Raw genomic sequence first — 144,179 nt, 5'->3', positions numbered from 1 at the left:
CAGACTATAGTACCTAGCTCAATTCGTATCATTTGTTATTTTATGTCTTTCCAATGTAATAAACATATGACTAACCAAATATCACCTGGAATTTTCAAAGCATTTAAATATGGTTTAAATTCGTTAGTTTATTTCCACAGATATTGATAATATGCAATAGCTGAAAATAATCAAAGCCTCTGAATCATAGATCCTGGTTTGCTATTGCCTGCCACTGTGTAGTGACCCCCATATTCTTTGGTGGTGTCCCATCTAAATATTGACCAAGGCCAACCTGCTTGTTTGTTTGTTTGTTTGTTTATTGCCTGCCACTCCCGGTATAACAGTGGTCCCCAACCTGTGGTCCGCGGCCCGCTGCCGGGCTGCGAAGGCTATGGCCTCTTTGGGGCCTCTTTGAGGCAGCGAGCGGCAGCTGGGTGCAACGGCGGCAACGGCGGGAGCCTTTGTCTGGGGCCTGGGCTCTGCCGTGAGGCTCTGGAGCGGTGCGCAGGCCCTGCGGTCAAAGATCCTGCGGCTGGGGATCCATCGACCGGCGGAGGATGGCTTCTGGAGGGCTCCTGCTGCCAACGGCGCTTGGGATCTGCCCCCCCCCCCACCTTTCCATCTTCATCGGTGGGGCTGCTGCCTCGAGGAGAGTGCGGAGAGCGGAGATATCGGTGCTCTCCCTTTAAGATCAAGATTTGGAATGAAGATCGGCCTTGGATACCATCTAGCGGCGACTGGAGGAACTACAAGGATTTACTTGTTTTACTGAAAATCACCCTCAGCTCCACCTGGTGGCCAAGCGGAGAATATCAACTAATTTTTTTTGTTCTTTTTGTTCTTTCCCTTACCTGTGGCTGTCTGGGGTAGCCCCCCCTCCTTGGTAATTTTTTTTGTTCTTTTTGTTCTTTCCCTTACCTGTGGCTGTCTGGGGTAGCCCCCCCTCCTTGGTAATAGGGTGGGTTAGTGGGGTAAGGATAGGGTTTTTACCCAGAGAGGTTAGATGCTAGGGTAACCTTAGCGGTGTTGGGGAAGTGAACTGAGGGGTTGGGAGAACCCCTTGCAGGCGGGATCCCACCCGTGCAGTGTAGCTTGGATCCACCAGGTGCTAGGTAGAGTAGGGTGGAGGAGGGAGGGTTGGGTGGTTAGTTAAATAGGGTAGCGCGGGTTAGGGTGGGATTAGTGCAGCTAGGTGGGAGTGTTGATAGGAGATTAACTGGTTATCTCTCTGGGAGCAAGGGGTATGGAGAGGGAGGCCCAAACAGAGGGGGGGTTATGCTGGGGCCGGGATCTCAACGATCATGGGCCAGGGGCGTTATAGCGAGGGGAGGAGGTTGGACAAGAGAAGGGGTGGGAGCACTGGTGTCCTGTATAGGGCCCGGTCATGGAGACATGGTCGGCGTCCTGGGTGTGCTCGATCCCCTTCTAACCTCCGGCCCATCCCCAGGAATGTGAGGGTGGAGGCTAGGGTACAGGATCCACCATTGGTCTTGTGCAATGCAAGCTCGATTAAGAACAAAGCCTCGACTCTGCAACATTTTATCGCAGAGTCGAAGGCGGACCTTGCTTGCGTGACTGAGACCTGGGTGAGGGAAGGCAAGACAGTGGCCCTGAGAGAACTATAAAAGGGGAGGGGGGTGGCTATTGTGGTCCGGGAGGTTCTCACCCACAGGGCTCTCCTAGTGCCGGAAATCGAGGGGGTGGAGTGTGTCGGTATTGGATGGGATTCGGTCGAGAGTCTGGCTATCTGGTTGGTTTACCGCCCGCCCAACGCGCCACCAGATGTCCTGCCCCGCCTGCTGGAGGCGGCGGCCGCCTGGGCGTTGCAGTACCCCAGGCTTCTGAAGCTGGGTGACTTCAATGTCCACACGGACGCGCCCTCTCCATTCCATGGCGGAGACCTGGTGTCATCCATGGCGACACTAGGACTTTCGCAATTTGTTGCTGGGCCCACCCATCACGCCGGACACATACTCGACTTGATTTTCGGCGCTGGGATAGAAGTGGATCTGGATACAGCTTTGGCTGTGCCGTGGTCAGACCACTATGCCCTGCGGGCCCGGCTCAGGATGCCACCCCCCCCAGTTGGGCGGCGGTTGTATTTTAGCCTGCCCGCGGAGACTCATGGATCCAATTGGATTCCGGAATGCTCTGCGGGACCCGATGCCTCCTGGCGACTCACTGGTGGCCCTGGTGGCAGACTGGCAGTCCCGCCTATCGGCTGCTATAGATGAGATCGCCCCTAAACGTCTTCTCTGCCCTCGACTCAAATGGACACCCTGGTATACCAGGGAGCTTCGGGAGAGAAAAAGGGAAGTGAGACGACTGGAGCGAGTGTGGTGGAGGACTCGCGACGAAGCTATGAGAACATCTCATCACACGCTTATGAGGGTGAAAGTGGCAAAACGGGAATTTTTTGCCGCGGAAATCGCGTCCGCAAGCTCTCGCCCGGCCCAACTATTTAGGACAGTTAGATCCCTTACCGCCCTTGAGGGGCGCCAAAATAGTAGGAAATTAGAACTAGGCTGTGAGGCTTTAATGAGCCATTTTGCGGACAAAGTCTCGTCGCTCCGCCGCGCTCTTCCTGCCACAGTTAATACAGTAAACGAACTGGAGACTCGTTGGCCGCCTTTGGAGGTGATGTTCGATGGCTTCAGACGGCTCTCCTTACCCGAAGTGGACAAGCTGCTAGGTTCGGTCAGGGCGACCACGTGCCCCCTCGACCCCTGTCCGTCATGGCTCCTCAAGGGAGGTGGCCAGAAGATAGGAGGCCAGCTCAGGGATATTGTCAATCTCTCCCTGGATTCCGGGGAATTCCCTGAGCAGCTGAAGGAGGCAGTGGTTTGCCCTCTCCTGAAAAGATCTATGCTGGATCCGCGGGACCCAGACAGCTACCGCCCAGTATCGCTCTTGGTTTTCCTGGGCAAGGTGGTTGAAAGGGCTGTGGCAGACCAGCTCCTGGCATTCTTGGAAGAAACTTCGGCACTCGATCCATATCAGTCTGGCTTCCGACCTGGCCACGGGGTGGAGACGGTGCTGGTCGCCCTGTTGGATGATCTCCGCCGCCAGCTGGATAGGGGCGGGTCGGCAGTGCTGGTTCTTCTGGACCTGTTGGCCGCTTTTGACACCATGGACCACGAATTGCTGGTCCACCACCTCGACGAAACGGGGATACGGGGCACAGCTTTACTCTGGATACGCTCCTTTCTCCAGGACCGAACCCAGAGGGTAGCAGTGGGGGATGAGCTCGCGCGCTCCTACAGACTTCTATCTGGAGTCCCACAGGGCGTGGTCCTCTCCCCCACATTATTTAACGTTTTTATGCGCTCTCTGGCCCAGCTGGTGTGGAGTTTTGGACTGGGTTGCCACCAGTATGCTGATGACACTCAGCTCTATCTCCTCATGGACTCGCCCGGACTCTCCCCCGGAACCATTTGCCAGATGTTTGGAAGCGGTGACAGAATGGTTCGAGCAGAGTCACCTGAAACTCAACCCCTCCAAGACGGAGGTCCTGTGGCTGGGACGTAGGGGGCGGGAACAGGAAGTGCGCTTGCCCACCCTGGGAGGGGTGCATCTTACCATCGCGTCCCAGGCCAGGAACTTGGGTGTGATCATCGATGCCTCCCTGACTTTGGAGGCACAGATCAAAAGAGTAGCGGGCCAGGCATTTTTCCAACTTCGCCAAGCCCGACTACTAGTGCCCTACCTGTCCCCCGAACACCTGGCCACGGTGATCCATGCAACGGTCACCTCCAGAATAGATTTCTGTAACTCGCTCTACGTCGGCGTTCCCTTGTCCTTGATCCGGAAACTTCAGCTAGTGAAGAATGCAGCTGCTAGGGTCCTAACTGGTACACCTTGGAGGGCCCATTTCCAGCCAGTGCTGAGGCAGCTGCACTGGTTGCCGATTGCTGCCCGGATCCGGTTCAAGGTTTTGGTTTTAACCTTCAAGGCTTTACGCGAGTTGGGACCCACATACCTGAGGGACCGCTTATGGCCCTATGCTCCCCGTAGAGCTTTACGTTCTGCGGGAGAAAATCTGTTGGTCGTTCCCGGCCCTAGGGAAGCACGCCTGGCCTCGACCAGGGCCAGGGCCTTTTCGGTCCTGGCCCCTGTCTGGTGGAATGAGCTCCCGGGAGAGCTGCGGGCCCTGCGGGACCTTCCATCGTTCCACAGCGCTTGCAAGACGGAGCTCTTCCGCCAGGTTTACGGTTGAGACCAGGCTTAACATCTATGCCCCCCCGGGACCTGAGGATTGGGATTAAAGAGACGGGTACCATCAGTATCCCCTCTCCACCCGCTAGTGGGGGAATGGGTAGTCAATTAGCTGCTCCTGCCAGGTAGCTTATTAATTGCAGATGTGTCAATGGAATTTTAATGTATTTTATGGGGTTTTATACTGTTGTAACCCGCCACGAGCCGCAAGGGAGTGGCGGGTAATAAATCCAATAATAAAAATATAAAATTAAAATGGCGCTGGGCCGTGGTTTCCTCTCCCCGCCCCCCCCCCCGCAGTAAAAAACTTTCCAGGCTGCAAGCTTGCGGCCCGGGAAGCTTCTTACTGCGGGAGGGGGGGGAGAGGGAATTGGGGTGTCCGGGAGGGGTCGCCGGAGGGACGGGGCCTTTGCCGGGAGCCCAGCCTGAGGGGGCCGCTGCCTTGCCTGCCTCCGGGCTCCTTCGTCCTCCGCCTCTCGCCTCGACCCCGCCGCCGCTGCTCCGCGCTCGGCTCCCGGTGCGGCCCGGCCATGTCGGGGCTACTTGGCAAGCTGTTCGCGACGGGCCCAGGCAGGAAGGGTCCCAGGAAGTGGCCTTCTCCACAGGAGGCCAGCCAGCGGCTCCAGGCGTGCATGCGCGAAAGTGCCGCGTATGGCGCATGTGCGCATGCGCGGCCTGGCCGCGCATGCGCAATGTGCGGGCGGGGCAGTTGCCCTGCCAGTCCCCAGCCAAATACAGGTTGGGGACCACTGCGGTATAAGGCAGCTTGTGCTGGGTAACAGTCATAAAACCCCACAATAAAATCCCCTTAAACAAAAAACAATAAAACCATTTATTTCAGCATATCCCAGTGGTAAAAACCCTTCCCCCTTCTCACTCAGTAGGCTGCATTTTGCCTTGGGGGTTAATAGGGAGCAACCTGATGTACTGATTGACTCAGGGAGGAGCCCTAGATCTTACTTGCCCTGGCCACAATTGAAGACCTGGCAGAAGAGCTCCATTTTGCAGGCCCTGCAGAACTGTGATGGAACTCCTTCTGAGATTGGGTTAGCTTGAGCAATCCAGGTCTGGGCAAAGTTACATTGCATTACATAAAAGACCTAGAATCCAGCAATATCTTTTCCTTCTATGAGCTTTAAAAAAAAGCACATACTGATAATGTCATGGATCTTCGTTGACTTGAACTTTCATTGATTGCAGGTTCTAATTTGAATCTGACAGCACAGACCTATGTAGACCTACTAAGTATATTACTGAAGTCACCTTAATGGTGCTTACTCCCGGAATCCTAGTGTTTTTAGGATTGCACTGTGATCCAATAATATTTAGTCACCCGTCAATTTGGATTGTTGTTGTGTCCCCAAACTATTTTTGTTTTTGTTTTGACAACAGCTTGAAAAAGCTCTGTAAATATGTATTCTTATACTGCTTTATTCACCCCCATTTCTCTCACCTTTCTTTTTTTTTTAGAAAATCAATAAAATTAAATTAGAAGGAGGAGTATAAATCTAGCTGGGGGTCAGGGAGCTTATCTGGCTTGCTTCTCTATCTGAGTCCTAGCCATTATACCTGACAATCTTAATAGTCATTGTGTCTGGATTATAATCCTTGGTTACCCTACTGGGTTCCATTTGATAGTAAAAGTATATAGAAGTGCTTTCCTCTGTAGCCTTGACCTGCCAGGCTGGAAAACAGGTGAAACCACATGGCTTGTCTCTTTGTTACAGCTAAGTGCGTTCATTTGTGTTAAAGTGTGGCCGCAACTTACTGCAGCTGCCATTAACGAGGCAGCTGGGCAGGGCAGGGCATAAGGGATGGCACGCTGTGAGGAGTGTACTCCCTGGAGGGCCGGGGCATGTGCAGCACAGATATTCTGTGCTAGGGTCAGGGGAGGAGAGAGTATGTGGTGCTTATAAGGCACCACATGCTTGCGAGCAGCTTGGGAGCAGTCCCCAAAAATCTACTTTTGCCCTTTGGAAACCATTAGGAAGATAAACCACAAAGCCAGTTTGGTGTAGTGGTTAGGAGTGCAGACTTCTAATCTGGTGACTCAGGTTTGATTCTGCACTCCCTCACATGCAACCAGCTGGGTGACCTTGGGCTTGCCACAGCACAGATAAGGCTGTTCTGACCGAGCAGTAATATCAGGGCTCTCTCATCCTCACCTACCTCACAGGGTGTCTGTTATGGGGAGAGGAAAGGAAAGGTAGCTGTAAGCCACTCTGAGACTCCTTCAGGTAGAGAAAAGTGGCATATAAGAACCAACTCTTCTTTAATTTAAACTCTGATACCTGGGAATCCCATACCACTGAGGGAATGCCATAGCACCATTTTCCTAGATATAAAACTTTCTTTCCTTACAACTTAAATTTGTGGTAGTATTGCTAAAACAAAAGCACAGGATCTGATCATGAAAATTACATGCAGCAGAGTACTATTCTAAGAAAACTGTTATCACACATAAGTTGAATTCTGGCCCTTTTAGAAAGATCTTTGAGGTTCTGAAGTAGAATTTTTAAATTCCTATCCCAGGGTTAGTCCAAATAGGACCACTGAACTGTTAAATGAAATAGTAGCAAACTCAGCCCTCTTTTGTGGTGGCTTCACCTCACAACAAACTGCACAGCAAGTGGCTTAGAAAGTTGAAGAGGGACCATACTTTTTTGTTCCTAGGCCATAATGGAAATAACTTTTCTTAGTAATATCTTCTCTTCATTATTCCCCTTTCACATTATACTCAACAAGACAGGGTCTTGGTAATGACTCACCAGGAATCAGTAGCTGAAAAACACAGTTCGCACATCTGGTTTTCTAGATTTCCAATGGCCTACCATGATGAGCAGTTCAGTTCTCTGTATACTTCTTTCCAATCATCATTAGCTTTGCTCAAAAACAAAGATCTCCTGGAGAACCAACATGTTTCATAAGTAATGACATGTACCAGCTCATGAAAAAGTTAGGTTGAAAATAAAAAGAGTAGGAAGCTTATATGCTCAGCACTTGCAAGTAATACCCAGCTGGCAGAGCATTGACTACACCCAGGAATGGTTGTTAAGCCTCCCTCAGTTATCTTGTGGAAGAGGTAGAATTTTAATTCCCTTTCCCCTTTTAATTAAGTGCTACACAAACAAAATTTTAGATTGAAAGAGACACAATGCAATGAAAAGCATAATATGAGGAAGGGACAACTATGCAGAACAAACTTGGAATCAATTTACACCCATTTAAATTTAGTCTAATCAAAGATATACAAATGTTTCTCCATGCAATTTATATTTCTTTTAAGCTGCATCATTTAGAAGAGGAACAGGTCAAATACTGATTTTGGTTTCGGTTTCTTAATGTTTAATGTCAACTTTCACAATGTAAGCCAGTTTATTTCCTTTACAAAGGGTTTACTCATTTAGCCAGAAATCTAATATTCTTTTCATTCACTGGAAGTATTTATATATGACAGACATAATTATACTTTAAGAAAAATTCTTTAAATTCTTCCTTACAAAAGGAAGAAAGATTTTCTTTGGTTTAATTTATTGAAAGACCTACTTGAAAAGTTGAAAAGAAAGTTCTCTGAAATGATACAGTCCTTTTTCCCCCCTTCATGGAAAATATTTTATCAGTGAATAGCTTCTAAAAGGTTTTTTATAACTCTTTTGTAAGTGTGGCCAGTTTAAAATTTCCAAGCTTTATGTGAACAGAATATCTAAAATGACAGTCTCCATTTCACTGGGGGAAACTGATAGTAATAGGATTAAGATTTTGATTGAAATTTATTCATTCACAGGAAATGTTTGCGTTTTATTAATTTTGCTTGCTTCTCCTTGCATCCAAAAGAAAATATTCACTATAACTTCCCTGAATTGTGTATGACAGAACTCTGAATTCAGTCTCACAAGCTTAAAATCTAGAACAGGGATTTTCAGACTTTCAGGAACTGGTTCATTAATTGCACAACTTCAAGGCTCAGCAATAATGCAAAGAACAGAAAGCTGCTTTGGGCATTTTTTTAAAAAAAACTAAAGCTGACTTTCTTTCTACAGATTTGGATTCAATTTCATTTTTTTCAAAAGTGTCATCATTTTGTTTTCTTTTAGCTGTTAGACACAAAGCTGTATGTGCTTAACCCATTCTGGAATGCAAAGTGACCTTTACTAATCCAGTGTGAGGTTGAAGAAAACACAAAGTAAGCAATGGAAGTTTTTTTTTTTTTTAATTTGTATACCGACACTCTCAGCAATGCTGGTTTGTGGTGGTTCACAGCACATCTTAACACCACTCCACGGGAGCAGTATAAATAAAGCGCTAAGGGCTGTGGGGAGGGCTCGGTCTGGGATGGGGGGGTAATGATTGGCCCCTTGCCCCTGGACTGACAAGTGCCAGCCGATTGGGCCCTCCGCTTGTCAGCCTGCCTCCCGACCCGTCAACCCCTTCAGCTGCCAGCCACCATTTTACAGCTGGCCGCCAGCAAGGCAGGTAGGCGGACCCCCGACCTACCCTGCCATGCAGTCCACGGAGGACGGGGGTGAAGGAACATGCTGCGCCCACTGGAGCCTTCGCCTTCGCATCCGTCCCCCAACCTCCTTCCACCCCTAGCCCGCACCTCCCAAGACCCCTCTCCCCAAACACCACCGCTGCAACTTTCCCATTCCCCAGCACGATCTCCCAAGCCCCCCATCCTCAAACACCACCGCTGCCGCTTTCCCGTACCCCGCGCGATTGCCCAAGCCCCCCATCCCCAAATGCTACCATCACCACTTTCCCACCCACCCACCCTTCTCAACCCCTCACTCTTACCCACACATAGCTACTTGCCCCTTCATCAGCGGGCCCTTCCACCCCTGCCCTGTCCCCTTACGTGGTACCTACCTGCCTGCCTTCCTGCCTGCTTTAGTCCCAGCATTCACTTCCTTCCTTCAATTTCTCTCTCTCTCTTATCTGCCTCTCTCGCTCTGCCTCTTTCTCTCCCTCTTCCATGCTCTATTTCTTTCTTTCTTTCTTTCTTTCTTTCTTTCTTTCTTTCTTTCTTTCTTTCTTTCTTTCTTTCTTTCTTTTGCCCATCCATCTACCCACCCCACTAGCACCCACTGTATTTTGCCTACAGCGGGCTTAATATCTAGTGTAGTATATAATAAAACAACTATCTATAAAGACATCAATACAACAATAAAACATCCTAAAATTACAAGTCCCAAATAACAACATCAAGATAGAGGTTACAAAAATCATAATGATCACACTAAACAAGCTAACAGCTGTCAAGAAAAAAAAATCAGGCCTTTATTATTTCTCATTGGCAGTAAAATAATGGAACAGTAGTAACAGCACTGCAGAGAGGTTAACATTTCAGGAGGCCCTCCATATTAACACCAGCTAATACCTTAATGGATATGGCAGGCACATTTCCCTTGAGCCACTGGCAGGGGGGGGGCTGGATACGTGTGTAGGACATTGGGTTTGGGGTTTTTTTTGCTGCCGTATCAGTTATAGTTTTAATATTTCTCTTTTATGTGAGGTTTTTAAGTTTTATCTTTGTAATCTGCCATGAGACGGTTTCACAAAAGTGGTGAGAAATAAATCTAAATTTCACTCTGTATGTTAATCTCAGTTTCAAAGCATTTGGGCTAACAAGGATCCCAATGCCACCAGTGTGCATAAAACACTATAGGGCAATTAAAGTGGTATTCTGATGACACCTCCTGTCAGGAACTAAGAAAGGCCTACAACAGCTGATTACAAAGGTCAATGAAGTAAGTAAGAAATCTGGCCTTATCATAAACACTAAAATGACAACAAAAAATGACCACTGGAGAAAACAGACATGTCACAATAACAATTGATAGTGAGAAGATCAAATGCATTAAATAATTCATTTTTCTTGGATCATAAATTGATGTGAACGGCTATTGCATTATGGAAATAAAACGTCAAATTGCTCTGGGTCATTCAGCAATGATGAGATTGAACCAAACATGGAAAAACAAGGATATAAGCCTGTCTACCAAATGTAGATTTGTTAGATCTATCATATTTCCAATAGCCACTTATGGCTGTGAAAGTTGGATGATACAAAAAAATCAGTCAAGAGAACTCTGGTGTTGGAGAAGGCTTCTGTGGGTTCCATGGACAGCAAAAGTCATAAACAAGCACATAAACTCTGATATATCATTGGTAGGCAAAATCACAAGATTCTGGCTCACTTACTTTGGCCATATCATGTGATTCAACTCATTGGAGAAAGCAATAATGCTAGGATTGGTCAGTGGAAAAAGGAAACGCAGGCTGACAACACAGTGGTTGGACAAGATCAAAATAGACACAGGCCAGAATAGGTGTAGTTGTTAGGAGTGCCAGAATTGGTGTAGTGGTTAGGAGTGCAGGGCTCTCTCAGTCTTATCTACCTCACAGGGTGTCAGTTGTAGAGAGAGGAAAGGGAAGGGGATTGTAAGCCACTTTAAGACTCCTTCGGCTAAAGAAAAGTGGCATATTAAAAACCACTCTCTTCTTCAATTGCACAGCTGAGGAAGGTGGTACAGGATTGGGGATCGTGGTGACAGCTGTGTCATGAGATCACCACATGACTGAATGGCTGACAACAACAACAACCATGCAAAGTATAGAGCTGTAGAAGACTAAAAACAAAGTTTTATTTTAAAAAGTATATATATATTCCTTTTTTTAGTTAATGTGGCAATATCAGCATCTTTTCTACTTCTTAATCTAATAAAGATAAGTGTAAAGTTCTGCATCTGGGTCAGAAAAATGAAAAGCATGCCTACTGGATGGGGGATACGCTTCTAGGTAACACTGTGTGTGAACGAGACCTTGGGGTACCTGTGGATTGTAAGCTAAACATGAGCAGGCAGTGCGATGCAGTGGTAAAAAAGGCAAATGCCATTTTGGGCTGTATCAACAGGGGCATCACATCAAAATCACAAGATGTCATAGTCCCATTGTATACGGCACTGGTCAGACCACACCTGGAGTACTGTGTGCAATTCTGGAGGCCTCACTTCAAGAAGGACATAGCTAAAATTGAAAGGGTACAGAGTAGAGTGACGAGGATGATCTGGGGCCAAGGGACCAAGCCCTATGAAGATAGGTTGAGGGACTTGGGAATGTTCAGCCTGGGGAAAAGGAGGTTGAGAGGGGACATGATAGCCCTCTTTAAGTATTTGAAAGGTTGTCACTTGGAGGAGGGCAGGATGCTGTTCCCATTGGCTATAGAGGAAAGGACACGCAGTAATGGGTTTAAATTACAAGTACAACGATATAGGCTAGATATCAGGAAACAAAATGTCAAAGTCAGAGTAGTTCAGCAGTGGAATAGTCTGCCTAAGGAGGTGGTGAGCTCCCCCTCACTGGCAGTCTTCCAGCAAAGGTTGGATACACATTTTAGGATGTTTTGGGTTGATCCTGCATTGAGCAGGAGTTTGGACTAGATGGCCTGTATGGTCCCTTCCAACTCTATGATTCTATTCTTCCTCTTAGTCCCTTTTTTTCAACATATAGAAACTGCAGTTTCATAGTTGCTAATGCTACTTATAATGCCAAATAGGAATGGCTGTGAACAGCTCATTCATCAGTATGTGATGGACAGATTCGTGGTTGGTGAGCCCATATTTGTGAACACTGGAATGGCCATGAACTTTGAGGCATTCATAATGGTTTGTGAAGAACAGAAACTTCTGTTTTCTGCTCTTCATAAATGACAGGTGAGCCAGGGAAGCTCCCCACCTTGCAGCTGTTAGGTTTAAATGGCTGTTTCAATGGCTTACTTCTGTTGCCCACTGCTTTGAAGTGGCAAGGAGCAGATCCAGAGGGGGTAAGAGGGAACAGACTGGGAGGATTTAAATGGCTCTGAGTGGAAAGCCACAGCCAGCAGACAGGAGGGGGTGGTGTGCCCCCTGGGAAGTTTTCTCTGAATAGCAGAAAGGGGAGGAGAAGTGCCTTCCAGAGAGTTACAGCTTAGTTTTGAACTGGCAGAAAGTGATACTAGCTGCCAGCTCAGTTATGGCTTCCCACCACTTAATCCCTCCTAATATGTTCCCTGCTGCTTTGGGGGGGGGGGAGCAGATCTGAATGTTCAGTGGAGCATTTAACCCTCTGGTTTCGCTCCCCAGTGCTTCAAAGCAGCAAAGAGCATAATCAGAAGATTTCAATGGTTTGTAGTCATTCAAATCCACTGCTCTGTGCTGTTTTTAGAGGAAACAGAATGCAAGAGTTTTAACTTTAAATTGCTCATGAACCAGCATATCAGTTAGTGTAGGTTCAGTCCTAGTACCAGATGTACAGGAATTATTCAGGAGTAAATCAGATGCTGAAGTAAGGCAGGAAGTTATTATTACCCCACCTTTCTCCCAAATGTAAATACCATTCTCCCCTCAATTTTATCTTTCATTTATCTTTTGACATACATTATGCTTTGAGTGCCACACACTTCCTCATTAGGTTTCCTTTTTAAAAAAGAAAAAGAAAATAGAATTGCTATTATATTAAGCCAAACTAAAGGGGGGGGGGGAATTGACATCTTGCAGCTGTTGAAAATCTCCTGCAGTTGCAACAAATTCAAATGCAAAGCTTCCTTCTCCGGCTCCTAATCCAGAGAATCAACCTAGGGTTCCCACCAGGAATTGTTAGCAAAATGACAAGAAAGAATTCATGGTTATTAAAATACAGTAGAAAAACCTTGTTAATCCGTACACCTTATGATTCACCAGACAAAAGCTCTCTCTAATTCTCTGCAAATACTGTTTACTGCTATGAATCCACTATGGTATTCTGGTGTAATTTCTTCATTGTGGCATTTTTTAAAACTGAAGTTCTACAACTTTTAAAAGTGGGATGATTCTGTCCATATTGTCAATAGGACACAAGGCTGAAAGCTGGGAATTTACTCATACTGACATAGGACATTGGGGTGGGGTGGTTTTAGTGATTCTGGAGTTTGGGGGGAAAGTCCAGGATGGCAGCCCAGAATCACTGCCCTCCCCACCACTGGAATGAAGCAAGGGATGGCTTTCACTCCATGTGATATGGGCAAGAGCCACCACTACAGCCAGAAGCCAGCTACTTGGTCCCAGACAGAGCAGGGCTGAATCTGCACAGAACTTTTAATCCAATCCCAGGTCAAATCAATCTATGCTGTCTACATTGAATGTGATTTCCATTTTGATTTTGGGTGATTTCAGTTTTTCGTCTTCAACAAGCATGATTGATCTGGAATGACCCTACCTTTCCCTCACATTATCCTGGAGTGGATATAACTCTTGATATTTTAAAAATTGACATCAGTAAAGGTGCAGCTCTTTGCTTTTCCCTGAACTAACTTGTTGCCTATAGCCTCCAATGCTGTGAAAGGCCCTGATTGGCCATGGGGGCAGTTCAAAGGCTTCCTTGTTCCCAGGTTGCAAGGCATCCCTTAAAGGAGAAGCCATAACTTCTCTCAGCAGAAGCCCCAAAAGCCCTAAGTTCTCTTGACAGAGATTTTCCTCTTGGATTTATTCCTCCTCCTCTGATGTCTTCAATCCTCTCCATCACCAGTCCTTCAAGAAAAGAAAAAGGCTCCTGCTGCACTTGGCTCCCCCCACCTTCTGAGCTACCCTAATCACATGCAGAACACTTTTTTTTTCAAGGGGGTGGGGGATAGAGGAAGACCCAAATTCAGCAGGATCCACAATGGAATAAACAAAGTAAGTGCAGATTCAGCCCAGATCTAAGCTTCAGTAGGAGCTTGCCATTGTTCTTCTCTCTCCCTCCCTTTTCGGGAGGCAGCACCATGGGTGGTTTGGGCTCTTCCAAGCTGCTCCTGTTACCTATTGGCTTAACATGTCCCATCAGACAGATGATTTGCATGTGTGGCCTGCTTTGTGGCTGGTCATTGGGGACATGGCTGCCTCAAGTTCCACATGGTAAGTTCTCTCCATGTGTTTGTGCCTGACGAGCTAAGTCACACTATTCCATTTACTACCATCAGTGGCCTTCAAACATCTACCTAGAAAACATCCTGTATGTATGAATTAGGTCAGAGATGTATTTTTAACATAAAGACATTCTATCTTAAAAGTTCAGAACCGTGTGAGTATGCCCACTTTAGCATGCTGAAATTCTGTCATATATAATTGTGGGCAATACTTTGTGTGCCTAAGTAGCTGAGAATATGATGTATGAAACATCCTTGTCCCCCAATTTTTACTCTTTTTGCATAAAGTAGCAATTTCATGGACCAGTGATGTGGCTTTACCAGGGAAAAAAATAAATTATTTACATTTAAATAATGCTAGCAAATTTAACCAAAAAAAAGTTAGCTAAAGGAAGGCAAAGACACCTGCATCATTCACAAACATTGGGGTCTGTCCATGTTGCATATCCCACACTGAGCCCATCTAACATGGTCAGCTTGACAACTACAGAAGGACTATACTTGCATACATGAAGTGGAAAACACAGCCCTAGAGAATGTTCTGCTCTGCATTGCTACAGGGGGCCCTGATTTTTATCAGCTAAATACTTCATCTTGAGAACCCTGGTGGTAGTTCTTACTGCTTCCATTCTCCAGTCAAGGGTTTGGGCCACGAGGGATACAATGGGATAGTTTGACATTCATGCTATTATATGTTTAGAGTACTATTAATTATTGAGAAAAGATATATGCCATTTCTCCAAATATCTGCTTGAGGTGGATCACAAGTAAAAACGATTCCATAAAATCATGATACCATCAAACAAGCCAGAGCATAAAACTAGCCATAAAATTAGCCTGAAAATATCCATGGTATTAAAATGGTCTGAAGATGGTCTAAAGGTATGTGGTGCAGCAGACTTGCTGTGCTAAGGAGTTCTGGGTTTGGAGGCCTGGTGGAAACACAAAGTAGAAAAGTGAGATGAAAATGAGGCATGACAACAACAACCATACAAAAAAAATAGGGAGTTTGACAAGCCCAAATGAAAGTGTTTTTCTTTTCATATCTGTCTTGTGGTAGCACTAAAATTACCCCGTTTAATTGACTCCATATAGTTTCACCCCTGCAGTCATTTTCAGCTTTCTGTAGTATTTTCCAAGGGATAGCATGACTCAGGAAAGGGACTCGTTGCCTGCAGACGGCCCTATTCATTATCAGTCTTTCACAGATATTCGTGTTCTGCAAACTTCTCAGAAGACGGTAACACAAGAGTTAAGGCTTCAGCATAATTAAGCAAGTTCACCACATAGATTATACTTCCCCTAAAATGCACACTGTACGAGCTAATTAGCACACTGTAATTTGAACAGCTTAAATCCATGATTATTTCTATTATTCACTTTTTTTTTCTTCTAGGACCACTTTGTGAAGCAAACTGTGTCATCTCTAATGGCCATGAAGCCAAATTTCTCTCAGCTGGTGTCTTCACTCCCATAATTGATCTATTTAACATTCATTTTCAGAAATAATTCATTTGGTAGAAACCACATTATTTACATTTCAATATTTGGTTTTACTAGCAAATAAATAGTGTGGTTTAGAGTTAGGTGTTTTACTTGCGGGTTGATTCTGTACAGCTCTGCCCTTGGAACATTAAACAAATCTGTGGCAACCTGTAGTAGCTAGGGATGGCTGTGAATCAGCTCTCACACTGAATATCATCATGAATTTTGGCTCGTAAAGCAACGTTCGAGAACTGAAGAGCTGCCACAAACTTCCATGAATTTTAAGGGGGTTCATGGGGGTTTGTAAAGAGTGGAAAGCATTTAAAACCCCTGTTATCTGTTACCCATGGAAAGTGGTGAGGAGCAGAAAATGGGTTTAAATGCAGTTTGTAATCCATTGGAATTCCCAGTTTATAAGCAAGAGACCCCATTGGCAGCTCTTGTAATATCCTAATATGCCATGGGTGAGAGATGCTTAGGCAGTGTCCAGTTTATTTCTGGAAGAGACATTTTGTGTGGCATTAAGCTTTTTAATTACAAAGGTTTGGGGTGTTGAAGACAAAATGTAGGAGGAGAAATGCCAAGTGAGTTCAAGGGTCACTCTTGAGCAAATATCTGCGTTTCATTCATTCATTCATTCATTCATTCATTCATTCATTCATTCATTCATTCATTCCCTGTATTGGCATTCCAAGTTCCAGTCTTTCTTACTATTTTGTCTTGAAACAGAAACTTGAGTTAGATAAACAGTAAGGTGTTAAGGCCACGTGAATCAAAGGCATAGAATACTAGGAAGAGTTCAGATTGTTAAACATTGTAATAATCCTTAGGTGCATCTATTCAAATTGAATCCATGTTTCCCCCCCCCCCCAAAAAAAAAGTGAATCCTGTTGTGATAAATGGGGTTTACTCAGAAAAAAGGTCCATGGAAGACAAAAGGAGAAAAAAAGGTCATAGGTAAATACGTTTCCATAGAATCATAGAGTTGGAAGGGACCTCCAGGGTCATTGAGTCCAACCCCCCTGCAGAATGCAGGACATTCACAACTGTCTGCCACCACAGTGACCCCAATTTCATGCCCAGATGATGTCCTTCATCTGGTTTTTGAAGTATGTACTATTACAACCATATTCAGATTCCCTTCCTCTCTCCCCCATCACTTATTCCCAGACATAGAAGTGGACTAGACAGTTTCGTTGCCGTAAGTCCATGCTGGTTAGGAATCCCAAACCCTTTTTGGAAACCCCATTAGTCTCCAAATTGCCTTCTTTGTTTTGGGGTACTTGGGTAGAATCTGCCACAACTCAAATTATCCCTAAGTCTCTGAACCTCAAATCCTTAAAGAGCTCTGAATCAAGAGAAAAGTAGGATGTGTATGTAGAAACACATCCAAACAGTCAGGCAGGTAGACAAGGTGTCAGTGCAGTCATCTGTGAATAAAAAGGCTTTCATTAACTAGCATACATCCTGCAGAAAAGACCAACACAGATGAAATGGGAATTCATCAGCTCCCAAGGAGAGACCTTACAGAATATGAAAAATAAATCCAAAAGAGAACAGCTAACTAGTGAAGTCTTTCTCACTGAAGACTGTATATAAAGAGGCAAGAACTTAAGAAAGGATGTTTTCTCTTGCCCATTCTTTGTGCACTTTCTCCAAACGTACACGACTGTTTTAACTGTTTGCATCCCAGCTAGGAGGACCCCAGTAGAATTAATCCTTACTTTGGGTTGACCCTTCAACTCTTGCCAAACCTGTGTTAATCCCACAAAGGTTTGCACCACTGATCTTTAGGGCTCCAGGCTGCAGATACTGAAACCTATCTATCCTGGTTCTCCCAATAACAAGCTAGTCACACAGTGCAAACTATCATAGGGACAGCTGTAGTGATACATGACAATTCCCTTGCACTGCTAAATTTACAGCATGCACCACCACTCATGCCACCCCCAACCTGTGCCACTTTCTTCCTTATTTTCCTGTTGGGAGCAGTGCCAGCTCCATGGATCAGATAGAGATCAACAGATTTCTCGATGTGTACTGAAACCAAGGAGCAAGTGCCATGCTAGCATTTTTACCTCAATGAGTTTCCACATAGTCATTTCAACCCAAACCCCATCACTTCTCAGCCTTTTGGCTTAGATCAAGTGCAGTGAAAATGTAGGAAGGGAGAAGGATGTTGGAAGCCATTCTAGACATGGAGAGTGGCAACTCCTCACAGAGAATTAAGAAGTATGTATGTGCACATGCTACACAAGATGCAGCAAAAAAATCTGGTGTATTATGGACTTGGTTGTTTCAGTACAAATTAAGGATATTCAAGGCACACAGCATGACTGATAATTTACACATCTGTATTTTCTTTCATCTGCTGATCTGATCTGTTGCTTACTTCTGTTTCAGTACCAATTTAAAGTCAGGCTGACCTAAGGAGGTTTTTTTCTTTAATGAAAAGCTCAGGATAACAGCGAGTATTGCTACAGATAAGCACAAGTGACACACTATAAGTTTATAGTGACACAGTCATAAGTCTTAAAGGTTAAGAAATGCATTGTGGCTTGAGTTTTCGTGTCAGAGTCCAAACAAAAACATATTCTCCATTAATATTGTTAGTCTCTAGTTTAAAGGATGTCATTTACACATGTCAGAAAGGACTGGCGAACGACTGTTTTCTCCATTCCCCAGTTCCCCTCACCTATGTGTACTCTAGTCTAGAAGGAGCCTCATATGAAGGGCGAGATGGGGTTGGTCTATAAAATACCATCAACTATCTGATAAGGTGACCGTTTATTATTTGATTCGGGCAAATGCTCCTTAAAAAAAATTAAATGTCAAGTATTTCATGCTGCAAAAGATACCATGGAATAGATGGTAACTCACTTTTATTTCATTATGCTGACCTTTGTTAAACACTGCTTTTCACCCTTTCAGCCTGAAGGGTCAGGGACAGAGTTAGCAGCATAACAAAGCTTATTCTACTGGTTGTCTGCTGTTAGCTGGAATCCGTAGTTTCTTTGGTGCAATTTCCTTGTAAAACAGACTTTTAAAAGTAATGGCTATTACTTTGGCTTGGTTTAATTTCTCTGCATCTTAAAACTTTCTTGGGCAACAGCCATAGAAAACGACTGCACAGAAACCATTCACCTTTACAGAACAGCTACTTACCTAGCATGGACAGCAGCTGTAATTATGTAACACAAATGTTTAAAGTTAATTTCATTTTTGACAAGTTAACTAATTGGTTGCTGTCAATTAGCCCATCAAACACGGTGAAACATCAAATTTGCTGATTATTAAAATGCATCTGTTGAAGCTGGAAAAATTATTTAGTGATTTGATAGACAGTATTTAGAAGGGTCCAATAGCCAATCTTTGTGAACAGCTACTCTTAAAAAGCAATAACAAAACTAGATTGCAAACTAGATTTTGTCTAGGCAAAATCTTCTCAGTTAGCCACTTAGAACAACTGTTCTTTCAGTAGAGGGAAAGCAGAAGGTAGGTACTTCATCTGTATCCTATGTTCAACACAAACATTTTCCAATGAATCCCAGAAGGGCTGCCTTCTCTAGGAGGATGGATTGTCTGCTGACACAGGACATACACGCCACTGGGCACATGTATATGCCGCTGAACACATAAAGCCCTCTTATACCAACAGCTGGCGAGATGAAAAAGTGTGTTGTTCCAAATGGTCTGATCTTGAACCTACTTGGCTACCTTTTGCAGCACAAGATTGCAGATTTTTAGAGGCTTAAACAAACTAACTTTGGGGACAGTGTCCCCATAAAAGAATGCATAACCTCATCGTTGCTGTTCTGGTCATTTATTTCAAGTAGCCTAGCACTGGGTGTGTGAGAGAGGGAATATATACACTTAGTTTCCGCATGGCACCAACAAGACTGGATTTCTGTGCTCATGCACTCAGGTGTCATATCACCCGATAAATGTTTAACAAATTTCAAAAATATATTAAAATGTAATTAATCCCCGCCCATTTGGGAAACACTTCCAAGGACATCAAGAAACCCCAGGGTTTCACAAAACCATGGTTCAGAAAACCTGGTTTAAGCAGTACCTTGAAGAGGCAACAACTTGCAGCTGTGCTCTGTGTTGGGAGGTCTTCGGTTCTTCATAGAAGTTCTTGGTATCCTTGAACATTCAGGACGAAATCATCAGGATGTAGATAACACCTCAACACTTCATTTTAGGTGAAAAATGTATAGTTTTTATACAAATAAGTACTTCTGAAGTGAGAGTACTTCTCTCTGAAGCTTCAGGCCCTCTGATCTCGTAGGAGAAATTGTTAAGTCTGTGGGGTCAGTGACTACATACACAACAGAAATTGGGCTTTTTTTTCGTTACAATGAATACCCCAAATCTTTGACTCTATCTAGTAGGTTCAGAGTTACACTTGCACTCCCTTATTGTTTGAATGATCACCCCACCCTACCATCTATCACTTGGTAAGCCATTGCATTCGGTTCATTCATTCCTCCCCCCCACCCCTACCCTAAGGTTGATGGGTTACACAGGAAGTTGTTACCCTTTCCTTGGCTGTCTTACTGTGGAAGCTGCTGGAGGTGGGCAGTATAGCCAGAAGCCTGGTACAGCAAAGGAAGGATTGCAGGGAAGAAATTAAAAGTCAGATTTACATGTATCCTCACGGATCTTCCACTTAAAAATACCTGACCTGCATCAAATCACATGTGGAAGACAGGACTATAGACTAGATCATTAAAAATGGATCCAACATTTTGTGGCACTGCAGCAGAACAAAAACATGGATTTGAGGCACAGATCCTCATGAATTCATATGATTTTTACACTGAAATCAAATTAAACCACCATTATACTGTAGACCATGTCTTAGACAATAGGCAGCATCACAAAAATCACAGAACCACTGCATCGTGGGGCCACAAGGACACAAAATCATAGTTAAAATACATGGATCATCATTTTCTCATTAGATCATCAAAAACTCATCACATGATTACCTATTATATTGATAGCCACAGCATACACACACACACAAATCACATCGCAACATCACAGAGGAAAAACATGATTCCAAAGCATCGATCCTGATGCTGTATTGTGGTTATTGGTTATTGTTTATTATTGGGTCACCCCAGAATCACCATCAAGAAGAAGAGTTGGTTCTTATATGCCGCTATTCCCTACCCGACGGAGGCTCAAAGCGGCTTACAGTCGCCTACCCATTCCTCTCCCCACAACAGACACCCTGTGGGGTGGGTGAGGCTGAGAGAGCGCTGATATTGCTGCCCGGTCAGAACAATTTTATCAGTGCTGTGGCGAGCCCAAGGTCACCCAGCTGGCTGCATATGGGGGAGTGCAGAATCGAACCTGGCATGCCAGATTAGAAGTCCGCACTCCTAACCACTACACCAAACACATATCATGGCAATAGCCACTGAACAAGTAAACCACACACACACACACACACACACATCTGATGGTTTATGCTGTCACCCAACACCAAAATGTGGTTCCAAAGCACAGATCCCCATGGATCCTTTGGAGTTTTACTTTTAGTCACCCGCAAATAATTTTTGTGGTGTGAACTGTGGCCATGGGCATGATATGTAATTTGATGGTGATGTTGGAGGTAATCTGATTTGTACTTCAGTATATTTTTGCTCTGTGGTGTTGCCATGAAGGTATAGTTCTATGATTTTTATGGTGCAAGCTGGGTAGAATCTGACATGATAGGGAATCATTGACATGATAGGGAATTTGATGGTTAATGTGGGGTTAGCCAGTGCAAAAACTCTGAAAATCCATCAGGATCTATGGTTTGAACCAAGTTTTTGTTTAGTGGTGTTGCCATGAAGGCATGAATCCATGATTTTTATGGTGCAAGCTCTGGCCATGGAGATAACATGCAATTTGATGGTGATGTTGGGGTGACCCGATGCAAAACAAGTGAGGATCCATTCTTTGGAACCATGTATTGCCAGGAAGGCGTGGATCTGTGATTTCTGTGGTGATAGCTGAGGCTATGGACATGATATGTGATTTGATGGTGAGTTTGGGGTGTCCGAGTCAAAAAACCCTGAGGTCTGAGGATCCATACATGTTTTTTGCTCTCTAGTGTTGCCACAAAGATATGGAGCCATGGTTTTTGTTGTGTACGCTATGGCTATCAATATAATAGGTAATCTTATGATAAATTTGGAAAATCCCAACGAAAAAAACCCTGAGGATCTATGCTTCAGAACCATGTTTTTGCTCCCTGATATTGCCATGAAGTTGTGGATTCATGATTGTTGTGGTGGGAGTTGTAGTCATGAACACAATATGTGATTTGATTGTGAATGGGTGGTAGTGGTGATGTCTCAATGCAAAAACCATGAGGGTCCATGAGAAGACATGCTTTGAAACCATGCTTTTGCTCCATAGTGTTGCCACAAAGGAATGGCTTTGTGATTTTTTTAAAATTATATATAAAGCGTTTACAGAAAGATGAAAAAAGAAAAAAAATTATTTGATGGGAGCTGTGGCCATGGACACGATATATGATTTGATCATGAGTCTGGCGTTAGGTAAAGGTATCCCTGTGCAAGCACCAGGTCATGTCTGACTCTTGGGGTGATGCCCTCCAGCGTTTTGATTTGATCTTTGCTTTGATTTTATTTAATTTCTATACCACCCTTCCATATGGTTCAGGGCGGTTTTCATGGCAGACTCAATACAGGGTGGCTGTGGCAGTGCCTTCCCCAGTCATTACTGTTTTCTGGCACTACCTGATGCAAAATAAGGATCCACATGGACCCGTGCTTCAGAACTGTTTTTGTTTCCTGGTGTCACTGTGAAGGTGTGGATCTGTGATGTTTGTGGTGAATGCTGTGGCTATTGACATAATAGGTGATTTTATGGTGAGTTTGGAATGATCTAGTGCCAAAATCGTGAGGAGCCATGTATATCAACATTGTTTTTGCATCAGTGGTCCCCCGCTATGCGTTGATATGTGATTTTTGTGATGCTGTCTATAGACTAAGACATGATCTACAGTTTAATGCTGGTTTTATTCACTGTAAAAAAAAACACGTGAGTTCATGAGGATCTGCTGAAAAGCATCTAAATCCAACTTTTCCCCACACCCAGCTTCCAGCATGGAGAGCTGGGTAGGCAGTCCCCAGGACAGGCTGGTCTTGAGGCGCAAGAAGGCCTGGAACAGGGCACCCGAGAGGCAGGCTGTGTTTCATTGGCTTGTTCTGCAGCCAACACGTGCCTGTTGTTTTGCTGCCTTCCGGGGCAATGCCGGGACTGCCTTCCCAGCTGCCCCTGAGGCAGAAAGCGCCCTTGGTGCACTTGACTAGGGGCCTCTTTCACAGCTGTTTGGGGAAGCATTACACATTGGGGAGGGGAGTGGGCTGGGCCCTTCTCAACCCACCCCCCCTTTCTGGCTCGGGCTGCGGCCTCTTCACCGGCACCGCTCCCCAACCTCTGCAGCGCCACACCGCTCTCAGGAAAGGTTTGTAAAGTTCGAGCCGCGGCGGTCCCCGCCTCCTCCGGCCGCCGATTGGCCGGGCGTTGCTCATCATTTCCCCGCCAGGGAGAGGGCGGGGCTCAGTGACGCCCCGGAGACTGGCGGCGGCTGCCTCTGCTGTTACCTAAACTGGCAGGCAGCGTGAAAGGAGCACGCAGAGCGGCGGGAGCGGAGATCTGCGGAGCGCGTGGACTTCGGGCCAATGCCCGGGAAGAGGAGCCCGCCCCGGACCCACAGCAGCCACCGCCGCCGCCTCTGATTCTTGCGCACCAAGCCAGCGGTGCCTTTTCTCTCCCCCCCCCCCCCCTAATCGCGGGGCTTTTCTTTTCTTCGTGTTCTTCTTTCAAAGCCACCCACCGTGCCAAACAAAGGGAGCGGGCGGCATCTGTCTTCGCGGGAGACATGCGTGCCATCAGGAAGCGGTGGACTATCTGCACGATAAGTCTCCTCCTGATATTTTACAAGACAAAAGAGATCGCCAGGACCGAGGAGCGCCAGGAGACGCAGCCCAGCGGGTAAATGCAAGGCGTCGCTCCCACGGCGCTGGACAAAGGGGAGGCGAGCGGGCTTTGCGCGCGAGCCAGAGGCGGGAGGCGACGAGCCCGGCCGCCCTTCCTCCGTGGCCGCCCACCTCGCCGGCTGGCAGGGAACACAGGCGGCCCCCGCCCCCCTCGGCGGTGCGCCTGGGCTCTCGGCGGCCACAGCATCCTCCCGGCAAGGAGCGCCGGCGGGGAGGGGGGGGGTGCCTGGCGCCGGCAGAACTAGCCGCGGTGGCTCTGGCGAGCAGCAGGTCCCTTCCGACCCCCGGTCCTTAGCCTGGCGTTGGGAGAGCCTGGTGGCCGGGGAGGGGGGCGGGCGTGCCTGGGCGCCCCGGGAGGTGGCCCTAGATGAGGCGCGGGCAGCCGGGCCGGGCGTCTCAAAGGCGCGATTGGTTCGAAGTAGCAGTGCAGACGGCGCTGTCACGTCGGCTCCCCTGTTTGGGTGCTCACGGGGGAGTGGCGCCGCTTCCGAAGTTTCGGTGGCACCGCGCGCTCGGCAGGGGCGGACGGCTCCGGCTGGGCTTACTTGCATGCAGGAGGCCGTTTTGACACGCGCCCCGCCCCCTGCGCCCCCCCCCTCCGGTCCGGGGGAAACGGCTCCATCCCAGCGCCGCCGAGGCGGAATATGTCTCTCCTCCTTCGGATCACAGCCTTGAAGTTTCTTCGTGGGGTTCCTCTAACTTTGCCAGGCGGTTGGGTGGTGGGCGGGCAGGCGGAGGTCCGAGGGGGTCTCCGGGGCTGTGTTGAAGTCCGCTCTCTCCCGGCCGGCCACGCAGTCGCGTTGTGCTTGGGGGCGTGGGTGTCCTTGTGTCTGCCGAGCGAGAGCGATGCGCGAGCCTGGTGGAAAGTTGTGACTTCCCGAAAGGGCTCCCCTTACGGGGGTGGGATTTGTTGTTCTCATTCATTGCAATGGATGTGGGGGTTTTTAGTCCGGCGCCCGAGTCTCGCAGACTTGCCAACTAGAGAAAGTCGTAGTGTCGTGGGGGGAGTTTTCTCTTGTGGGGGCGGGCTACTGGATCCAGTTACTGTAGAAGGCACGGACATCGGGCTGGTCCTGTGGCAACGTTGTCGGGGGTGGGGGGTGCGTGCATGGGTGTGTGTGTGTGTGCATGGGAGGGGGCACGATGTAGCTGATAAACTCCGAGTGATTGACGTACCGGTAGAGAAAGAGCATCCATCTCTCCTGGCTGCCGGGCGTGTGGAAGCGTGGCCGCCGGATCCATGGGCAGAGGTGGCTCGCCTCGTGCGTGCGTGTGCGGTCGGCAGGCAGAGACTTATGGCCGCGGCTTTCGGGCAGCCGGCCGCTTAGCCTGCACCTGACCACACACTCCGCGCTCGGGGCCGTGGGCAAGCGATGGCAGTTCCCTGGAAGGGGGGGGGGGGAGAGAAGGCGTGGCGCCCCGGAGGCGCACTGATGGCATCCCGAGCGGAGAGGGAAGACGCATCGCCTTGCGTGGCTGCTGACGGCGCAGATCCTCGGGAGTGAGTCTCCCTGAGCGCAACCTTCCGAGTCCGTTTGCAGACGACTGCAGCCTCCTGGACTGCACCCAGGCTGCCAGAGCTGCAGCGTCCAAGGCAATGGCCTTCCTCGGCGGGAAGCAGGGCCCCGCTGCGCCTTCTCTCATTTTGCCGGCAGCCGCGCAGCAGGAGGCGCAGGAGCTGAAGCGGCCGCACTGTCGCGGCTTCCTCCGGCGCCTCTTTCCGGTCCGCTACACGGAGATGCGCCGCGCCTAGAAGGGAGGCGCGTTGGAAGCCGTCCTTGCGGCAGTGCGCAACCTGCGGGGCGGTTTGGGGAGCCCTGCAGGAGGGGGGAAACGCTTTGCGGAGCGGGGCTCAGCAGCGCGGAGGCGACCAGAGTGCCAGAGACAAAAGGCACGCGGCTTTGTTCCTGCAGGCAGGTCTCAGGTCTCCCCCCCCCCCCACACACACACACACACAGTGGGGAAAACTGGCTTGGGCTCATCCTCCACTAACTCCAGTGGCTACAACTCTGGAGGCTGAAACATTGTTATGGGCTGGGGAAAGCCAAATCTCTCTTTCATGCCCTGCCCATCTCCCTCCTCATTAACATTCAAAGACCCCTTCCCTGGGTGCTCTTTGCTCTCTTTCTTGTCTTTCCTACATCCTAGCAAAGCCTTAGGTTCGGTGCATAAACCAATTAACAATATTCAGATATATGTTCTCCCCGAAGTATTTGAAATACAGTCACTTCCCCGATCATCCGGAGCCATGCAAGGTGGTACTTTTTGTCGCCTTGTGAGAAAGACAAAGGGAAAGTGAAGTCAAGCCAGTGAGTGCAGAAGTGAAGATTGCTGACAATTCTATTTGTTGAGCCGAAGACCACGTGATGCTAGTTAACAAAAGGCAAGGCCTTCCGAAACATAGGTGCTCACGGAGTTGGGAGCACTCCACAGATCCAGAAAGCAATGGCTCGGTTTCTTGCTTCCAGCAGTTTTAAAAGACTTGCCAAATACACATGCTCTCAGTCTCCTCTCTTTCCATGTGCTGCTTTAGCAGCAGGGCACAGTGCAGTCCTAAACACAGTTACTGAAACCCATTGACCCTGTTTAGGATTGCCCTTTCAAACCTGGATAAGCCCTTTGCCCCTGTTTGCTTGTCTCTTAGTGATGCAGTCTCTTGCAGGCATTTATTACTTCTTGCTGTTCTTGTAGATATCCACAGTTTCAGGGGGGGAAAGGCATTTTTGTTAGGCTTAAAGCTTTGTAGACCAGCCCTGTGACTTTCAATATTTGACTGGGAAGTTCTGTTCACTGCAGTGGAACTTTATTCCAAGTCACTGCTTCAGGGATAATTGATGACACTCACTGTAGCAGTGCTTGAAAGCACAGGAAAAGGTCCATATGCTTCCATAATGTATCCTTCTCTGACTCCATAAAACATTTTTATCCGTATTTGCACATATACGTCTGGCATATGCTACTTAATGTTATAATTGCCTATTTAGCATCTGCGTGAAAGTTGTTGCATTTTGGGGGGAAATTGATGGCAAAGATATTTTTGTAAGATGAAATACATTTAAAAGTGTTAAAATAAAAACAAGACAAGACATCTCCTCCAAAGGTATAATCTGCCTCCTCTGAAGGCAAATCATTAAAAGGAGGAAAGGTTTTATCATTTTCTTCCAAACTTGCCAACTTTTGGTATACTGTTCAGAGGCAGTGCTAGTTGTTGCATGACACCCTTCAAAGACCATGGACTTCAGTTAAAAGGGTGCAATCCTGTTTAGGATTACATTGTGATTATTGGACGATAACATTTCATTTTTAACCAAATATTTATCCTCAGTAAAAGCTCAGGGTCTGTGAGATATAGTTTACCTGTGGCACACAAAAAAGGTCATCCTGCTATAAAGTAATTATAAAGGTGTAAAGTATACCTTTAAAATGTGACTTATACAGTGGTCAGAGGTTAAGTACTGCACCAGAAAAGTTCAGTTTGAGCTTTCTGAAAAATCTTTATTGAACATTATTATAGCAATTAGCTTTAACAAGCCAGTAACAGTGGGTGCTCATTTACCCATTGAAGGCACACTTCTGTTCAGAGTTTCTGTCTAAGCACTTCTATTAGCCACAGTCTTGTACAGCTGATCACCAATCTCTGTTATTTTCCACATACTTAACTGGAAGTCAGCTTAGCTCAGTGGCACGATCTTAGTGTCGAACTCAGAAATATTGGGCAGCGATAGGCAAAGATTTTAGGGATGAATGAGCTTCTGAAGTTCACTGTTTGGCTACATTCTGCACAGCCTGGAAAATATGCTTTTATTTCATATGCAAGGTATTGCTGTGTGCTGCATATTTTTCAAGGAGAATGTATTGGTGGCTAATGACCTTATTGAATTTGACTCAGGGTATCAAGGCTAATCTTTTGCCTTGCTTTTTTATGGCACATCACTTCTCAGTTTCCATAGAAAGAAAACTGTTATAAACTTGGGATCTGAGAATGCTTGTGATCCCCAGATCAGCAATACAGAAAAGTAATGGGAGTTTCTGCATGAAAGCATTCAGAAGAGTCAAGAAAAAGAATGCTTATGAATTATGAATGGACCAGAGTAAAGGCCAGGGAAAGTTAAGCAATTTGAAGTCCCATTTATTTCACTGCCATTTAAATACCTAGGTTAGGGGAAGGGTGTTGCGGAAATTCTTTGTTTTGCAGCTATCCTAGTTGAAAAGTCTTCTAGATGGTAAAGAGAAGCTGGCAGAAAACACCAAAGAGGCCAATAACGTGTTCTGAGACGTGGAGAAATACTGTAATGTGGAACATCTGCAACCTGCAGTGTCCCAAAATGATTTAAGCTTGCTTTAATGCACAGTGACAGATGTCTACTACACTATAGATGTTCAGTAAATTGTGTACTCTCTGGTCTGCTATATTTCAAGCATTATCACTTTTAGGGAGAAAAGCATTGGGAAAAGTTCACTTTTGTCTCCTGTGTGCCTTCATGGAAGTTCCTAATGAACTATTCTTAGTTCAACATAAGCAAGAATCCTCTCCTGTATAATTTTGTGTCTGTCTCTTGATGCATTTCGTTAATTTTTTGGAAGTATACTAAGTAGTGCAGCAAGGGGAGATAGAAGAAAGAAAATTATAGTAACTCCACCCCCCTCCAGGAAGCTTTATTATATGTGGAATTAGAAATCAGAAGATCAGAATGGACTATATTTTGAACTTCCTTGCTGAATGTATATTAATATTTTACAATTAACAGCATTATTTATAGCGTGAAAGTTTAAAGAATGTGAACCCTAACATGAAAAGTGAACCCAGCACTACAAAAATAATAATAGGGTATAAAATGCGATGTAATAATTGCTTGGTTTTTCAGCAGATGACATTCTCTGTAAATCACAACTCTCTATTGGATAATGTCTACATTCTCTGTATAGCCATTGATCCAATCATTATTTGAAAAATCCTTTAGAGATCCTGAGATTTGTTTAGGTTATTGGGTTCCTGCATAGTGAAAATACATCCAAGCCAACTAGAGACCCACTGTTTTTTCAATTATCTCCTTAAGGCTAGGTTTGATTGGCCATGTTTTATCTGGAATCCAGACATGCTGGTATCCACCTGGCCCATTTGTTGCCTCAAGTTCCCAGCTTCCAGTTTTCTGAAAGCAAATTTCTCGGTTTTCTAGACATGGAAAGAGACAGCAAAATGCAAAGACAATTTTCAACTTATTTCATGTAGCGGGAATTCTGTGTCCTCTTTATTCCAGCCACTGAGGGAAAGTCATGACTGTTGTTGACAGGTATAGGAAGTCAAAGGGAATACTTTGCTTCCCTATTGCTAGGAGGGCCTACAGAGCAATTGATAGCTATGTGTCTGTGTTTCTTATTTTTTTTAAATAAATCTATTATTGAATTTCTATCCCACTACTCTCCAGAGACTTGTTGCGGATTACAGTACATAAAATCCCATAAAAACCTCATAAAATCCCCCATAACACCCAGACTCCATAAAACCCTCAACTATGTCAGATTGGCGACATAGCCGCCGCCCCCCCCCCCCCACCCGGAGCAGAGCACCCTGTGGTGGGCTACACAAAATACTAGTGCGTAGCCTGAGGAGGAACCCTGTTGTTCTTAGCCCTGGCCTCAATCAAAGACCTGGTAGAAGAGTTCTGTCTGGCAGGCCCTGTGATAGTCCTGTCAGGGCTCCCTGGTTTCCTGGGAGCTCATTCCACCTGGTTGAGGCTGTACTTTGACATCTTAAAGTATATCATTTTTAAGGAAAAATACCTAATTCTGCTTTGGTGATTCCCAAATTAATTCCAGAATCATGCCAGCATGTCTTGAGTGAAACAAAAGTTGCAAGAATCGGATTGTCATGGAAGCGGAATGTGAAAAACATCAAACATCACAAAAGTGGAGTCCTATTTGAAAAGTTAGATGCAGACTCCTATGCTGGCAGGCAAAACTTCAATTAATAAGGACTAATATGTAGCCTTATTGCATAAATTTTAACATTTAATTTTTTTCAGAAAGCTTTTAATTAAATGCAAAATGAAATTTAAAAAAAGAACAGCACACATAATACAGGGCTTTGCTTTTCTTCATCAAGTGTAGGAGTAAGAACATACAGCTGAAAAGTTCAAGAAGTGTGTGGGTTATAGTTAACTTGCAGAAAAAGGTCTTACATTGACTGAATAAGGTAAAACTACTATTCTTCCTGCCACTTCATAAGGTAGAAGAGATGTAACTGTTTTACTGTAGATAAGTAACAGCTACCCTCTGAAACAATCCTTATGAGCATTGCTAATTATAGGGTTCTACCTTATTCACATAAAAAGCTAAACATCACTCTCCCAGTTTTGCCAGCTAAAGCACAGACCGAATTTAAACAATCCCTGAACAATTCTTACTTTTCTAGTGGATGTCCAGAGGACTGCAATGTCATTATCAAAGCACACTGTCAGAACTACGCTTAACCTCCATGCAACTGCAGCAGTCAGGCTGATAATGGTGCAGAGATGGAAATTACAAGACTTGATCCCCCCTATAGCCAATCCACAGATTGTCTGGCCCAATGTAAACAAACTTCTTCAGCTTCTGATTCGGTGCTGGATGGGGAAGACAGAAAGACAAGCTACCCCACGCCGGACTAGAACAGTCCAGGCACTGGTCACCTGCATACTCAACTCCGGCTGAATATAGATATATAATAAAAAAGGAGGCCAAAGATATTTAAAAAAACCCACAGTACTGAAATAGGTAGTATAAGGAGAAATAATATTGCAAAACAGTGGTGGGGAGGGGAGCTAACCAGGTGGGGGAGTGAACCAGGCAGGGGAGCAAACTAGGCAGTGAATTACCGCCACCTGGGACCCAAACCAGGCTGTTTGTCTCCTGCAAAAATAAGACCCCCAATGAAAGAAAGACAAATTACACCAGCACCTCAGCACCCTCTCCAGAGGTTTACATCACCACACACACAGTGCCACACTGCCCCCACTTTGGGTGTCTGCGGGTGCCCAAGAAGCAGTTCTCAGTCCCATCCTCCTAGCCATGGAGAGAGGCAGCAGCCCAGCTTCCCCAGGCAAGTGGGCAAGGCTCAGCACCAAGCCAGGGCTCAGCACCCAGCCCTCTCTGTCTCCCAATCAGGCAGCCAGGCTGCAGTCATGAAGCCCTCTCAGGAGCCTGGACATGACCCTGGATGCCTCCTTATCTATGGAAAACAGATCATGAACATTGATCACCTGGCATTTTACCATCTTCACCAGGCTCAACAGTTTGCACCTAACCTAGCAATGCCTATGATCCATGCAACTGTCATCTCTAGATTAGAATTCTGTAACTCACTCTATGCAGGGCTGCCCTTGAAGCTGTGCTGGAATCTCTTCGTCGTTTTTACTAGCAAATCCAGGGTTGCTCCAGAGCCCTGAGGGGTTACTCTAATTGGAGGGGGGTGGAATTTAATTTTTAAAATATATTTTTAATTTTTTTTTACTAATTTGGGGAGGAGTCAGGAGGGTAGATTGTCTTTCTGCTCATCTGTCTGGTCCATGGTGCCCTTGTTAAATTCACACACAATGGAAAAGGAATGGGCTCCTCCAATATTTCCCCTCTCAGAATTTCTTCTCAGAGCCCCATTGGCAGAGAATGGCTGGAGGAAGGCTGTTGTAAGCAAAGGGATTCATATATTCAAGCAGGAGAGGACAGTGTCCAATGCCACATAGTCTACCCTCCAAAGCAGCCACTCTCCCTAGGGAAACTTATCTCTGGAGTCTGGCAACGAGCTGTAATTCCAAGGGATTTTATTTTATTAATGATGCCATGCACACTGTAAGCATGTGATTTTTGAGGGTGTGGCAGGGAGGCGTGGCCAGCTGGCATCACTTCCGAGGTTACTTGAAGCTTGAAGAATATTTCAGGGGTTAGTCCACAGTCAAAAGGTTGAAAAAGGCTGCTCTAACTGGTCTGGAATGCAGCAGCTCCAGTCCTTACAAGGATCCAATGGAGAGCACATATGACTCCTGTACTCTCCCAGCCACACAGGCTCCAGATTGGAGACTAGATCAGGTTCAAGTTTTGATTCTTAATTTCAGCACCCTAAATGTCCTGGGTCTATAGAACTGCCTCTTCCGCTGTACTCCCCAGAGAGTATTAAGATTGAGGAGTCAAAACATGCTCAGGGTCCCCAGCTCTAAAGAGATAAAAGTGGGCTTGACCATGGACAGGGCTTTTTTTGGCTGTTGCCTGCTCTGTTGCCTGCTCTGTCAGCTGTTGCCTGCTCTGAGTGGACCAGGGAAGGGCAGGATTATAAGATTGTATTATTATAAGACTAGATATTAAGACCGCTGTGGCCAAAATACAGTGGGCCCTAGCATGGTGGGTGGGTGGAGGGATGGGGCGAGGGAAGGAGGAAAAGGAGAAAGAGAGACAGAAAGAAAGGGAGGAAGAGACAGAAGAAGAGGGAGAGAAACAGTTAGCCAGAAAGAGGCAGATGGAAGAGAGGGAGGAAGGGAGAAAGGGAAAAACAAAGGGAATGCTGGGAGGAAGGGAAGGATAAAGGGAATGTGGGAGGAAGGGAAGGATAAAGGGAATGCTGGGAGGAACAGAGTAAGGTAGGTGGCCTTGGGACCTTCTGCCAGGCCCAGGGGCAGGCTCAGCTGCCCCAGGGCCCGGCAAAAGGCTCTGGACGGGGGCGGTGGGCTCTGTGGCCTACTGCCGGGCCCAGGGGCAGGCTCGGCTGCCCCAGGGCCCGGCAGAAGGCTCCGGACGGGGGCGGTGGGCTCTGCAGCGTACTGCCGGGCCCAGGGGCAGGCTCGGCTGCCCCAGGGCCCAGCAGAAGGCTCGGGACAGTGGGAGTGGGCTTTGTGGCCTTCTGCTGGGGCAAGGGGGAATCCGGCTGGAGGACTTACCACTGGGGAAGGCTTCTTCCTCTGAGCGGTGACTCCCCGGCTGGCCCAGGCGAGGCTGGGCCAACCAGCCAATGGGGAGCCGCACTTTGAGGCTCCCCATTGGCTGCTTGGCCCTCGAGTGACGCTCGGAGGGCCCGCCCTAACTCCTCCCCACTTGCCCTTACTCTTTATTCCTCCCGCTCCTCCGGAGCGGGGGGGACGGGGTTTAAAGATTGAGAGTAGTTGAAAAACAATATCACCTCTGTATTTCCAAAATTAGAAAATAATTTTAAACTGTGCTGTAGAAAGTCTGAAGGAACCATGTTGGATGGCATTAACTAGAAAGTAGAGGGTATGTAACATTAGTCCAGTCTTTCAAGTGCTTTGGTTTGATGTAGAGTGATTTTGTTTTATCTAAAGAAAAATAACTTTTTTGTATGTATCTTCTTTTCTCACAGTTCAGTTGAGTGGGGGAGGTAAGAGCAGGACCAGGCTAACTTTTTGTAGTCTCTGCCTTCTAATTGTATAATTAATGTTTTAAAGAAAGTGTATAATTTATGTTTCTTGATGATCTTCTGTATACTGTTGTGTATGCTGATGACTAGATAATCAGGTTCTGCAGACGTTAGTGTATATACATGCGTGGAGCAACAAAATGCTGTTGGCTTGGCATCTGTTATGGGATTATGGGCTGATAAATACTGATCTTGAGTACAATAGTCAGTTTCTTGGTGCGCGTATGGAGAAACTCAATACTACTGCATGTTTTGGGGAGCTCATCAGTAAGTTTAAACCTGTATCATTTTAATACCAATGTTATTCTATTTTAATTCTGAGTAAATTGGGAGTCTTTTAATTAGCATGGCCCAGGTTAGCCTGATCTCATGAGATCTTATAAACTAAGCTGCGTTGGCCCTGGTTACTTCTGGATGGAAGACCATCAAGGAAGTCCATGTTTGCTACACATTTGCTACAAGGTCAGCTACAGGTTGATGACACTTACCACCATCAAGTTAGGAACAGAATTAAGGCTGTGACTATATTAATGCTTCACCGACAGTCACATACAAACTGGTGCAGCCCTGCTGAAATCAGTAGGAGATAAGGACCTGGAAAGGCTACAGACTGGAGGCTCCTTGGAAGGGAACTCACTGGCAGGGGCAGCTCTCACGCAGCAGGGATCTGCAGCCTCTGAGCCATGGAGGGAAGTGGAAGGAGGAGGTGGTCACAGGTGGGGGATGGAAGGCGATTGGCTGGCTGTTGGACAGACAGGCAAGCCGTTTGGAGGAGGAGGCCCTCAGGGGCAGTACAGCTGCCCTGAGTGGTTGTTAAGTGCTGAGCGGCACTTAAGCCATGAGACACACTCCTCCTCCAAGGTCTTACCAGAAATTTTATGTGGAACAGATAAATGTCAGGATTTTTCATTTCTATGATGGTTAAATGCTTCAAGCTGAAGTGTGTATGTTTGTTTGGTATTTGACCATCAAAGGTTCAAGACTTGGAAAACAGGAACTTTCTGGATGAGAATTATTTGTTTGCATATTAATTGAACAGATGCAGAGCCCTGTGCTGCTCAGAGCAACTAAATTAGAGGGTTTAGAGCAGTGGTCCCCAACCTTTTTATCACCGGGGACTGGTCAACGCTTGACAATTTTACTGAGGCCCAGGAGGGATGCCACCGCCACCTGAGCCCCTGCTCTGCTTGCTTTCCCATTAGTGCCCCTGACTTCCTGCCACCCGCTGCGGGCCGCTGCCAGCAGCAGCTGTGCAGTGTCGTGCTGAGGGGGAGCCCCAGCCATGGTGGCCGCTGGAGAGCACCAAAGGTGAGCTGGCGGCAGAGTGGCAGGGCAGCCCCCAAGGCAGCAGCTGGGGAGAAGGGCGAGGAGGAGCCGTGGCCCGGTACCAACTGATCCACGGACTGGTACCGGTCCCTGGACCGGGAGTTGGGGACCACTGGTTTAGAGCACAGGGCCTTGCTCCATCTTTCTCTCAAGTTTCTAGGTAAGTCTTGCTATTGATTCAGAGGAGAACCTAAACAAATCATGGCTTGAGCAAAGGCTCAGGTAAAGATATTTACCTGTCCTTTTTTTGTGTTAGTTGATAGGCAGAGATGAAAAACAGCTGGCAGGCAAAAACTGTTAAATGTGTTTGATTTGCATAATTAGCAAACAGTTTGCATAGTATTTTTTGTCTATTTTGAAAACATTTATGCCACATTTCCAAGCAGTTTAAAAAACAATCATAATAAAAAAACATAAGAAAATAATAATTTGTCATCAGACATGAGATTTTAACCAGGAACCACTTGAATAAGAAATCATTTATTTATTTACATCATTATACCCTGACTTTCTCCTTGGTGCAGACCCAAAGCAGCTTCTTCTCCATTTTATCTTCACAACAGCTCTGTGAAGTTGGTTAATCTAAGAGTGTGTGACTGACCCACGGTCACCAAGCAAGCTTCCATGGCATAAATGGGATTTAAATTTTGGCATTCAGATCCTAGTCTGACTCTAATCCAAGGATTTCCAACCAGGGGTTCACAGACCCCTGGGTATCTGCAGGAGCTCCAGGGGGGCAGTCCATGGCCTTTCCCTCCTGCCTCAATGGACTTGGCTCAACCTAGGGAACTGGCGAAGGGTGCAGGTGGTTATCTGACTTCTGGGGGTGTGGCAGGGAGGTATTATCAGCTAATATAACTTCCAGGGGTCCTTGAAGCCTGAAAAATAATTTTAGGGGCTCTTCCATGGTCAAAAGGTTGGAAAGGGCTGCTCTAACCACTACACCGCACTGACACTTTTATATTCTATTGGTATTACACAGAGTCAGTTCCATGTTAGTCTACTGCAGCAAAAAGTCTGGAGGTCCTTCCATCCATACCAGGCATAATTACTTGGGATTTAGTTCAATGTAGTTCAGTAGGGCTGAATAAGTATCTGAACCACAAGCTTTTCTCAGCGAAGAAACCCCTGGGCTTCCAAAGCTTGCAGTGAAGGAGGTGAGACTGTGTTTCAGAAACACAAGTTCAAGGATCTTTTGGACATATAAATATAACGCTGGTCTTTGGTTTTTCCCCCCCCCCTTGATTTAGAAATTATGTGGATCAGAAAATTTCTCCCTGATCCAATTTCAAAAGTACAAAGAGCCATTTGTCAGTGGCAGCTTAAACTATGTTTTAAATATTGAATGTAACATCTTAAAGTTTTTATGTTGTCAGATATTTTAAAAATTTTATAGTACTGTTACTGTTTTTTTCTCTTTTTAAATTGTCTTAGTTTTTAATTGCTTGTATTTTAATTTTGATCTGAATGACCATAAATAAATATTGATTGATTGATTTAGAAATGTACAGATTATTACAACTGTGAGTAGTTGAAGTGGCCACAGAAGGATAGCTTGCAGAGGGCAACCCAAAACAGGCGCATTGATATGGAATTTTTGGCAGAAATCCCATCAGCACTTCTTGTTGAATTTATGTCATACTAGCAGAAAAGTCCATTGTACAAAAAATACAACAGGCACTAGCCTTTCCTCCCTGACCCGGGCAGCCCCGCTGAAGCCTGGCAAGGCTGCAATGGGGGTAACAGTGGTGGGGGTTCCCTCCTTTCCATCCAACTCCGGCCTCCAGCCCAGGCCCTCCCCTTCTCCCTTCCAGCTCTTACTCACTGGCTGCCTTACCCCTCATAGTCAGTCCAGTAGAGCGGGCTGGCACTTCTTCCACCTGGAAGAAGTGGGAGGGGGATGCAGCCAGGGATGGGATAGCCAATCAGGTAGGCAATGACTCCCAACTTCTCCCACCACCCTCATCAGGCTTTGCTTATGTTACAGATGAAACTGTGGATACACCTTAAGTTGATAGGGAGCAGTTTCACATCAGTGGACATAATCTGGAGCTTTTGGACATATAAACCTAGCATTGGTCTTTGGGTTTGAGCTCTCCCTTGATTTAGAAAAGTTGTACAGATTATCACAACTGTGAGCCATTGAAGTGGCTGCAGTAGTTGTAATATCAAATAAATTGTAACTTTTTGTTTCCTTTTCATTGTGTTTCAGAGATGGCGACTTAAGTTTAAGTAGATCACTGGTCAATAGCTCTGACAAAATAAGTCAAAAGAGTGGGTCTTCAATATTCCAGCATTCTGTAGAAAGATGGAAAATCAATTCTTCCTTGGTCCTGGAAATCAGGTGAGCATCTCAAACAATATTTAACTCATTTATATGTTACAGGAACGTTCAGGGTTTTTGTGTGTGTGTGTGTTTGGGAGGAGAATCTAGCAAATTTCTCTTGATTTGAAACTATTAATCTACAGCATCTCAGGTAGAGACAGAAAGTTGGATAGATAAGCTTGGGCCTGATATTGTCTTTTGGCAAAGCTCACCTCTCACAGTTGTTAGGATACCAAGGAGGATTGGGGGAGTTCTGTGTAGACTGCCTTAAGCTCCTTGGAGGAGGGGCAGGAAACAAAAGTCATAGATAAATAGGTACCCTGTAAAGGTGGATATTCTAATTAAAGGAAATGTGTGTATCTAATACATTAACTGACTCTTCACCAGATAACAATAAAGATTTATTTTTAGCTGTGTCTCAATCATACTAAATCGGTCTGTTGATACATCAAAGTCCATATTGTCTACTCAGACTGACGGGCTCTCCAGGGTCTCAGACAGAGGTGTCTTCATGGCAGTAGTGAAACCTGATTCACCAGATTTTGAAGCCAAAGAGGAAGTAATTATTCCTAATGAACCTCCCAGTAACATCTTGTGGCCATGGTTGAAGGTGGACTGGATGAAGTTTTGCACAGAAGTTTTAAGTTCATATAAACTTGATAAAGTATTTGGCTTTTTGTTAGGATGTTGGCATTTTGACTTGCCATGCAAAGTGCTTATGCTTGCCGTCTTGACTCTGCTGAAAATCTAGGGGCATGTGCACTGCACATAATGTATTCCCTTCAGAATCACTGTAAAGATACATCTTTAGCACATGGAGTTTTCATTCTAAAAGGAAGTAATATGTGTGGGACAATTGCTGCAGTTCTTTTTTAATTGTTTTAATTTTAAGCTTGATTAAATATGCATAACATATAACATAACATAACATCACACTATGATGATCATAAACTGTTACCATTAGTGTGAGCCCTACTTTAATAATAAACAAGTGGGAACCCGCATTTCATTTCCCCCTTACCCCATTATTTCCTCTTTCCCTTTTCTTTTCTTATATCTTCCTATAGACTCTTTCCTGATTCTGCCTCCTCTTCCCATCAAAAAAACAGCCTACGTTTATCTGCCCCTTTGCCTTCAGGTTTCCCTCCCCCCCCCAGCAGTCTCTACTTAGGAATACTATGGACCAGTTGTGTCATGATGCTGGCCAGGACCATGTGCATGGTAGGGAACCTTCGAGGGCTTGTGCGGGGTCACCTTACTAATCCATGTATCCTTCTCCCCGCATGATTTCCTCTTTCTGTCCTTCTATCAACCTCCATATGTTCTCCCCTTTTCCTGCTTCATGCTCCTTTTCATATCCATTCATGAACCTACCTTTTAACTGCTTCCCATCTTCAGCTATATTTAGTATCTATTTCCCTCATTTATATGCCACCTTTCTCTGCAGTAGAGACCAAAGTAGCTTATATCATTCTCCTCTCTTTTTTCCCCTCACAACAACCCTGTGAAGTAGGTCTGAAGCTCTGCCACACCACACCGGCTTTCATATGGTTTTCTGTTGAAGAGTAGCAAGCAGCATGACCTAGGTGAGTCTGTCTTCCAAAACAGCCATTTTCTCCAGGAAAACTGATCTCTGTCATTTGGAGAGTGGGTGTAATACTGGGTGGTCTCCAGCCTCCTGCTTGCGGGGTTGACAACCCTAGTTTCTTGGAGGACATGACTGCTTTGGAGGGTGGAGTCTAGGACATTGTACCTCTCTGATATCTCTCCATTCCTCAAACAACGCCATCCCCAGCCTCTACCTCTGGCTGGGAACCCTATCCTCTACCCATCCCACAGCCAACCTATATGTATCTACCCCTCTGTCTTAAGCTCCCCCCCCCTCCACATCCAGCAGCCAGTTCCTTGGACAACTGTGACCCAATTGCGTGATTCTGGCCACGGGGCCAGGCCCATTTGCATGGTAGGGAATTCTCAAGAAATTGTGGGGTAGTACCTTATAATTTACATTTTCTTCTCTTCTTTTTATCAACACTATAACCCTGTGAAGAAGGGTAAGCTGAAAGTATGTGTTTTAAAATCACCTATTCAGCTTCCACAGCAAGATGGGGAGTCATACCTGGGTCTCCCAGACCCTACTCTGAAACTCTTTCTAGTCCATCACACAGGCTTTCATAGGATGATTGCTGTTGCCAGCCTGGTGTAGTGGTTAAGAGTGGCAGCTTTTAAACTGGTGAGCTGGGTTTGATTCCCAGCTACCGCACATGCAGCCAGCTGGCTGGCCTTAGCTTGTGACAGTTCTGATAATGTTGTTTTCACACAGCAGTCCTGTCAGGTCTCTGTCAGCCTCAGGGTGTCTGTTGTGGGGAGAGGAAGGGAAGGCAATTGTAAGCCACTTTGAGACTCCTTTGAGTAATGAAAGCAGGGTATAAAAACCAACTCCTTCTTGAACAGTAGCAAGCAGCCAGGCATCATTGAGTCATGCAAATCAGGGGGTACAAAGTTACCCAGAGGTGGCTTCCAGATGTAGAGTTGCTAATCTCAAGGTGGGACTTGGAAATCTTCCAGAACTTCATAGTAGGTCAATTGGCACCAACCTTCCATGAATTTTCAAGCTGTTTATGGAGGTTCATGAATGGATACATTTCTATACAGACTGTCTCCACTCAAACAAAATGTTTACCAAACTTAAAAGCAACAAGGGGGGTGGAATTCTCTGACCTTGGAAACACTGTTGTCAGTTTCAAAGTAGTCTTGACATTTTCAAGAGTGTTCCCTATCCATTTATTTGTAAAGAGCCTGCCCATCGCTTGGCTTTGTTGTGACTCTGAGCTTTGAGAGCAATTTTTTAAAGCCTGTAATTCTTCATATCAGTTCTGTTGAGCTGGCATTGATACAGTGCCACTGAGATCTGCTGGGCACTATTACATTACACTAGTTCTGCTGGATTTGTGTGCCACTTCTTGGAATTTTATTATGTGCTAGAATCAGTCTTGTTGAGCTGCCATTGCTATGATGGCACTGAAGTCTGCTGGCACTCTTTGACTGCACTGGTATTGTTGGATGCTCTGTACATTGCTGGCAAAAATACCTGCCTTCAGTTTGTACTACAGAGATTATCTGACTTGGGTTTGCACTGCCACAGTGGCACTGGTTCTGCTGGGCTCACAAAAATGCCCCCCCCTTTCAGTTTCTACTGCAGAGATTGTATTCTGCTGGGCTTCTGTTGCCTGTGCTTTTTTGCTGTTTTTCTCCATTAAAAACAATGAAGGATGGGGGCACCTTTTTGGGGGAAGGGGTCATAACTCCTTAAATCCAATCTGTACCTGGTGGGCAGGTAAAGGAGAGTTAGCCAGAGTTCCCCTGTGAGTTTGGTATTTCTAGCACTCTGTGGGGATGTTCTGCTGTATCACAAACCTTACAAACTGAACCAGTTCATTTGGCAGCTAAAAGTTCATGATGGTTCATGATTTGTGAACACGGCATTTCTTGAACTGAACTGCATTTTCCTGTTTCATGACCATTACTAGTCTTAATGCCTTCTAATGACTTGATGAACAATTGTACTTTGTATAGTAATTGGGATATGGCTTGACTACATGCAAGTTAGGCTTGATGTTGATTATATACTTTCCATGTTTTAGGATTATTAAAAAGAGTATGCTACACTTTGGGAAGAGGCACAACAATAGTTTGCAGGGATACAAAGTCCCAGGAGAGATCTAAGTCCCAAAACTGCATCAGCCTTGTATGGAGGATTTTATTTCTACAATTTTCGGGCGATGCCATTATAAAAAATGCCTCATTTGTTTACGTGTGAAGTCTCATTGCAGTATGCAGTCAGTCTGTATTATGGCATTCAGCTGGATTGGTCTCAACATTTTCATATCTTGTAGAATAAACCACTGCCCCACGAGATATTAACAGCATAGGGCTAATTAAGATGTGCAAAGCTGCATTAAAAGGAAACCCGCAGGAGATCTGTAGCCTGAGAACTCTTGAAAGGTTTAGCATCTGAACAGTCCTGTGCTTTATCACCAGAAGAGCAAATAGCCAACTGTGATTCAGAGGACTTGCATTTCAGTACACTTGATTGATTTTTTGAAGGAAATAACATTGTTTTGCATATGCAGTTAAGAAAATGGCCATGAAATTGCTTTTGTTGAGAATTGTTATAATTCATGGTTGGCTTCCTGAGTCATATTTTACTTTCTGTTACATTGCCAGTAGAAAACCACAAAGGCAATGGTATCTAGCTCTGTTGCACAGGGGATTTCCATTTTCTTCTTTGGGAAGCCATCAGGGCTTGACTTCAAAGATGAGTTGCTTTTCAGTTTATATTTGGCTCAGAGTTTTACTTTCTGCCCTGAACACTCTTACAATTTGCTCCAAATGCTTGCAATACAAAACATGCATAAAAGTGGTAATGACTGCCGTGGAAGTAAGCCACTGACTCCTTATTGTCACTAGTTAGTGGCAGTGGCCTATGCAGTAGGACACTGTTCTTCTTAGACATTACTGCAAAGAGGCAGCCAGCAAAGGAACAAAGCAGATTCCAGAAAGAGCCTCAAAGCGCTTGATACTGTCCTCTTATCCTGTTTTTATAGAATCCTAGAGGATTATAGAATCCTAGGGGCCATACAGGCCATCTAGTCCAACCCCCTGCTCAGTGCAGGAACAGCCTAAAGCAACCCTGGTAAGTATCTGTCCAACCACTACCTGAAAACTGTCAGTAAGGGGGAGCTCACCATTTCCTTAGGCAGACAATTACTACTCTGTGAATTCCCCCCCCTCCGATATCTAGCCAGTCCCATTCTACACATAGTTTAAAGCCATTACTGTGGATCCTATCCTCTGCTGCCAACAGGAAATGCTCCCTGTCCTCCTTCAAGAGACAGATCATGTCCCCTCTCACATGATCCTCTTCTCCAAGTTTGATTTGGGTGAGGTGAGCTTCCTTCAAACAGGTGCCAGCTGTTTCTCTGGAAAAAGTGATTTCCTCTCTGACACTTTCCATTGTGTGCTTTATTTAAGCTACAAAGCCGCAAAGCGCCATGGCAATCTTCTGCCTCTCAATCTGTACAGTACAGGAGACCACATACAAACTTCATTCATGGGTTTGTGTTGATGAGTGCTGAGGTCAATACAGTAACCATTTTTTTACCAGATCTTTATCATCTCTTTTTAAATATCCTCTTTCCCAGGGACATTGGACCATACTGTGAGTCCATCATTCCAAGAAGGCTGCTTAGATGTATTGGGCTGTTTCTTTTCATCTCCCTGGTTGATTTTGCACAGTGGCGGCAATGCCAGGCCGCTGGTAGTGTAGTGCTGCAGAGTTGTATACTCCCCAGCTTTCCATGTCCCCATAGGGGATACATTTCAGCACCGGATCTGCTTCCCCTGGGAAACACAGCAGCGGTAGACAGGTTGAACATCCCCAAGTCTCTCAGTCTTTCCTCATAGTGATTGGTCTTAAATAATGTCAGGCTTTCCACATTGCTGCCCCTTGGTGAGGAGCTGTGGCTTAGTAGAAGAGGCTCTGCTTTACATGCAGAAGATCTGAAATTTAGTCCCCAGCATCTCCAGGCATTAGGTGATATAAAAGATGGCTACATGAGACCCTGGGGAGCTGCCTCCAGTTTGAGTACTGACCTTCATGAATGAATGGTTTGCTTCAGTGTGTGTTGCCTGCACATGTCTGACCCAAAGTTCTCTTGGTGGCCACAAAGACTTCACATTCTGTGAATTGTTCCTTAGATTGCAAGTTTCTCTGTCCACCAACTGCCTTTCCTCCCTCCCTAGGTGAATACAATGTAGAATAGCAGAATATCAATAATATAATAATAATAATAATAATAATAATAATAATAATAATAATAATAATAAATAATCCTAGCTGCTGTGTCATCATGAATTATTTCATCAACCTCTCTCTCCTTTCATTATTCTCAGAAATGCATCCTTATAATGTTTCCATTACTTATCTTTCTTTATACTTGGTGTGTCATGAGACTGATTTCTACTCTGTTTTTGTGACTGTCACAATAAGAGGAGTATAGTACAAGATTCCCTGTTGCAAACAAAGCACAGAAGAGGCCTGAAGAGCTGTGCACAATAAAAGCAATAATAATAGCAGAGAACCCTGTTATACAATCAACATAACAATGGCTAGCCTTTTGTGAAATGATTTCTGTGGGCATTAATACACACTCCAGGGGCATCTTTCATGGTCACCTGTACGTACTAGCCAGTGTTAGAAGAAATAGGGATTTATTTTTTAAAAATTTACTCTGTTGTTGAGCTTTGGTTTCTGAAATGCAGCATGAGTTTCACTGGGGACCATGTCACCTGACAATTTAAGTCTTATTTACTGACATTTTCTTTTAGTGTATTGGTAGTTGGTTATGACTAGTTTTTCCATATACTTGAAGTCTCCTTTCATTACTTTTCTGGAACTTTCTTCCAGCTATTTTGCTTTTTAAAATTCTGATTTAACAAGGAGAATTTCTGCAATTAATTCTGGAATTGGGGCAGGAACACACAAATAACAAGAGGGAGACACACATCTAAAAGCTGTGGCAACTCGCAAATGCATAGTGCTCTGAATAACACTCAGGTGTTTTTTTTTTGTTTTTTTTTAAAGAAACAATGGAGAACTGCTAGTCAGTGTAGCTCTGGAAGTTCCACAGCAAGAGAACAGAGACCAAAACTTCCCTACTTCTGCTTTCTCCAGCACCTGGCATTCAGAGATATATTGCCTCTGAACATGGAGTGTCTGCTCACGAATGAGTAGCCTGCTGAATGACTGGCTCCCCCTTTGTGACTGCTGAGCAGGATATGAGCTGAACTGGGAAATGTTTGAACATCTCTTAGTGCCAATTCAGTTTCTCATGTCTGGTGGGTTTCCAGGGTTAACATTCTTGTGCCGGTTCTGTGAACTGTGTAGACAGAGTATGGATATAAGATCAGGCCCCATTAAGAACTTCGATGTTGCATGGTTTTCACCAAAGAAGGACATGTACCTAATGGAAAGCCCAAGATTCAAGTTGTTTATGTGTTTATTGTTTGTGATTTATTCTGTTCTGAGGAAGTGATGTGACTTGTTAGAAAAATGATCAATGCAGTATTTTAAAAAGGGAAAGCTTTGTTTACCAAGATGCCTCACAGGATAAATAAAATAGCATGGAGTTAGTTATAATAGTGGTCATTTGTCTTTTGGTAATCAATAACACCTAGGAGAATCTAAACATAAATCTTCCATTTTCATTCCTCACAATAAATTAACTGCAGCTACAGAATATGGGAGTTTACCTAAAAGCATGTAGATTGCCAAGTGGTTGTTGGGGCCATTTGTCTTCCTGACAGTGTTCGAGATCTGCACTTAATTACTGATCTACATAGCAAGCACCTTTGAAACAGCAAATAATAAAAGTGTTCCATCAGATTCCACTGTGCATCATTAATTTAATCAGAAGCACTACTAAAAGTGATGTCCAGTATGGACACAGATAACAAGAAACTGGAATGTATCTTTTCCAGGGTTAGTTGTAACATAGTTGGTTCACATATACAATCAAAGGACACAACATGTTCTTTCCCATTACAGTTAGTGTGTGTGTGTGTTTTGGAGCCCAATGGCTGTGTAGAAAATGAAAGAGTTTAAAAACCTGCCCAGTTTTAGAAAACTAACATTTATGGCACAACTCTCACGAGAGTTACAGTCAACCTCATCAAAGTCCATCTGTATCATGATTAGGTTGATTGAAGCAGAGAATGGAAGTCCTATACATACCTTAGTTCTGTGTTCAGAGGTTGCAGGTGCTCATTCCCTCTTGCTGAAATACAGAAGATTCCCAGGCTGGAATCTTCCTGTCTTGCAGAAGGTGTGGTGAATGATTTGGAGCTTCCCAGACATTCAGGCATTTTTTAACCAGTTGACTCAATCAGCGTTCAAGTGCCCTTTCTACTGGTAGAAACCTGTAAAGCTTCTTTCTACTGGTAGAAACCTGTAAAGCTACCTTTGATTTCTAGGTGCAGTGGGATAAATACAATCCTGTCAGAACCTTTGTCAACCCTGTTGAATGTTAGCGTCTCTCATGCCATCATTTTAGCACAGTGGCTAGGTAAGTGTAGCCCGCTGGTTACACGATACATTTCATTTGATTTGGGTGAGGTGAGCTTCCTTCAAACAGGTGCCAGCTGTTTCTCTGGAAAAAGTGATTTCCTCTCTGACACTTTTCATTGTGTGTTTTATTTAAGCTACAAAGCCACAAAGCACAATGGCAATCTTCTGCCTCTCAATCTGTACAGTACAGGAGACCACATACAAACTTCATTCATGGGTTTGTGTTGATGAGTGCTGAGGTCAATACAGTAACCATTTTTTTACCAGATCTTTATCATCTCTTTTTAAATATCCTCTTTCCCAGGGACATTGGACCATACTGTGAGTCCATCATTCCAAGAAGGCTGCTTAGATGTATTGGGCTGTTTCTTTTCATCTCCCTGGTTGATTTTGCACAGTGGCGGCAATGCCAGGCCACTGGTAGTGTAGTGCTGCAGAGTTGTATACACCGCAGCTTTCCATGTCCCCATAGGGGATACATTTCAGCACCGGATCTGCTTCCCCTGGGAAACACAGCAGCGGTAGACAGGTCCCACTGTGCGGGGGGGGGGGGGGGTAATATTTTGCAGGAAGGTGGGATTCCATGGAACACAATCCCAGCTTCCTGTAAATTTTATTTAAAAATGCCTCAGATGCAGCACAGCAAAGAGTCTCAAAGCCGACCGGGGCATTTTTTGTCCCCTCTAATCACCATAGGAGGGGCCAGGCCTAGAAGGGGCACTCTGGGGCACCCCCTGAAGCAAGTACTGTGGTGGGACGCCAACGTGTTTTGGGTGTTCTTTGTATGGGTCTGTCCTTTCTAAGGGCTCCAGGTCAGAGGAATCCAGTCAGCAGGCAGAGAGGGTCTTTCCTTATCCCAGCTTCACTCACTCTTCTCTAACTCCTTCCACTCTCTCACTTTGTCTACTTTCTCTCTATGTCTTCGGCTCCTCCTCCCAGTGTCCAACCCCCTCTTCCCTGCTCACCTCCCTTTTATCCTCCTCACTCCCTGATTTGTCCCACCCTGTTCCCACCTCCTGAGGTCTCAAAGACCCCACCCCATTGGGTGGAGTCTATTGTGCCACATCCCACCATGCCCCTTGCAGTGCGGGGCTGTGGTGCTGCAGATGGGTTTGGCCCATCCTTTTAGGCTGGAGCCTTGGAGCAGCTGGCTGTGGCTTTCCCTCGCTGCGGCCCTGCAGCTGGGGTTGATGTCCCTATCCTGAGGGAGTGGCTGTTCTGCTGCCCAGTGTGAGACCGTGGCCCCCCTGGTGAGTCCGTAACCGGCATGGAATGCATCATTGGTAGTAGTCAGGTTGGTTGGGGAATGGGGGGGGGTCTTCAGAGTCCAGCCTCACATCTGGGAGGCAGAGCAGGCCTAGACACAGCTCTTCCCTGTCCACATAGGACTGCCATGGGACAGGCCCCATTGGCCCCCTAAGGTGGGCTGAGGGAACACAGAAGTCTCTGACAATTTCATATCCCAGAAAATGGAAGGGGCAATCAGGGGGTCTGCTGTTTTAGACTTGAGTCTTACCAATAGGGAAGAACTGGTTGATTCGGTAAAAATTGTAGGTGTGCTTGGTAGTAGTGACCATGTCATTTTGGACTTTATGAACTTCAAAAGAGAAAAGCTGTATGTAGTCACACATACAGGCTGGACTTCAGGAGAGCAAATTTTTAACAAGCTTAATTATGTTGGGTAGATCCCATGGTCAGAAAACTTAAGGAGATGGAAGTCCAAGAGGGTTGGGAATATCTCAAAAGTGAAATATTGAAGGCACAATCGCAGACAATTCCCTTGGGAAGGAAAACTGGGAGGATGTTAAAGAAACCAGGATGGCTCCATAAACAGTTTTCATAAGAATTAAATAATTAAAAATAATTTAGGAAATGGAATGAGGACCTTATAACAAAGGAGGAATATAAACAAATAACCAATGCTTGTAGGGAGAGTGTTAGAAAAGCTAAAGCTCAGTATGAGCTTAGGCTAGCAAGAAATACTAAAAACAACAAGAAAGTGTTCTTTAGTTATATTTAAAGTAAGGAAAAGAATAGGGACATGGTAGGACCATTGCAGGGACCAGAAAATTGAATTGTAACAGGTGATGAAGAGAGGGGTGAATCGTACTCAGCGTGGTAAAATAATGTTTTTGGCACCGACCAGGTAGAATCAGCTCCTAGGCAAGCTGCGAGCCCTGCGGTTGCTTTCAGTGATGAAGATCATGCCTCTCTTCCCCAGTGCTAGTGCTAGTACCTGGGTGGTTGCCAGCTAGGTCCTCCCTCTCCCTCCCCTATAGTGGGTTATTAGATTGCTGGGTGGGAGGATTGAGTTGTTTCATCGGTTTGTTTGCTATGTTTTTTATCGTGTTTATTGTATTTGAAATGTCCTTTTAATGGATCCTATTACTGTTAGGTGGATTGAGAACTGGTTGACAGATCACACCCAAAGGTTGCTTGTAAATGGTTCCTCATTTGAGCCAGTTTGATGTAGTGGTTAGGAGTGTGGACTTCTAATCTGGTATGCCAGGTTCGATTCTGTGCTCCCCCACATGCAACCAGCTGGGTGACCTTGGGCTCCCCACGGCACTGATAAAACTGTTCTGACCGGGCAGTAATATCAGGGCTCTCTCCACCTCACCCACCCCACAGGGTGTCTATTGTGGGGAGAGGAAAGGGAAGGCGACTGTAAGCCACTTTGAGACTCCTTCGGGTAGGGAATAGCGGCATATAAGAACCAACTCTTCTTCTTCTTCTTCTTCTTCTTCTTCTTCTTCTTCTTCTTCTTCTTCTTCTTCTTCTTCTTCTTCTTCTTCTTCTTCTTCTTCTTCTTCTTCTTCTTCTTCTTCTTCTTCTTCTTCTTCTTCTTCTTCTTCTTCTTCTAGATGAGTGATGGGTGGAGTGCCTCAGGGATCTGTCCTGTACCCTGTCTTGTTCAACATACTTATAAATGATTTGGATGAAGTAGTAGAGGGGGTGCTTATTAAATTTGCAGATTATACTAATCTGGGAGTGGTAGCAAACACAGCAAAAGACAGAATCAGGATACAGGATGATCTTGACAGGCTGGAAAGCTAAAATGAATTTTAATAGTGAAAAATGTAAAGTTTTGCATTTAGGTAGGAAAAATCAAATGCATCACTATAGGATGAATGAGACTTGTCTTGGCAGTAGTATGTACGAAAAGGATCTGGGGGTCTTAGTTGACCATTCACTGAACATGAGTCAGCAGTGTTACTTTGTAGCTAAAAAGGATAATGGGATTTTGGGCTGTAATAAAAGAAGTGTAGTTTCCAGATAACACAAGGTGATGTTACCACTTTACTCTGCTCTGGTTAGACCTCACTTGGAATATTGTAGAGATGTAGAGAAACTAGAACATGTCCAAAGAAGGGCTACAAAGATGGTGACGGGTTTGGAGACCAAGTCGTATGAGGAAATGTTGATGGAGCTTGGTCTGTTTAGCCTGGAGAAAAGGTGACTAAGAGGTGATATGATAACTATCTTCAAATACTTGAAGGGCTGTCATATAGAAGATGGAGAAGAGTTGTTTTCTGTTGTCCCAGAGAGTCAGGGCAGAACCAATGGGTTTAAACTAATTCAAAAGAAATTTCTGCTAAACATCTGGAAGAGGATCCTGACGGTTAGAGTGGTTCCTCAGTGGAACAGGCTTCTCAGGAGGGGTGAGTTCTCCTTCTTTTGAAGCTTTTAAGCAGAGGCTAGACAGTCATCTTACAGAAATGCTGATTTTATGAACTTAGGCAGATTGTGAGTGGGTGGGCAGGAAGGGATGTTCCAGTGTTTGTCATTTGTAGCCCTTCCTTGCATACCCAGGAAATTGCTAATTCCTGCTGTGGGTTGGTAAATGAATTTCCTCCAGGCCAGGCTGTATTCTGGCAATTTTTGGTGGAGAGATCACCTGGGCAAGAAATTGGGGTCACCATGGGTGGGCCAGTAGATGTGAGTTCCTGCATTATGCATGGAGTTGGATTAGATAACCCTGGAGGTCCCTTCCAACTCTATGATTTTATGATGCTCCCACGTTCCCTTGGCCCAGTGAAATGAGAGTCCACAGCAGGTCCAGGAGGAGGCCTGCCCGATGGCTGTATCATGTGAGAACAGGAATTAACCCTGCTTCCATATAAGCTCCCTCTCCGCCTTTTCTGCCTGTGCGGAGTTGGCCCCGTTACTCCCTTCCTATAATGATGTGGTCATACTGGTGATGATATGCTTAATAAGCGCGTAGAAAATTGATTTCGTATCCAGCTGGTTTGACCAAGACTATATTCTCTGCTTATCTCTCATCACTTGGAAGTCATCACAATGAAAGTCAATGGTCCCCCTTTCAGCAAAGTGTTTGGTGTGTATCAGTGGTGCAGATATTTAAATTGCTGGCCTGTGAGCATAAACCGCAACCCACTTGTGATTGAAAACGCAGTGTGGGATAGTGATTCAAGCTCTTGCCTGTTTGTGGCAGATGTCTGCCAGCTGCAGTGCCTTTGCTTTCACTTAGCCTGTGCATTTAAATCCAATCAAATAATGATAGCATTAATAATCAGGGCTACACTGAGAACCAGTGTGTATAGCAGTTCCAATCCCCATTCTACCACAGAAAGCTTGCCTGACTGACTTTAGAGCTGGCACTCACTCTAAGCCTCACTAGCATCCTTGGGTTTTCATGAGGATGAAATGGGGAAAAGAAAGTCACATACGACTCATCAAGTTCCTTGGAGGAAAAAACTTGCACTTATCTAGATGGACAGATAGAGGAAAAAGGGAGAGACTCAAAATGTACCGGCAACTGAATCTACTGTGCTAAGGGCTGAGGGTTGACCTGATCCTTTCTTGCTCAGCAGGGAGCTGGGCTGGAAGCCAGTTAGCATGTAAGGCAGGCTCTAATGGAGCACAGGATTGGACTGGATTCATTATAGCTACTGATGAGTAGAATTTGTATGGTCCATTTTCAAGTATTTGGAGTCTTTCATATGCAAAGCACTTCCAAAGGGAGCATTTTCAGTCATCCTTAAAACAGCTCTTTACAATTAGTTGGAATCTTTTCCATATTTATGCATGTTGAATTTAGTGATCACTTTCCAACTTTAAAAGTTTTCATAGTCACTTACAAAATTAAGGCATGTATTATTCCTAACAACGATACTCAGCAGTCTTTCAAAGATTGGCTGGGCCATCCTAGAAAGGCTTTGCCCTCTTGGCTTTTCTGGAAGATGACTGACTCACAAAGGGTGATTTTTGATCATCTGTGCTTTCTTCAGCTGCCTCAGAAGGTGTGGCTGAGGGGGGCCCTGCCCTCCCGCCCTCTCAGCATGTCACAGAAATGCATTGCTTAATATTAGCTAGGTAAGTTCCTTTCCTATTTAGAACATTCTGTGGGTTTCTTGGGTAGTTCCTTTCCTGTTTACAACTCTCTGTGAGTTTCTTGGGTAGTGACACTGTGTTTATCTCTGCTTGTAGATCAAACTAGTATTGCAGGTGTTAGATATTGGGTTTCCGTTAAAACCCATCTTTGATTCGGTGAAATGTCACAATATGTAGCATTTCCTTTACCAGAAAGCTGCAAACCCTGAACTCAAAAATACTTCTATACCTTAAATACCAGTGAATGACCATTTATGCACTGGAGGTTTCATGCCAGGCTGCAAGCTAGAGTATTAGCCGTGGCAGGTTGCCCCACCTCTTCCTGCACCAAAACGGGGGAGCATTTGGCCTGGCGCACCTCATCCGCCCCCCATTTGTGATCCTGCATGGAAGCTGGGGCAGTGAAGTTCCCAGTGCATAAACGGTCAATAAAGGATCTTGGTTAATAAGGCTGCAAAGACTAGAGAAGCATCAGGGCCCCCTTAGTAGTGGGAGATTGTAGTGTACACAAAACCACCATCCAGTAAGATCAGGGGTTGGGATTGTTTGTTTCAGCTCATGAGTGTATTTTCCCCAAATATTCATACAATTTGCTTATCTAAGCATATTGAAAGGCTTTTAAAGATTACAATAAGGGTAAAATTGTTTTTGTCAGAGAAGAAACCTTGTTCTTGACTTGCATCATTTGCTGGGAGCCTTAGGCACTTCAGGTTTTCATATTTTCCCTTTTGCTTCAATTCTCAGTCTCTCGTGCATGATGAATCAGCAGATGTTCTTCCCTTTGTTTCACATCCCCATAAAAGTCCTAAAACCCAATCTCCTTCCTTCCTATCTGAATCTGGAACAAGAAACAGGGCTTTCAAAATGTTTCCGGAAACAACTTGACCACATTTCATTTGCCTTATGACTTTAAAAACAACTTCCATTTTAAGATTGGTTACAAGTGCTTTTTGTGACCTGATGGTGTTGTAAGCTGCTCTGATCTCTCTTGATGTCTTTAATAATAGCTGATCCATCATCTGATTCAGCGGCATTATCTAATTCTTGGTTCTGTGGCCTGAAGTTGAATTTTTGGTCCATATATAATGACCCCTATATATAATTAGGTGATACCCTGAAACTCAGTGCATATAGAGAAAAATGGAGAGGGGGTGTCATCCATGTAGTTACACTGAGCATTGAAAACCCCCTCTGCAGATAAGATCTCCCCCATAAAACAGTTCCACACAACCTGTAAGATAGAGCAGTTGTGGTTGATGCCCACACACCACCAACGGGACTGGCCTTCCTGTGCAGAAATGCTTACAGAACAAATGCAAATAGATCCAGCAACTAAGACCAAGCCAACTTGAGATACTTGCCTGGGCATTTTATTCCCCCTCCCCACCCTGTGATGGAACAGAATGGTCCATTCTGCATAACAATGTTTTATCAATTTTAGCTAATTTTAATGAATTTGTGTTATTTGAAATGATTGGAATGTTTTATGTATTTTCTTGATGTAAACCACCCTGAACCCTTGGGAAGGGCAGAATATAAACTTAATAAATAAATAATAAAATCATAGAATCATAGAATCATAGAGTTGGAAGGGGCCATACAGGCCATCTAGTCCAACCCCCTGCTCAACGCAGGATCAGCCCTAAGCATCCTAAAGCATCCAAGAGAAGTGTGTATCCAACCTTTGCTTGAAGACTGCCAGTGAGGGGGAGCTCACCACCTCCTTAGGCAGCCTATTCCACTGCTGAACTACTCTGACTGTGAAATTTTTTTCCTGATATCTAGCCTATATCGTTGTAAAAAGGTAAAGGTATCCCCTGTGCAAGCACCTAGTCATGTCTGACCCTTGGGGTGACGCCCTCTAGCGTTTTCATGGCAGACTCAATACGGGGTGATTTGCCAGTGCCTTCCCCAGTCATTACCGTTTACCCCCCAGCAAGCTGGGTACTCATTTTACCGACCTCGGAAGGATGGAAGGCTGAGTCAACCTTGAGCCGACTGCTGGGATTGAACTCCCAGCCTCATGGGCAAAGCTTTCAGACGGCTGCCTTACCACTCTGCGCCACAAGAGGCTCTTATCGTTGTACTTGTAGTTTAAACCCATTATTGCATGTCCTTTCCTCTGCAGCCAATGGGAACAGCATCCTGCCCTCCTCCAAATGACAACCTTTCAAATACTTAAAGAGGGCTATCACTTGTTTAAGGGAGATTTACTGGTGCTTTCAGAGTTTTCTTTCTTTGGGTTTTACTTATCATTATTGTACTATTTAGACTATATAGATAAAAGGAGATGGATAAGAAAGTGTACTCTTAAGGGCCGATCTGTGATGTCCACTCTCCGGAATAGTTATTCGAACCTCCTCTGTCTCTGCTATTAGATGAGCCATCTAGGAATGGAACCAGTGGGATGAAATTAATTCAAAAGCATTTTCGGCTCAACATCCGGAAGAAGTTCTTGACAGAGCGGTTCCTCAGTGGAACAGGCTTCCTTGGGAGGTGGTGGGTTCTTCTTTGGAAGTTTAAAAACAGAAGCTAGATAGCCATCTGACAGAAATGCTTATTCTGTGAATTTAGGCAGATTTTAAGTGGTGGGCAGATTGTGTCTGAGCTTGGCTCTTGTGGCCCTTTCTTGCATCCCTAGGGAAAAGCTGATTGCCGGTTTGAGGTCAGAAGGTGAATTTTCCCCAGACCTGACTGACCAGGAATTCTGTTTTTGTGTGTTGGGTGGGGGGCATCATCTAGACATGGAATTGGGGTCACTGTGGGTGGACAGGTAGTTGTGAATTTTCTGCATTCTTTAGGGAGTTGAACTAGAGGAGGTACCTTCCAACTCTATGGAATACAGTATTGAGCTGGCAGTATTATTCCAGTTTAGAGGAGCTAACTCCCCTTCAATGTGTATGTTTTGGTGAAGGACATTACAAAAGCAGGATGAGAAAAGCAAAGGAAAAATTAATCTAATCACTAATGTTAATTTACATTCATGGAAAATTTGCAAAGCAGGTCCTAAAAAATAATTACCAGGGTGCTGACATGTTACTCATAACTGATTGTACTATTGACTTTTCACAGGAAATACCTCCTTTAAGACACTTTTGTGGGTAGAAGTCTCCTCTGGGTCTCTTGGCCAATTAGGGACTTGGAAATAAAGTTTACAGTCATTTCAATCACCTTGAATCTGCCCTTCCAAGTGGGTTAATTCGCAAGTCTCTGCTTGCACATCACAGACAGCCAGAACTAATTTTATATTACAAACATTTTTAATTTATAGACAGAAGTTGTTTTTAACGGAGATAGCTTCATTGTGCTCTGGATTAAAGAATGTATCTATGCAGCTGGGAACTGGCTGGATTTAGGCACATTTAAACTTAACTGTAGTTACATTAGTCTTTTGCAATCACCTAGGTCTATACAACCTTGAAATTTAGTATATGCTGCAATAAATGACTGTTAAAATCGACAAGAATTTTATCAGTTACTTTAATGGGGGTCTTTATTCTTCAACCTGATGAGAAATAAATTTAATTCAGTTTTGTTTCTGTGTTCCACAACTACTCCAGAACATACATCTCAAAGCAAGTGGTAAGCCTGCACATTGTCTCACGGAATGTTCATGCAAAAGAATCAGAACCTGAAAAGGGTGCATAATTGTTTTGATTGTTCCTGTTCTAGTTCTCTTTGTGTGGGTCTTGAAGCAAGTAAAACAGTCTTAAAGTTTCAAGCAATTAGATTATGGATACATGACTGTTCATCCAAGCCTTTTCTAAAATAAATATATTCGTCCTCAACATGTCACAAGGCTCTGTTTTGTCTACAGAATTCTCCTCTGTAAATAGAGTCATGCAACGTGTTGATTGAATCATATTGAATGATAAAAATCCCTAAAAATGTATCAGTGGAAAATGATCTTTTGAATTTTAAAATCAAGTTATGTCCTGTGAGCCTTAGATTTGCAAATATAATTTCATCATAGGTTTATGGAAGCCATAAATGAATAGCTTTGACAATTCATGTTTTATTTTACTGTGTTGTATCTTAAAGGAAAAGGGAAGAACTTTGGTGTATATTGAAAACCAAGCTATACAATAAGCAGTGTTATGCCTTTCTTGGGGGAGGTACCATGGTTCAGTGGTAGAACATCTGATTGGCACAACAGAGAGTCCCAGGTTCAATCCCTGGCATCCTCAGTTAAAAGGATTACGTAGTTGGTGATATGAAAGACCTCCACCTGAGACTTCAGAGAGCTGTTGTCAGTCTGATTAAACCATGTAGACTTATAAGGCAGCTTTGTGTGTTATCTAGTTATTTATTATTTATTTTATTTATTATTTGGATTTCTGTCCTGCCACTTTCTGTAGACTCATGTAGACTCATAAAAAACTGATAAAACCCCCAATAAAACCAATCAACACTCCCCTTAAAAACAGAACTAAATAGATGATATAATCCCTCAACTAACCGCCCCCATCCTCTGTGGACTTAGAAGAGTGTGACTCACCTTAGGATAGCATTGTCATGGGGTCATTACGGCTTGAGCTGTGCATATCTTGCTTTATAAGATGCATGAAGTGTCCTCCTAAACTGTCAGTAAAGTTTAATGCCATAGTTCAGGCTCTACAGGCTACTTTTCTGGAATATATCTTGCAGAGGTACCATAAATTGTCTCTGTTGTTTTAAATATAGGAAGAACATCCTTCGGTTCTTAGATGCAGAAAGAGATGTCTCAGTGGTCAAAAGCAGCTTCAAGCCAGGAGATGTAATTCACTATGTGCTAGACAGACGTCGCACACTGAATATTTCTCAGGATCTTCACAGCCTTCTTCCGGAAGTTTCACCAATGAAGAACCGTCGCTTTAAAACATGTGCTGTTGTAGGAAATTCTGGTATCCTTCTGGACAGTGGGTGTGGAAAAGAGATTGACAACCATGACTTCGTCATAAGGTGAGCATTCATCTTTTCCTTGTCAGACTGTATTACTTCCACAATAATGCTTTAGATTAAATGATTGTTTGGACTCGTTGAGGAATATCTTTTTACTGTGTGGTGCCCAAAGTTAAATATATATTTTAATATATAAGTAACGGCCATCCGTATATTGAAAATATGAGCCTGCACTGTTGGAGACTTCAGAGAGATTTTTCATATTATTGTTGTAAGATCCACATGTAGGTAATAATCCTTATTCAGATAAGGCTGGCACTGAAAAAGCAACAAAAATTGCAGATATTTTCCTTTTCTTGTTTTTGCTAATAGTCAGAGCAGAAAATAGTCACATATTCTTATTATATATGCACAGTATGGGGCAAACTTTACATGAAATACACAGGGGATTAGTCAACTAGCTCCTATTAAAAGAATTGGAAGTTGCATAGCTAAACCTTTGCATGCTGTATTGAAAACGTATTCCAATTGTATGGGCAAAATGTATTGACATGTTTCATTTTTAATAATTAGTTTGCTTGTTCAAAACAAAAATGCTATGCATTGTCAAAGTTCAGCAACAATTTGAAAGGAGTTGCAGGCACAGTTTAGTAGGCTGTCACTGCATGAATGTAAAACTAGTTTTAGTTATAATATATAGGGCATTGGGTGCAATCCAGAAATACATTGCACGCTGTGTTTTTGTCAGGAGCAGTTCCTTATGACTATGCTTATTATAGGGACATGATCCTGTCAAAATTAAGGATTTTAAATCCCATTCATTTCCACAGCATATTTACAACTTTTCTACTGAAATATTAAATCTGCAATCCCCGTCACTTTGATTTGGGCTTGAGTCCCTTTCAGTTCAGAGAGACTGCCTCTGAATACTGATTGGGTAATGTTCTGTAGCTGTCATCTTAAAAATACTTACCTGGAGTATGCACCACTGAAATCAGCATCTACTAATGCTGTGCTGAATTTTTATAAGGTCACAATTTTGTTGCAAAAATTGTCTTTCGGCAGAGGTAGGGGAACCCCTCTCCTTCCCATGTCTCTCTCTTCTCCTTGCACACCATTATTTTCTCCCGTGGTTGCTGCTACAAAGCTTTTTAAAGCTAATGTTGTTGCTGCTTTTTCACTCTTGTCATCCCAAACCAATGAGGGATGATGTAGTGAATGAGATGATGCCATGGTGCCAGTAGCCCATTATGTATGGCTATATGTGACAGCAGCAGTGAGGTGAATGATGCTACCCTACACATGCACTTTGAATGAAGAAGGCATTCCTTAGCTCAGGCATGGCAGCTTATACTTCCTGATTTATTTTGCTGCGCAAGTGATTTTGTGACTTTTCATCACTGCATGGAAGTACTTAACACTGATCTAGCTCTAATATGTCAAGTTATGCTTTACTACCTGGGGAAGATTGAATATGAACATATTTATTTGGATCAGTATTCAAATGTGAATCTCTGCTGGTAACATGATACAAATATACAGTGTCTGTCTTTGAATATACATCTGGATATCACCCACACACATTTGAATGAACAGCCAAATGTACAATCACAGCCGCCTTCTGCCTTAGCTAGTTAACTACACAGAGACAACCGTGCCTGGGCCAAATGGACATATTCCATCTTCCAGCAATGCCCATTCTTTTCTGAATAGATTTCTTTACTGTAAAATGTGCCCAAATTATAAAGGGATGGGAGAATCTTCTCCATCGTTACTGGTTGGTACAAGTGCAAAAATGCACAGTCTTAGTCTGTAGTTTATTTTAGCTAGATTGCAGCTCTAATTGCTTGGAATGACTAAGAGGATTCAAGGATATATGCTTGGAGGCACAGGATTATTTACCAGCTACTCCTACCCATATTGCAGAGCTTGATCTAGCCAGTGGTGCTGTTGAAGTGCTGGTCCATCTCTTGAGTAGGAAAATTTCCTGAACAGTTGATACTATCATTTTTAAGTGGACTGTCCCATTGAGTGCCAGTTGATTCCTTGATACTTTAAGGAGTTTTGTGGGATAAAACAGCAAGGAAGAGGGATAGAAGTCGTGCAATGAGTCCAACCACTTCAAACTCAGTTTATATCCTGCTTTTCATCAGTAAGCAGTAAGCAAAGAAACCTTATTTTCCTGCCCCTGATTTCCTGTCCACAGTACCAGTCAACTTACTTTTCTGAATGGTTTTAGGCTAATGTAGATTAGAAGCTGCTGCCTACATTCTAACCCATGAGGGGACGTGGAGGGCAACCACTAAGCGATAAAATTATTCATCGGGCTCTGGCTTAGAGACCAGGGCTGATTCTGCACTTACTTTTTTTCCTGCTGTCAATACTGCTGAATTCAGATCAATTTGAACCCGAGTCTTTGTGCTTTGCCCCCCCCCCCAACTTGAAACAGAACTCCTTCTGCACTTGAGCACAAGGCTGCTTGCCTCTTTCCGGGTGGGCAAGTGGATGGGCAGACGAGCGGGAAGGAGTGAGGGGGGTAGCCGAATTGAGCCAGCAGCAGCTTCTCACAGAATGAGGCACATCTCTGCTGAGAGAAGTCTGAGATTCTGGAGCACAGTCACTTTAAACCTTTAAAAAAATTAATCTTGGGAGGAAAATCTTGCAACCAGTAACTTGGAAGTTTTAGAACTGGCACCCAGCCAATCAGGTACAGACTGCTTCTCTACCTCAGCAGGGAGTACATTATCCCGGCAAAACACAGATACTGGGAGCCTTCAAATCAGCTTGATCAATTATACAGTTTTTTCTGCTCCTGAATATTGCAGGGAAAGATAGGGTCACCACAGCTCAATCAGATTGGTTGCAGATGAAAATTTTAAATCACCCCAAATCGAAATGGAAATTGCATTCAGTGTAGACAGCAGGGATTTAAACGACCTGGGATTGGAATAAAAACTCAGTGCAGATTCAGCCCAGGTTAATAAATGAGCTGATTTTGGATGATGTTAGAAATTCCTTTTGTCTTGTTAAAATTTATCCTTTCAGTTTGGGTAACTTACAGAACAATCCTGTGCTAACCAGCTGCCGCAGAACCAAAGCTGCACTTGTCCTTTCTCCATGGCACGCTTTCTCAACCAGGGTTTCATGAAGCCCTGGGGTCTCTTGACAGCCCTGGAAGGGTTTCCCAAATGGGTGAGAGTTAATTAATTTTTAATATATTTTTAAAATTTGTTGAACAAGGTCCCTGAATGGCAGAAGAGGAAGGAGGGTTGTTGTTTGTGGGTGAATTTGTGGGTGTCCTTTGCTCACTGGTGGATGAGCTTTCCAGCAACATAGCTGTGTTGTTGAGGACATTCTCATGCCACGCCTGCCGGTGGTAGAGTAGGCAAGGGAGTTCATAGGGTGGTTTCAGATGTGGGGGCATGCAACACTCCCCTCAGAACCCCTGATTGCCTCCTTAGTGGGGCAGAAGTGGTCTAGGGCTAGAATGGCTGTCATTCCATGCTGGGCACTGTCATTCCACTCCCAAAACAATCAATGCCCAGATGTCATTCAAAATCCATTCTGTATTCATCACTACTTCAGTTTCTAGTAGCGTATTGCAGTGGAACCCATGGAAGTCATATGGCTTTCCTGGCTGCCAGTATAACCAAAGAGCATTCAAGCTTCTCATATGGTTCCCAGTAGGCAATCCAGTCAGTTGCTTTAGTACATCCCCTCTTTATGTACTCAGTGTCCTGTGTAACATCAGGAGCCCCTCCAGGTGCCTACCAGCTGCTGCAAGAGACATAGGCCCAGGAGCAAGCATCCCTGCCTTGCGTTAGGACTGTAACTGCTGCCACTCAGTTGCCACCTTGGGGCTCTGATTCCAATGCTACAGCATGAAGGATCTGAATTAGGTATTTTAAAATACCAGCCTTTTTTGACACACTACTAGTGGTAATTCTAGGAATGACAATTCTACACTGCGCTCCGGTATCCGGCTCAGACTGGTGAAACATGCTGTGCTTGAAACTGCCTTTAAATCGTGCTTGGAAATGGCAGTTGGTTCACAGTGCTACTGACAGACTACAACTGCCTTCGGGATCTTATCATGCTGGCATTACAAACGCGACACTGGCTTCTAATCGGTTTATGTTGCCCAGTTCAGAAAGGGTTGTTATCTTGCTCTGCTTCAAAGCTCAAAGTAGTTTGACCTCTGAAAACACGGAAGACGAGGAAAACCTTTGTGTGAACCTACTGTAGTTTTACGATGTTCCTTAGAGCGGTGGTCCCCAACCTTTTTATCACCGGGGACTGGTCAACGCTTGACAATTTTACTGAGGCGCGGGGAGGGGGCGGGTATCATAGAATCGTAGAGTTGGAAGGGGCCATACAGGCCATCTAGTCCAACCCCCTGCTCAACGCAAGATCAGCCCAAAGCATCCTAAAGCATCCAAGAAAAGTGTGTATCCAACCTTTGCTTGAAGACTGCCAATGAGGGTAGTCTTTTGCCAAGGGACATCGCCACTGCCTGAGCCCCTGATCCGCTTGTTTTCCCGCCGGCGCCCCTGACTTCCCGCTGCCTAACATTCAGTGTGATATATCATGCAGAAAATGGTATGAGATAAGTAGAAAACAATGCAGTTAGGGCAAGAAAATACATACAGTACAAAAACAGCATTATTATTATTATTATTATTATTATTATTATTATTATTATTATTATTATTATTATTATTATCATCTTTCGATTTATTGCCCGCCACTCCCTTACGGCTCGTGGCGGGTTACAACATTTTAAAACCCCCAATAAAATCCATTAAAAACCCTCAGCAACAATTACAATATAACATTATCGGTTAGCAAGCTTTTCCTTTATAAACATCAAAGATGTTGCTGTTCCAGAAAGCATTTGCTTTCCATGTGGAATGTCTTTCTTTTTCTTTCCCCACCTATTTTTGTCTTTAACTGCACCTGGGCTATTATTATTATTATTATTATTATTATTATTATTATTATTATTATTATTATTATTATTATTATTATTATTATTATTATTATTATTATTATTATTATTATTAGGATAGGATGTATCCAGACTGAAGTGACAATGGGACAATACATAGTCCCATTGTATATGGCACTGGTCAGACCACACCTGGAGTACTGTGTGCAGTTCTGGAGGCCTCACTTCAAGAAGGACGTAGATAAAATTGAAAGGGTACAGAGGAAAGTGATGAGGATGATCTGGGGCCAAGGGACCAAGCCCTATGAAGATAGGTTGAGGGACTTGGGAATGTTCAGCCTGGAGAAAAGGAGGTTGAGAGGAGACATGAGAGCCCTCTTTAAGCATTTGAAAGGTTGTCATTTGGAGGAGGGCAGGATGCTGTTCCCGTTGGCTGCAGAGGAAAGGACACGCAGTAATGGGTTTAAACCAGTGCTCCCCAACCTTTTTATCACCGGGGACCACTCACCGGGGACCACTCCACGCCTTTTACTGAGGCCCCGTGGGGGGGTAGTTTACTCTCAACCACTGCCCTAACGCTCTCTGATCGCTATGGTAATGTTTAAACATCCCTTCAAAATAAGATACAGACATGCCGCAACAATGAAGTGTGTTGTAAAGGGCTGGGAGGGGGGAGAAGGCATCCTTCGGGGCACACCTCCAATTAGTCGAAGGACCACATGTGGTCCACGGCCCACAGGTTGGGGATCGCTAGTTTAAACTACAAGTGCAACGATATAGGCTAGATATCAAGAAAAAAAGATTAGAAGATTTAGTCTGGGTCCAACCCGTTATTATAGTCATTTTATTATTATTGCTATGGTGGTTGTAAAAAGTCTTTTGATCAAACAATAAAATGTCATGGAATATTCTGTGCAAATTCCCCCTGGCTTGCATCATGGTACAAAAATACAAGTCACAAGATGCAAGTATATTCCTCATATAACATGATCATAATGTAACATTACGAGTAATTTAGTAATTTCTGTAAACTTTTTTGAATTAAAGGCTAAAGCGAACATAATGATTAAATCAAGAAGGCACTTTTCTCAATGCATGAGTGAAATAAATAACCCTGATGCATATGTTGTCAGCATGTCAGCTCTTCTCTCAGATTTTACCTCTACTGGGTCGTTAGGAGTCTTGTGGTCATGGCCTTTAAAAAAAAAAAAGCTCACCACCTGTTTTCATAGGGTTAGCTCTCACTTTACTATATTTGGTTATTGAATATCTTGTGATTTGCTACTCTGTTATCCCTGAGCAATATAGTTCTGTTGACACCACTCAGATTCTGGGAATCCACTCATGTATGTAAGTTGTTCTGTTTGTGTGTGTATTGAATAACTATACCACATATATAAGAAATGAGAGAGTGAGAAGCAAAGCACACTGATTTTCTCAAAAGGGTTAATGTGAATATTAGTGGGCCTACTTTGACTTGCAGGTGTCTGTTATTGGGCCTCCCCGTCTAGACCATCCTTACCTTTTCAAGGCTGGATTCAGGAATGTGGTAGTTTATTATCAGGGATATTATTTTGACATCCATAGAGCAATTACAGTTCTATTAGAGATGAACTTGGCAGTATCTGTGACAAGATACCTCAGCATACAGATCTGTCAGTATTTGAAATCAACACCATATGTATCCATGGCACATTACTCAGTAAATCTATATTTCGATTTCTGTATGATAGGTGTGAAAGACTTTATTGATGACATTTTAATTTTTTTAAGCTGGACATTGGCTCAGGCTTCATGGAGTGTGTTGTATAAACAAATTAAACACATATGCACATTCATAAATCTGTTTTTCTAAAATCCTGCAGGCTAAGCCCATAAAACACTTTGAAGTATTTGGGTATTTGCGAAGTAAAAGAACATTCTTAAACCAAGGAATTCCGTAGATTGCATTATGCCCCCTGCAGCTTGGTGTAGTGGTTAGGAGTGCCGACTTCTAATCTGGCGAGCCTGGTTTAATTCCCCTCTCCTCTGCATGCAGCCATGGGCTTTCCACAGCACTGATAAAGCTGTTCTGACCGAGCAGTAATATCAGGGCTCTCTCAGCCTCACCTACCTCACAGAGTGCTTGTTGTGGGGAGAGGAAAGAAAAGGCGATTATAAACCACTTTGAGACACCTTCTGGTACAGAAAAGCCGCATGAAGAACCAACTCTTCTTTCTTTATTTTTCCTGTGTATCACACAAAAATAAGAATTTGGTCCTTGCTGGAAACAGTATTTTATCCCACTGTTAGCATCTATGTTTGCAGTTTTAAGAAAACTTTCCTGGGAGCAAGCCCCATTGAATAAAATGGAACTTCTGCTTATACCTGCTCTGGATTGCATTTTTTATTTTACTGGACCATGCTTAGCAACTGAACTGGGCTTTTAATTTTTTTTTATAAAAATAATATAAATGTGCCTTCTACGAAGCTTCCCACCATTACCCCAGAAGTAGTACCTCATGTACCACTCTGCTCCATGAGAGTTAGGCTTGATAGAACTGTAACTCTGATGAGGCAAAGATCTTCCCTGTAAGAGATGTTGTCTCTTTGAAACTATGCTGAAACTTATGCAAAGGGTTTGCACTGGGTTTGCTTGCAGGGATCCATAGTTCTTATGCATATAAAGCTCACTTAACTGGCTTTTCATAGTATGTAGCACTTTCGGTGTGGCACTTAGGCTGGCAGAATGATTTTGTCTTGCCCCTTTCACAATTTAATTGGCCCTGGAGTAGAAAGAACAAATTGGAGAGAAACCCAGAAGCAGAGAGGGTCAGAGTCCCATTCATCCACAGCATCCAGGCCCAGGAGAAGGTGAAAGTTCAAAAACCAGCATACTTCCGTGAGTCTCTGCAGCCTGAGCCCAGCGCTGACTCCAGAAGCAATTATATGGAGGCTTCCAGGAATATGAATTGGCCCATTGATGAACAGTCTGTTGCTTGCGGAGCGATTTGGAACAGAGCGGACTGCTGCTGGCAGTCACAGTTGAGGTCCAAACTACATGTGATACTGACTTGCATGTAGTTTTCTGTTTGGTTTTAAAATAAAATTAGGTTACAGAATGTTTGAGGAAGTGGGGTTGGAGCATACAAAACTCTTTCTGTCTGTCTTTTTTTCTCCCCTCAAATCACGCTGTAGGTCACCATAAGGAGAAAAAGAAGAACTTGCATCTTTGCATATAGAAAAGACACCCTGAGCCTTCAGGGAGGGCGGTATATAAATCTAAATAAATAAATAAATATGGGCTGATTTTTTTTTTTTGGTCATGATGCCAGAGTAGAAAATTTTTTAAAAGCTTTTGAGTCAGTCTCTGTGGCTGCGTGCTATGTTTAAAACCAGCCCCCCCCCCCCAAGAAACCTCAGAATAAACTGTCCGGTGATTCTGTGATATCGCTCCTAGAGCAACAGTATGTCTACCAGCACATCAGACGGTTGCAACAGTCTCCCTTGCAAGTCCTGTTGAAAGTGAGGGCGCAACCCCTGAGAACTGAATACTAATTGGATGAAAAATTAGCTCTATGTGTGGAAATGTGTTTTAAATTTAAATAACATGAGGAACTTTTGACCTAACTTCCTGAAATATGGCAGCAAGGATCCATTTTGTGAGTGGTGAAATCCTTGAAAAAGTAATCAAAATTGAATGAGAAATAAAGTTGCAGAAATGTATTTCCAGTTAAAACTGATGGAATGAAAAAAGAAATTAAAGGTTTATGCAAGCGTACAGAGTCTTTTCAGTTAGTGTGTGTATATGGGAGAGGTGGGATCCTGCCTAGATTTTCAGAAGTGCAAGTAAGCAAGGGCAATTCTCACTGCCTTTCAGCGGACAAAAATGATCCCTGAAATGCTGCTCCTGAGGACCTGGGAATGGCGGTCTTGTGCAGGGGGAAAAATTGGCAAAAATCACCTATTCTCACTCACAGAAATGTAGGCTTTCATTGTTTGATGGTGAATGCACATTACTTAACAGACAACACCCCCCCCCTTGCAAGTTCTTTGCTTTCCATACTTTTAAATTAACACTGGTCAAGATAAACTGTAACTTTGACCTGCTGTACTCATTTTGTGGTATATGCAAGCCTCAAGAAGCCATGCTAACAGTAGTCTCTACCCAGGGGTTCCTGTTTAGAAGGTCAGCAGCACTGTGCTGGAGGAGAAGGCAGGACTTGCTCAGCTGAGTAGTATTCTGACTCCTAGTTGGGTCTGTGATTGTCTGGAACACTATGATAAATGAAAAAAATAGTGAAAAGTAGTGTGTTGTAGCCAACTTTGTTTTTCTGTTCTCTGGGAATGTAGTTTCTATATTTCAGTGTTTTCCTTCAGTTTCTGAAGGTAGGAATCAGTCTGTCCACGGAAATGCTCTGATGGAACCAAATCATAAATTTTAAAAACAACAACAGGGGGGCAGTAAAAAAGATGAGCATGATATTGGTTATCCTACTGCAAAACAGTATTCCACTAATAATAGTTCATAGAGTTTTGAAGTGATAGGTGCACCATCAACATTTTAATTTAAGTGGCTGATTCCCTTCCAATGGGAACAGTAGCTAGAGGCAGGTTTTGTATCTTGCTCAGAAGCTAGGTGGCAGGGCGGATGAGGTTTTTATTTCGGTGGGGGGGGGAGTGTTCTGGTAAGCCTTTTCTGTGTGGCTGAAACTAGCTACCTTGTTTTCTATTTATCTCCCAAATTTACATATATTCCTCTGCTTATTTTTTCATGCCCTTACCCTCTACTGGCTAGATGTGCAACTTCTCCAAAGGAAACAGTCTGAAATCTATGTTTAAGCATCATTCATGCAACTAGGAACTGAGAATGTGAGTTCTGTGTTTCTTTTCTTTCTGTTTTCAAAATAATCAATTCCAGCATGCTGCTGTTTTAGCAAAGCACTTGTGTCTCAGGCGTAGATGCTTTACAAGGATAAAAATCATTTTCCTGAGGCAGCCTACAGTTCATGATGTGCAGAAGGAGCAGAACTGTATCCACAGTGCATATTTCACTCTTGGAAAAGGGTGGATTCTCACCTGTTAATGCAACCGTGAAATGCGAAAGCATTAATTTTCCTGGCTCTTGAATAATTTGGAAGCTGTTTCTTGCATTAACACAAGAACCTGCCTGGATTGGACATAATGGGAAGGCCCTAATTTCACAATGACTGGCTGTTTTTTGGCTGTCAGTGGGAAAGAAATTTTGTTTTGTTGTCAGCAGGAAAGAAATTTGTGGTTTCATTCTATTCCAAATCTGGTTTGTCACATGAGATCTTTGGGAAAGGTAAACAAGTCAGTGCCGATACAGAACAGGTAGGATTAGCTGAAAAAGATATTTTGGTTCTCCCAGCCCTGTTTTGCAACAGTTCCCTGATACTGCAAAGAGATTGCTTCTTTGAACCGCTTCTTCCAACAGAGCTGTTCTTCTTCTTTTAATGGTTTTCCACCGATATAGTCATAAAATGTTAGGCAGAATTTCTTGCGGCGGTTTACAATAAAACAGTAAAAACGATATAAAACCCCTAAAAAAAACCCTTAACATATTAATCAGATGGAAATACTATCAGAGTTCCAATCTCCCACCACCCATTCAGCACATATGTTGAATGAGCTTTCTCACTGGGAGCGAGGGTCCTAATATAAGACAAGCATTGAGGGAGTCCCCATTGGTAACACTGAGACCCCACCCTGGCCTCAACCATACACCTGGCGGAAGATCTCCCTCTTACAGACCCTGCGGAATGCCGACAATTCTGACAGGGCCTTTAGCTCTTCAGAGAGCTCATTCCACCAGGTGTAATCTTTTTATTCTGTTCTGGTTATTTCTGCTTAATATAGTGTATTTCAGCACACTTCTTAATTTTGCCAAGTTTTGCAATCTAAACAAGGTCCCATTGCAACTCATATGCAAACAGAATCCTTAAAATTGTATCTTTGTATATACATCAGACCTTGTTATTTGTCCGTTCTCAGCATGGCTAGTCCTCCTTTCAGCCATTGTCCAACCTACAGGCATAGTAGGTGTGAGCTTAAGATATGCAGAACAGTGTTTTGTTTTGTTTTGTTTTTAATACTGGTTGATGAACAGTAAAAAAGGTAGTGTTAATTCGGGAGAAGCATACTATTAAATCCAGATTGTGAACTTCATGTGAATCTTCATAGAGAACTTCTCGATCTTCTACTTCTTCCCAGGGGTTTAGTTAATGATGAAGCTACACTCCAGTTCCTATTAAATGATCTCTCTGTAGAGACCACATCATGTGTAGCTGAATTTTTAATGGTTGTTTATTGAGCCAGAACTAAGATATTTTAAATCAGACTATTTTACCCTGTTTTAGTTTATAATATTAGTCTGTTACCCTATTATATTATCCTGCTTGGCTGTATTTGCCTCTTATTGTTCTATGCCAATAAAGGGCTATTATTATTATTATTATTATTATTATTATTATTATTATTATTATTATTATTATTATTATTATATCAAGCTTAGACAGACAAGACTTAGACTCATGCATCCCATTCTCTCTCTATGCTCTCTGATTCCTTCTATCTCTTATTGGTTTGGTTTGTAGCAAGCAAGCAGTAGATTTGCTTGGAAATCATAGTTGGATGCTATAGGAGTTATGAGGTTATATTGGCCATACAAATGCTGATAAAAGATGATGACAAGCTCTCTGACACAGAGATAACTGTCATAATGTTTGCAATTAATAATCTCATGAATCTCATCATCTTACTGCATCACACTTGCATACCAGTGACCACCCCGTGATAAATGCTTGCATATTGCCTGGTACAGGTGATAGTATTTTTTTGGGGGGGGGCTTCTTTTGTTATCCTTCCTTTGGGGAAGCATTGGAGTAGGCCACAAGATAAAAGATTCTCAGAAATAGGAACAGGCCAAAGCCTTGCTGAGGTGGGGACATTCCATCCTGAGTGTGTATCTTCAAATTTTGCTTTAATGCTTCTGTGTATCATCAGCCAAACATGCTCCCTGAATAGATCCCCTGTGTTTCAGGGAGAAGTAGTTTATATGTGTGTGTGTGTGTATCCTCCAACAAACTGAAATGTTACAGCTCATGTTTCAGACACTGGTTTGCCACTAGACTGAAGAACATGCTTACTTCCCTTATCACCCAGGTATGTTCTCCTTCCTCTCCTGTCCCCTTTTTTTACTCAGTGTGCCATCAGTGGAGATGGACTCCTTGTCAATTATTTGTGTGCCTTAGATGGTAATTACAGAAGACTACCATTTTGCAGGGGTGTACCGAGCCTATTTGGCACCCAGTGCAAATAATTTTTTAACTCCCCCTTTTCTCTACTTTTTTTTCCATGTCAAGTGATAGGTGACTTATCCCTCATAGGGATTCCAAAGCAAGAAGAGTTAGGTTTACTATTGCCTGCCTCCACATCAGCCTTGCTTTAGCTTCTGATCAGGCTGGGTTGGAGCCATCCAAGTCATGGTCTCTCCTCAGTATGACAAAATAGCAGAGCTGACATGGAGGCATGCAAAAGCAAACCACCTCCAAATGTCTGTTGCCTTGAAATCCCTACACAGTCATTATAAGTCAGCTGTGACTTCATGGCAAAAGAAAAAAAATCCATCTCACCACACTTGTTCTGAGCAGGTATTTAGAAGAACTTCTGGTCTCCATTTTGAATCCTAAGAGCTGACAATCCCAAACATCTACAAGGCATTTTTGAGAGCTAGGAGTTTGCCTTTGTACTAACTTTTACTAAATTAACACTAGCCAAAGTTTCACAAAATAGTGATCACAAGCCTCACCAGACTGGATGCTAGGAAACATACAACTTTCCCAAAGAAGGTGCCCACCCTCTATTGTTTCCAAAGAACTAGCGTCAAACCACAGAATCTTTGTGTTAAAAACTGAAGATGGGAGGGCATTTTTGCAAGCCCAGCATTACCAGTTCAATCACAGGGCACCCAGTAGAACCCAGTGCCATTGTGGCAATGCCAGTTTAACAAGACCGATGTCAAGTACAGAATCACAGTCCGAGCTAAGGAGGTTAGGTAGAAGCCCAGGAGAACCAGCTCATTGTAGAGTGCCAATAAAACCCAGTCCCTTTTGTTCATAATATCCTCGGAGGACGGACACTCCTCGGAGGACGAGCCAAGTAGCCAAAGCGCAGCTCCCAATTGGCCACTTGGCCCTCGAGTGCCACTCGGAGCAGCGAATCAGGAACCACTTCACGGCTCCTGATTCATCCCTCCAAATTTTTATCCTGGGCAGGGCCCGCCCTAACTCCTCCCCACTTGCCCTTACTCCTTTATTTCTACCGCTCCACAGGAGCGGTTTCAAGATGGTTTGTTACTACACTATTCAATACATTCTGACACAAAGTAGGATAGGAATGAGAAGAACAAGAGTGTCAATAGAGGGAAGGGCACAGAAAAATTAGGTGAAAGGAGACAGAAATGGATGAGAAAAATGTGGGAAAGAGAAATATAAATTAAGAGAGGGAAAAGTTGTTTTATCTTGCTGCAACACCCTAACTACAGCTTTGCAAGGTCTGGCTAAGGTGAGTACAAAGAAAGGAAGAGAGAAAGGCTAGACTGTTGGAGAAAATGACCTGCAGGCTGACAATTATAACAGTGTTTATCAGCATTCTGGCTTGGTTGTTGTTAAAAAAAGTTTGCTTCAGTCTTGGAGAAAGGGAAGTCTAGCTGATCTAAGAGTGATTTTTGCTATGTTCAGACTTCCCACAGTGGCTACACCCAGAACTGAATTTTAAAAATGAAAGGAAAAACATTCAGCTCAACACAATCTGATGCTGATTTCAATTGCTTTCCAGGTCCTTCCTCAAGAGTGCACACCCTACTTTGGTGTGCTACTTCCCTTTCTTAATCTAATGGTACCAGTATAAAGTTTTAAAATTGTAATGGCTTAGAACTGTTGATTACAAAGGTCAATGAAGTAAGTAAGAAATTTGGTATTTTCTTAAGCACTAAGACTGGTTATGCATGGACAGGAAAGGCTGGGCCAGCGTCTGCGTAGCAGCAGGGCTAATCCCTGTTTATGTACGACTTTGGCGCCAGACCAGCACTGACCTGCATTAGGGCTCTGATGGCCTGCAGCAAGGGAACGCTGATTTTCCAGTATTCCCTATTTTGCTGTGGCCATCAGCAGCAGCCAGGCCAGGCCAGGCTCATACAGAAAGGAAGAGTTGTCCAACTTGGAGGTGATTAAAGACATGTTGTCAGATAAGCACCCTGAAATAACTTCTGTTGTTGCCAGATTTGCATGGAGGGCAATCAAAACAAGGAAGAGCTGGGTGAATTTGGAGCAACTTAGAGATAGAGATTGCTGGAGATAATGTCTCAATTGCTTGATGTTTGTGAATTTTAAAATGTAATTTTGTTGAATCTTTTAGCTGGAATGTTTTAAATTTTATACTATTTTAATACTCACCACAACAGTTGATAGTGAAGAGATTGAAGGTGTTCAATAATTCATTTTTCTTGCATCTCAAATTGATGTGAGTGGCTATTGCAATATGGAAATAAAATGTCGAATTGCTCTGAGTTGCTCAGCAATGATGAGCTTGAACCAGACATGGAACAGCACAGATATAAGCCTGACTACCAAATATAGATTAGCTAGATCTATCATATTTCTAATAGCTATTTATGGCTATGAAAGTTGGATCATGAAAAAATTGGTCAAGAGAAGAATCAATTCATTTGAATTCTGGAGTTGGAAAAGGCTTCTGTGGACTCCATGGACAGCAAAAGTCACAAACAAGGAAAAACTACAGTGCATAAATGTAGGCAAAATCATGAAAATCTGACTCCCTTACTTTGGCCATATCATGCCATCCAAATCAATGGAAAAAGCAATTGTGCTAGGATTGGTCAGTGGAAAAAGGAAACCAGGCCGACAAAGAACACAGTGGTTGGATGTGATCGAAATGGACAGATCATTGCATGGCTGAGGGAGGAGGTGCAGGATCAAGGGTTGTGGTGGCAGCTGTGCCATGGGATTGCCAAGATTTGGATACAACTGACAACAACAACAATATTCCCTCGTGACAAATTAAGGCAAGAGTAGCATACTGGTAGTATTTCTTTAATAAATTCTTTTGTTGCAATTGTTTTCTGACTTTGTGTCTGATTACATTTTGAGCTATTCCATAAAAACAATATTAGGGCATGTTCCTGTGATGAAGGAAACAGTGGAACTACAGTCCTTTACAGGATGTGATGAATCACTGATTTTTTACATGGTGTTCATATTTATAGTCATGCACCTGCTTCCTCAAATCAATACACCGTCTGGAGAATGACACTCATTTCAGATATGTGCTCATATTAACTGGTTCTGACAGAGGAAAGAACCATGATACAGATGGCTGAAATACTTGCGGGAGTGTTTGTAAGACGAAATGCTTTGCAAAGTCTCAAGAGCAGTTGTTAGACTGTCGCGTCTGAGTGAGATTTGAAATAGCAAAGCTGTTGGAAGGCAGCTGATGAAAAAAAATAATCTCCAATTAATTTTTATCCCTCCATTATTTGAAAATGCTAAGAGGGATCAGAATTACTTGGGGAAAGTACAGGGGAAATCTAGGCTGCTTTTATGTCAGAGATCAGGTGTATTATTGCGATACTTCCAATATTTCTTGTGATTCAGATATATTGGATAATTCTTCCTACATTGAGCCCTAGCTTGGCAGCCGTCAGCATTCTGCACCAGTGGCTTCTCATGGTGAGCATGCGGTGCCCCGGTTAAGCTGCAATCCCTTCTGATTGCACTTCCCAGGTACCTATTATCCATCACCATAAATGGGTAGAGTTGGCTTATCCAAGCAGAGGCTTTTAGCAACAAGCACTGACCCAGGGAAAATGGGGTGATCCACTGTCACTATGGTTCAGGGGGGGGGGGTGGCAGAAGAAGCCACTGGGACAAAGAAAGCTGGAACTCCATATTTTATCAGCTGCTAGATGTTTATTGTTTACTGTTTATATTTTAATAGGATCTGTTTTGTTCATTATATACTCGTCATATAGTATTGCGATTTAAAATTATGTCAGCCACCCCGGGACACAAGTGAGGGGCGGGATATGAATTAAATAATAAAATAACTGAGAAACAGAGGACCCTGTTCCCCCAGCCACCTTGAAACCATTTTACTGTTGTTTACTGTGACACAACAGCATCTTCCTTTCAGAGATAAGCTCACATTTGCCTCTTTCTGTCACGCATACCCTTCTCATGCAGCTAAACACATGGCCTGGCTCCACTGAGAGCCAGAATATACTACCCAATCCGTTTGTAGCCAAGTGGTCTGTGAATGACACAGGCTCTTTTACATTAGCAGAATGACTTTATTTGGAAAACAGACAAATGCGAAAGTCACGTGTAACTTCTTGCATGAGAAAATGGAAGCAGGGATTTCAGATACATGGGATGGTACAAAACAGAACATAATAATAATGTAACATAATAAGAATGTGACCTATTTAAATAGATTTGTATATTGTCCTAGTTCTTTTTGGACCCCAAGCCATGTCATCTTGTCATGGGCCTGTCCTACAAGGAGCTCCTTTTCCTTTGTTTTCTCCAGGATAAGGCAGTAGTAAAACTCTTCTCATATTTACATCAATTTCGGTTTAAACACACCCTTTTGCATAGATGAGTACTCCTGGTTTGGCTGGTGTTAAGCCAATGAGTTGATTACTTTTTGACTGATTATCTCCTGGTGCACACAGACTGCCGAGGAGTTGTCCGTGTGCACACCCAACTCTGGTGCAGAAAAGGTCTGCTGTGGGGGGGGGGGGTTTCACTGCCTGTACCATCATGAAGGTACAAATTGCTCTCTTTGGCTCTGTGTCACCACAAAGCACCATGCAGCCAAACAGGGCATTTTGTGTCCCTACTGGGACACCATAGGTGGGGGAGGCCCGGCTCTTCCCTCGATGCACTGGTCCAAACTGGCATAGCTGCCAATGGCACCTGTATTACAAAAGGGAATGCTGAAAAATCAGCATTCCCTTTTAACGCAGGTCATCAGAGGTCCTAAAGTCAGCCACGGCAGGGAGGGGGCCGGGCCAGCAGCAACATCATGCATAAGCAGGGATTTGCTCCACTGTCATACAGGTGCCGGCCTGGCCTTTTCCCCCTGTGCCTAATCAGTCTTTGAGAAGAAACCGTGTCCTACTCTCTGAGGCATTATAGTTTGCTGTTCTATTTCCTCTCTAACTGAAGTCACAGTCAGAAGGGAAAGCCTGATTTTCGAGCATAATCTGTACACAGCCCGTGGCGCCACGGGCGCCACGGACTGTATAAAGGAGTAAGGGGTAGTGGGGAGGAGTTAGGGCGGGACCGGTCCGGGATAAAAACTCGGAGGGGCCAATCAGGAGCCGCGAAGCGGCTCCTGATTGGCCCCTCCAAGTGTCCATCCCGCCCGAAGCAGGCACGCGCGGCTCCCCATTCCCTGCTTCACCCGCACAGCGACAGGTAAGCGCTTCGGGGGCCGTTCGCCGCTGGGGGAGGGTGGGGGTGGTGGGAGCCGGCCTTCTCTCGGCGTCCGGAGCGCCCTCGCGGTAGCGAGGGCGCTCCGGAGGCCCAGAGAACGCCGTTCGCCGCTGTGGGGGGGTCGGGGTGGTGGGAGCCGGCCTTCTCTGGGCGTCCGGAGCGCCCTCGCGGTAGCGAGGGCGCTCCGGAGGCCCAGAGAACGCCGTTCGCCGCTGTGGGGGGGTCGGGGTGGTGGGAGCCGGCCTTCTCTGGGCGTCCGGAGCGCCCTCGCGGTAGCGAGGGCGCTCCGGAGGCCCAGAGAACGCCGTTCGCCGCTGTGGGGGGGTCGGGGTGGTGGGAGCCGGCCTTCTCTGGGCGTCCGGAGCGCCCTCGCGGTAGCGAGGGCGCTCCGGAGGCCCAGAGAACGCCGTTCGCCGCTGTGGGGGGGTCGGGGTGGTGGGAGCCGGCCTTCTCTGGGCGTCCGGAGCGCCCTCGCGGTAGCGAGGGCGCTCCGGAGGCCCAGAGAACGTCGTTCGCCGCTGGGGGAGGGTCGGGGTGGTGGGAGCCGGCCTTCTGTCGGCCCCGGCTGCGGCCTCGCCCGGCGAGCCCACTCCCGGGGCCGACAGGACGCCGTGGGAGCCTTTGGGGAGGGTGGGGGGGCGGGAGCCTCCCTTCCCAGCCCCCCTTTTCGCTCCGGCTTCTGCCGGGGCTGAGCTCTCCCTCGCACCCGCGACGGAGATCTCCGCCCCGACAGAAGCCCCCTTTCCCAGCCCCCCTTTTCCCTCCGGCTTCTGCCGGGGCTGAGCTCTCCCTCGCACCCGCGAGGGAGATCTCCGCCCCGACAGAAGCCCCCTTTCCCAGCCCCCCTTTTCCCTCCGGCTTCTGCCGGGGCTGAGCTCTCCCTCGCACCCGCGAGGGAGATCTCCGCCCCGACAGAAGCCCCCTTTCCCAGCCCCCCTTTTCCCTCCGGCTTCTGCCGGGGCTGAGCTCTCCCTCGCACCCGCGAGGGAGAGCTCCGCCCCGACAGAAGCCCCCTTTCCCAGCCCCCCTTTTCCCTCCGGCTTCTGCCGGGGCTGAGCTCTCCCTCGCACCCGCGAGGGAGATCTCCGCCCCGACAGAAGCCCCCTTTCCCAGCCCCCCTTTTCCCTCCGGCTTCTGCCGGGGCTGAGCTCTCCCTCGCACCCGCGAGGGAGATCTCCGCCCCGACAGAAGCCTCCTTTCCCAGCCCCCCTTTTCCCTCCGGCTTCTGCGGGGGACGGGCTCTCCCCCCCAGCCCATCTAGCGCCCATTTTATTTAAATTTAAAATGGGCTTGAAATCTAGTTAGTAATAAAATTATGGGCACCAGGTTGGGACTCATGATTCTCATGCTCAACTCCTTGTTCAACCATGGATGATCTTTGGTCAGCATGATCTATCATGCAAGATTGTTGTAAGGCTAAAATACAGCGAGAGAGAGTCATATATACCACCCTGAGCTCCTTGGAGAAAAGACAAGGTAAAACACTGACAGAAAAATAAGGACAAGAGGTCATTAGTCCATTCCTTTGTTCACTGTTAGAGGCTATGTATAAATGTGGTTAATTTGTGCTGCATTAACCAATTAAATGTATGGAAAGCATCCCAGGCAGTCATAGAAGACCAGAGTTGTATCTCAAGCACACATTGCCTATCAACTTTCTGGCCCTTTGGTTCAGGTTTCCATATGAGCAGGGTGAACAGTCTGATGTTGGCTGATAGCAGACACTGCTTATTCTGTGACAAAGATATATTTTCTTGATACATTTAGAGAAAATTTAGTAGGGATGTTGGATATTTGGAACGGATTTTTTAAACAGTCAGGGCATATTTTGGCGGGAACTATACTTTAAGAGCTATATCCTCCTCTTCAATGGTGTTCACACATAATGCACCAATTGTCTCCATATGGAAGTTTTCCTCTATTTTTCCTTCTAACCAGTTAGATTTTTGGGGAGGGGGAACATCTGTGTTATATGATGTTGTTCTTTAATAGTTCTAAATTTGTTCTGTCCTTGTAACAGTTTCTTCACCAATCACACAATGCTCTTTCCCTGCCCTCATTTTGGAAGGAGCCTTGTCCAAACTCATTGTCATGCTGTCTGGATAGCAAGGCTCCCCATTTTCTTAAGGTACTGCCCACACTGGCACTATTTTCGTATCATCTATTATTCCTTGTTCTATGAACTGAATGTTTTTGAGGTCTTTTTTTAAATTGCTATGGTGCTGTAATGATGAATATTTTGCTTCTTTGTTTTTAAAACATCTGGTATCATGGTGGGGGAAGTGGTGACCACAAGGTGCTGATGGCAGTAAAGTGTGCTGAACATTCCCATTTAGAAGCCCCTTTGCCAAAGCAAATGACTGTGCAGGTACACAGTGATGACAGCAATTGGGAGACTCCTTACTGTGTGGATACAACCTAAGTTGATAGGAAAAAAACACAGCAGAGTGAAACCTGGAAGTATATTTTGAAAGAGATGCAATATTATAGCAAAACTGAGACTTACTGTGTATTAGAACCTTTCCCCCCCCCCATAGTACTTTATTGATTTATGATGATTGGATTCAAATCCAGGATAATTTTGAATACAAAGTGTGATCAACTTTGTTCAGTACTCAGTACATTATGTTTAGAAGAGTGTTACTCTGATTGGGATTGCTCTGTAAATCGTCTAGGACAGGGGTGGCCAAACTGTGGTTCTCCAAATGTCCATGGACTACAATTACCATGAGCCCCTGCTGTCTGGAGAGTCACAGTATGACCACCCCTGATCTAGCATAATGTACAAACAAAGAATATGCTTTATTTTACTTTAATTCAGCTCTCTTGGAAGTTTGCCAACAAAGAAGGTAAAATGTTTGTGAAGCTAAATGGGCATGCCATCATGCAGAGTGTTTTGCATTGTTTTATATAGGAAGGCAAACTCCTCACACAGCGGGGAATGATCCCAGCAGTCATTGCTTCCCTTTTCATACTGCACAATGGGCAGCTTTTTTATGTGTAGCTCTCTGATCTCCTCCAGTATGTAACACTGTGGGTGGGAATGGACTGTTATTTATTGTACATCATTATTGAGGCTGTTCTACGTTATGATTTGAAAGACCATTTATGGAATGATCCCTTTGATTAGTCCTAGGGCTTCTGTGTGTATCCTAATAGATAACTGTCAAACTGGGTACATGAGCACTGTGCTGACAGCAAGTACACATTTGTATTATCTTGCAGCCTGGCCATAGTGTTACTCTTTGGAAGTCAGCTCCATTCATTTAAGTGGAACTTCATTTCCAAGTAAAGTGCTTTAGGTTTTGCATCGTGCTCACTAAGAAGGGAAACTGAATGTCGTGTTACGTCAGTGTATAATTTTAAGTAGCTAGGGCTTGTTGATTTCAGTGGGATTAAAGATGCTTCTGGATTACACCCAATACTGTTCAGGTTGTTAGACGTGTATGCTCAATACAGTGCTATTTCAAACCATGCCAGGTGCCCCTGGTTATTGGTTGTTGGCTTGTTGGTTGGTTTGCTCACTTGCTTTGAAACAGGCTGCCATGTTCATTTCCAGCCGTTACGTCATGTGTGCCTTTTGTCTAAGTGAATGTTTCATATTTATTTTTATTTGTCCATTAATCTCTTCCTCTTCAGGTGCAATCTAGCTCCTGTGGTGGAGTTTGCTGCCGATGTGGGAACTAAATCAGATTTTATTACCATGAACCCATCAGTTGTACAAAGAGCATTTGGAGGCTTTCGGAATGAGAGTGACAGAGAAAAATTTGTGCATAGACTATCCATGCTGAATGACAGTGTCCTTTGGATCCCAGCTTTCATGGTCAAAGGCGGAGAGAAGCATGTGGAGTGGGTTAATGCTCTAATCCTTAAGAATAAATTGAAAGTGCGAACTGCCTATCCGTCACTGAGACTTATTCATGCTGTCAGAGGGTAAGTGTCTGGAAAAGACTGGTCTGTCCTTGGCACAATAGAACTCATAACTAAAATTTCCACTAGACAGAAAGAATAGCTCTAAAAGGTTTATGATAATTCTGTTCTAGTCATAATGGATTATATTTTTGAAAAAGTCACGCTTGTTTTATCAAAAATGTTTCCTGCTCATTTAAAGGCAAACAGTGAGAAGTATTTAATTTGGTGACCTTTCCTTCCTCTCTGCATAAATAAAAAAGATGCAGATATTTAGGAGAAAATATTTAGAAAAATTTTCATTTGCTGTAGAACTAACTAAACATTCTGAGTTTGCTGTGATTTGAAGGTTTGGGTCCTATTTGCCAGTTCTGTAGTTTGTTTGTTTTTTTACATCTTTGTCTTTATGATGTGACAGACCTTTAGTGTCCCTATTTCTTTCTTTCTACAATCAAACTTAATTGGACTAGTTTGGTTTTGATCTGAGTAGATTCCCAGTGCAAACATCTAATATCTTTGATTCCCTGATTCCCCCCCCCATATCTAGTTTTAATCATCACCAAATTTTCATAATGTGTTAGAATATATTGAGTCAGAATATATTCAGGTATCTGGCTTGGGAGGAGGGGCAGGCATCCTTCATAAGGGAAGCTCCAGGGCAGTCCAGGAAGGAAAGGTGTAGACAGGACTTCTTGCTGGAAGAGAGAGAACGTCCAATGAGGTTTAGTGGGTGAAGATGTTACAACATCCTGTCTCTCCTGTTCTGAGGTATGGAGGCACTTCCCCAGTATGGGCTAACTAGGCGGAAAGAGGTAGGGTGGGGCCAGTGACAGAGGAGCCTAATGGAAAGGAAGTCCAATATAGAACTACTGTTTGCGGCAGAAAGCTTATACCTCTGCATCAACAAACAGAAATTGAACACTTGTGGCTTGTTCTGTTGTTAATTGGAAAACAGCTACACCTGACATCTGCATACTGTAACATTATGTCATAAAAAGGTGGCAGCCTTGAAGTACTGCTGTAGTAAATACGTGAGGAACCATTTTGGTTAGCTGCATTAGGAAAGGATTACTTCTGCAGCAGTGGCATGGAGAAACAACAAATCTGATCTCAAACTGCAATAATTTACTGGCTCTGGCTGGGAAGACATTAGTGGCTGAAATTCAAAGTAGAGAAGTCCTAACAGGTGCCCAAAGTCTTTTGGTGTAATGTGGTGATTTTAATTTGCAATGGTATTTTGTGTGCTTCTGTTTGTGCTCAGTAGAAAGTTTGAAAGTATATTCACAGTATGGCAGTACTAACTTTTAAAAGTTAACTTTCAAAGAAGAAAATGTATGGGGCATTATGTGATGGAGGAAATGTAAAGGACTTAATTGTTTGAAAGCATTTGTATTCACATTAATAGAAATAACTATCCATTTCTCCCAAAAGAGTGCTCTTTTCTACCATGTTAAATAAAATTGTAATCTCCATAGCTGATCTGCATAACAACTATAGCAATCTTCAGTAATAGCTTAAAGTACAAAATCTTCAGATAATAATCCTGAGTGATGATAGCTTTAAAGAATATTAATAACTTTGCTCTGTCTCATGTAGGGCCTGGCAGAGTGTTGCCATCTGGGGAGAATGCACATATCCGCCTGTCAGGAGGGAAGAAATAAATGAATATTTGCTTACAGATTGTATCGCTGTGACCACTCAGGCTTCTGCCAGAAAAAAGGGGGTTGAGTTACAGGGGCAGGGAATTACCAATTTATTTCTTACTTGTTCTCCTTAACAGTCTGGTCAATGGATAAGTTAAATATCAGAGTTGACAGTCTGGTCAATGGATAAGTTAAATATCATAAATTTTGTCAACTGGATGGTGATTCACCATCTCTTTATCTGATTATGGCCAGATATTCTCTGAAGTCAACCATGAGGAGGGTTGCCAACCTTCAGGAGGTGGCTGGAGATCCTCTGGGATTACAACTGGTTTCTAAGCCATAGAAATCAGTTCACCTTGAGAAAATGGCTGCTTTGGAAGGTCCACTCTATTATATTATACCCTGGTTGAGGTCTCCCTCTCCCCAAATCTTACCCTCCACTCCCCATATTTTCAGGTATTTCCCAACCCAGAGCTGGCAACCCTAAACCACAGCCCTGTCAGTGGCTGCTGACCTTGTCCTTCCATTATAGTGTCATTTCTTAGCAAGGGCAGGTGGAGGGTTGTGCTTCTCATGGTTATATCTGCAGACATATCAAACACGCCAGCTGACTACTGAGCTTTACATAACTGTTTTTTCTCTTTGCACTTGCTATTGCTTTCCTTTTTAAAATAATGAAATTTTAGGCTGGCCATGCAGTGGTCCAAGATAAAAGCAAGTTCAATGTGGCTCATTGTTATCAGAATTTGTTACATTTTAAAATAAAAATAATTTAATGCTATTGTTTTACAATAGCAACAAGTTAGCTTAAGACACTTAGAACTCCCTGAAGATAAGCAGGCTGCAAATGTTTAAAATAAAAAATGAATAGCCTCAGTAACTAGCATAAATATCAACCTGTGGATGTGGATGACTACATTTTATTTGTTTTTATTCTAGTAAGGGGGGTGCTTTAAAAATCCTTGCATGCTAGTTGGTAATATTTCTGTGGTCAAGTGGTCAGTGCGAGGAAGGCAGGGGATAGGATTGCCATAGAGTTCTCCAGGCAAACTGATCTCTGTCACCTGGATATTAGTTGCAGTAGTGGAAGATGTTCAGCCACCATCTGAAGGCTCGTAACTCTAGAAGGGATGGGTATAGCTATATTGACAATTTCTGATGGAATTTAGTGTCTGAACAAGTACGGTTCTGTTTGGTTTCATTCTAAATCCAGCCCCGTGTGAATTTTACACTTCAGAGCAAGTACTTTGAAGGAATGATCCTGCTCTTCAAAAGAGAGTGATATTGTGCTCATCTATATATTTTGTACTCTTCAGCACAGCACGATTCTAAAAACAAGTCCATACGTTTATTTTATTTTATTTATTTAGATTTTTATACCGCCCTTCCCTACAAAAGTTATTGTCTAGTAAGCAAAATTATGGTAAATTATGTCTTAGTAGAAGCTCCATTTAGTAGATTTTCTCTATCAGACACACCAATTGTTGGTGGCAGTGTGAAAAGCAGATTATTGAAAATGGGCATATAGCTGATTGGCTAAACCTTTGAATCCAAAACAAGTATGGAAAGTATATCAGACCACAGACAACCTTCTTCCAGTTTGTGGACAGTCCTGGATACAAGATATGGGGGATTCATGCAAAACTAGATTTCCTTTGCTTTTCCTAAATAATCCCATGGCTAATTCTGGTGCTAAGGTTGTAGGGAACTGTCTCACTCATTAAGTGGAAGAACTCGAAGAAGGCATTGACTATATAGTAATGTTATCTAAGGAGAGCCACAGGAACAGCAAATCTGTTTCTACATACTGCTTGGGGGTTCCCCAGGAATCATGTTGAGGTCATCATGGGGGTCTGCAGAAAGAACAGGCAGAATTGTTGCCCCCCTCCAGTGACAGAAGTAGCCTTCTAATGGCAGAAAATGACCACTGATAATACTTAGCATTTGTATACCAAGTATGACCTTACCCATGTTGGTTTTACTTAAAATACCTGGTTGTAAAGATTGCAACATTTTATTCTATGTTGTAAATCTGCAAGATAATGTATGTAAAGTACTTCAAACACTTGGAATTATTGTACATATTATTACTGATTTATTTTTATTTTTATTTACACAATTTTTAATTTGCCTGTCTCACTGTGACCCAACGCGGATTACAGAGCATGCAACAATTTAAACCAATAGGAATGGGACATCTAGATTATAGAATTTGAAAAAGAACAGAAGTTTGGTAACAGGTGAAACTAAGCTGAAAACATTAGCATGACATTTTAAATGGCACAGGAATTACATAATTATCCTTTCAGCAACAGTCGCTACATACTAGGTACCACAATACAGACTACATTGCTTGTTCCTATACCAAAATATCTTTCTGAGAGGATAAATCATTACAGTAACATTCAAATATCGTTGTAAAAAGCCCTCTTGCATAATTCCATTTTGCATATTTTGTGGAAAGCCAAGAGAGTGGGAATCTTTCAGATGTCTTCAGACAGCTCATTCTATAAGGTCAGGCTTACAATATAGGATGTACATGTATAGGTAGTTGTTGATTTTGCCTGATTTGATGATGGCACCTGAAGAAGGCCCCACTCAAATGAGTGAATTTGTCTTGGTGTATCATAGGCAGTAATGTGCATACAAGTGTCCCAGGCCATGTAGGGCTTTGTATTTGATGGCCAATAACCTAGAGTGAGCCTAGTAATTGATTGGCAGCCAAACACAGTTACTGTGAAATGGTAGAAATATGTATATTACACCTAGCTCCTGTTAATAACCCAACTGCAGCATTGTACACCAGCTGGAGTCTCTTGCATTGATTTTGAGGGAAGATCTACGTAGACAGCATTGTAGTAATCCTGTTTCTATGTTGCTGTGAAGTGGATTAATGTGGCTTGATATGCTGTGTTGAGGTAGGGACCATCTTCTGGGCTAGACTAAGTGGAAAGAAATGTTGTTTGCCACTTCATTAGCTTGCTTCTGCGACAGCAGTGCTAGATCCAATATAGCCAAATCAGCAAGGGTCAGCGGAAACCCATTGCAAATGGGAAGCACATCACCAGGACATTTGGATAGAGATAAGAGCTCAGTTTCATCAGTGTATTGATATCAAATTTTAAAGTTATGAATATTTCCTCCTAAAGGCTTTACACAGAGGTTGAATGACATGGTTTATAGAGTTGTACCTTGTGGAACTCTACAAGACAGCTCCCGCATTGAAGCTAGCTGTTCTTCAACAACAGCCCTTTGAGTCTGATCCATGAAGAATGATTTAAAACCAATTCAAGGCATGGCCCCCCCAATTCCACAAATATCTCTGCAGGATAGCATGATCTGTTGTATCAAAGGCTACATAGATCCAGTAGGAGCGACAAAGAAGCATAGACTTGGTCTGAGAATGGCCCATTATGCACGGGGGGATAGCGCACATTGGGGGTGGAATGGTGTCGACTAAAATCACCGATAACGCATGGAGCCGGCTGCAGCCGGCCGCAGATTCGGTGCATGCCACCAAAAAAGCCGTGTTAGCGAAACACGGAAGAAAGCGCAGCTTCCGGGTGACTGGGGTGCAACCAGAAGCGGCACCGGGGTCGCCGCGTGCATAATGGGTTACTCTGGGTTTTGCCGCCGTTGTGTCCGGTCCCGTGCATAAGCGGTTTGCTTCACTTTTTCCCCCTCTGCGTTTTCCATGTGATCTGAAATCGCCGTTTCGGCGGCCGTGCATAATTGGCCAATGTCTCACTTGCCTAAGGCCACCTAGCAAATTCAAGTCATATTCAAGTGTGCTCAAGGGCTTTCTCATTGTAGCTCACTCTCTTAACCATACTGCTATCCCAGCTGTACCTTCTGTGAATGACACACCCAACTCTCTGTTCTTTAAAAAGCAGATGTGATAGCCTGATTAGGAATGGCACTGTGGTATGGGGTGTGCATCTTTCCCCTCACTCTGCTTTCCTAAGCCAAAACAACCCAAGGGAGCTCCTGTTTTCCCCACTGGGGAAACACATACTTGTATTAGGAGTTAAAACAATCATAAATAGAATGCTAGTAGATGAACAAGGATTCGTAGGGGGTAGGAATTATGTCTCTGACAGCTTTTAAGAAGCTTTAGGAGAGGCAAATCATTAGCGCTGTCTGCTAAAGTAGCAAGCTAAATTCAAAAGGATACCATCTGAGTAGGAAAGAAATAAGCAGCACAATTTGATGTTTAATAGCCTAAGTGAGTCCATTAAACAGTTTTGGGGGAAAGAACTGTTTATCTCCAAAAGTTAAGTGGCCCACTGTGTCTTCCTCACACACTGTTTTACCTTCTAAGGAACTCAGCTGCTCTGCAGATACTCTGAAATGATTTTTCAGCCAGCCTTTATGTAACGTTTTATTGTAAAAGCTCCAACTTTAAAAACTGCATGAATGTGCACAATTGAACAGTTTATTATTTATACCACTGTAATGCTCAAAGACTCCAACTGGGCATATGGCCCCATGGTTCTACTTTTGTGGGAAATTATAGTATAGACTACCAGTGGTATACAGTCAAAACATAAAACATTCATTTTTTGGCAAACTGGAAAGCCTTTGTCTTGAGATTATTTTGCATTTACTGTTCAGTGTAGAACTCTTGGATGTAAGCCTGAACAAGGACTTCTTTAGAGGCCTTTTGTTCATGATTTTGCAGTTCATGTTGAGGGTAAGTTAAAATATTCTGATAATGTGGTATAGGCAAATAACTACAGATCTAATTAAGGCATTGCCGTGTTCCTCTGTGATTTACCCTTTGTCTAAAATATGTCACAGAAACTTAATTAAGACACTTGAAAGTGAAACTTCATTTGTTCTTCATCATATTTATATCCCACCTCTCAATATAAATATACCCAATGTCACTTATAATAAATAAAACTACAAAATAACAACAAAACATCTAAAAACATAAGTAAAAAGTAGGAAAAATCATAGCAAGAAGGGTGTTCTTAGAGAGGGGTAGAATTTTTGTCAGGGAGTTATGAACTAGTTCTGTGCCTATGAAGCAGGCTATAAAATGGGCCTGCTTTTGTTGTTGTTCTGGAATAAGTTTTCCTGGACTAGCTAGAGGGACAACTGGAGAAGCCACTACTAAGGTAATGGTTTAATGTAGAAGTATTGTGAATACTATTAGACCTCTCAGAACCTTGAGGCATTTGATTCAATTTACTAGAGAGGAAGAATAAATATATTTTACTCCTAGACTTTATATTCACAGGTGCAGACTTTGAACATACTTCTTTGTAGACCAAGGAGTTTTGGGAGAGCACTCACTTTTTGCAAAGCTCACTCGGCTGTGGCTTTCATTTCCCCCTCCCACTGGATCTTGGTAAGATTTGGAAAGCTTATGAAAGATGTGGTCAGAAGGAAAAGACCGTTCTCTAAACAAACTCCACAGATCTCACTCAATTCCAGACTGAGATACGTGGGTTTCACCTATTGCTACTTAATTCCGCAATTCTCTCTTTTTAAAAATGTTTTTACTTAGGTAAGTATGGCAGAATTGACCAGCTGTTCTGTTTAGTGTGTATTATTGATCCAATTTGTGCCAGTGCATCAACAAAACCATTTTTAAAAAAATCTTTGATGCTTATATTGTATAATGTGATTTTTTTAAAAGTGCAATCTAATATTTGAAAAAGCAATTACTTTTTGAAGTTTTCATGTCCATTTAAATACATGCCAGCCTACTCAAAGTCCACTGGCCAATTCAGACCTTCATAAATACATCTTAATAATCCACTACAGTATCCACGTTTTGTAGCTATGTTGTATCTTTATTTTGCTTTATGCACCAGTTTGGTTAGAAAGATCAATATCCAGTAATCCATTTGGCAGATGAATATATGCGGTTCCTTGTAACTATTGCTTGGTAATAAATTGCTATATTTTTTGGCTTTCAGATGCACTAAAACTGTTTGGGCAATTGCATGGCATTTTTGTGCATTGTTTCTAATAGGTTTTGCTGAATTTTGTTATGTAATTGTGGGCAGATTATTGACAAAATAATTGTGGTAGTCAATATACTGCAGCACTCAAGCTTAACAGTGAGGAGTAGAAAGGAGTTCCTAAGCAGTGAGATCAAAATGATTCCATTTTCTAGATAGATTCCAGTGCTAGATAGGTTAATTGTGCAATAGTTTTTTTCAGGAAGCAAACAAAGTAAACTTATCCTTCTGTTAAACAAGAACATATTGGTTTCTTTTCACTTATGTTTTATCTACGGGGGATTTTCTGGCATGCTTAATTTCAAAAGGCGGGTCCTGTATTATTTAGTTTTTATTGCTCACTGAGCAAAATGGGAAGAGGAATGTTTTACTGGCTGATGTGGGTTTTCCGGGCTGTGTGGCCATGGTCTGGTAATTTTAATCCAAACCCACTCATTTGGACATTCACTTTTTATGTAGGGTCATGTAAATTCTGAGTAACAGCTACTCCTCTGGCCTGTGCCTTAGAGGTCGCTTGCTCAAGTCTGTGGAAATAAGTACTGACCCCCAAGGTAGATAATGGCTGTAAGTCAGAAGCTTAAGAAGGGCAAACCTGTAATTCTAACAAATAATTTTGACTGGGGAAACTGGCAGGGTCGAAAGTTACCCCTCTCTGTGCTGCAGCCCCAGGATGTTTCAATATGGATCTTCAGCATCTGATCTGTCTTAGTTCACTTATTATAGTGAATGCATGTACATCCTGCATGCATGTGTGTACATCTGTAAGAAAGAGCTAAGAGAGCTCATTTTACATGAACATGAGAACCAGTGTCAGGATAATTAGGGAGTTTAAGCCACATGTTCAGCCATGCTCATGTTGAATGCAACATGAGAATTATTCAAAACATAAAGAAATATCAAATGTGAAGTAGATATGTGTGTTCACTGTGTGCTGAGATTCAAATGATATGGATGTCTATTGATGGACAGCCTTTTCCCCTAGTTGGCTGATCACTGATATTCAAATCCTGCCCCACAGAGTGCTTATTTTTCTACATGAATCTTCAGGAAGCCCCATTTATGTGGCTACTTATCCAACCAACTGTGTGAGCTTGTGACTCACATGGTTTAAACTGTAACTACCCAGAGAAGAAAAAAAATACATTTTTCAAAAAATATGTTTTAATTCCTGGAGTAGATGAGAAAAGAAACGAACATTGATTCTACCTGTCCAGAAGTGCTGGGATTTTTAATGATTGGTACTTATAGAACACTTATGTTGCTTATTGCTTATATATAGGAATGGAAGGGACAATAGGTGTGCATTAGCATTCCTGCTGATTCTTAGAATGTGATCACATCAGCCTGTTCTCAAAACAGCTGGAAACACTATTTAATAGGTAGCTAATGTATCTGAATTCATGCAAAAGTGGTTTCTCCATCACAACAGCTGTTAGAAAAATAATGATTTTTATAGCATTTAGATTGCTACAGTTTCCTTCACAGTGGGCTACACAGAAAAACAGTGGCCACAATCCTTCCCAAAGTTAGGCACTGACCCCACATTCCCACTGAAACACAATGACTGAACATAATGATTGAAATCCAGTCTTAAAAAATAGAAGCCAAACATTCCCAATAACTGTACCATAATATGCTATACTGTACAGTGAGGAAACCATCCAGCCACACTGGTCCTTCAGTGTATATATATCTGCTGATCAACTGTAACAAAGACAGAGTTGTAAATATGAATCCATAAATACAGTTGATCCATGTCAGCAGCTGGAATGGGCTTTGGTGGTTTGACATTGGTTCTCTTGAGCTGGATTCCCTTCTCTTGCTAGAACTGGTTTGGCTTGGACTCTCTGGTTTGATACTGGATATGTTGTGCTTGCCTGATTGGTTTGTGGTTCTGTTGGGGTTGTTTGGTTTGATGTTGTTTCTATTTCCAGTGAAAGCTTTTCAACAATGATTGCTTTTGCTTTGTGTGTTTTGCTTTCCTTTGCCCAGGAGAAAGCATGGATTTCCCCCCCCCCCCTTTTTTGCCCATGGGAAGCAGAGAATGGCTGGGTATCTCTTGTTCAAGAATACTTAGAATTGTACCTCTTGATCCAATTGACTTGAAACTTGGGGATTCTTTAGTAGTCAGGAAGAACCAGCTCCACCACAAAGTATCATTTGGTTAAAAAAACTGCCTCCCCCAATTCCTTATAGAGAATAATAGACCCAATTAACTTTGGAATTGAATATTAAATCATACAGGAGTCCTGAGTAATTCAAAATACTAATTATTATTCCATCTGTGAATTCTGGATCTGAAAAAAATACCATTTTTCCAGTGTACATCACTACTACAGAACACAGTCTTATCATAATGACTGAGTAGGGAAAGAACTGGGCAGGTTGCAGCTTTTGGTAACCAGTGAACAAAAATTATATGTGGCTTCTTACATTTCCCAGTCACTTTTGAAAATCAATTTTAAGCCTCTAACTAGTATCTAGTGATGGTTACTAAATAAATGCCTCTCAATATTTCCTCTCTATCTTGAAGTATTTTGTGATTGATTTTGTTGAAAATCAGGCTGTGAGTTTGATTAAGTAGAACAGTAGTGCTTGACATCCTGTGGTGAAAATGACAATTTCCTATTAGAATTTGTTTTTAAAAGTCTTCCAAGTGAGCTTTCTAACTAAAGAAAAAATTCCCCCCCCACACACACAAAAAGGTTTAACAGACAGAGAAAAACTTGAATGGTCTAGTAGGTGAGTCTGGGAAACTCTTCAGACATTAGCTTACATGTTATGATTAAAAAAAAAAACATTGTCACATTTCTGGTCCATTCTTTTCTAAGGAGTTCATCCTTCTTTTCTCCCGTCCTCTGTTTTATCTTTATAACAATCCTATTAGGTAGGTTAGACTTAAAAAACATGACTGGCCCAAGATATCTTCTGTACCCACCAAGCTATATCCCCAGTGAGGGCTATGGTATTATGACCCCCCCCCCAAAAAAAATCTAAGGAAATATTAATGTTTTGTTCTTATTATGTTTTAAATTTTAGTTTAAATTACTATATTTTATTTTGTAATTTTAGAATTTTATTTGATTTCGCCAATGCTTTGCTCTACCCTGAGTCTGCTGAGACAGGGCAAAATAAAATCTCAAATAAAATATAAATAAATAAATATCTGAGTGAGCTGCGACATTGGATCCAGGTCTTCCCCTCTCTTAATGTGATGTGCTGACTTCTGTACCATACTGGCTTTCAAGATTTAAACCCATGTTTTTTGACCAGTCATTTTCTCTCTTCTGTCACAGACAGAAGAGCAGCATTTTGGGCTACAGCAGGAACAAAGAGGTAAGAAAGTCAAATTCCTCAAGCAGAAATCCTTCAGTCCTTGGAAATGCTGCAGTGGATCTAAACCATTGCCTTTTCATCATCATTCCCCAGTCTTCCTTTTCCACTGTAATGCTCACTACATGGGCCTTATGAGATTGTACCAAGATTGTCCCAAGCCTGTTTCATAGTGATGTACTCCAGCATTATGTTAATCAATCAAAACCCCAGTTGAAGCTCAACCATCCAATAATTGCAAGTATGTTGCCTATGATCATGTTTAGCTATCATGGCAGCAATCAGTAGATCTGTTTTCCATATGTTTGTGTAACCTTGTGTAATGTTTGTGGATGTCAGCATATGTTGTGCCAGTGATTTCAATAAATTAATTATTCATTGATGTAAAATGGCTGTTCTTTGTTCTGGACCTGCTGCCAGGCTGTTTTAGTGACTGCTGTGAGTTATAGCCAAGTAACATGCTTAGATTAATACTTCATTGCATGGCTGTTTTCCAATACAATGGACCTTGGAAAATACGTTTCTAAGTTTGTTTCTACAGCAAAGGAAGCTAGCATCTGCTGCAGAGGTCTGAGCATAAAAAGCAAGGCGGGATTTTTTTTTGTGTGGTCATACTGGTCTAGAAATCTAAACATAAAATAATGAATAAAAAATAATTCACATCTTGATAGAAAGTTTCAAAATTGTTTATCAAATATATTAAAAGTGTATTTAAAAAAACAATCAAAATTGTGTCATTGCAGTTGGCTTAATTAGCTAAAAACTTACAATCCTGGCCTATTATTATTTACCAACTAGCAAGAAAGCCCATTGCAACCAGCAATGCAATGGGTGCTATGACCCAGGGGAAACAGGCAGGTGCAGATCTCTCTCTCTCTCTCTCTCTCTCTCTCTCCATAGCAGCAGGAGTCATAGCAGGTAATCAGGGCTGTTTGTAGCAAGGAATGAGGGCTCCTTTGGGTGGCTCTCTCTGTCTGTCTGTCTCTCTCCCTCGCAGTAGGAGCCATAGCAAGTAATCAGGGTTGGTTTGCGGTTTGGCAGGGCTCTTTTCTGTCTCTGTGTCTCTCACACATGCTGGGTCCTGCAGCGTCTGAGAGCAAAGTTGCTAGCGTCCAGGGAGGGAGAGTGGGAGCTGTAGATGCAGGGCCAATCAGGGTGCGACCAGCTTTGCTGGCTGCACCCTGATTGGCCGTATTCCAACTCAGACAGCCAGGACACTCTCAACCCCCAGGGCTGTTTCACAAATATTAAGAGGAATGGATAAGGATGATAAATAAAAAAATTATCAATGAAACATAAGTCAACTTCATGTAACTTGTAACAACAAATAATGTAATTCAGCCTCTCTTTTATATAGTACATAATTCTTCATAACTGGAATGCCACTACTGAAACTTTGACATGTTTCAATTTACACTTTATTAATAGGACACATCAAGTACATGATAAACATCATTGTACAATGTTTGGAAAATAAATGTGTGAAATGAATTGTTAATTATAGGGTCTAGGCAGTCATATTATTTTCTTTTATACTATATAAAATATGGTCATTCAGTGAAGGAGCAGAATTTGCAGTATCTCTAGTAAGATGTAGATATTTCTTTGATAATTTCAATCAATTTGGATCAAACTTCAACCATGAATCCTAGACTAAAGTGACCCATTAGTTGACAAGTGAGTTTCTTTGGCTACTACATGGGAAAGGGAAGGGACAGTAGCCTATGCCTTCCTTACCTAGACATGGATTTGCCATTTATAAAATTTGAAGTATTCTGTGTGCACTTAGGATTCATGGTTGTGACTCAGGTTCTTAGGCAACCCCTCAAGCTGCTAAAAGGTCAGCATAACTCATCAACCATCCTTTCATTCTGATCATGCTCCCTTTAAAGACCATAAAAAAGGATATGAAGCCCAAGTCAGCAGCTCAGCCAGCTGACTGGAGTGGACTGACTATTCAGTTTACCAGGAGAGTTCTCAGTGGAGCACTGCCCTAGAGGGCCACTGACAGCTGGAAGCAGCTTGAGCTTTCAGCAATTCTAAAAGTTCTCTTCTAGGAGATTCTCGGAGTAGGCAAATCACTCTTAGTGGTGATATTTGTTGTCTGTGAGACTCAGTCCCATGGTGAGCTGAGAGCATTGCCTGAATATTCTGGGGTGTCAAAAGATGTCAAGAACAACTCAGATGTAAGACTGCTATTGTATGTTTTGTATATGTGGCATGCATTTTAAGGACAAAAAATTATAGTAGCCATGGTAAATTTCCCATGAACAGTGACTAGGATGCAACAGCGTTCATTTGGGAACTTTTGGAATTGTGCCTTGCATCATCATCATCATCATCATCATCATCATCATCATCATCATCATCATCATCATCATCATCATTATTATTATTATTATTATTATTATTATTATTATTGGATTTATTTCCCGCCACTCCCTTGCAGCTCGTGGCATGTCACAGTGTCCCAGAATCCATTTGTTGATTTCACCACTGATCTGAAAATCAATGTAGTTTTGTCTCTAGTGTCCTGAGTGTATCATCTTGGGTTTTATTTATTTCAAATATTTATTAGTGGCATTTCTTCCATATGCAACTCATGGTAGCTTACAATGTAGTCAAAATGCATACAATAAAATCCATAAAAAATAAAATTTGAAACTGCAATTTAGGACTGCTAATAAAATTATCAAAAGTAGCCTTAAATAAACTGCCTTCAAGATTGAAAGAGAGGAGTTGGGTGCATCTCCCTAAAAGACTGCTACTTGTGGGGCTGCCAGTGAAAATATCCTCTTTTTGGCCTTAGTTGGAAAGGAAATTGTGCAAACAAGTGTTGTCTAGCCTGATTCAGCCGCTTTAGCTGCTTGCATGTGATGCTTGGTAAGGATGTGATGCTGTTAGGAGAGAAAAGAAGGAAGTTGGATTCTGTCCTTGCCCCAATGTACATTCTTTCCTTCTGGCACACTGCTGAATTTCCGACTTCTTTTTCTAAGTTTCTGTGCATGCAACACCAGCTGCTGTATGTACACATTGTTGTGGAAGTTATACTAATTCAAAATATTTGCTTTGTTTTCAAGGGAACTGATACTTCCTTTGTTTCCTTAAGAAATTGCCTTGTATTTTACTGCCTTATAGTTCTTCTGGTTGCCAAAAGTGCTAGACAACATTAGAATATGCAACAGTAAAATCAATATTTTTATGTCTCTGATTACTCTGGCCTGTTTAAAATCTAAGCAACTGTAATAGATATTTTATATAACAGCCCTTTTTAAAAGGGATGTTACATTACATGGATTAAAGAAAAAGAGATCAGGATTTAGCAGTATGAGAAATGACTATTAAATATTGAGCATCTCAAGAATACAGACCGTGGTCGAATCACTTTAATTATCATAAAGGAATCTGGATAGAAGCTCAGATGATGCTGCATTATTTCATTGTAATGGCACAAGAGAGGCCTAGGGCCTATTGTATTTTTGTACACAACAGGCTTTTTTGCTGGTATATAATATGATTCCATAACATGGAAATAGTTCATACGTTTTTGGTAATTTTTATAAACTGCCTTGAATAAATGGCATCCAAAGTTGTAAATGTATTTTGAATATGTTTTTGAACTATGAGGAATAAACTTTAAACCAATTTTGAGGATACATGTTACATATACATGTGCATTCATTTTGGGTATGATAAAGAAACACAAGAACAAGAACAGATGGAAGACAGAATTAGATCTCATATATTCAGAAATGAAAAGGGGGAAAGTTTGATGTCCTGATCTTTGCCACTTTGAAATGTAGGTGGAAGGTTGCAGATTTAGTGTAAAAGTGCTTGTCTGTGTCAAAAACTCCCTGATCTTAGGAAAACAGGTTGCTTGGGATAAGCATTCTGGCATAGATTAATCCTTGATATGATAGTTTAGAAAGTATACTGGGATTAAAGTCTATCATTTGTTACTGGTCATGATGAGTGAAGGAGCCTTTAAATACCTAATCAAAAGGACATCAGGACCTCTGTATGTATATCCCCTGTGTGTATATCCCCTCCAGCCAGCTGAATAACCATTATGTGAAACAGGATCCTAGATGAGATGAACCATTTGACTAATCCAGCAGGATTCTTCTGATGTTCCAGTATTTTATATGTGCATTATGTGTGAGAACCAGTGTGGTGTAGTGAAAAGTATGTTGAATTCAGATATGGGATACCTAATTCAGCCATGGAAACTTACTGGGTAGTATTGTACCCATTATTGTCTCTCAGTCTAACCTATCTCAAAGGTTCTTGTTCTGAGGATAAAATGGAGAAGGAAAAGATAATCAGAATAAGTGAATATAGTTTTCCCATATAAATTATGAAGTTAAGCAACTCGGGAAAGAAGAATACTGAGCTCTTTCAAATGTATAAATTATCCCAACCCAAAACATTAACACTTGTACAGGAGTTGCCTTGTTCTTGTCTGTCATTCTGGATTGTTCCTTTTAACAGGAGATGCCACAGTCTGTATATCTTAATGCATCTATCCCTCCAGCTAGCAAGTACCAACTCAGGTTGTTAACCCCAGAAAATCCCTGGGGATTTGTGGAAAAGCTCTCAGATGAGTATAATGGCATAGATTCCACCCTCCAAAGTAGTTATTTCTCCATTGGAACTGATCTCACTACTTTGGTGATCAACTGTGATTCCATGAGATCCCTAGGCCCAACTTGCAGACTTGCAACCCTAGTGCCAACCACCAAGACTATCAGAGGGAAGAGGGGCAGCAACCAGGGATGGATGAACCCCATCCTAGATGAAACTGCTGAAATGGCTGGTCTCCTTTCTTCAGAACCGGACACAGAGGGTTGCAGTGGGGGATGAGTTGTCAGCCCCTGCAAGCTCCCTTGTGGAGTTCCGCAATACTCTCCCCCCCACTTTTTAACATCTATATGTGCCCTCTAGCCCAGCTGGTCCGGGGCTATGGGCTGGGATGCCATCAGTATGCGGATGACACCCAACCCTAATGGATGGCCAGACGGACTCCCCCCCCCCCCCGGATACATTTGCCAGCTGTTTGGAAGCAGTGACTGGATGGCTCAGGCAGAGTCGCCTGAAACTCAATCCCTCCAAGACAGAGGTCCTGTGGCTAGGAAGAAGAGGGCAGGACCAGGAAGCATGTCTCCCATGCCTGGATGGTGGACAATTAACACCTGCATCAGTTGCCAGCAATTTGGGGGTGACATTTGATGCCTCCCTTTCTGTGGAGGCTCAGGTCACTAAGGTAGCCCGGATGGCTTCTTTCCATCTTTGCCAGGCCCAGCTACTAGCGCCCTACCTGTCCCCGAAACACCTGGCCACAGTGATCCATGCAACAGTCACTTCCAGACTAGACTACTGTAACTCGCTCTATGCTGGCTTACCCTTGACCATGATCTGGAAGTTACAGCTGGTACAAAATGCGGCTGCAAGGGTCCTCACTGGGACATCTTGGAGGGCCTATATTCAGCTGGTGCTTCGTCATCTGCACTGGTTACCAGTCTGTTTCTGGGTCAGGTTCAAGGTTTTGGTACTAACCTTTAAGCCTATATGCAGCCTGGGTCCCATCTACTTGTGGGACCGCTTGGTTGCTTATGCCCCCCGCAAAGTTCTTCACTTTGTGGATATGAATTTACTGGTTGTCCCTGCCTCCCAGGAAGTTCACCTGGCCTCGACCCGGGCCAGGGCCTTTTCGACCCTGGCTCCAACCTGGTGGAATGAGCTCCCAGAAGAGCTAAAAGCCCGCAGGGCCTGTAAGACGGAGGCCCGCAGGGCCTGTAAGACGGAGCTCTTCCGCAAGGCATATGGTTGAGGCCAGGGCAGAGTCCTGGCATTTTCGAACAAGGATCCCCCCCCCCAAAAAAAAGCTTACTAGTTTACTAGTTTTGCTCCCTCTCTTGCAGAAAGACAACTTGCCCACTAGGCTGAACATGATGGCATGAGATGGGTGCCTATTGTTACCTTGTTGTTTGATAAATTGGGAAGTTCTTATGGGGCTATGTTTTTATTGTTATGATGTGAACTGTCGTGAGCCCTTTTGGGGAGCGGGGGTCTATAAATCAAAATATAAATAAATAAACAAACAAATGGTCCTCCTTCCTGCTTTCAGCTACCATAAAAGCAGCATCAGAGGGAGAGGAGGCAGCAGTAAAGTGTAATCCATCATTGCTGGATTCAGAATCTGCTTCCCAAGCTACATTTTGTAAGGGATGTTTGCAGTATGTTGGCTGAGAAGCAGGATAAACATTCAGTAAATAGACGAAGTCAAAGTTCATTATTACATTTGTTATACCCACAAAATCATAAGAGACAAAAACAGTATGGTCATAAGGTATAATATCATTAAAAAGTTCTCTGAGGGTATGTGGGACACATACCTGCTCGGCAGCAACTTTCTTAGGGCAACCCTACCACCCTCCTCCCCTCCCAAACACACACTTACAGCACATACAAACAGAGACTCACTTCCCTACCCCCTTTCTGTTTCCCCCCTTACCTAATGGCTTCCCAACCTACCTCCCTCCAGCAAGCAAACACACATGTACACACACACACACACTCCCTTCCCCCCTCCTATTTCCCCCCTTACCTAATGGCTTCCCAACACAGGCACACACACAAACTCGCTCCCTTCCCCCCTCCTGCTTTCCTGCTGCCTCAATCACCGTGAGTCGCGCACACCTGAATGACACATGCACGAGAATATGCATATGCATGTGAGTACATGCACATGCACACTCACTCTTCTTCCCCCTCCCCCTCCTTCTTATGTGCTCCTCCACTGCTGCCTTGGGCCCTGCAGGTTGCACAGCAGCTGCCCAGGCCCCAGAAGGAAGAGTAGCCACTGAGAATGCCTTGAGGGTGGGTAGGGCAACTGTTGCCTAGGCCCCTGCGGCTCATGCAGAGGCTGCCTTGGCCTTTGGGGCTGGTGCGTTCACTGTCTCAGCCTCGGGGGCCTGCATAGGGGCCTGCACAGCCTCTGGTTGGGCCCTCCATCTTCTGTCGTGCTTCATGGGTGGGACAACAAATGTCACATCTGTCTTCATTTCCATTTGATGAGGCACACCAGAAGATGTGTCCCACATCAACAAATCCTTAAGTAAATACGTAACATTCCATGATATAGGATATGATAGGACAGTATTTGTGTCTGCAATTTTTGGGGGTCCTTGAGAACTCACAGTGTTATGGTTGTTGCTTAGTGTTTGAGAAGGACCAGTTGGTTAAGCTAGATCATCACACCCAAGGTAATTGTGTCATTCTCACAGTTGACACTTCTAGGATAACTGGCATTGTGTTTGTACAGTTAACTGCATTAATCCCACCTGAATTAATAGCACTGGCACTTTGAATCATGGTAGAGATTTTGCCTTTGTTTCAGGAGGTGTGATTTAGAATGGTAGTTCCGCTAAACTTATAGGTCCCAGACGTGTATTTATCTACGTTGAGATCATAATTCTGTGTCATGTCCAGACTTTGACCTCAGATCTGCTGTAGCAACAATATGTGTTGATTGAAACCAGTAGAGCAAAGGTACACAGTTTGTTTCCATTTGATTCACAATGATTTTCTGTATTAGCAGAGCATGCACACACTCACACATATGCCAGTAGCTTTTCTTCCTCTTGGAAGACAAATGTCACAACACTTTTTCTGCCTTTAACTGCAGTTATCCTTGGGTTTTCTAGTGTATTTCCAGCAACTCCAAGATCAATTACTACTTTAGAAATACTACATATTAAGATGTCTTCACCATGATCTGGCATATAGTAGCCATTTGAAACTGCATGTGTGCTTCTTGTCTTCAGCAGTCACATGTGTGTGTCTTCCACCAAAGAACTTGAAACACAATTTATGGTGGTATATCAAAACATGACGGAAATGAAAGTCTATGCAAATGAGGTACTGGGAGGTCCACAATCAGATCTCGCCAAAATGCTATGGGCATCCTGTCACTGATCTTCCAGCAGGCCTTGAAATGGGTGGACACAATCAAAAACATCATGGGGAAGGATTGAGGAGCAATATTCAAAACACCCAACAATTTTGCTATTTTAACTTAGTAAAAACAAACCGTGATTTGGTATAGGGGACAGTCCTTGACCTGGTCTAGAGCTGTTCAGTGCTTGTGTAGGAGATATAGCATTGAAATATCAAGGCAATCACTAAAGGGAGCAAAACATATGCATGAACAGGTAACAAAAACAAGGCATGCAGAAAAACCCAGTATCTGGGTTAACTGGATCCAAATGGCAATTTTGTAGGCATTTGACAGAAATAAGTGCTTCTTGCAGGAGGAGGAGGAGGAGGAGGAGGAGGAGGATTGGTTCTTATATGCTGCTTTTCTCTACCGAAAGGAGTCTCAAAGCGGCTTGCAATTGCCTTCCCTTTCCTCTCCCCACAGCAGACACCCTGTGAGGTGGGTGAGGCTGAGAGAGCCCTGATATCACTGCTTGGTCAGAACAGTTTTATCAGCGCTGTGGCGAGCCCAAGGTCACCCAGCTGGATGCATGTGGGGGAGTGCAGAATCGAACCCGGCATGCCAGATTAGGTAAAGGAGTGTCTCCAACCAAAAACATAATTAGATTTGACTTTAATGGAAGAGCTGTTTATGATCATGTGTGATCAGTTTGTGATCAGGTAGTAATTTGATTTGAGAAGTCATTTGACAGGGTGATTTAATAATTGAAAAATACCAAGCTTTCTCTGCTGTCTGACTTGACCCTTCTTTCAGATTGTGATGGCTTCCCTAGCATGGTGTGGTTTCTCTATTAAATGAAAATTCTAACATGACATGTCAGGGAGAAGTAGATACCAATTTTTTTCATGATAAAACTTGGCTCCTTGGTTGGGTGTGGTATAGTGTGCCCTCAACTGTACATTTATGTACACTATGCTGCTGAGGGGAAGGAGGAGATACCCATGTCCATTGGGGAGAGGTGAAGGTGTATAGAGGAGGGGGTCTTGAGTTTCATCTATCTTCTTTGCAGTATAATTCAGTGTTCTCCAGTGGGTGAAGCTTTTAAGACATAAACATTATAACATTTAAGCTGACTAATATCACTGGTAGGCAAAATCATGAAACTCTGGCTCACTTACTTTGGCCATATCATGTAATTCAACTCAGTGGAGAAAGCAATAATGCTAGGATTGGTCAGTGGCAAAGCGAAACCAGGCCAGCAAAGAACATGGTGGTTAGATATGATCAAAATGGACACTAGTTGGAACATTAAACAACTAAAAGAAGCAGTGCAAGATCGAAAATTGTGGAAACATTTGATTCGTAGGATTAACAGGAGTCAAACTCAACTGAATGGCTAACATCATCATCACCAAGAGGTATCTAGATTAGTAGAAACTGTATTATATTGGACTTATTACAAGCTTACTATAGATTGTATCCAGACTAAATTGGCAATTTCCTCCCATTCTCCCTTCTTGCTGTAGATATCTTCATATCATTCCTCAGTGTGCTTCAGTAGGAGGAGGAAGCAGAAAAGTCTACCATTAGAAAATTTAGTCTGAATCCAACACTGTTTTCAGCTTTGTGAATATTTTTTTGAAAAACAAAATATTTGTGCAGCTCCTATCTCCAGCTGTGGTTCTCCCCTCTCTCCCCCTCCCCCCATATAGGATCCCCTTTGAACTATAGATGGAAGTCTTAGAAGTCCAGTTTCTGAGAAAGTTAACACTGCCTGGAGCTTTACAGTAGATAGGTAGGATGTGAAACATATATATAAAGCAGGCTGGCAGAGCTGACTCACCTCTGCACTTGGAGGCAAGCAGAGCAGAGGGAAGGGCAGCAAGGAACCCTAGAGTATACCTTTTACCCTTGTAAACATTGAACATTGAAGAAAGTTATTGTTCCTATATTACTCTGATTGGGGAGAATGGGATTGACATTCTAGCTCCTGGAACAAATAAGGAGTTTATACATACTTTGGCATCAAACAGTATCTTTAACTCAAGTGATCACTCACATGTTTAAAATGGTTATTTTCATGACTAGGACATGGTAGAGGTTTAATAATATCTACAACCATTCTTCTAAAAGTTCAAACTCGCTACTGTTATAACATTCAAATTAGATTACTATAATGTGTAAACAATTGGTCCAACATCCAAGCTATTGTTGGGCATTGGGACTATTTTACTTCTGTACTGAAAGATCTACAGTAGCTGTTAGCCTTTTAACTGTAGGGCAAGATATGCCTGAGACAGGAAGAGAGGAGTGAGATTGGTCACACTTACAACACTGAGAAGTGGAGAACCTTGGACAAGACGTTTTCAAATTCTTTTGTTGCCTTCTCTTTGTATGGTTATTCCTGATGGGTATGTCCATTGTCTAAAGAACATCTCATCTGTTGTTTAGATCTGAACTTCCTTTACTGATTCCCAGTCTCCCATCAGAGGTGCCAGACATATGGCCCAGCAGGCCAGATATGGCCTGTACATAGCTCTTATCTGGCCTGCAATGAACTGGTATGGGGTGGGGTGAGGCAAGAGGCTGTTCATAGGGAGGGGGTTTGGTCAATGCTGTCAAGAAATAGAAAAGAAATTGCTAGGAGATCAGACTATGAGGCTGAGATTAAATAGTGTAGGTAGAATGGCAGCTTAGGCACAGAAAGATAAAGCATGGTGTTAATCCCCCATACTCTCTCAGGCCACAGCTCAGCAAGGATTCATGAAGCCCCTACATGGGGAACAGTGGCAAGCAGTCAGTGCTGCCACCACCACACTAAATGGCGACTGTGAAGGGGGTGGAGTAGCAAGAGCAGGCACACAAAGTGGTGATTTGCCAACAAAGAGATAAAGCCAGCAGGGGGGGAGAGGGGAAAGAGAGCCACTTACTTACTATCAAGGAAGATAATCTGTCTCCTAAAAATACTATATGTATACAGTAATTAATTTGTATGGAAATGTAAGGTATCACCCCCATCTTTATGGTATCTCCTGGAAGAATCTTAGTCTTGCATATGATTAAAGACACTGGGGCTTTTGTGGATTTCCCAGTAAATCAATTGTTTTCACTGCTAGGAATTTATTCATGCATTAATTAATTAAATAAATATTCTGCCACTCCCCTGAGGCTTGTGGCAGTTAATAACAGTCTTAAAAAAACATTAAAACTCCCCATTAAAAGACTCTAAAAACTCATAACATGGTGGACGAAAAACCAACCCGCTCCCACCCCTACAATCAAGCCAATGAGAGAATGGAGCATGAATGATATCCACTTAAACCCCAGGGGGGGGCAATAGATCTACTCCACCGACCTCAGCCTCAACCGTAAACCCGGAGGAAGAGCTCCGTTTTACAAGCCCTGCGTAATGTTGCTAAATCCCACAGGGCCCACAGCTCACCCGGGAACTCATTCCACCAGGTAGGGTAATTCATTCCACCAGCTGAATGAATTACTTTTGTCTGCATTGTTGGAGTAACAATAATATTGGTAATTGGGTTTTCCTGCGTCATTTATAAAGTTTATATCTCTGCTACATTTTATGGCTCATGTCACAGCCAGCACTCAAAACAAATGAATTCAACACCTTTGCTTTAGGTGATCAAGGTCTTACCTCCAGCTGCCTGCTGTGATAATGACCCTAAAGGGTTTCTGGAGGCGGAGGGCTCAATATGGCTATTTCCATCTTCTTTGGAATCTGACATGCTTTCTGCATGCTCTGCCATGCCCTTTGGAATGGAGCATTTAAGCCAAAGTTTCTTCAGCAACCTAGGGAGAATTCAAATTCCTACTATTTAGTGCCACTGCTCCGGGTGTTTCAGACATAGTAGGCTGACTACCCTCAGCTTGGTGCAGGTATCAGCAGGGAGGAAAGACAAGGTGAAAGAGAACAAGTACAGCTGGAAAGATTGCCATGAAGAGTTAAGGAAGGTAAAGATAGGATGCATAAAGAGAATAAAGTATACTAGAAAAATGAAGCAGAACTCACAGGTTTCCTTGTAGGAAAATAACTTAGTAGGATAGCTAAAAGAGGAAGGAGGAGCTGAGGGATTTCATTTTGTTTCCTCTCATGAAGAACAATGGGAGATTCTCATGACTATCAAAATTATGCTATCAGTTCCACTTGAGAATAAGATAGAGAATGTGGGATAGATATCAGCACATACTCATATTCTGCATCACAGAGTTGTTGTAAAGATAAAATGTGAGAGAGGAGAATGTTGTAAGCTGCTTGGTCCCCACTGGTCCTCATTCCACTAGGTTGTAGCCAGGGCCGAAAAAGCACTGGCTCTGATAGAGGCCAAGCATACCTTTCTGGGGCAGGGGATCTCCAGCCAGTTGGAATTAGCTGAATGGAGAGCCTTCCAGGGGATGTATTCGGAGAAGTGGTCCCTCAGGTACACAGGCCCCAGACTACACAGGGCATTAAAAGTTAAAACCTAATCCCGAATTCAGTTGGCAACTAGTGCAGCTGTTCAGAATCACTTGTGGAGACAGCTGTTAGGAGTCAATCCTAACTATTTCTTGATTCAAGCTCAGGCAATGTAGTGAGCATATTATCTAGCATAGTGGTTTTAGGCAGAAGACTAGATTGCTGCTGATAGCATCAAAACATGCACACAAACTTTTGCACCCCTTCTTTTGTATGGTTGTTCCTGATGGCCCAGTTCATTGTCCATATAGCGTCTCATCCATTGTCTAGATCTGAATTTCCTTTTCTGACTCCGAGACCCCAATATCATTAAATGAAAGGTAATTTTGTGATTTCAATCAATATAAGGTAGATTGTGTTTACTGACTATCATCTTAATTGGGATGCCAACTTCCAGGTGGGATCTGGGGGATCCATGGAATTACCACTCATCTCCAGACTACATAGGTCCCCTAAAGAAAATGGACGCTTTGGAGAGTGGACTCTGTGGCATTGTACTGTACTTTTCCTCCCAAGGCTCCATTTCTAAATCTCTAAGAGTTTCCCAACCTCAATCCTACACACACATCCCCATCCTCAGCCATTGGCCAATGGGAACCTGGCAATATCACATCTTAAAGTGCCTTTTATACAAACACTGCTTATGCCTTTTTTTAGCTATAATGACAGGAGGGGCACCCGTTATGCAACTTAACTGGATTTAGGCCAACAAATATTATGTAATTTAAATAAGATATATCATATCCCCTGCAAGCAAAATGAAGTTTATTTGAAAGTGTTTGGTTATATCAAAAGAAAAGTCATGAGAATTTAAGAATTTCCTGGGCACAAGATGCAATGTTCATTTATGACAAAGCCCTTTGAAGATATAAGTCTGCCTTGAACTGTTGTCTGAACTCATCAACCCATATCCTTTCCAGTTTATTGTCAGTGGATTTACGTTAGCCATGAATTTTTGCCACTGGCTATACTGCAAAAGTTTTGAAAGTACATACTGTTTGCCGCAGATGACAAGTCATGAGGCAGGGGGATTCTTAAAATACCTGCTTTCTGCAGATAGTTATAAAGGAGCTGATACACTTTTTAAAAATTGAAACTCTTCATAGAATTCGTAGAAAGCAACATATGAAATACTTCAAAGGTCTTCTTAAGCCTTTGGACTTTTTTTTTCTCTAGTTAATGGAAATTCTTTATAAAAGTCAGTTCTACTTACTTTTCTTACATAGTGGAATTAGATTCTTGGCAGTAGCCAAACACATTTTGGTAGAGGGTGCATATATCCATTGTTATAAAGAAATGTGTGTGGTGCATTGGTAAGAACCTTCATTATAATTTATGGGAATGAGAACTGCACTGTAAAGATAAATGGGTTTTTGGCTCTCATACTACACAGAAGGCACAGAACTTTTAGCATAAGAAAAACAGTACTGAGTAGGTATGCATAATAAATCAATGGATAGCTTTGCTTTGGCATATATGATAGATGTAATTCTCTTGCATTCCCACCATAGTGATACCACAAGATCCATTCCGTCCTAGTTACTGCCCTACTACTACCATCAAAGTCTTTTCACTAACCTATCAACAGTCCCTAGTATTCTCAGAGGCACCATCACAACACATTTATCAAAGCTAAAAAAAATTAGTATAGCAGCAAATACTGAAGACATGGGGGCAGAAAGGACATAATAAGGAGAAACAACATTTTAGACCAGGGGTAGTCAAACTGTGGCCCTCCAGATGTCCATGGACATTCACTGGCAGGGGCTCATGGGAATTGTAGTCCATAGACATCTGGAGGGTCGCAGTTTGACTACCCCTTTTTTAGACACAGAGCTTTCCGGTGTGGCTCGAGGCACTGAGTCACACTTGAAGCTCCAAAGCCACATATGAAAGCTGTATTCTGCAAACATAAATGTTCTGAGGAAGTACGTAATGTAATCTTGGACATAAATGGTATGTGACTTGTAGGAACTGAGTTACTCTTTTTTACTCTCTACCCTTAATGTACGAAGTTGAGACTGTGTCACTGCATTAGGAGTGCTTTAAGAGTTCATTGTGGGAGATGCAGTTTTCCACTTCAGATGCTAATTATATTTGAACTACAAGAGGAACAAATCTCTCATTAACAGCTAAAGCCATTCAAAATTCAACAGTTGTACAACAATGTTTAGAGGAATATTGAAAAGTGGAGGAAAATAATCCAGCATCTCTCAGGTTTTCTTCCTTGATTTCTAACTCAAGTCTAAATGCCTCAGAACAGCTAGCCGTGTGTTTTTCAGGTTACCACCCCATATATGATACGTTACATGAGAAAACAATATGGAGGCTATTAGACAGATAGTCAGGCCTAGCAGCAAAATAAAAGGTTTTAAAAAAAACCTTTTAAATGATGAGAACCCCCAACCCACCCTATGTACTGGCAAATTTTGTACTGCCACCATTAAATTGCACAAAGATTTTATAGGAAAATGAATTATTTTGCATCTTTATTATAGTCATATGTTTATAACATTCCAGTCATAATTATTTAAATTGTGATTTTATGAATCTTAACATTTTTATCTTGCGTTTCTGGTCAACATTTTACTTGTTTTGATAATCTAGCATTTATTGTACTGGTCAAAAAGACTGTAAATAAAATGTTGTTGGTTTTCAAGTACTATCCAAAGTTCCTTCCTCTCTCTTCTCTTCCAACCAATTTCATTTAGCTTTGTGCCTGAGTGCGGGATTCGGGCACGGGAAACAATCGGTCCATCAGCATGTGAGGAAAATAGTCCAGCATCCCTAATGCCCAGAGCCATAGGGAAGGGCGGTATAAAAATCTAAATAGATAAATGTGAGGTACCTAGAACTCTGGGAAATGTAATCTCAAAGACTGCCATCCTGTCATTCTAAGTGTCTTGGTTGCTGCTAGTAAAGTGTTGGGAGGAAGGTGAGGAAGCAACAGAACATGAAATAAAGAAGGCCTCTTCTCTCCTGCCTACTTGTCTGTGCAGCAACCTCAGTAGGCAACAACCCATGTAGGCAAGCTAAGATGGGAATTACAAGCTCACGGGAAAAAGCTTGCCAATTACAAGTGAGATTTGAACTGTTGAAAAAGGTTGATTCCTCAAAGGGTTCTCTAGCATGACTTGCAATTTGCCAAGCCGTTTCTGATTTGAGACCGGGGAATTTTGTTCATTGGTAATGAAAAAGCTGTCCAAAGCAAAGGTATCCCCCACTAACCTCAATTATTTGACTATGTCAATAGGTATAGCAATGGGATGATCCAAAGAATCATGGAATCATAGAATAATAAAGGGACCTCCTGGGTCATCTAGTCGAACCCTCTGCACTATGCAGGATATTTACAACCCTATTGCTCATCTACTGTAACCTGTTACCCCCTTGAACCTTAACTGAATCAGCTTCTCTGTCAGGTGGCTATCTAGCCTCTGTTTAAAAATCTCCAAAGATGGAGAACCCACCACCTCCCAAGGAAGCCTGTTCTACCTCCCCACTTTTCTGCTACTGGGTGATAGGTTTTAGGGTAAGTGGCAAAGGCAGTTCATGTCATTCCATGGCTATTTATGAGCTTTTCCAAAACTCAGCAGGGTATTTGGCTCATTAGTCGTGTTTCATTTCTGACCTGGGGAATGAGAAGTACAATTTATAAATTTTGAAGTTCTTTTGTACAAAGAAGAGAAATATGTGTCTTGAGTTCGTATACAAGTGTGGTAAATGAGCAAAGTAAAAAAGGGAGAGGGAGATTCAAAAAGTAGTTTTCCTCCCAAAACAATAGAGACAAAGCAACCAAAATTCCTGGCAAAACAAATGTAATTGTTAATAAGGCAAGCAAAACAAAACAAAATTGAAAGTGGCTAATTGCTAAAACCATCAAAACAGAAAATAAACATGTCTTTAAATTTGTCTGAAAAAGCAGGAAATGAGTGTAGACAACAGATGGACTATTGTAATGTGGAGTGATGACTGAAACAGGTTAAGAAAATTACATAGAAGCCAATTGAATGATTTGCATCACTTTTCACTGCAGACAATTTTAACCAGATGCCCATGCCTTAGTCCAGGCAGGCATCTGAACAACTCATGTGAAATTGTTCCTCTACCAAAAAAAGCTATTTGTCACTAAAATTGGCCTCCCTATCAGACATTCTGAAGGTAATTGGCATTTCACCATTTTTTTAAAAAGGATTTTACTGTAGTTCCAGGAACTAAGAAGAAACTCTTTAAAAAATTGCTGAGAAATATTATGAAATCTAGAATTCATAATCTAAGGGTGGGAACTGACCTCTAGCTGACTGGCAACTCCTCTGGAGTCCACAGAGGCAATAAGCAGCAGCAGATGTTGCTGAGGATGCCTGACAATCTCAGCTGTGTGTCAGAGGCTGAAGGGGACTCTTCAAACTCCTTTGAGAGACTGGAGTGATCACAGTACCGATGTGAGTAGCCAGCCTGATTTAAAAGCTAGGGAGAGTGGCCAAGGAGGAATGTTACCAACCAGCATTCTGCTGGAATGAGCAGACAGTGAGGGTAGGTGGGTGAGTAAGGTGCTGTATATTCATCTGTCCCTCTCCAGTGCTACAAATATATACAAGAAAACAATATTTTATATCTGTATTTAAACGCATTTAAACTTACCAGACAGTCATGATCTACTGACATCCTTGTTATCTCTGTTGATACTTCGGGTGCACTCATAATCCCCTATGGTCCAGGGGGCTGCAATGAAAAGGGAGAATTTAGTAAAAATCACCTCCCCTTGATCTTAAATTTTTGCAAGCCTTGAGCCAAGGTTATTTCACATGATGGGAGGGGGGAGTTAGAAGGAGGAGGAGGAAGAAAAGGAGTTGGTTCTTATATGTTGCTTTTCTCTACCTGAAGGAGGCTCAAAGCGGCTTGCAGTCACCTTCCCTTTCCTCTCCCCACAACAGACACCCTGTGAGGTGGATGAGGCTGAGAGAGCCCTGATATCACTGCTCGGTCAGAACAGCTTTCTCAGTGCAGTGGCGAGCCCAAGGTCACCCAGCTGGTTACATGTGGAGGAGTGGAGAATCAAACCCAGTTTGCCAGATTAGAAGTCCACACACCTAACTACTACACCAAGCTGGCTCGCATGCAGTCCCATTCTGAAGTGGAACCTGCTGTATCTACTGCTTACAAAGAAACTGAGTTTTGGAGTTCTAGACATGGAACTCCCAACATCTTTAACTAGTTTGTGACTAGTGATTACACAGCTAAAATTTTTAGAGGTCAAGTCTAATAACTCAGCGAAAATGTCATCTCACTAAAGGCAGAACAAAAGGCAAATTCAGTGTCATGGTTGTTAGGAAAGAGATTGAAAATAAAATGCCCTGTTCCATGATGCCCAATATAAACATATAGTGCGGCTGCATTTAGTATACCATTTGTGGTTTGTGTCTGCCACCACAAGAAGAATATCATAGAGATGAAATAGCAAACTAATCAAAGGAGCTTGTTTTTTCCCCTATAATGAAGGATTGGGTTATCCAAGAGTTTGTAAAAATATAACTTCTTAGGGAAGACATGATAATAAGCTTATCAAATTAGATATGGCATAGAGAAAATGGATAGACATTTTTCTCATGCTAAAAATTCTCATCACCCAAAGCAATTGCCTGGCAGTAGCTTCAGGGCAGATAAAGGGAAGGACATCTTCATGTAACGTGTAATTAATAGATGGCATTTGCTTCTACAAGGTACAGTGCTTCATTTGGCTCCCTATAACTGATTATGCGTGGCAGTAGCCATGCTGGGCCACTGCTGATTCCTGGTGACAGGGCAGCATGCCCACCACGTCACATGTATGCACGGAGGAAGAAATCCCTTAGCACAGTGATCCCCAACCCCCGGTCCGGAGACCGGTACCGGTCCATGGATCAGTCAGTACCAGGCCGCGGCTCCTCCTCATCCTCCTCCACAGCTGCTGCCTCAGGGGCTGCCCTGCCACTTTGCCGCTGACTCACCTTTGGTGTTCTCCAGGCGCCGCCATGGCTGGGGCTCCCCCTCGGCATGGCACTGCGCAGCTGCTGCTGGCAGTCCCCCCCCAGCGGGTGGCAGGAAATCAGGGGCACCGGCGGTAAAGCAAGTGGAGCAGGGGCTCAGGTGGTGGCGTCAGTGATGTCCCTCAGCAAAAGACTACCTCCCCCCAGGCCTCAATAAAATTGTCAAGTGTTGACCGGTCCCTGGTGATAAAAAGGTTGGGGACCACTGCCTTAGCACACATGGTTTGCCCCAGATCTGTGCATGCACAATTCCAGGGCAGGTGGGTTCCACTAAACCTTGCAATGGTGGCAGCAGCAGGGGGGACTGGAATCCCACTGCACAATGGTAGGAGAGTGGCATGCTGTTATCCCACCATCATGGGGGGGGGGGGACAAGTGCCCCATTCAGCTCAGCAGCACCACAAAGCCAAACGGGGCATTTTGTATACCTGCAGGGGCACCATAAGTTGGGGGGAAGAGCTGGGTCTTGAAGACTTGGTCAAGCTGGGCCTCTGATGGCTGCCGCAGCAAGAAAGGGAATGCAGAAGAAATCCCAACATGGGCCAGGGTCAGGATGGGGACCTGACGGCATTGTGAATATGCAGGGATTAGCCCTGCTGTCATGCAGGCACTAGGCTGCCCTTCCCTGCCCATTCATAATCAGTCAAAGAGAACATAACAGAGAATGATTGTATCAGAGGCTTTTAGTTATGAAGGCTTAATGACACCTACATTTGGAGACATTATGCCTCTGAGTACCCACAGTCTGAGAGTTGTTGCATTGGTGCTTGGCTTGTGGGCTTTCTGGGTACATCTATTTCACAAAAAGTATGTCAGGCTGTTACATGGCTGGATCCCACAGTGCTCTTATATTCCTTAATAAGTATTATTAGTCTTCCCTGAGTCTAGCTATAGCTGACCTGATAACTTGCTTCTCTCCAAAATATATAGTGAACAATAAATATAGCATTACATTTCATATGCTGTGTATATATAAAGAAAAATAGTTCTGTTACTAAGGTACCATAGTAACAGATGAATAGTCAATGTGAAGACGTATGATCTTTCTAGATGACATATATAGTATAGCCATATTATGATAATATAATTTTAAAAAACCCTAAATACCATATTCTCCAGATAGCCTTCTAATATTTGTGTTAAGGAGGGGATTTTGAACTGCTTTTTGTTATTTTGGATAGTATGGGTAACTTTTCTTTAGGTTTTTACAATTCTCTAAAATATATTTTAATAATATTTTACAGCATAAGAAAAAAGGTGAGGAGTAGTTGCTCCCATATTCATTCCCAACCCTTTGCTTCTAGTCATTTAAGTGTGATTTGTCTTCACTTGTTTCTTTAGTCTATAGCAGGCTTTCTCAACCAGGGCCTTGTGAAACCCTAAGGTTTCTTGGCGGCCCGGCAAGCGTTTCCCAAATGGGTAGGTTTTAATTATTTCTTTATATTTTGAGAATGTGTTAAATATTTAACCAGTAATACAACCATATATGGTCATGTTGACCTACCCTCCCCAGAAAAAATGGCCAATGATGGGTCTGTACAGGGTGAAAAGGGGAGGGGCCCTGAGTGGACATGTACACAGCTATGCTTCCCAACCATATTCTGCTCAATTGTGCCACTTCTGGGGTTTCTTGAAGCCTAAGAATGCTTCAGAGGTTTCTCAATCAGAACGAAGTTCAGGCTGGTCTAAGGTGTAGTTGCTAGGAATACCCAAAGGGGTCAGCTGAAAGGGCTGCAGTCACAAAACCAATGATTGACTCCCTACCACAGAGGAAAGCAGTTATATTTCCCAGAGAGAAAGGGGCATTTAGAAGCTCTCTGTGGGTGAAATATCAAATTTACCAAGCAGTTTCTTCCATTCCCCTACTTCCCAGTTTTCCAGTGGTACCCTTCCTACATGTACTGACTAGTAAAGGATCTCAGGAGCAGGAGCTGGTAGTCTCTTTTCTTGAACTCTTGTGGGCAGAAATGTTTTTTGATCAATCAGAAGATCTTGTGAATGTTGAGTGCAATTATGAGGTTACCATCCTAAAATGTCAGTGTAATTTCACTTTAAAAAGATTTGTTGACCCCATTTTTTTCCTTTTAAAATTCCAGTCCATGTTCCTGGTTCTTTTTTAATTACTATATTGTGACTTATTTTAGGATATTTATGGAGCAATTCTAAACAGAGTTGCACCCATGAAGGAACTAGAAAAGATTCTTCAGTGTAAGAAAGTCTTGCTGGAGACTAAGATCAGCATTCATTCCTTCATTTGTTTGTTTGTTTGTTTGTTTATTGGATTTATATGCCGCCTCTCACAACTTTGTCACCTCAAGGCAGCTAACAATTAAAACCATAACAATTTCCCCATAAAAATCCCACTAAAACAATGGCACAATACATAAGAACCCACAAGATGGTGGAACAACATAATTTACTAAGTCCAGCCAGACAATCAGCATTAGTTGTTATATATTACAGGGATGCTCAGCTGGGGTGGGACCCCTGATCGAATTCCGGTCAACCCCCTCCCGGCCTCAACCAAATGCCTGGTGGAAGAGCTCCATCTTGCAGGCCCTGCGGAACTTAGACAGCTCCATCAGGGCCTTTAGCTCTTCAGGGAGCTTGTTCCACCAGGCAGGGGCCAAGGCCGAAAAGGCCATGGCCCTAGTCGAGGCTAGGCAGATTTCCCAGGGCCCAGGACAACCAACAGATTCCTACCTGCAGAGCAGAAGGCCTTTCTGGGGGCATAAACAGACAAGTAGTCCCTCAGATATGTAGGACCCGGACCAGGTATAGCCTTAAACTTGATCTGGAATGGACCATCAAAAAGACAAATAAGTGGGTTCTAAATCAAATCAAGCCTGTATTCTCTCTGGAAGCTAAAATGATTAAACTGAGGCTAGTGTACCGTGGTCACATTATGAATAGACAAAAGTCACTGGAAAAGACAATAAAGCCAGGGCAAGTTGAAGGCAGAAGGAAATAAGGAAGACCCAGCACGAGATGGATTGACACAAGAAAAGAAGCCAAGGCTTTCAGTTTACAAGACCTGATCAAGACAAGTATATTTTGGAGGTCATTTTTTCATAGGGTTGCCATAAGTTGAAAGTGACTTGATGGCATTTAATACATGCCTATGAAATCAATGCACTTGGAAAGGTGTAACGCCTTTTAGGACTATACTTTTATGTGGTTTATAATGTAGGATAAAAAAATGACTATAATGAAGGTGTCAAGAATTACAATTGTGGTTGGGACATTCCCATCCTTAGTTACAAAATAACTAGCCAACAGTCCTTCTAGTTTCATTCACAGTTCACTGAACAGAGGTTGGATGGTTTTCACTGCTTTGGCATGCTGTATGAAAATTACTTCAGAATATTGTACAGTGAATATTCCGACCCTCTCCTCAGGTCCCATTGTGAAAGAGCCTAATATTTTCAAACTCTGTTTAGAAAAGCAGTGTGGTTCTTTGGAAGCTTATCAAGTATCCCTCCACGAGAAGATAAGTACTCCTGTTTTCTGAATGACTATCGCAGTCAGTCTTCTCTTGCAGCATGCATCATAGAGATGTACTGGGTGTGGTTTGGGAAATATAGGTTTAATTTACAGAAGGCAAGAACAATTTTTGTATGTTATGCAAACCTTCTTGAGTCCTGTAATGCTTGGGAGAAAGGTAGCTATAAAAATAAAATAAATGCAGTTCAGTGGGTTCAATGAAAAGGAGTTTCATTGTACACCCTGAAACATGCCCCCAACTTCGTTGCAGTCTGCAAAGGGGGCAATCTATGACAGACATTGTATGGCAGATGTGCAAAGGTTTCTCTAAAGACATGTTTATGTACAAAGCCAATGTTACGTAATAATCAGGGCATCAGACTAAAGTTCTTTTATACTCACAGAGATTACTCCAGATAATCCAAGCAGTCAAGTTGGACTTTGGATTCTGTGCCTGCCCCATATGCCATTCTTTTTTTCTCTTGTGTATTTATTCTTCAGTGACAATTTTTAAAAAGTTTTTCTGAAAAAAAAATGGGGTGAGAAAGTCACTTGTGATGTCTATTGACCGAGTCCAATAGTTTATTTAAATTTATGAAGTTGCGCTATTGTAGCTGCGGTGTAGTGTCAAGTAAGCACCTCCCATTTAAATCCTTATGGTTTAATCTCGCCAATGAAAGGAACACAAAAGAACACAGGCAATGCTTCTTTTAAAAAATTCTGAAACTGACCAAATTATTTTTGAAGCTGACTAGAGCAGCTGCAAAGCTCCCTTTCCTTATTGCCATGCTCTAGGGCAGCGGTCTGCAACCTTTTGGTGGCCGCGGACTGCTGTGCCGGGGTGGGGGGAGAGGGCGACCTGGGGCACCGTGCATGCATTTGCACCGCCGGCATGCCGGCGGCCGCGGCCCCCTCTCCCCGCCTCTCCAGGCTGCGAGCATATCAGCACCAGGCCGCGGCCCGAGGGTTGGGGACCACTGCTCTAGGGGATTCTCCAATATGGGCCACTGTTGGAAATGAAAAAGTCACCACCATCCACCATCTGACTCTTTTATTGCCAGTCTTTACCTCCCGCTTTCCCCCTTTCCCCCCACATCCCCCCATGTATGCATAAGAAGCTCTAGTATTTTTTTTTTATAAAATTAACATATGGGACTTTGATGAGTGGAGAACAGCTTCTCTGTCATAAATGAAGCCTGTCTTACTTTCTGCAGGATCCTGGGAAGAAACAAGTGGAGGATGGGGGAGGAAAGAAGTTCCCCTCCATGTATGGGGAGGGGAAGTGTAGGATCTGGCCAAGCACATGCAAAAGCATTCAGCAGAAATGCTCAGTTGAAAACTCTGGCTCACAAGCCCTTCAGCATCCCACACATGCTGAAGCTGCCTGGATTCTGGATTGGCATGTTTCAAAATAAGATTAAAAATAAAAAACATTGAGGAATATTAAAGGGGGCACATTTGCAATAAACCAGCTTCATTCCTTGGAAGATTCACGTTTTAAACAAAACAAACTCATTTGCATTGTGATCTGATCCAAGAAGCCCGGCTTGGATGAACTGCAGTTTCTATCTAATATCAGGCTTCTTCCCCCCTCCCCCCCCCCCAATATAGCTTCAGAAGTTGTATTGAAATACTGCTGTGTCAAGTAGTTAAACTGAACTAGGTACTGGGTTATATAACTAGAATAGAATGAAACTCACAAGTTCTTAGGCCATATATCTGAACAACAAATATCAACAGCTATTGTCAATGTAGAACTCTTGGTGCATACAGCTGTCTTACAACCCAGCATGCTTTTGTCCCAATCCAAAGCCTTGGCAAGCAATCTCTTGATTTCAGTTGAGCTTCCTTCCCTTAAGAACTCCTAGGATGAAGTAGTCTGAGTACCTTTAAAGCTGAAGTAACAGAATCTTTCATCTTCTTGTGGAAGAATAAAGACATTAAAATTAGAGGTCACACTGATGGCCTTTCTGCTTGATATGTGTTTTACAAACAGGAATCTTGCTATGCCTGAAACATTTAGAAGAAGCACTTAGTACTGACTGAGGTCAAAGTGGGAAGGTAGTATTGATTCTCAGAGTGGAACTCCTCATTAAAGAGAGATAGACTGTCAAACATTCAATCTCCCTTCATTACAGTTTGTTTTCACCTTCGATTAAGCGGGTGCTTAAGAATGCTGTACAGTAAATACTCAAATGTCTCCACACATGTATATTGTGAAATTCATCATCCAGGGAGTATTGAAACTATCATCCAATCAGAAGACCCTGAACAAAAGTCACAAGCACTGAGCTGTCTCAATACAACTGGGCTGCTAATTCCCTTCCAGGGCTGAATCTGCACTTACTTTGTTTATTCCATTGCCAATCCTGTTGAATTCAAATCGATTTGAACTCAGGTCCTCCCCTCCCTCCCCATTGAAACAGAATAGTGTTCTGCGCATGGTTAGGGAAGCTCAGAAGGGGAGGGCGGAGCCAAGCACAGCTGGAGCCTCTTTCTTTGTTTTCTTGAAGGGGGGGAGGGAGAGGATTGGAGACAGCAGAGGAGCCAAGCATAGCAGGAGCCTATTTCTTTTCTTGAAGGGGGAGGAGAGAGGATTGGAGACAGCAGAAGAGGGGGGGGGAACAAGACACAAATATCTACCAACAGAAGTTAGGGCTTCTGGGAGCTTCTCCTGAGAGAAATTAGGGGCTTCCCCTTTCAGGCAACCTTGTCACGTGGGCAGCCTTGGCCAATCAGGGCTTCTCTACCATGGAGCTCTTCAGCAACTTTGAAGTAGCCAGAGGTCCTCATGCTTTCTCAATCCGATTCTTCAAATATTGAGGGTTAAAACCACTCGAGGATATTGCAGGATAAAGGTATAAATAATACCTTTTTGGAATAAAAGCTCCATGCAGCTTACACCCAGAAAAGCCAGACTCTCAACAAGCCACTTCTAATAAGCAGGGAATTTTGGAAGCAGGCATCAAGCTGTGTGAGAAGCTGCTGTGTTGAAAAAGGGGGGTGTAGATGTGTAAACTTTTGTACAAGTCTAAAAGGACTCAGTATAGAAGACGCCTGGATAATTTCATGCTGTGGGTCATTATTTGCATCTCTGGACTGACTGCTGTTGCTACTTATGACAAAAATTACTTTTGCATTCTTTTGAAAACAGCATGCATGACATTTTTGTAGGTCATGTGGAGAGGTATTTTGTGTCTATTGCAGACCTGTATGATATATTATAGGATTGCATAGAGAGATAATAGCAAGCTTTCAGAATTAGTTATACTGTATATAACTTCGGAATGAATTAGGTAGACATTTAGGCTGGGATCCATTTAGCTGCTTTATAGCCCAGGCATCATTCTGTATAATTTTTTTATTTAATTGGAGAGCTGATCCCTCATACAGTTTGAAAGTCCTGTCAGTTTTGAATGCATTCACCATATGGTATAGAAACTGCTTTTTGAGAAACACAAGCATCTCATCTCCATTGTGTGCACAGGAGGAGTTCTTTAGATCCTGGCATTCTTAAGTTCCTTGGTATACAGCTGCAAAGCAGGGCCTCAGAAAGTCATTGGAGAAACAGTACAGGTTGTTCTGGTTTGAGAAAGCCTTGTTTAGACAATTTCATATTGCCATTGTGGGCAGAGGATGTTGTTGTGGCCACAGAAATAAACAGCTTTAAAAGGAGATTAGATAGATTAATGGAGGATAAGTCTATGAGTGGCTACTGGCCATGGTGACTGAAGGGAGCCACATTCCAGAGCTGTGAGGCAACGTCAGGGGAGGTTGATGGCCCTCCAGAGGAGCTGGTTGACTACCATGTGAGACAGGATGCTGGACGAAATGTACAATGGTCTGATCCAACAGGGTTCTTCTTATGTTCTTATGTCATATATTAGAATATTCATAGTACTAACCTATACAAAATTGTTGGAGTAACTCTGCAAAGGATTGGACTGTTGGTAAACTCCAGTTTAAGTGATCAGTCATAATCCTATTGGAGATACAGCACACAATCAGCAGATCACATATAAAGTAGGGCTCAGTTTCAGCTTCTCTGTAATCAGTTGTAAGTCATGTGTAAAGGTTACTCAAGCATATGCTGATTTATCCTGGGCGTCCACAGATTTGTGTATATTAGATGTGTAGAACCAGCCCAATCTGCATGAATTTGCCATCATGTTGAAATATTGAAAGTACACACCATTTTTAAAGTAGCACAGGGCTGTTGGCTTCTGCTGTTTTTTTCTTCTCTTTCAAACAATCATATATCAGTTGCTTGACATGTTGAACCTTTCTGTTTCCTGTTCATCTCAGAATTCTACTTGCGGCATTAGATTTCAATATTTAACATCTCTATCCTCAGGATAAATCTGTGCTATCAACTTCCAGGAATAATAATCCAGATGTTAAATAGACTAGCATGCACATTTAAACTTACTTTCTTACAATTCAGTGCTTGTTAACTTAGAAATAAGTCCCACAGTTCAGTGCAATCTTAATTATAGCACTGAGCTTTGCCTGGTTCCTGTAAATGGTGCAGGGCAGACTCATGATGGCTCATGGTTTATCTAAATTCACAAGCTAGCTTGATCTCATCATATCTTGGAAGCTTAGCAGTCAGCCTGGTTGGTATTTGGGTGGGAAATCATCAAGGAAGGCTAGGGTTTATACACAGAGGCAGGCAATGGAAAATCAGCTTAGAATGCGTTAAAAACCCTACAAGCTCACCATAAATCAGCTGCAACTTTAGAGCAGATTCCACCACCATTCCATACCAACTACTCTGAGACGAACTCCGAAGCTGCTCTTTAAAGCAAATAATATTGCATATTACTATATATGGGTGATATGGGAGGACAACCATACCTTACATTGTTGATATAATCTATATTTGAGAGAGCCAGTTTGGTGTAGTGGTTAGGAGTGTGGACTTCTAATCTGGCATGCCAGGTTCGATTCTGCCTCCCCCACATGCAGCCAGCTGGGTGACCTTGGGCTCGTTACGGCACTGATAAAACTGTTCTGACCGGGCAGTGATATCAGGGCTCTCTCAGCCTCACCCACCACACAGGGTGTCTGTTGTGGGGAGAGGAATGGGAAGGTGACTGTAAGCCGCTTTGAGCCTCCTTCGGGTAGGGAAAAGCGGCATATAAGAACCAACTCTTCTTCTTCTTCTATATATGAAACTACTGCCCCCACTCTCTGAAAAGGGTCATCATGTTCAGCAATCAATTAATACCCATTGCTCTTAGATTAAGGTTAATAACATTCTTGTTCTATAAAGGCTTTTTCAATACTTCCAAAATTTCTGAAGTCAACGTGCACCCTCACAACCTCAAAGGGTTATTTTTTATGTGTGTACAAGTATGAAAACTGCTCATCTTTATAAGCTCAGTCTCTGCATTACCACATAATTTGGATGTACCTTAACACATAATTTGGGTGTGCCCAGGACAGTGATTCATAAAGAGCAGTAATCGACTGTCTTCTCTAAAGGTGATAAACTCTACTGTAATTCAGGAATTATTAAGTGATCCAGCCACTACAAACTAGTCATGTTTGATGCAAGCTTGATTGCCAGGATAATGTAGTTTGCTCCAACTCCCTTGATTGCATGTTAGGCAAGCTCTTGAATAGATGGGCTCAATGTTTCCTGGCACAAGTTGTCTTGAGCATAGCACCATGTTGAGCCGCTGTGTGCCTAGAAATTTCTGTCTGTGTTGTAGAGCCTGCTTTTGACTAGTCCCAGAACTGCATCACTTTAGTAGAGAAGAGACATATATCACCAATGGTTGTGTCAACTTGCATAAATCATTGAATCATGTGTTCATTTCTTCTTTTTTAATGTGTCCCTCCTTTCTTCCTGTGCACTTAGACGGATTCTTTAAATAAGAATTGTCAGATTTTAACATCTTTGCAGTCAACATCTATCCAAGGCATGACTACAAGATTAAGTAGGTTCATGGGTAGACTCAAAAGGCTTAGAACAGCGGTCCCCAACCTTTTCCTGGTTGAGGACCGCTTCCGGGGGTGGGGGACAGCCAGTGGCCTGGGTGCTGCTCACGCGCAGCAACGCCACACAAACGCACATGCACGGAGTTGCCGCGTTGCACATTCACGCCCACTGGCATGCCGGCGGCCGTGTCTACCTCTTTCCCCCCATGCAGTGAGAAGCTTGCTGGGCTGCGAGCCAAGCGGCTGCTTTGGCAGCTGCGAGCGAAGCAGCCTGGCAAGCTTCGCGCTGCGGGGGGGGGGAGGCAGGTGCGGCCGCCACCGGCCCGGTACTAAGGCCTTTGCAGCCCGGTACCGGGCCATAGACCGGGGGTTGACGACCCCCAGCTTAGAAAACATTTAAATCAGGGGTCCCCAACCCCCGGTCGGCGGCCTGGTACCGGGCCACAAAGGCCATCATACCGGGCCGCCAGCAGCCGCGCCTGCCTCCCCCCCTGCAGCAAGAGGGGGGGAAAGAGGCCGGCACGGCAGCAGGCACGGCAGCTAAGCAAACGCGCACGCGCGGAACTGCCACGCATGCGCATTTGCGCCCCTGGTGGCCAAAATGTGCATGTGCGGCAACTTTGCGCATGCGTGTTATCGCCACCTGGTGGCCAAAATGCGCATGCACAGCAATTGGGCATGCACGTTTATGACCAACTGCGGCAGCCGGGCCGCTGGCTCTCCCCCACCCCCGGAGGCGGTCCCCGACCAGAAGAAAGTTGGGAACCGCTAACTTAAATAGTAAATCTCAATTAATTAATCTTGAAAATATTTATTTTCTCTTTGCTTTGTACTTTTAAGAAATTAGTGGATGGCAATGAAGTGGCTGTTGTGAGAAAGCAGTGTAATCATGGGGGCGCGGGGAACACTGTAATCATGATAATAGGATATGTAGGAGTTTTCTTATGTAATGTCTTACATAATTATATTTGTAATATACTTGGTTTAGCTTCTGATTAAGATCAGAGCTGCATGAAGGCATTTGTTAGAATATTTGCTGTGCTTCAGGCCATGACCAGGATACTAGTGTAGTTTGCTACAGGGGAACAAGAGGGAGGAATGATGGTTGCCTAGAAAATATAGGATGAGGCAAAAGTGTTGTCAAAGCTCCCCTGATTTCCCTGACTGCAGCCCCACTGTGACCGATTATGCACTGCCACCATTCCGTTGTGGCAGGGTGGAATGCCCCACCATTCCCACATATGCACGGGAGAGGGCCTCCCCTGGTGTATACCATCTCCCCCACTGTTATGGCTGTGCATGTGCAATGCAGGGCTGAAAATGCTGGGTGCGCTCCACTGCAGCGGCGGGAGGGAGGAATGGTGGCAGCGGACATCGGGTCCCTACCGCTCACTGGCAGGGGAGCTGCAAGCTGCCCTCCCACTACAGTGGGGGTGGGGGGATGCCCCGTTCAGCTCCGTGGCTCCACAGAGTTTACAGGGGTGAGAGGTGTCCCTGCAAGGACACCATAGATCAGAGGAGGAGCTGGGCCCAAAGGCCACATTCCCTTACCACAGGCCTTCCAAGGGCCTGGGTGGGGCCAGGGCTCAGCAGAGCCTGGGATGGCATGATTCTATGATTCTATGCTGCCATTATTATAGAAATAATTCTGTTGTTTAAAAAAGTGAAAACCTATAACTGCCATACTGCAGTAAATGGGGGAAATTATTTTTGTGCAGGAGGTAGCAATCACAAAAAAAGGCAAGAACCCAGTATACTTAACCCTAGTTATTAAGTAAAATATTACCTTAACTGTACATCTGTTCATTTGGGGGGAAATAAGATCAGAGACAAAATGAATATTCTACAGTGACAGATGTCAATTATATCATTTAATAAACTACTTGAAGGCCCCTGAATTGATTAGCAAATTATGACAAAATGACATGACATATATACTCCCTTGATAGATTAAACGTCTTCAGACTTTCAGTCTCACAGCATGGGGCTATTATTTTATTAGTTGTTCTATCATGTCACACATTATTTTTCCTGATCAATTCTCTGAAAGAGAACTAGACTGCTTTGAACATAGGCTTTATGTGCTAGACCATGTTTTTGATTGTTTCCATCTGAAAGAAAAGAGAATTGATGTTCTCAACCTAAGGTTGTCAAGAGCCTGGAATTAAAATTCACTTTTCCTTTAATAGAGGCTTAATGTGTGGGAATGGGCAGCTTCTCATGTTCTGCTAGTAAAAAACATTGTCTGTTAAAAGGTGAGGGGTTTGGACAGGTTGGAAACGTTGGGGGAGCTTGATCTGTTTAGCCTGGAGAGGATGCAACTGAGATGGGATCTGATAACCATGTTCAAGTATTTAAAAGGCTGCCATGTAGGATGGAGCAGAGTTGTTCTCTCTTGCCCCAGAGGGACAGACCAGAACCAATGGAGTGAAATTAATTCAAAAGAAATTCCGTCTAAACTTCCGGAAGAAGTTCCTGACAGTTTGAGCAGTTTCTCAGTAGAACAGGCTTCCTCGGGAGGTGGTGGGTTCTCCAACTTTGGAAATTTTTAAACAGAGGCTAGATAGCCATCTGACAGAGAAGTTGATTCCATGAAGGATAAAGGGGGTGGCAAGTTGCAGTGAATGAGAAGTAGGGTTGTGAGTGTCCTGCATAGTGCAGGGGGTTGGGCTAGATGATCCAGGAAGTCCCTTGCAACTCTGTTATTCTATGACTAGGGGCAAAGCCCGTTGTCTCCAAGAATACAACGGGCGCTAGAGCTTGGCAGTGGGAAGAGGAAGGGGAGGAGTTGTCCAGTCTGTAAGGGCATGGGGTTGTCATGTGTGTTGTGTGGGAGGTTGTGGTGGCATGGTGGCAAATGAGGCCATGGGTGTGGAGATATGTGTGTCAAGAACCTGTGGTGTGGAATGTTCGTTGAGTGTGGGAGAGGACTGACCTTTGGGAATTTCGGCATAGTGGTTACAGATGAGCTTTCCAGAGCCATGTCCTCAGATATGTGAAGGGAAAATCAGACTGGAGACTCTTCTTAGGGGAAGATTACATGGCAACCAATTCCCCCCAGTTCTGCGTCATTTCCCTTCTTGTGTGAATTAGGCCACATTCACCGAAATGCCCCTCTGCCCTAATACGCATGGGGTAGTCACAGTACACAGGTGTCCACCCTGTTCCTTCTGTCTCCCACATTTTCACTGTTGGTAAAATGTTATGTGCCCACATGCTTCTTTCATGATTGCTCCTTAGAAGAACGGATTTTTGTACCCTATTGCTTACTACCCAAAGGAGTCTCAAAGAGGTTTACAAACACCTTTTCCATTTGTCTCTCCACAATAGTCAACCTGTGAGGTATGTAGGGTTATGAGAGATCTGAGAGAACTGGGAATGGGCCGCAGTGACCCAGCAGGCCTCAGGTGTCTCAAAGCATTTTCCAATCGTCTTCCCCTTCTCTCCCCATAGCCGACTCCCCATGAGGGAGGTGGGGTAGCGAGCCTCACAGGGAAGCTGGCAACCCTAAGAGGAAGACTGTCTGTGCACAGCAGTCTTGACCTTAGTAAGGTTTTTAAAACTGTTTTTTTATTTGCCAGGCCAAGGTTATTTGCCAGTTACTATTTCAGTTATGATGTGTCTCCAGACATTTACTTGTTCTCTATTTAGTTTCAGGCTGTAAATATTTATTTAGATCTTCCTGCACTTTCCACTCACAGGACTGATGCTGATCTGCCTGTCTGCGCCCCAGAATACAAACAGTTGCTGATAAGGGCTGGCCATAACCCATAGGCCAGGAGGGACACACCTGCACCGCTCCCTACCAACTGCAGGCAAAAATGGCTCATTTGAAGGCTGGACTCTGAGGCATTGTACGATTTTGAAGTCCCACCTCCAAACCTCCAGGAATATTTCCAATCCAGGGGTAGCCAACCTACAGGTGTGGCCTGGAGAGCTCCTGGAATTACAGCTCACCTGCAGAGTATAAAGATCAGCTCCCCAGGCAGAAAGGGCTACTTTGGACAGGGTTGTGGTAGAGAAGAAACATTTAAGGCTTCCCACACAGGTTGTTGTTGAATTGAAAGACTTGAGGCCTACTGCACAGGGTTGTTGTGCAGATGAAATAGGAGACAAAAGAGCCAGCTTCCTCTGCAGAATAACGCTGTGCAGTGGTCTGAAATCTGCAGAGAGTTGCAAAGAAGAAAGACACATGGCTTGGCTGTGTCTAACCCCCGGCCAGAGCAGTATTTTAAGTGAGAAGGGGCTTTTCTGTGGCCTCCCTGTCAGGCAACTGTTTGGCAGAAAGGGAAAGTCCCCCCCCCCTCAAAAGGAAGGCCCTCAGGCTCCCCTGCATTGCTCTTGGAAAGGCCTCCTTCCCTCATTCAGAGCCTGTCAGGGGCTCCTTCGCAGCAGGCCTGAAGGGGGGGAGGGGAGCACTCTACAGCCTCCTGCCAGCTCTGTCAGGGTTCTGAGGCAATTTGCAGTTGGACATGACAGTTAGGACAGCCTTGGGGCAAAAAGGGCTGGCTCAGCCAGTCCAAGCCTCCATTCTCATCCCCCTTGGCAGCCCTACTGACCTCCTCTCCCTTTGGTGGTCAGGAGCAGACTGGCAGCCAGACTGGGCTGGGTGAATGGAATTTTGGTCTGTCCTGGTGAGGGGCCAATAGGAAGGCACTTTGCGCGCCTCCCCATTGGCTGGTTAGCCCTGGATGGACACTTGGAGGGCCCAATCAGGAGCCGCTTCGCGGCTCCTGATTGGGCCCTCTGAGTTTTTATCCTGGACAGGGCCCACCCTAACTCCTCCCCAGGTGGCCTTACTCTTTTATTTAATAGGACCCTGTCCTATTTAAAGATTCTATGAACCCTAATTCAGCCAGATAGTTACAGGGCCTCAGCCCATCACCTAATCAGACTGGAATGGTTTTTAAAAATAGGCAATGCTTCATGTGATTGTGGGATGTATGCCATCAAGTTAGACCAGGCTTTCTCAAACAGAGTTTCATAAAACACTGGGATTTCTTGATGGCCTTAGAAGGGTTTCCTGAATGGGTGGGAGTTAATTAATTTATCTATATATATTTTTAAAATGTTAAACATTTATTGGGTGATATGTATAGTCATGTCGACCTGCCTCCCCCTCCCCAAATGACTAATGATGGGCCTGAAAGGTGGGCATGTACACAGCTATGCTTCCCAACCATATTCTGCATCATCATGCCACTTCTTGGGTTTCTCAAAGTTTGAAGAATGTTTCAGAGATTTCTCAATAGTAAAAAAGTTGAAAAAGGCTGTGTTAGACCCACATGGCTTGATATAGGAAAGTGCTCTCCTATAGCCACACACACATAAGAGGCTTGTGAAGTGCAGAATAAAGTGAGAGAGGGAAGGAGAATGCTTTGAAAGTTGGTTAACTTAGATCTCTTATTATATATTGTTTTCAAGAGTCACACAATTTTAACTGAGCTACAATAAATCTGTTTAAAGTACTTAGAGATTCCATTTTGTTTTTCCAGTTCTATCACTTTTCTTCAAAGCTTGGATCCAAACTCATCTGTGAATCTCAATTTTTCATTCTAAAGTAAATCAGCGAAATATAAATTGTCAACAGCTGACAACATAGGAAACGCCCATTTGATGGTCTACCACTCCCACCAGTGACTTTCAGTTCTACACATACATTCATGCTCATTAAACAATCTGTACTCCTTGCTGTTAAGCAGATAGCTGTCCGTTTCATTGTGACCCAGGGAACTACACACAACACTCCCTAGTTTACATCCAGCTGTTGATGGAGAGACAATATGATTGGACCCATTTTAAATTAAAAGGTCATTTTTAAACTGCTTGTTCTATGAAGTTTAAACATTAGCATTGTGACACATGAGCCTCTCTTTTTATCTATATCCCAAACTGCTTCCTTTATTCCAGTGTAATTATAATTTATCTTCGATGTTGTAGCAAGAAGAGAGGCCACAAGGAAAATCAGTATATTCCAAGAAGCATTTTCTTAATCTCCATTTCCTCACCTATTGGATAGAACTTGTGCAAACAGCCTACTAATCGACCAATTACTTTTCTTATTAGGAAATGATCTGATAGTCACCTTTGACCAGTCTCCCAGAAGAGCTGCAATACTATTCACAAACCAGCACAATCTAAGGGGGGGGGGGAGTGGATCATAGAAGTCAAAGAAAACGGGTCAATTTTAAATTATTTCGTGTCAAAGCTAGGGATTTGCTGGGGTGAGATGTGTTACTGGCTGATTAATTACAAACTCAGCCTCTGTAAAAGAATTTAAGGTCTAAACTGCAAGTTAAATGCCTCAAGTCATTTTGTTACTTGGATGCACTTGGATTCTCTTTGAGATGGTTGGAAGGTGCAAAACTCAGCAGTGAATTTCAAGGCTTCCTAGAGTTTTAATCTGGGTTCCCAGCCCCCTCGTAAAGTACCCAACAGTTATTCCTTTTTCACAATTACAATATTAAGAAATCTGTAGCATGGGGGGGGACTCGCTTTAATTGTTTATTTCAACACTGATTGCAGAGGACCAATTTGTACACAGTTACCTCTTCTAGCTTTTGCAAAGGTGTGCAAAAAAGTTCTTAGTTGGGTCACATGTTGTTGTTAATGCTTTAATAAAATGCTTTAATATTGGGATTACAACTCATCTTATTGGTAAATCAATCTAGTAGCCATTTTGAGTGGTTCCACTGCCTCCAGCCTCTTTTCTCTACTAATTTAGGGACAAAATTCTCAAGGGTGGCATCTCTCACCCAAGGGAGCCTCCCTTCCAAATTTCAGGCAGAGGGGGAAAATATCTGTATTCTACAGGAAATAACCCCCCCCCCCAACAGAGCAATTTCAGGGAGATGTTGATTGGCATACGAGTAAGCTTTCTTTGCTATTCACAAGATTCTCGAGTGGGCGGCACCTTTTAAAGAGAAATGCAACATGTAAGTGAGGGTAGCCAAACTCTCCTTCCTTTTTACTTCACTTCTCTGGTGTTTTCACCATCCTCCACCCTACCTCCCAGTCTGATACCTGACCTCTTACTCTTCAGACTGCCTTACCTTGCTGGTGGTGACTATTCTGTAGAGCCCTTTTTAAAAATACCCTGTAGTCAACCAGCCTTAACATACTGCTTTTGTGATTCTCATATCTCCCCTCCTTCCCATTTTGTCCCCATTTTTGCTGGCTGTTTCATACACAAAGATCAAGCCAAGACTGATGGTACAAGTCAAAAATAACAAAATATTTTATTACTGAGATAAAACTTCCCTCTGTGTTACACCAACAGGCTTCTTCAAGTGAATTTGAAATATAACATACAAATTCCATTCTGAGTTCTTTATGTAAATAATCTATTATGCTTCTTTTTTCAGTAGTAGCCACGCCATTTGACAGATTAATTTTTGCACAGTCTAGAAGTAAAAGTCAGAGGGACCACATTTGCTTTTAATATAGTGTAGTCGATGGGGTACCTGTTCTTTTTCAGGGCCAGGATTACATGAAATTGTTTTACAGAATATATTCCACTGTGGTCCTTATGCAGGACATGTAGGCTCATTTCTCCCCTGTATGTTAGTGTGTGAGAGGAAGAAGTATTGCCTTTGCCTCCATTTTCTCTTCCATCCTGCCTTCGACTATGAAAGCAAATACACTTGTTTAGCATGTACACAGACCTGCTTGTTTAGCATGTACACAAACCTGCTATGCCAGGTCACAGAGGAAAATAGAGTTGCAGACAACCTGGAGACCTCTTTAATACAACCTTATTATTATTATTATTATTATTATTATTATTATTATATTTATATCCCGCTACTCCCTTGCGGCTCGTGGAAATGTATAAAGGTAAAGGTATGTGGAATATGTGGAAATGCATAAAGGTAAAGGTATTGCCTGTGCAAGCACCGAGTCATGTCTGACCCTTGGGGTGACACCCACTAGCGTTTTCATGGCAGACTCAATATGGGGTGGTTTGCCAGTGCCTTCCCCAGTCATTACCGTTTACCCCCCAGCAAGCTGGGTACTGATTTTACCAACCTCGGAAGGATGGAAGGCTGAGTCAACCTTGAGCCAGATGCTGGGATTGAACTCCCAGCCTCATGGCCAGAGCTTTCAGACTGCATGTCTGCTGCCTTAGCACTCTGCGCCACAAGAGGCTCTGGGGAAATGCATAAGTGAACCTTTTCATAGTATGGAAGTAAAAAACATCATTTGCATATTGTTAAGCCTCTATGTAAGAGGAAGGACATTTTTTTCTGCCAACTTATTAGTAAGCTGAGTGGAAGGGCCCTCTCCTATGAAATGGCCTACACAGCTCTGGACCACAGATGATTGTCCATTAAATATGTATAGCAAATATAAATACCCTGTGCACTGAATGTTCTACTGTCATTTAGGGTTGGAGCTGAATATTTGTTGGTGAAGAGAACTTTTAATGTACCCACTATCAACTCGTGCGCCACCATATTCCCTGCTAATGTGTTCTATGATCTTCCATACACATTAGTAACATAATTTTTGGTGTGTTCTAGAAGCATAGATTTTCTAAATGTGAAATGTGTGGTGCTCTTGAAGTTAACATCCTTTATCCTAGATGCCTCATTCTGTAAGCATAGCTGTTTTGATGCTACAGGGGCAAAGGAAAGCACTGTCATTATCAAGGGAATTGTGCACATGGGTGAAGGGTGTCTGTGTTAATTCCTTCAGGCAAAATGGAAATATGAAGGCCACTGGCATCTATTGTTGCCTGGAGTCAGCTCTACTGAGTGTGCACCACCACAGCGAATCTTTTTCTGGACTAAGCATTGGAGATGGACCATAAAATATCAACAGATGTTCACTCCAGGCATTGGTATAAGCAAAGAAAATTAGGGAAGCAGATCCTCATTGTCTGCTCTCGGCACTGGCACCAGCCTAGCCAAGGCCTCAAGAAAAATCTGCATGTCAGGCAAATTCTTCTTCCAATGGGAATTATTCTTCAGCCAGGAGATGTTCAATAGGAACAGAAGCTAAATTTAACTCCCAAGCAATAAACCTTTTCCTGCCAACTTTGTGCACCAATGGTGATACCATGTTACCTCTTCAGTTCAGCTAAAGGTGCCTTCAGTGTCAACTTTTAAGTGCCAAAGAGAGAGCAGAGAATTTGTCCCCTGCAAAATAAACATCTGATCACTGAAAACAAATTTGGGTTCATTTGGCCAAAGTGAGATATTTCATATTGTTAACCTTTAATGCTAGTCAGCTGCTGAAGGGTAAAAATGACCATCCTCACTAGAGGTGCCAAGTTTCTAAAGGAACATGAAAAACAGTTTAAATTCAGTTCCTTTTTTGTCAGACTGATTTGTTTCCTGATGTTAAATGTTATCTTCTGTTATCTCTCAGTGTTGGCCACAGAGTCAACCCTGGAACAATGTCACCATGTGGGGCTATTTTCACCCTTGTATTCAAACAGGAACCTCAGAAGGCTAAAGAGAAGCAACTTTATAGTTATACAAGGACGAACTGGATTTGCATCCAAGGAACACGTGTGTAGTGGCTTGTGAGCTCTTTCTCCAGGATTTACAGTGTTTTAGTCCCCAGTGGACAAGTACTCTATTTACCCTATTTCCTTCACATGTGCTATCAAAAAAAAATTATCGATCTTAAATTTGCATACGAGTTATGTGCATTAATTTTTAAAGACAACTTTTTTTACGGGGATTGTCTTATATTCAGCCTCCTTTCCCGTTCAGATAAATATTATTTTTTTAAATATGCAGCAACTTATTATTCTTTCTCTTTCTGTGGCTCCATTAAATCTGTTTTACGTGGATCTGATGAACACCTACATTGTTTCTTACATATATTCAGGAGTATTGAAAGGGTACAGAGGAGAGCAATGAGGATGATCTGGGGCCAAGGGACCAAGCCCTATGAAGATAGGTTGAGGGACTTGGGAATGTTCAGCCTGGAGAAAAGGAGGTTGAGAGGGGACATGATAGCCCTCTTTAAGTATTTGAAAGATTGTCATTTGGAGGAGGGCAGGATTCTGTTCCCATTGGCTGCAGAGGAAAGGACGCGCAGTTATGGGTTTAAACTTCAAGTACAACGATATAGGCTAGATATCAGGGGGGAAAAATTTCACAGAGTAGTTCAGCAGTGGAATAGGCTGCCTAAGGAGGTGGTGAGCTCCCCCTCATTGGCAGTCTTCAACCAAAGGTTGGATACACACTTTTCTTGGATGCTTTGGGCTGATCCTGCATTGAGCAGGGGGTTGAACTAGATGGCCTGTATGGCCCCTTCCAACTCTATGATTCTGTGATTCTGTATTTATACATGAGGCTGTATCGCACAGAATAGCTCCAATAACAGTGAAGGGCAGTTTTTGCTAATTCGTTCCTCCTGTGGGAGACTTTTGATGCTCCCTCCATGCTGCACCTATGGAGTCCCCCTCTTCCACAAGAAGCAACCATTGGGCCCATTATGCACGGGCCATATTGCCCACATTGGCAGCAGCAGCACTTCAGGGGAAATCCCTGATAATGCTTGCTGCTGCCGCCAGCACAGGCGCCTCCCGGCCCAGGGCTACGGAAGACCTGCGTTAAGTGAACACGGGATCTTCCGTAGCTTCCTGGGTAAGCTGGGGCTGCAGCGGGCCGGCGCTGGGTATAATTGCCAGCATAAAGGGCCTTGGAAAGGCATTTGGGGCTGCAGCAGGAGGAAAAAGGCAAGAATGTCATCCTCCATAGTCTTCTGTCTAGGGAACTTACCAGTGGGTCCAAGCCATACCTGTCATGTTGTAGATCCAAAGAAAATAAAACATAAACAGCTTCTCACTAAAACTTGTGAAAAAGCAGCAGTCTTGAATTAAAACACACACCAAGGGATCCAACTCCAGTGAGACAAGTATTTTGGTTCAGGGTCTTATTTGCAGAACTTGCAAGAAAGCCCATTGCAAGCAGGAATGCAATGGGCGCTAGGACCCACGGGACACCAGGAGGTGCAGATCTCTGTGTGTGTGTGTGTGTCTCTCTCTCTCTGTCTCTCCATGCCTGTCTCTTGGTGTGCTTCGCAGCAGAAGACATAGCAGGTAATTAAGAGGGAAGGAGGGCTGGTGTGCAGTTTGGGGCAGCTCTCTCTGTCTGTTTCTCTCTCCCCCCATTGCAGCAGGCGAAGCTCTCTCTGTGTCTCTGTCAGCAGCTTGGGGCAGCTCTCTGTGTCTCTCTGTGCCTCCCTCGCATCAAGAGCTAGAGGAGGGAATGAGGGTTTGGCAGGTCTCTGTGTGTCTCTGTATGTGTGGCCTGGCAGGGCTCTGTATGTCTCTCAGTCTCTGGCATGTCTGAGAGGAATGTGGCTTAGCGTCCAGGGAGGGAGGGCGGGAGCTGTAGGGGCAGGGCCAATCAGGGTGCAGGCAGCATTGCTGTCTGCACCCTAATTGGCCCTATTCCAACTTGAACAGCCGGACATGTACCACCCCCAAAGCTGTTTCACAAATATATAGAGGAACCACGGATGGATAAGGATATATTTATATAGATTTTGTAAAAAATATGGTCCAAAAGCAGCCATTAATTTTCTTCTGGAAGATTTGTTGATAATCAGGATTATTTTTTCCCTAAACGCAGGAAAAAACAATCCTAAAATTAGCAAATGTTTCTCACTCACTTTTTTATCCACTGTCTCACCCTTTTCTTCCCATTCCCATCTGTCACTTATGCTTCAACATTTGCTTTTCTTCATTTCTAAATCATAATCAATACATGCTTTGAAAAACTTGGCTCACCTGGGACTAAGGACTACCAAACAGACTTGGCATAATTGGTTATTATTGCTGCTATATTCAGAAGGAAAGTTTGATGAAGCTTCAGGGTAGGTTGATAATATGGCGTTATTGAACTAGAAAGTCCTATTTAATAAAGTCAAGGGCCTAGTCTGCGCACAATAGATAATGTACTTTCAATGCACTTTTGAAGTAGATTTTCATGTTCTGCACAAGAAAATCCAGCTGCCAAAGCACATTGAAAGTGCATTATCCTGTGTGTGCAGACTAGGCCTAGATGTCTCACAAATGCTTATTCTATTTAGAATACAAACTTGATCTTTGTGTCTAGTCATTAGAGTGACCTTGTAATGAACTCACTGCTGATGAATGTTCCCTATTTGGTTTCTTTGTATATCCATGTATAGTTTTATCAATATATTTATTTGCTTTGGAGCATTAGATTTATTCATTTGTCTTCTACGCAGATGGCATATGTTGTTGGCATACAGTATATCTTTATTCACATATTAGCGCATACAGTACATATACCTTTCATAAGGGGAAACTGGTCACAGAAAATAGTGTGGAAAATAAAGAATCACAGATTTAGTTTGAACAGGGTGATATACTCACCATTAAGGCATTCAGGTTCATTTTTACCCATTATAGGGAGAGGTCCAAATTATCCACATGCTAGAGAATTCTTTCAAAATATCATTTTAATAGCTGCAGCATTAAAGATGAGTGGCACTGTGACATGTCTAAAATCCAGCATCCCCCTAGATCCACACTGGGTGCAAAGATTTATACAGTCCGAATAACACACCCAAATTAGGTCATTATCTAATTGACCACTCTGTACAAAGTTTGATAAACATAATCCAATTAGTTCAAAACTCCTGCCTTGTTTCGTGTCTTATCCATCTCTAGGCATGGGCAAGCTTCCAGGAACCTTGCAGATATCTTAGTCTGTATGAAGTTCACTCTCCATTTCTTTAATGGCAGGATACATCACAAGAGGGAAAACCTGTGCTGGTCATGCCATCAAAGGTAGAATTAAAGTCAAACATGAAAACAGCAGAGATACAAAATATGAAATCAACCCTAGAATGAGTCTAGAACATGGACATTAAGACCAATTCTGCACAGGGCAGAAAATCCGGGCTGGTGGCAGCAGGGAAAATCCTCGATTATACACAATGCTCACATCATCCTGGCCCCCTCTTAACCCTGGCCCAATCCAAGGCCCTTGGATGGCCTGTGGTAAGGGAGCGCAGATTCTTCTGCATTCCCTGTGATGCTGTGGTCACCATTGGAGGCTAGGCTGGGCCAGCCCCATGAATAATGAAAGAGCCACTCCTCCCCCAAACTACGGTGTCCCCATTGGGACACCAAATGCCCCATTCACTTCTGTGGAGGCACAGAGCTGAATGGAGTGTTGCCCCACCCCCATGGTGGTGGGATAACGGCATGCTGCTCTCCTGCCATTGTGCGGTGGGACCCTGTGCCCCCCCCAACCCCCTGCTGCTGCCACTGCCGCCCACACAGCAAGCTCTTCCAGCCCTGGCATGGTGCGTGTGCATGCACAACGTCGGGGTTCCTTCCCCCATGCATTCTTGGACAAGCCGGGGCATACTACCCCACTGCAAGGAACCAGTAGTGGCTCGGTGCAGCCGCTGCCATTCATAATCAGTCAAAGTTACTTCAGAGATCATGTGGACAGGCAGAGATGATCCTGCAGTGTAGGTGATGTTCTATATCCCCTCAAGATACTTTTGAGCAACTTACATCATGGCATTCATACTCTAAAGCTCGTGGCCACTTTTGTACATACTGAATAATGCACGTTCAATCCACTTTCAACGCAATTTGCCACTGGATTTTACTGTGTGAAATGGCAAATGGCTGCTGGAGTGGATTGAAACTGAGTTATTTACAATGTGTGAAAGTGTATCTTGAGTTTTGCAATTCCTAGATAGCACTCAAGACAACTTAAAGGTTTGGTATGCAAGAATTGCTGATGTCATTGCTTTTGGACCTAATATTTGAAATGATGTCACAGAAAGGTATAAGGTAAGAAAAACAAAGACATTGTACATGGGATGTTGCAATAACAGAGCAGGTTGCTAAAGAAATAGTATGAGTCCAACTCACAAATAATCATGTTCAGCAGAGCAGTTCCCAATAGATTCAGGCATATTTTCCCTGTGTAATTTTTTCCACTTGCATTTTATTCTAAAGTAAAGTTGCTGAGTGCCAGCTGCATTTAACTGCAAAAACATGACAAGATCAACTAGCAGGGCAGTAGTTCATAAAAATACAATCACAGAAGGACATTACTTAGATTGAGTTAGATAGTAGGTCTACCTAGTAACTAGACCACTATGGTCTGCTGTGCCTGGATGTCGGAAGAGAAAGACCCTGCAAAGTTTTAGGCCTTTGACTTTCTCAGTCATTTTAAACTGTTCTGTGTAGCTGTGTACCCTTTTATGCCTGAAAACAAGGTTGTTGCTGTTGAAAGTAACTAAAATCCTCCCCTTTAACTGGAGTTTTCAGGTATTGCAATGAATACAAGCTCCTATCACTGAGTCATAGACCTTAATAACATTTCTCAACTTACTTTGAATAGTGCTAACCCTTTTTAGAGCAGCTGAACACCAACCACAAAACACACTTACCTTCTGTTTTCTCACTTGTTTTCCAGTTACTGGCTGACCAACAAAGTTTTCATCAAGCGACCAAGCACAGGACTGCTGATGTATACACTTGCTACAAGGTTCTGCGATGAAATTCATCTCTATGGTTTCTGGCCCTTCCCAAAGGATATTAATGGGAAATCAGTCAAATATCATTATTATGATGACCTAAAGTATCGATACTTTTCCAATGCCAGCCCTCACAGGATGCCATTAGAATTTAAAACTTTAAATGTTTTGCATAACAGAGGAGCACTTAAATTGACAACAGGGAAATGCATACAGCAATAAAGCACAAGTGACATGCAATGAGACATATAAGATATGGTCTTTGACATATAGATTTTGTGGAACCGCAATGGGGCCCATACAGAGAAGACACCCCAATGTGCTGGGCTAAGCTGATGGAGATCAAGGAAGTGCATCAAAACTCCATTCTCAGCTCATGTTTGACCTGTTGAAGTGCTAAATTTTGAGTGCAATGGTTCAAGTGCCACTTTTGCTAAGAACAAAACTTGAATGTATAAAATAAGTAGTGTTTACAAGATCCAACAATGCATTCATCACTTGTTAAAAAAGCAAATAACTGATTTACTGTTCAACTGCAACCACAGAGTTAAGCAAGAAAATAGAAGAAGCACCCAGGAGGTGAGATCTGTCCTTAAGGAGATACAATCATTTGGCAAGAAAAATCAAAATGGAATTGGCGGTGCAGTGGATAACAACAGAAAGATCAAGAAAATTGCATTCAGTCAGGGAACTTTCTGACTGTGTATTATATCCTCTTTCTTTCTTTCTCTCCGTTTTTAAAATTGTTATTGATTTTCTATGGGTACTGGAATCCCTTAAGTGATTTTGAAATGATAATAATATGAACAATTTAAGTAGTCCTCAAGAAGTGGTCTTAGATCTTTAAAAAAAAACACGATCCCCATTGCTTTAAAATCTGTATTCTGTCTTAGTTTTTTTTTTTTTTAACGTAGGCTTGGTATATACAGTTCAGATGAAACTGCCTCCAGATGATGACTTGACATTGCTGTAATATGTAGAGCCAATCATCAGATTTTACTTCTGTGGACCCTGGAGACATTCCATAGCAGCCCAATCCACTGTAAAGAATGTGTAGCAAGGGCACAAGTAATGTCCAGGGGATGCAGAAATTCAGTGTGGTTTTCAACTCTGCACTTTGTAGCTGTGTTGGGAATAAGTCATTGTGCAGACATTGTTTTGAGTGGTGGAACCTATAGATCAGGTCTTAGAAAGTCATAGTTGCTTGTAGCTGATCCTGTTAGAAACAGGCTTTCAGAAGATCTGGTAGTTTGAGCCATTTTTAAAGATTGTTCCGTTAATGGTAATTGAAGTTGATACAGTTAACAAGCAGGTGCCCTTACCTTTGGTACCAAAGATTATGCTCATTTTGTAATCAATGTAGATTCTTTTCCTTTTTATGAAAGAAACATATAAATTTGGTATTGTCTCATAGTGCTGCTGAGAAAAATGTTTCCAGTCATTTTTGTTTACTGTAACTTGGTGTCAAAGTTTTGTCTGAATGACAAATTCTTGAACTTGACTTTGCTTTTTTGCTACCTGACTTGAATGCTTGAATAAGAACAGATGATCTCTGATATTTAATTATGATACGAATACAACATTTGTTAATTAGGCAATTACTCAGAAATGATAAGTAGAAATAACACTGAGATATCAAAACCAAATATAGTTTCCATACTGAATGATATTCAGATTTTTACTAATTTACAAAGCCCTTTAATCTCAAATATAGTGCTGGACAATTATGCCCGTGTTTTCTGGAAAATAATATTCTGATAAGCAGTAGGTATGCACTTCCCTTTGCCTTTTCATTTCTTCCTGACACTAACTTTTTGAGGGATGTTCTGTTAGTTTTCTTTCTTCTGAACAGATGGATAAGGAGAATTATTAATGTGGCAGTTTCGGCAAGAATCATCAATATGGGATCAGGTTTGCAACCACTGTCTGAAAACTTACAGGTAACCATTCAGGAATTATTTTGGGATAGTAGGGAAAAATATAACTTCATCATTATTAGATGTTTCTGCCATCTAAGTAAGAACAGAGAAAATCATTGAGGAAAATCAAATCGTGTTGAGAACTTGGAATAGAGTACAGAGTTCTCCATGGTGGATAAGGGAAATTCACATCATTAATGCTGTTGAGCATTTTGCATTGTCCCTGTTTTCAAAAGAGCCAATAGTAAGAGGACAGCTTGGAGTTTTATAAGGAAGCTACTTCCTTTCCCATGCAACCTGAGTTTCATATAAATTAAATAAATAAATAAGATAGGGTGAAATAATAGTGTCAGTATCTCATACACAGCCATCTCTCTTATGAACAAAGCTCACATGGCATATTTCTGATCTTAGTCATACCATAACCATACTGGAGCTTCTCTTTTACAATAATATTGTAAATGGCGTCTTTCAAAGATCATTCCTATCACTGTCCTCATACAAACCTGCCTAATCCAGAACCCACTTTTTCATCATGTTTCATTTCTGTCCATTCCTCCATTCCTGAGGGCGGCATATATAGTGCTTCCCTCCTCCATTTTGTCGTAACAATCTTGTGAGGTTGGTTAGACTGAGGACAAAGAGAATCACTGTCCCAAAGCTATCCTATGACCTTCCTGGCTGACCAAGGACTCTCCAGTCCTAGCCTGACACTGTCTTTATATGTGGCTTGTAGTCTTTCAAACCTAGCACAATTTTCAGTAGTGTATTTAACAATCTCTCTTATACACTCTCCTCACCATGTGCAATCAACTTTCTCATAAAGATTCTGTTCATGAAAATAACCATGGCCACGCAATAAGAGAATAGAATGTGTCAATAAAAACAGAATTGGCTGTAATTATTTTATACATTTTAGGGGAACATTTTAAAAGAGAATCCTTATGAGTTGCTTAGTATCTATGTCACTAGGCAGCCATATTTTTCTTTTTTTATGTATATTTCATTTAGAGTAGTCTAATGAGACTGGCAGTCCTTGATGGTGCAAATCCACAAACTACTTTCTCTGGGGAAGGGGGGACTGGACTCGTGCCTTGTCATCAACTTGCATAACCTTAATGCTGATTTTTCTGAGCTATTGACACATGTCCGTATCCAAATAAGGGCTAAAGATACTAATGAACATTCATTTCACATGCTTCATCTCAGGGAAATGTCAGTATTTCACTGTAATTCAGCAGCAAACGGTGGTATTCAGAACGTAGGAAAGCATCTTGCCTTGTGTTACATGAAAGAGAGTTTCATAGTGTAAGGCTAGAATTTTATGCACAAGTACTCTAATGAAATCTTACTTCTGATAAGCATGCATAGGATCCTGCTGCAAACAAAACAGTGATGTGAAGAATCAGGATGACTGATTCAAATTTACATGATAGAGATAGGGGTAAGTTCATTTGTTGTCCTTCATTTTTCGAGACTTGCATCTCCAGCAACACAGTCCATAAACCTATGTATCTCATCACCTGTTTTATGATCACTGCTATCTGTGATACTTTGGCGCGTTAAGTAGAGTCCAAAATGCGCCCTGCCTTCTTATTTGTCAGAGACCTGGTGCACATTTTCAGGTAGATGCGGTATCAATAAAGAAGTTTGCCCTATAGGGCAGCACTTCTACATTTCATTGGCATGAAATATAGTGAAACTTTTTCCCACACAGCATACCTGTGTATGTCTGAACTTCTGTTATCTTCTCTTCACTGTGAGCAGTGAAAATATAGGTGCCATTCTAAAAAGTTTTCTCTTCTTGGAGGGCTTATATTAGCCAGTAGGCAGAATATAAATAATTTCTTTTTGCAGACATTTGAAATTCTCATTCCTTGCTGTGAATTGGCTCCAAGGTTCAAAGGAAGAAAGGTACTCTGCAGAATGTGAATGGGACTTGCATACTCATCAAATTGTAGTAACATTTCTGAGGTAGTAAAGAGGTAGTACAATTTTCATTCTTTTCCATTGCCTCTTTTCTTGCCGCACTGCTAAAAATAAATAACTGTTGCCATAGCTTCCCAATCATTATTGCCCAGCACTATCACTGACATGGGGCAAAATCTAATCTCATAGAGATTAGATATTGTAGAGACAGGCTGTTTACAAGTGCAGAGTGAGAAAGGGAATTTGTTTTCATTCAGATAAATTTCTTGTGAATGTTTGTAATTCATAAACCAATGTTTTATCATTCATGCGGATTTTATGTTATTAGGAGCTCTGGAGTTCCTGAGATTAATGAAAATAACTAGATAATATATTTGTTGCTTTGGAGGGATTATTCTTTTCTGATTTTCTTTCTCAAATGTGAAGTCTGCTCAACATTTAAAAAACATCTCTCTGTTTCTCTGTCACACATGCACACACATAAATGATCTACTGTACTTGTTTTAGATGGAATGAATGCATCTGCCAACGGGTTTCCAATATGCAGATCAACACAGATACATAAAGTTAATATCCATGGCAAAGACAAGGATTCTTGGCAATTAGTTTGCTTCATGGTGACTTCAGATACTAGCTACATCATAAAATATGTTGATTTCACTGGGCATACATTTTATGCAGCCTTTTAAAGATCTTCAAGGATTAGGCTGTGATTCAGTGAGTAGCAACCAAGTGGAAATGTAATAGCATGCAGTCTCCAAGGTGTTTAATTCAGTATCCCTTTCATCATCTTTCTTGCTGAATTCCTAATAGGTTTTCTTAAGTAAGATGACTTTAGTAGAAAGTCTTAGAGCTATTGACCTGGAAAAGTGTCAAAAAGCTCATTTGTGTATAAAGGTCCTGTGTCCTGAACCTGCAGAAAAAGTTCATCTTCATGTTTTCTGTGCTGGCACACATGGGGCTACATGATTGAAGGCCAGCCTCAGAGAAGAGCTTCCAAGCATTTCTTAAGCTTTTAGGCTTAGGAAGTACTCCCTCCCCTCTGTCTCCAGGGTTCCTTTTTCGCATTGAAAGGGTCATGTGACAGAGATGGGATGAACACTCCTCCCCTCAGTTCCTCTTTGGCACCATGAGGAGATGACATGCTTCTACATGCTGCTTTGTGGGGCCTCTAAATTGGAAAAAAGAGGTAAACCATGGAGTACTCTGAAGATTTCAGTACTAAGATGTACTGAAGTATTTTTAAAATATGGGGAATATGGAGCAAAAATGTCCCAGAATGACAATTGTTCTTTATGCTTCCTATGCTTACGAGAGGGTCACAATACAGCCAAGCACAAAGCCTAGGCACCTCGTTCCAAAGTTACAAGAACAAAGAGTGGCTAAACTCAAAACAACACTATGGGAGAAAGCCCTGGGTGCCATGGATCCCCAGGGGGAAGGTGAGCCCAGGTGGACAAGGATGTGAGGGCCCATTTGGTGACTTCAGCACTGATACTCTCTTTATTGGAGTTGGTCTCCTGCCTCTACTCTAAGGTCAGCATTGGAGTTACCTCCATAAAAGGTAAAAAGGAGGACAAGATGCTCACAAAGAGCCAGTACCTGCCATTGAGTAGACATTGGTCAAGTTTGGAACTGAAGATCTCCCATCACTGCAGACATGCTCTCATTTGAGCTCATCAGGACTCTCTGCACCAATTTTGACAGTTGGTATCTTCTAGAAGCGAAGCATCAACACCAATGAATTTCAGATTGAAGTTGCAATCTAGGCAAAATTAGCCTCGGTGCCAACTAGAGCACCTCTACAAAATGAGAGAGGAAGGCTGTGACTTTTTATTCAGACACCCTTAAATGAACTCCATATTATCAGAGGTCCTTCCAGCGAAGGGAAGACCTGGGAAGACAACTAAGCCTGCTGGGAGTGAAGATCTACTCCTCAGGAGCTTTGGGACTGACCTTGTCTACTGTTAAGGCTGTCTTAGGCCACTATCAAATATTACTATTCTTGGACAAGCTGATAAGAATCTGAATTTTGGTTCTTGGACAAGCTTTTTTTTAAGCGTCTGGAAGCTCTTCTCTTAGGCTGAGTTTCAATCCTATGTGCCTGCACAGAAGTCCACTTAATGAACAGCAGTTACAGGTAAGTGCAACCCTATTTTCCCCTGCATCTTGGAGCTTCTGGATCAAGCTTTTCCATAACCATATAGCCAGCATCTATTTGCATATGTTTTTTTCACCATTATACAGAGGCAGGATGCATACATATTGAATGATTGTGGAATAATGCTCTGCAACTTCACATTTTTTCATCCCCCCCCCCTCCTTTAGAAAAGATCACTGTTATCCTGAACAGGCAAAAGCACAATGCATTTAGTGAGGGAATGAGTTCATATGAACCAGCATTCCTGAAAGTACTACTGCTATTGAAGATACCCAGGTCCCATTTGTGTGCACTGTTGAGATGTATTCTGTCAGGATCATCTTGTCTGATGCTGTTTATTGTTATGTTGTGTACAGGAGTTGAATTGCTTTGTTACTTGTACAACTGTAAAATAAATTAAACTTGGTTTTCAGTAGTTATTTTCTTTGGAGTCAATTCTGCATCCTACTCTTCCCTAATGCAATGAGCTCAGAGTTAACTTTAATGAAAGCAAGACACACAGAGAGTATTCAGAGGGAGAAAGCCTCTACAATGTTATGTGTTTAATTAATGATATTAATATGTGTCCAATATACACATACATTTCCTTCATTTAATCAATCATATGATCCACCTAATTTAATAAATCGTTCTTCAAATCTTCATAAAAGTGATTGGATTCTAGTGAATGTGCTTTGAAACTAGCCAGCTGGCATAAACAATGGGAAACATACCATAAATTGTGTTTCTTATTGCTCTTTCTTCTGAATAGTTCTTCTGACATATTTTTCATGGAATATATTTTATTCTTTGCTGTATCAGTGTCAAGTCTGCTGATAAAAACCTATCCGGCTGGAATCGTGTGTGTGTTTGGAGGCCTCCCCGCTGACTTAAATGCCTTCATGAACATAGCTTGCCTCTCTGCTTGATGGAATGGGGAAAATATGCAGCTGCACTGTGTACCTATTAGAGTTTCTCACTGATGCAAAGTCTATTAAGTATATGTCAGAATTCACTGAAGAAGTGGTATGAACTGAATTACTTTTTTTTTTTACCATGAAGAAGACTTGGTTTTGCAAACAAGATAAACTGATCTGGCTTGCTTTTGCTTTCCCCTCCAAAGCTATGGTAAGGACCCTTGTCAGGAGCATACTGGTATTATTCCCACAGTTCTGATTATCTTGATCAGTGATGGCGAACCTTTTAGAGACCAAGTGCCCAAACCAACCCAAAACCCACTTATTTATCGCAAAGTGCCAACACAGCAATTTAACCTGAATACTGCCCTTCTTTGTGCCCCCCTTCTTCTTCTATGATCCTTTCCCCCTTGTCTTGCCCCTTTGTTGTTGGGCCATTTATTTTTAGGTTTTGTTCTCCCCCCCCCTTTTTTCCCTACACCTTTATTTGTTTGTTTATTGACTTAGATTTTTAACAGAATATAACATTGACAGTTCCTGGGTAGGTTCGATTTTTCAGTCTGTAGATGTTTTAAGTCGGTGGGCCTCAAACAAATGCCTGGTGGAGGAGCTCACTGTTACAGATCCTGCGGAATTGTGGAAGTTTGGGCAAGGTCCCGATATCTTCAGGGAGTTTGGTCCACCAGGTGGAGGCCAGGACCAAGAAGGTTCTGGCCCTTGTTAAGGTCCAATATGCTTATTTGGGGCCAGTTGGAGGTGGTGGAGCGTAAAGCTCTTTTGGGGGTATAGTCACTCCCTTCTTTATCTTTGCTCTGTTGATAGGAAGTGGCAGCTGTGCAAGTAGGCATTAGTGTGTGGCATCCATGGTGGGGTCTGGGCAAGCTCTGCTCTCCCTGGGCTCTGTTCAGCATAGCTTTCCTGCTCCTGACGTGCCTGAAGATGCCAGCCCAGCTGAGCAACCTGAGCCAGCCAATGACCGTTTACGCACTGGGAACTTCACTACCCTATCTCCCATGCAGGAGCACAAATCAGGGACAGATGAGGCACACCAGGCCAAATGCTCCCCCCTGTGGGTGCAGGAAGAGATGGGGCAACCTGCAAACTCCAGCTTGCAGCTCGGCATGAAACCTCCAGTGTGTAAACAGTCAATCACTTCCTAGGCCAAGAAACATGTCCTCCCCATCCTCTGGACATCAGAAAGTCAGACCTTGTGCAGGCCGAGTCAGCAAACTCCATGCTGGGGCGACAGCGCTTGTGCCTACAGAGAGGGCTCTGAGTGCCATCTCTGGCACATGTGCCATAGGTTTGCCACCACTGATCTATATGGACTCTGCCCCTTTACCTCCCCTACTAAGTGTCAGTAAAAAACATAGCTCTTACTAGTGCTAGATCAGGGCATCAGAAGTGTGTTCCTTTTTCTATAGACTTTCAAGGTCTCTACAAAAGCACCTTAAGCTCAGACCAGGCCTCTTATATGCCAGTATTTTGTAATGAGTGCATTATCAGTAAACTATATGAAGCCCAAGCTGACAAATCACCCACTACCTGATTGGCCCTCATCCAGGAATGTAGGTAGTATAGATCCAATCAGGAGTCAGCCTTCAGCCAGGAAGGGCTTAATAAGAAATCAGCTGTCCACCACCAAGTTCCTGCCAGTTTCAGACGCTTGCTGGCTGAAGAGCCAGCCTCAGAGCATGCCCTTCTGCCTGCAAGTTGCCCTGGCCTCCTGGCCTCTTTCAACTCAGAGGACATGGGGGGGGAGGGGAAGAGATAGGGCAGCCTTCTGGAGGGGGGGCTGCAGAAACACGCTCCTGCTGACCCTCAGTGATCCAGGGTGCTGAGGAAATGCTTCTACCCTGAGAATGTTTACTCACTAGTAAGTGATGACCTCATCCAGGAATGGCCTGCCCTGGTAGTTTAGCCACAATTAGGAGGTAGCCCACAGCCAGAAAGGGCTTTCCACCTCCAACTTCCAGCCAGTTTCAGAAATGTGCTGGCTGGAGAAGGAGCTGGCATCAGAGCATGACCAACTTCCAGTAGGTTGTTGTGGCCTCTTTCAAGTCAGAGAACATAGGGGGAGCTGGAGCAGCCTCTGCATGGCTTCTGAAGATGGGGCCCAGAAACAGCCCTCCTACTAGCCCTCTGGGGCCCAGGGTGCCCAGGAAAAGCCTCTGCCCTGGAAATGTTTACTCATGAGTAAGTCATGTGAGTTTTGCAATTTGCAATCTGAGAAGGGAGAGATGCTTTGGAGGTAGTCATCACAGGCCATTGCAGCAGCAAAACCAATGCGGATGTGGGTGGCACTTGGACGATGTAGACTTTCCCTTTCCATATGGATACTGCCTTGGTCTTGCTGCAGTCTTTCCAAGACCATCACAACAAAGCAAATCAATGTCATGGAAGAAGGGGAAATTGAAGATGGGGCATAGAAGCACCATGAAGCCATGGGGATATGTGGAGAGAGAAGACATTATTCCCAGTAGCACCTTCACAGTAGAAGTTGTTTTTTTACCCTGCTTTTCATTGCCCAAAGGAGTCTGAGTGGCTTAGAATCGCCTTCCCTTTCTCTCCCCACAACAGATATCCTGTGAGGTAGGTGAGGCTGAGAGAGTTCTGAGAGAAGCTGCTCTTGTGAGAATAGTTTCTAACAGGACTGTGACTAGCCCAACATCACCCAGCACGTGGAGGACCAGGGAATGAAATCCAGCACACTGCACTAGAAGCTTCTCCTCTTAACCACTACTCCGAGCTGTGCAAATTGCCATTGCCTTAAAGAGATGTAGCTAGAGCACAGGCAGAAGAAGCTGTTGCAGGAGGATGGTGTAAGGCTTTTCTAACTTGCTCATTGACTATGGGATTCTTTTCCTTTAAATTAGGACCTTCTGGCCAATGGGTTCTTAGAGCAATCCAAGGATGGAGACACTCAGTTATTTCCTGCATGGAGAGGAGATTGTGTGGTTAATAAGGTTTGCAATTCCAGAAGAAAGGAAAACTTTTGCCTTCTGTGTTCTGTGTTCTGTGTGTGTGTGCGCATGTGCGCACATGTGTAGAAGGGAGTTCCACACAGCCCTGTCCCCATCCCAAACATCCATTTCCACCAGGGGAAGTGATTTCTACAGCTTTCATTCTGGGGGTTCTCCAGGTTCCAGCTGGAGGCTGGCATCTATGAACAGTGGCCCAGATGCCAGCCTCCATCTGGAACCTGGAGATCCCACTTCTGGGATTTTTTGAAGCCTGAAGAATGTTTCAAGGGTTTCTCAAGTCAAGTCAAGTCTTTATTATTACGGTACTAGACCAGTAGTCAAATTACAAGGTACATAAAAACATCTGGCATTAACAAGATAAAAGAATCATTGATAACTTAAATATTATAAAAGATAAAAACTTTCCAGCTATAAGAATCATTCTGGTTTTAAAACTCACAAGCATTATCTTAAGCAATTGAGACTATCTCTACCTAAGTTGCTCCGAATCCAACCAGCTTTTCCTTGTTTTGATTGCTCTCCAAGCAAATCTGGCCACAACAGAAGTTATTTCTGTGCTTCTGTCTGACAACATGTCTGTGATTGCCTCTGAGTTGGGCTTATTCTGTAGGGAAGATATAAGTTCTCCCCTGAATTGATCGTATAGCCTACATTGGAGTAATACATGTTCAGATATCTCAATGCTCCCATCCTGGCAGATGCATAAACGATCACAGATGGGTATTTTTTTGAATAAGCCTTCCCTAAAAGCAGATGGGAGCATGTTATATCGTAAGAGAGTAAATGATCTCCTATGTTCTGGGGAAACAAGATTAGATAAATAAGGTAATGGCCTCAAATTATTAAGTGGAGGCATTGGAAAAAGTGGATTTTTTACTTGATTGAAATCCTGTTGGCGATGGTTATCTAGGATTCTTTGTTTTATTGTTTCCTTTGCTGAGTTGAAACCCAGAGACAGTATTAACTGTTTGGATAGACCATATGAGCAAAGTTTTTTCTCAAGAGTGGATATCCACGGCACAACCAATGATTCAGACATCATTAGGTAAAGCAAACCCTTTGTGGAAAAGGGTTTCTCAATGGTGAAAAAGTTGAGAAAAGTTGACATAGAGGCAGTAATTGAGAAACCCACTGTAAGTTCTTTGCCAACTTATGTTTTCATGTTTGTTTGCAACATACAACCAGTTTTATTTACTTTAATATTGAATGGAACTGAACTGAAGAATGTACAGACTGATAGGTTTTCAGTTCTTCAAGCAATTTTTTCTATCAATTAAATATTTTAATTGAAGGAAGAAACTGTGACAAGTTTATGAATTATTTGATGTTTGTTATTAGCACTACCACCCAGTATTTCTCTTTGTTTCCCACCTGAAGCCTGGCACCTCCATGAGATCCAAAGCCAGGGCTTTTCTCCAGGAGGACATACCTCTGTTGCCAGGAAATGACCTGCAATTCCAGCAAATGCCCAGGTCTCAGCTTCTCATATCCTGCAACCTCCATAGAGTTCCCCCCTTCCAAGCAACACCCTTTCATGTCTAGGAGCCTGGAGATCAGTTGTTGTTGTTGAGTCCCCCCTCGAAAACAGCCATCGTTCCCTGTGGAACTGATCTCTATAATCCAATTCTAGGAGATTTCCATGCTGCAGCTGGAGTTTGGTGACCCCCAGGTCAGGAATGTTCCTTGAGATTTGGAGGTGGGGCCTCAAGAGTCCAAGGGTGGGTAGGAGCTTTTGCCATGTACCCAGCCCCCAGGAAGGCCACAGTGCAGGTATGTATCCTAGCACCTGCTGTATTCCTGGGTACACACGGGCTTTGCTGCTAGTTAAAGCAATAAATGCCTAATAGACAATCTATCTGAAATATGCAATTAATGATCAATATTCCCATTAAAGTGCTTCATATATCAGTTTAGTATATTTTATTCAGGCTTCAAAGAGTTGAGGGTTTCTCACATTCCCATTTTTTCCTTGCAACAGATATATGTGGTAGTTTAATCTGAGAGAGAAATTCAAGGCAGAATGGATATTTGAACCACAGTCTCCAAGATCCAAGGGTAACATGTTTGCTATTACAGTGCATTCAGTGAAAATGGTTTCCAGTTCTTTGTACCATGTACATTATTTCCAGTGTTGTCACTTTGTTCAAAAGGGCGGATAATAAAGTCTCTTAATGTAACACTTTTAAATCACCAAGTGGTGTCATTTTAGACTGAATAACCACTTTTAGATAGCTATTGATGTTATGTCGGACATGAAAATATAATCCTAAAGTAAAGGTCAAATATCTGTTACCAGGCACAGTTGGATAAATGTGCTGATTCACTATTAGAAAAATTGGGAAATGTATGTAAGTTAATTTTTTTGCTAGAAGTTACTCAGTGAAATGACTTGGGGTCACTAAGCACAGCTATGAAGCTGTGTGAATGTCAAATAAGTGCCCTTTCTATAGGTTGGTGGTGTATGTATTGGGCCTTAATCCAAAATTGTACAAATCAAATCTAATGGAAAGGATTCTCCCACATCCCATGCCATCAGCATAAACTAATAAAGTGGCTCTCTGTGTCTTGGGAAGAATCCAAACTGAGCAAAGGAAAGTTCATGGAAGAGATTCCTCTCCACTTCCTGCTGTAATCCATTTAGAACCCCTCACAGTATATGTCAGACAAACTAAAGGTGTACAATGGGAAGAGAGATTCAAGAAAAATCACCTCCCTGTCATTTTTGTTTCCAAGCACCTGGCCTTCCAGTGCTAAGAGCGTAAGTACCTGTTGTGTGATCTGTGCTCCCTCCTCTCACTCCTGTACTAGGGTTTTTGGGGATTAGTGGGTTGTAGACTGCCATGGGTTTTAAATGGTTTAGGAATCTGTTCTGTATTTGGAAGAAAGTCCGGAAATGTTTTAATGGGGCTTTTAACTCGGACTGTTGTAACCTGCCGCGAACCAGTTATGAGAGCAGCAGGCAATAAGTTGAAACAAACAAACAAACAAATAAATAAATATATTCACAAGGCAGAACTGGTGGACTCTTAACTGTATTTTTGCCTTCAGCATAACAGGCACCCTTGAGGATCTGAAATCATGGTGTATGTCTGCTAAGGGTCATTTGTTATTCATTACTGTATAACAACCTGAAGATTTCAGAGTTTAGTGATTACAGTTAATTTTTAAAAATGAACTAGCTATATTACTGATATTACAGAGTAAAGTAGATTTGGTCCAATCTTGAATTAGTTAACTTATGACTCTATAACCCTATTATTATTTCTTTACCAAGTGTGAAATGTGCTTCATGGGATTATATTCCTTACACAGCATTTTGACAGAATATGATTAAGGAGTATGTACAATGAACTACGTTGCCTGGATGGTCCACTCTAGCCTGATCTCATCAGGTTGACCCTGCTTCGATTTTGGATGAGAGACATCCAAGGAATTCACTGTACAGAGAGAGGCAGTAGCAAAGCCAACTATGAACATCTCCTGCCTTGAAAACCCTATGAGATCATGAATCAGCTGCAACTCAAGACCACATTATGCACACGCACAATGAATCTGGAAAGTTGTATTTATTGTACAGTTGTCCTTAAGAAGAGAAACCATAGAACAAGATTATCTCTGCCACTCTGGGTTACAGAAACATACAAAATAGCTGACCTGCTTTTTTCTTAAAATAATTTTATTTTATTTAAATAACATTTTATGCCTCCTTTTAACCTGATCAAGGTATGTAAGGCAGCAAACATTTTAAAAATTAAACAAAAGTAGCTCCCCCCCCAAATAAAGTTAATCAAGACTAGAAAGAGAGCTAATAACTATTATAGGGAATATGCTAGATCAAATAAAGAACCCTTCACCAGCTAATGATAAACCCTGATAGAGAAACGTAGACAGACTTTGGATAGGTCATTCCAAAATTTTGGTGCAACAACTGAGAAGGCCCTTCCTTGGGTTGACAGCTGTATAGCTTCGGATGGCAGGAACAACCAGAGCAGGGCCTCTGAAGACAACCACAGTATGTGCATAAATGCATATGGGAGGATGTGGTCCTTAAGATATACTAGTATGCTGGCCCCAAGGCATACAGGGCTGTAATGTAAATAGCAGGACCTTGAATTAAGCCAAAAAGAAAATTGGAATCCAGTGTAGATGGGACAAGACTAGAGGGGTATGGTTACGGTGACTCACTTCAGACAGCATTCTGGCAACAGCATCCTCTACCAATTGTAGCTTCTGGACAGTGTTCAAACACAGCACCACATACCATGCATTGCAGTAATCTAAGGACATGCACCACAGTGGTTAGATCTTTTCTGCCCAGAAATGGCCACAGCTGGCTCACCAGCCAAAGCTTTTGAAAGGGGCCCTTGGTCATCACCCTTCAGGAGGCACACGCAACAAGATGGAACCTTGGGGAACCCTATAGATCAAAGGCCAAGGGGCAAAGCAGTAGTCCCCCAATATCATATTTTGAAACATTATTGAGGAAAAAACAATAACCCAAAGGCCCGGTTCCTCCATTTATGCACTAGGCTAGCCCAACCTAGCCCTTG

At 43.2% G+C, this 144,179-nt stretch overlaps 1 protein-coding gene across 2 annotated transcripts; it reads left to right on the top strand.

The window, feature by feature from the left end:
* Positions 1–23,191: 23,191 nt before the first annotated feature.
* ST8SIA4 (ST8 alpha-N-acetyl-neuraminide alpha-2,8-sialyltransferase 4) lies at positions 23,192–136,164 on the top strand. Of its 2 annotated transcripts, XM_077347696.1 has the most exons (6): positions 23,192–23,629; positions 36,570–36,701; positions 54,850–55,107; positions 76,153–76,446; positions 87,340–87,379; positions 129,680–136,164. In XM_077347696.1, the coding sequence occupies exons 1-6, from the start codon at positions 23,517–23,519 to the stop codon at positions 129,761–129,763; spliced, it is 921 nt and encodes a 306-aa protein (XP_077203811.1). In that variant the 5' UTR covers positions 23,192–23,516; the 3' UTR covers positions 129,764–136,164. The 2 variants fall into 2 exon arrangements, with proteins under 2 accessions (XP_077203811.1, XP_077203810.1); XM_077347695.1 differs by lacking the exon at positions 87,340–87,379 and having other exon boundaries at positions 23,195–23,629.
* Positions 136,165–144,179: the final 8,015 nt, after the last annotated feature.

This window comes from Paroedura picta, chromosome 7, assembly GCF_049243985.1.
Source record: "Paroedura picta isolate Pp20150507F chromosome 7, Ppicta_v3.0, whole genome shotgun sequence".
In the NCBI taxonomy this organism is placed as follows: Eukaryota; Metazoa; Chordata; class Lepidosauria; order Squamata; family Gekkonidae; genus Paroedura; species Paroedura picta.
Note: the sequence above shows the minus strand (reverse complement) of the source record. Positions and strands in the feature narration are given on the sequence as shown.

What these genes read in the sequence shown, in the direction of transcription:
- ST8SIA4 (XM_077347695.1), top strand. Translation starts at nt 23,517, where the DNA reads ATGCGTGCCATCAGGAAGCGGTGGACTATCTGCACGATAAGTCTCCTC. An exon ending in CAGGAGACGCAGCCCAGCGG is followed by an intron (nt 23,630 to 36,569) that starts GTAAATGCAAGG and finishes ATTGTGTTTCAG; the next exon opens with AGATGGCGACTTAAGTTTAA. An exon ending in TCCTTGGTCCTGGAAATCAG is followed by an intron (nt 36,702 to 54,849) that starts GTGAGCATCTCA and finishes TTTTAAATATAG; the next exon opens with GAAGAACATCCTTCGGTTCT.